The sequence below is a fragment of the Meleagris gallopavo genome, chromosome 1 (genome assembly GCF_905368555.1).
Source record: "Meleagris gallopavo chromosome 1, MGAL_WU_HG_1.1, whole genome shotgun sequence".
Classification (NCBI taxonomy): Eukaryota; Metazoa; Chordata; class Aves; order Galliformes; family Phasianidae; genus Meleagris; species Meleagris gallopavo.
In genome coordinates this window covers 177992981-178096551 of record NC_139404.1, presented here as the reverse complement: position 1 = coordinate 178096551, position 103571 = coordinate 177992981, and the positions used below count along the sequence as shown (strand labels likewise).

General features: G+C 39.0%; 3 protein-coding genes across 7 annotated transcripts; 2 read left to right on the top strand and 1 right to left on the bottom strand.

The window, feature by feature from the left end:
- Nucleotides 1-4062: 4062 nt before the first annotated feature.
- Nucleotides 4063-16087, top strand: ACAT1 (acetyl-CoA acetyltransferase 1). Its single transcript, XM_085216254.1, has 12 exons — nucleotides 4063-4181; nucleotides 4547-4594; nucleotides 6634-6751; nucleotides 7652-7747; nucleotides 8283-8383; nucleotides 10383-10526; nucleotides 11484-11634; nucleotides 12393-12488; nucleotides 13106-13219; nucleotides 13630-13694; nucleotides 14304-14461; nucleotides 15710-16087. Exons 1-12 carry the CDS (start codon nucleotides 4128-4130, stop codon nucleotides 15828-15830), a joined length of 1266 nt encoding a protein of 421 aa, XP_085072380.1. The 5' UTR covers nucleotides 4063-4127; the 3' UTR covers nucleotides 15831-16087.
- A 1391-nt stretch (nucleotides 16088-17478) lies between these two features.
- On the bottom strand, nucleotides 17479-37364 carry NPAT (nuclear protein, coactivator of histone transcription). 3 transcript variants are annotated; one of them, XM_085216251.1, is made up of 18 exons: nucleotides 37181-37364; nucleotides 34097-34215; nucleotides 33683-33743; nucleotides 32423-32495; nucleotides 31910-31950; nucleotides 30622-30852; nucleotides 30064-30148; nucleotides 29655-29787; nucleotides 28952-29043; nucleotides 28781-28868; nucleotides 27636-27732; nucleotides 27034-27165; nucleotides 24574-26265; nucleotides 23327-23442; nucleotides 23119-23227; nucleotides 21223-21280; nucleotides 19640-20795; nucleotides 17479-18757 (listed from the first exon to the last, which is right to left on the bottom strand). In XM_085216251.1, the coding sequence occupies exons 1-18, from the start codon at nucleotides 37215-37217 to the stop codon at nucleotides 18680-18682; spliced, it is 4398 nt and encodes a 1465-aa protein (XP_085072377.1). In that variant the 5' UTR covers nucleotides 37218-37364; the 3' UTR covers nucleotides 17479-18679. The 3 variants fall into 3 exon arrangements, with proteins under 3 accessions (XP_085072377.1, XP_085072379.1, XP_085072378.1); XM_085216253.1 differs by having other exon boundaries at nucleotides 27040-27165; XM_085216252.1 differs by having other exon boundaries at nucleotides 30064-30145.
- On the top strand, nucleotides 37344-99641 carry ATM (ATM serine/threonine kinase). 3 transcript variants are annotated; one of them, XM_085216250.1, is made up of 63 exons: nucleotides 37344-37484; nucleotides 39489-39581; nucleotides 39667-39779; nucleotides 41574-41719; nucleotides 42137-42301; nucleotides 45210-45375; nucleotides 45660-45898; nucleotides 46690-46853; nucleotides 47219-47382; nucleotides 48669-49040; nucleotides 49597-49791; nucleotides 50131-50226; nucleotides 51179-51404; nucleotides 52743-52874; nucleotides 53601-53726; nucleotides 53846-53935; nucleotides 54793-54964; nucleotides 55913-56112; nucleotides 56333-56415; nucleotides 56522-56677; nucleotides 57194-57269; nucleotides 57424-57554; nucleotides 58796-58916; nucleotides 60312-60488; nucleotides 61218-61387; nucleotides 61677-61923; nucleotides 62777-62895; nucleotides 64018-64144; nucleotides 64962-65161; nucleotides 65633-65807; nucleotides 66425-66589; nucleotides 66877-67009; nucleotides 68009-68104; nucleotides 69455-69626; nucleotides 70041-70182; nucleotides 70794-70970; nucleotides 71425-71599; nucleotides 72863-72950; nucleotides 73307-73462; nucleotides 74444-74549; nucleotides 75174-75262; nucleotides 75355-75457; nucleotides 76483-76631; nucleotides 78425-78529; nucleotides 79046-79165; nucleotides 80058-80292; nucleotides 81619-81786; nucleotides 82907-83026; nucleotides 83913-84130; nucleotides 84837-85044; nucleotides 85972-86085; nucleotides 86496-86654; nucleotides 87707-87845; nucleotides 88231-88313; nucleotides 89603-89743; nucleotides 90551-90667; nucleotides 91839-91988; nucleotides 92831-92996; nucleotides 93996-94082; nucleotides 94164-94278; nucleotides 94484-94547; nucleotides 95203-95339; nucleotides 95472-99641. In XM_085216250.1, the coding sequence occupies exons 2-63, from the start codon at nucleotides 39510-39512 to the stop codon at nucleotides 95650-95652; spliced, it is 9198 nt and encodes a 3065-aa protein (XP_085072376.1). In that variant the 5' UTR covers nucleotides 37344-37484; nucleotides 39489-39509; the 3' UTR covers nucleotides 95653-99641. The 3 variants fall into 3 exon arrangements, with proteins under 3 accessions (XP_085072376.1, XP_085072374.1, XP_085072375.1); XM_085216248.1 differs by having other exon boundaries at nucleotides 95469-99641; XM_085216249.1 differs by lacking the exon at nucleotides 37344-37484 and adding an exon at nucleotides 37787-37955 and having other exon boundaries at nucleotides 95469-99641.
- The last annotated feature ends 3930 nt before the right edge of the window (nucleotides 99642-103571 follow it).

Sequence of the window (103571 nt, the reverse complement as noted above, 5' to 3'; positions counted from 1 at the left end):
ATTGTCCTTCTATTTCAGTGGGAGTTTTATTCTTACTTCTCAGCTCCTTTTTTTCTCTTAGTGCACCAGTGAAACCCAGTGTTCTGTGCTTTCTGGTACATGCAAAGGTTTGTTTTTTGATTGACTCTTCAGTAAGCCTGGTAATTATTGACTTGGCAGTTGCTAGGTAGAGCTTTCACTATGACTTCATGTGGTCACACTTAGGCATGATCAGTGGCCTAAATGTGGAAGGCTTCAAACCTTCTTCATTCTTCTGATAAACTTAGAACCCGGCTTTATCTTTGTCTTTGCTTAACATGGCCACATCCTTGAGCAGTGCATAGGCAGGGTGCCTGCTTGTCACTTCAGTCGTTTTAACAGTGGAGATCTGCTCGGTGACGTGAGCTGCGTGCTGTGCACTGCACCAAGTGCCGTGTGCCACCGGAGCAGTGTGCAGGAGGGGAATGGTTGGGGGCACGTGCTCTGCTGCTTCCGTCTGCTCAGCTGTGCTGTGCGCACCGGCACTCACTTCCTGAGCTGAGGGAAGAAGCACACTGTGCTCGATTTCAATAGACTGAAAGACTGAAATCTGAAATTACCAACATTGAAGTTAGGACATTATACACGATACTGGTCTGAAGAGATGGTAAAAGAATTAAAGAAGGGAATATGCTGTCTTCTTTCTGTGTACTTCTATTTTGAAGACCACGGTCTAACATCGTTATACAGCTCAGGATTTGCTACGTATTGATTTCTACTACTGAAGACGTTCAGGGAAGTTGCACAACGCCTGCAGGTCAGCAGCAGGGAGCTGCGGGAACACAGATCAAGTTCAGTAAGGAAGCAGGGCTCACTGCACCAGGCAGGCACGCTGGATGTCTCAAAGTCCCCAGGGGCAGATGCCATTCAGCTGCCACTTCTGGGGGAACTGGGGTATGAAACAGCTTCTGCCTGTGCCGCATCGCCCATCGCTGCGGCCAGTCTTGGTGCCAGGGTTCTTAGTGAGCTTTATCTTTGTCTTTGCTTAACATGGCGACATCCAGTGCTGGCATGGAAAGCAAATTGCTATAGAAGTGAGGAAACTAGGCTATGGCCTAGAGAATACAACCATGGATGTTTTGGAAGTAGAAAGGCAGAGAGTCAAGAAGAACTATTTTTGAAGCCCTGCAGCATCAGCACTGGGGAATACTTAATAAAAACCAGCAGATGGGCTTAAAATGCTGAAACATGAGTTGTCTCTAGGGGTTGCTGGAGATGCAGCTCATGTATTAGATAAATGCATGTCTAACAGATCCATTGAAGGCAAGGACATAACCTCTGCCATTACTAAACAGTGAAGATATAGTCAGGAAGTCCAGAGAGCACTGTGGCTCAGCCTCAAGCACTGGCCAGTTGTGCTGTTCTGTGCAGTCTCTATTGAACTCTCTCTTCTTGAATTCTCCTAAATATAAATTATCCTAAAAAATCTCTCCAAGAAGAAAAGAGTTAAGGGAAAAAGGAGGGGGGGAAAAAGAGAATAATAAGCTGATTGGTGAAAGCAACAGGTGCAGGAGGAGGAAGAAGGGAGATGAGTTTCCCAGGACCAAAGCCATAAAATGCTGAAGAGCACCCAGCAGAGCACCTTTCCAATACCTGCTGTCCCCTGCCCGTATCCCTGCGGCCGCTGACATCCCACAGACAAAAGGCTTTCCTCCCTCCCCACGGTGTGATGCCAGCTGGGCTGGGCCAGGTGGCAGCTGGCAAGGACGTGGTCCTGCACCTCCATGTGGGGTCAGGGCAGGGGGCCTGTATGTAAACGTTCTGTTTATTTACCTTCCTGCTTCCCAGGGGAAAGTGCAGCCCAAGCTGCCAGCAGAGACGCTGCACCCAGCTGCATCCCCAGGCACGTGGCAGGCACATGGCACCTGGGGGAGCTGACTTGGATGGATTTTTTGTTTGGCCCATTGAAAATTCTTCCTGTGTTTTTTGATGTTAAAAGCTTTGTATTCTGAAAAACATATTCAGGGAAAGAGATGTTTCTTTTTTCTTTACGTGGCTTCTCCATGTGCTAGAGTTCTGCAGCTTGAGACTCACTTTTGACCTTATGTTACTTCAAAAACACCTGTCCTGCCCTGGCCAGAGATGTCTGTACAGCTTGGTGTTCCCAGCATCCTAAGGAACATGAGATTATCTGCACCCTCCTTTTTTCTTCTGCAAGTGCCAATAAATGGTATTTTAATCAATACGTTTTGGAGTCCAAGCGCTCTTCCAGGTGAGACAACATCTGTGCTGACCCCAGTGTGTTACGTCTGGCACAGCTGGCAGAATCCCAGTGGGTTGTGCCACAGGAAGAGAAAGGAACAGACTGAGTGCCTCTCCTGAGGATTTCCTTGTGGAAATTGCACTGTGTGTGGAAATGGTGCTGGTGTGCATTCGCAGTGCTGCTTCAAGGACACCTGCACAGGCATATGATCTCTACAGATGCAAAGACAGATCCCCACAAAAACAGTGCCTTAATAAATGACTAGAATTGCTTTATTGGCAGATGATCCTTTAGGAGCTCTAAGGACCAAAGCCTTGGGGGAACCTTTCCACAGATGGGATCTATACGTGGGCTGTTCCTCAGCTGGAGGTGTGGGTGCAGCAGCATGACTCAGGGCTCCCAGCCTCTGAAGGGATCTGACACATCTGTGCCATATCACAGTATCATAGGGACTGGAAGGAAACTCTGAGATCACCCAGTCCAACCCCTGCTACCGCAGGTTCCTGCAGCAGGTCACACGGGAAAGCATCCAGGTGGGTTTTGAATCCCTCCAAAGAAGGAGCGTCCACAAGCTCTCTGGGCAGACTGTTCCAGTGCTCTGTCACTCTCACACAAGTTCTTTCTCACATTTTATGGAATTTCCTATGTTGCAGTTTGTCCCCACTGTCCCTTGTTCCGTTGCTGGGAGTTAACGAAGAGAGATTGGCTCCATCCATCCATTTAACTCCCACCCTTTAGATATTCATAAGCATTGATAAGATCCCTCCTCAGGCTGACCAGCCCGCAGTCTCTCATCCTTTCCTCCTAAGGGAGATGCTGCAGGCTCCAAACATCTCCATTGCCGTTCACTGGATTCTCTTCAGATCTTCCCTGTCCATTTCCAACTGGGGAGCCTAGAACTGGGCACAGTATTCCAAATGTATTACTGTTGTCTTTCTTGTATGGTGCTCGCATACATTTTCAGGTTAAAATCTTCAGTTCTTCCTGAATCAGCATCTGCCAGTCCCCGCACCACCTCGAGTACTCTGTTCAGTTTTGGGCACCTAAATACAAAAAGGACATGGAGGTGCTGGAGCAGGCCCAAAGAAGGGCAGCAAGGCTTGTGAAGGGCTTGGAGAATATGGCCTATGAGGAGAGACTGAAGGAACTGGGGATGTTCAGTCTGGGGAAAAGGAGGCTGAGGGGAAACCTTACTGCTCTCTTCCAATATCTGAAAGATGCTTACAGTGAGAGCAGGGCTGGTCTCTTCTCACTGATGACAGGTGACAGGACGAGGGCAAGTGGTCTCAAGTTGTGCCAGGGTAAGTTTAAGTTGGATATCAGGAAAAACTTCTTTACAGAAAGGGTTGTGAAGCACTGGAATAGGCTCCTCAGGGAGGTGGTTGAGTCACCATCCCTGGATGTGTTTAAAATCCATTTGGATGTGGTGCTCAGGGACATGATCTATCAGAGGGTTATTAGAGTTAGGGTATTATGGTCAGGTTGTGGTTGGACTTGATCCTATGATCCTATGAGGCTCCTCAGGCTCCCGCTGCCAGTGAAGCAACGCAGCAAACACCTGCGGCCTGTGCTCGTCCCAACTGGCTCTCCCCTCTTGTCCGGAGACTTTCGGACACCTAGAAATTAAGAAATGCCCACCAGAGGGCTACGAGGGAGCGTTCGAAGGGTCTGCAGCACGACAAAATTCCCGCCGTCCCGGACAGCCCGGCCCGGCCGCGGAACGAGAGCAAGGCAGGGCAGGGAGGCGACGTGTGACAGCGCGGGCCGGCTTCGAGCTCAGCCAATAGCAGGGCAGGAATTAGTCCCGCCTTCAGCCCTTTCACCAATGGGAAGCGGGGAGGGGACGGCGCGCGGCCGCCTATAGGCTGCTGGAGGGGCGGCGGTGAAGGTGACGGCGGGCGGCAGGATGGCGGCGGTGGCGATGCTGGGTCGGCGGCGCGCGGCGTCCGGGCCGCTGCGGGTGAGACGGGGCGGGCGGCGCTGAAACGGAGGGGTCCTTCCTCGTTCCTCCCTTTCGCACGGCCGGCACGGCACGGAGCTGCGGCGGCCCGGCCAAGGTCACCGGGCGAGCTCCGGCACGGGGTGGGGCGGCGGCGGCGGCAGCGCCTCGCGTGCGCTCGAAGCTGGGCGGGCGGGGAGAGGGGCGCGCCGTGCCGCGCTGTGCCGCGCCGTGGCCGCCGTCCGGCCGTCATCCCGTCCGTGTGGCGGTCAGCGCTGTGAGCCGCGGCGCTGCGCCGAGCTGCTGAGTAAACGGCCTTGTCTTTGTTTCTTTTGTCGGCGTTGACTTCGTTGCTCTGAAATTCTGAGGGTGTGTTTATTTTTCAGGCTCTGAAGTATGCGAGCCGCGGCTACGCGTCGCAGCGCACGTTGAATGTAAGTGTGACGTTCCGCGGAGCTGCAGGTCGCTGCCGTGTCTGCTTCTTAAGGTTTTGTCTGCCTTCTGCTGCAGCTGGAGATACTTGCTGGCTCTTCTCAATAGCTGTCCGGCTGTCCAGGGCAGACAGAGATCTAAAACACGCATCTTTCTGCTGCCAGGCCCCTGTGCTGCTCTGACAGGGTTAGCAGGTAGACGTAGTGATGTAACATTTAAGCCAGGAGGCAAAATAATACTGGATCTGTTTTGAGAGACTACCAGGTGTGAAGTTGAATGTCACAGCAGGGTTTAAACTACAGCTTACACATCTGTAATCTAATGGTGCTCTGGCAAAGCCTGGTAAGATGTTTGGTCTTCCAAGGCCTGAGCTGTTAACTCACTAAGTGTAGAGTAAATGTTCATTAAATTGTAGTGGCAGTACCTTCTGTGATGTACAGACCGTGTCATGGGAAGATTCATAACAATATTTAACTCTCTGGCAATTGGTTCGATGCCTTCATACCTCAGTGCAATTGGGTTAAAAACTTGGCCACAGGGAGATTTCTCAGGTCAAGTCATGTAGAGCATGTTTCTCAGGATACTTCTCTGTAAGATAACTTCTTTCTAAGGAGGAGTCTTTACAACCTCTGAGCAACCTGTGCGAGTGCAGAAGCGCTTCCTGGTGTTCAGTGAGAACCTTCTGTGTTCAGTTAGTGTCCATTGCCTCTTGTCCTGGCACTGAGCACCACTGAAAAAGCCTGGCTCCATCCTCTTTTTACCCTCCCTTCAGATATTTTGCTTGTTGAGATACCTCCGAGCTTCCAGGCTGAGCAGTGCTGGATATTCCAGCCCCTTAACCACTTTTGTGGCCCTTCACCAGTCTCTTTCCATGTCTCTCATACTGGGAGACCGAGAACTGGACCCAGCATTTCTCGTGTGGCCTCATCAGTGCCAAGCAGAGGCTGCTTACTGATCTCCAGTTGGACTTTGTGCCACTGATCACCACTTTCTGCTCCCAGTCTTTTAGCCTTTCTGGACCCAACTGTCTTCCCATCCAGCTCGTACATCACCAGCTTCTCTATGGGGACCTTAAGAGGGATGGTGTCAAACCCTCACTGAAGTTCATGTAGACAGTATCTACTGTTCCCACCACGTCCATCAGGCTCATGATTTCATCACAAAGGTTTATCAAGTTGGTTCAGCATGACTTCCCCTTGGTGAATCTATACTGATAATTTTTTTGTTGTTGCTTATGAGTCTGGAAATTGTTTCCAGAATGAGCTGTGCCATCACCTGTATTAAGACAAAGTTCACTGGCCAAAGTTGCAGCCTCCTGGAGGATGGGAGCACTACCTGCTTTCTTCCTGTTCGTAGGCATCTCTCCCAGTTATTTTGACCATTCAAAGATCTTTGAGAGTGACCTTACCCTGGCAGCAGCCAGCTTCCTCAGCACTTGTGGGTGTGTCTCATCAGGGCCTATGAGCTTAGAAGTGTTCAGCTGACTCAAGTATTCCCTGACCTGATTCATTTCCACCAAAGATGCATCTTCCTTGCTGCAGCCTTTTAGCCTGGCCTCTAGGACCTGGGATTCCCAAAGGGCAGCCTTGTTGGTGAAGGCTGACGTGAAGGAGGCATTCAGTAGCTCGGCCTTTCCCAGCTTGGGCCCCTCTTCCCTCCCGGCTCTGGGATTCCTTCAGGCATCACCTGCCCCAAAGCAGAGCTCCATGCATTCCAGCTGTTCCCTCATATAAAGAGCAGATCCTCCTCGTCTGCCCATCCTGTCCTTCCTAGGGAGCCTGTATCACTGCAGTCCTCAGAGCCATCCCATCACACTCTGTCATCCCAACAAGGTCATAGCCCTGCAATGGTGCACTGGTCCCAAATTCCTTGTCTTTGTTCTTTGTTCTGCATGCACCAATGAAGATAGTTTTGGTGCTCTGTGCTGCTTACTGAATAAAAGGGGAGCTGTGACATGAATGAAAGAGTAAAAGGATAAACTTTGGGGTATATGTGCATGTGTAAAGATACTGTGACTTTTACTCCATGCTTGTTCTCATAGGAAGTGGTGATAGCAAGTGCTGCAAGGACACCCATTGGATCTTTCCAAGGCTCTCTTTCATCACTGCCAGCTACTAAACTGGGTTCCATTGCAATTAAGGGAGCAATTGACAGAGCAGGTACATGTAAATCTGTTTGCATGAGAAAACCTCATACAGCTCTGAATGATACCAGTCTGTGTCTTTTGGTTTGAAGTTGCTTGGTAAAACAGACTTTTCTGTTGGTGTTCCTCCCCCTCCCCCATAGCACTTTTAAGGCTTTAATCTGTAAATGGTATTTAAATAAACCTGCCTGTTGGACTCTGCTTCTGCCTACAAATGCTGCTTCTAAGAGCAAACTGACACTTAGGAGTATCTCTGGTGTTCCCAATTGCATAGAACATGCTGATTGCTTGTCTGGGGTGTAGTTTTATGACACTCCTAAGCTGATATGAAGGCTGCTTGTTGCTGAAACCAAGGGTCCTTCCTTTCCCTGCCCATTTTTACATGGTACTCCTGACACCCTTGTGAGCCTGTCCGTAGCTTTAAGTCGGCCAAAAAGTCAGTTTGGAGGAGAGGAGGGTTAATTTTCTTTGGCTTCTTGAAACAGCACATTACAATAAGTGGAACACCAGGACTGTTGCATGGGCAGCAGAGGGAGAGAGAGCACACCTCTTCTGTCTGGGGACAGCTGGCTGCTCTCTGCATTGAACAAACAGAGCTGTTTCTTTGGACATTGTTGTCACAGGTAGAAAGTTCTGTGCATTTAACCATCCACAACAGTTTTGTTGATCAGGTGACTGGTGAGACTTGGAAATGTTTCCTTGTTCTGAGAGCTGCTGAGGGAATTCTCATGTGAGATCCCCAGTTCAGTGTGCCCTATGAATATGAGGATAGAGGTCTGGAATGCTTTTAGCACACAGGTTGGACATGACACGTTTTGTCTCTTTTCTATAGGATACTTTTTAATGGGAAGGTTCATAACAGATAATTTCATCTTCTGTGCGAAGAATCCACAATCAAACCACGTTTGTTTTCTAGGTATCCCTGCAGAAGAAGTGAAGGAAGTGTATATGGGTAATGTCTTGCAGGCTGGACAAGGGCAAGCTCCAGCAAGACAAGCGGTGCTGGGTGCAGGTATGCATTGTGTCGATTCTGGGTTTAAAGGTGGTCTTTTCTTCACGTGGACAGCTGCTAATGCTACTGGGGATGACTGAGCTGGGAGTTAGAGCAGGGAGGTGCCCAGCCTCCCCGCAGGACAGGCTGCACACTTGTTCCCATGCAGGCCAGAGGCTCACTCTGTGTTGTAGTGGTGTAAGTGGGCTTTGTGGCGCGTGCTCAGCCGTCACTTGTCATGTGCACAATGGATGTTATTGCCTACAGCCTTTGTAGAACCTGGAGAGGCTGAAACCATGTCATACTAATGGTAGATGTTCTAAATGATCTTTGAGCGATTCTTCACTTGCTTCCCATCTTACCACTTGAGTCTGTTGTCTGAAGGGTAGAAGCAACAGCAGCCTCCAAGGACAGTAACGAGGGGTGAGGGTGCATAAACTGCCTGAGCTGGACACTGGCTTAAGTAGAATTGATCCCGTATGAAATATTGTTGAAACACCAATCTAATGTTGTCCCTTTAGATAATGCAATTGTTTGTACAACTTACCTGACTTAGGTTTACCCATCTCCACTGATACTACAACTGTCAACAAGGTCTGCGCTTCAGGAATGAAATCGATCATGATGGCAGCCCAGAGCCTGATGTGTGGCAGCCAGGTATGTGGTGTCAGTGCTGCTCTATGGAAGGGACACACAGCTGACCTTGTGCATCCTGTCCTGTGATGGCTGTGGTCTTGGATTTGGGACTATGTTTTGACTTGCAGTAAGAAGCTAATGAGTGAGGTTTGTTAAGGTTACACAACCTTGATTTTTTTTTACAGTAATTTAAATACGTTTTGTTTTGAAGCAGACAAGAAAAGGCATTGCAGTGTGGGAATTGTCAGATTTATTTTCAGAGCTGAGCAAATAAGGTGGATTTACTTTGTACATAAGTCCTTTCTACCTCCTTTCCTGTAAAATGTAGGGAATTTTTCAGGCTTTTTCATTTGAAAAATATCCAGAGTGTTTTTCTAAACTTAGTGTTTGCTGGGAGAGATCTCATCTTGACTTTCACATATTTTGATCACTTAAATGAAGTACATTCCCATGTTAAAGCAGTGTTGTTTCTAAGTATTTTAAAGATGTCTCAGGCTTTTCTGTTGCTCTCAAAGAGGCTGAAACTATCTGTTGTTGCTGAATTGTTCAAGAGCTGGATGGAGGAGAATTACTCATCTCTGTCCACTGTATTCTAAGATTCTCTAAAGTAAAGATATTGTCAGTTCAAGGTGTATTTTTAGTTTACAGAATCAATGGCTCATTAGTGGGAACTGTACTTAATAATTATATATCTTGTTTACCCAAGGGCAAGTGTGAAATATTTGATTTTCTCATCCCCCTTGTGAAAATACCAGTATTTTTCAGTTGGGCAACCACTTACTGGTTAGGCCCTGCTATGCAGAGAATGACACTTCACCCAGTGCCTGCTGAGCTTGGTGCAAGGCTTTTCACTGGACTTTGAATCAGGTCCAGCACTTCTGTGCAAACAGCTCTGCTCGGATTTAGTAGCTGACATCTGCTGAGTCCATCGGAGTTGTCACGCTCTGGGTTTATTTGCTGGGTGCTCTGAAAAGAAGTGGACTTTTCAGCTCTGCCCATGAGACATACAGTGCTGCCTGGCTCAGCACGTGCTGCTGCTGCTCGGTGTGCCCTCAGAGCTCCACGCTGCGGCTTGTTTGGATGGGTTTTGTTCTTTCTTCCTGGCTGTGGGTTGGGAGGTGTTTGTGGTGTGAGTGGATGACAGCTCCCAGAGGCTTGAGTCAGCGTACACTAAGGACTGTATAAACAGTTGCCTTAGCTCCAAGTCTTTTGCCTGATGGAGTTGAAATGCCAGGGACTCCTGTTCCTCCTGTCTATCGTTGCCATATCTCAGCTGCCTTTCCATTAGCTGCCTTTCCACTTTACTGCCTTTCTAGTTTATTTCCAGCCTTCTCGGTTTTGTTTTCTTTGTTACTACACGCTGCCATTCCTGGATTTACTTTATAATCTTTTCTGAACTAAGACATTCTTTTTCCAAACCTGAATTGAAAGACCTAGTTACTACTTTTTTTCATGTAAAATATCTTTCGAGGTTGTATTAACAACAATACTGAACTCTCCGAGAATGATGCTGCTGTGTTTGCATTTTTCCTATGATTATTTGTATCACAAAAAAGCCATGCCATTAAGGACACAGCTACTCTTACATGTGAGATGTAAGAATGTTGTGTGAAGCTTCAGGTAATTTTAAACCTCGGTCTTTCATTGGCTCTCTTAGATTCTGACTGCTGTGGAGCTGCTCATGAAGAACAAATGAGAAATTCAGAGAAAAATGAAGTGTTTAAAATAAAATTTGTGATGTGATCTTGGAGGCTTTTGAATTAGAAGCGCAAGAGGCTGACATGGCTCTTGCAGCTTTCCAAAGTGATGCACCAGACAGAAGTCTGGCTGTTCTGTCAGCGTGGGTTAGCTCGCTTCAGCTGTTTGCTTTTAAAATGAATAAAGGAGCCTTTTATTCCTTTTCCTCCAAGAGTCTCTGGAAATGCAAAGTTTCCACTCAGTATTTTCTTAGCATCAGTTCCTGGATGAAGTCATGTAAAACTCACAGCATTATTGATAACCTCAGCTTTTGTTTGAGCAGGATGTAATGGTTGCTGGTGGAATGGAGAGCATGTCCAATGTTCCCTATACAATGAGCAGAGGATCGACGCCTTACGGAGGAGTTAATCTGGAAGACCTGATTGTAAAAGATGGACTTACAGATGTTTATAACCATATCCATATGGTAAATATTCCTGCAGTGTTCTGAAGTATCAACCGTTGGGCTCATGCAGCTGGAAATGAGTAATGTACCTGTAATGGAGAGACTAGATGGAAGGCTGAAATGGGGTGGAAATGTGTGTTCATTTTTCTTTCTCATTGAAGTCTGAGTAGCTTAGAGCAGGGGTTAAAGGAGACAAGGGGTTTCTTCCACCTGCGGGTGGGTTTTGCTGTCTCAGTGGGTGGGAGCAGTCAGGTTGCACGATGCCTTTGAGGATGGCCACTTCTGCTTCAGCGGATTGGTTCTTATTTTCCCTCCCCCAGTGTACATATCCCAGATCTTCTGTTAGAAGGTTTGAGTCAGCTGATACGCTTAGCTCAGCAGCGTGATACTTTGGACAAAACAGTGCAAAGTGAGGGAGGGTTCAGAAAAGTACTAATCTGGTATGGAGAGAGTAAAGAACAAGCATCAGGAGGGAACAGTTTGAAAGGATAATGACTGTTTTCAGTGCTTCTGTGTGTGCTTTATTCTTTATCAGTAGAGTGCACTCTACCTATACTGTTGGCTGAACACCTCTCATGCATTTCAACTGAAACAGCTTTTGATTGAGAGGCTTTTTGGAATAGACGAGCTAAGAATGGCATAAGAACACCAGTAAAATGATGCAAACACACTGTTTGTGTGTTCTCTAGACTCTGGAGAAGTCAGCCTTTAGAACTTCTGCATGCAGTTTTTTATCTTGGAAGAACCTTGTGTGGAGTGTGCCTTCCTTCGCAGCATCATCATCTGCATTCAGAGCACATGTACTGAATGTGAAGCTGGTATCCAAAGGCAGAAGTTTCTGGTTGGTCGTGACTGTGCAAATCAGAAACGAACACCAAATTTCAGTCACATTCAGTTCTGAAAATGCTGGTTTTTCAGTTACGTTTCTCGTTTGTATCTCCTGGAACACCAAATGTAACCTGTCTGTTTTTCTCCAAGGGCAACTGTGCTGAGAATACGGCAAAGAAGTTCACTATTTCACGAGAGGAGCAAGACACGTATGCCATAGGCTCTTACACTAAGAGCAAAGCAGCGTGGGATTCAGGAATTCTCAAAAAAGAAATCGTTCCTGTCACTGTCTCAAAAAAAGGTATTGTGGAAGGGTGTGATGAAATGAGCTGTTTCTCCTTTGAAAGCTATGGCAGGGTCTGCGCTCAGTGCCAGTTATGCTGAACGTGCACACTCACACGTGTGTTTATACATATTTGTACCTCAGATGCAAAGAATTTACTGCTATGCAGACTTTTTGCTGAACAGCAGTCAGTTGTCTGTATCTGCTTATCTATTTCTTTTCCTTTAATGTTACATGCTGTAACTTCTTCAAGGGGATGACTGTGTACTAAATTCAGGTGGAACAGATTGATGACATGTTTGAATCTCTCTGTGAATTACCTTCAAGATCTGTTCTTGGTCCCTTTCATTTCTTTCATCAAAAAATATAAATGATCTGCTGTGAATAAATGACATGAAGGAGTTTAGGAGGAAGTTTTTCACACAGAGGATGGTGACACACTGGAACAGGTTGTCCAAGGAGGCTGTGGATGCCCCATCCCTGGAGGCATTCAAGGCCAGGCTGGATGTGGCTCTGGGCAGCCTGGGCTGCTGGCTGGCGACCCTGCACGAAGCAGGGGGGTTGAAAGTCGATGATCACTGTGGTCCCTTTCAACCCAGGCCATTCTATGATTCTATGAATTTCTTTCATTTTCATTCATTTTTGACATGTGTAAGTAAGTTTACATTTTTTACTGAAATAAGTTGTTTAAGTTAGAGAACCTTTAATCCATGTACTATGTTAGAATGTTTGAGAAAGGACTGCACACATAAAACTAAACCAAATCTGAATTTCAGGAAAGCCAGACACAGAAGTGACAGAAGATGAGGAATACAAGCGGGTTGATTTTAGTAAAGTTCCAAAGCTGAAAGCTGTTTTCCAGAAAGAAAACGGTAAATATTGTTAAATCAAGTGCTTATTCTTTTACTAAGTGCAACAATGCTCTTTCAGAGTGAACAGTGCTGTTCACCAGATCTTGAATACACAGCAGTAATCTATGACCTTTTCAATGCCTGCCAAAGAAAGATCCTACCAAGAAGTCCAAGCTTGGTGTCACAACAGCACAAACTTGCTTCAAACGAGAAGAACCTGCACACCAGTGAAAACCTCTGTTTTGTGCATTTACATTGAAGACTGAAACAGCTGGCCTTGGTCACCACAGCTATAAGCTCCTGGTGTGCCTGCACATCGTGCCCTGTTGCCTCCCTACGCCTGTAGCTAAGGAACCTGGCCAAAGCAAAGCTGGCATTGCAGCACACACGTTTGTGCTGGAGTTCTGTGTTAATGCTGACAGCGCTGCCAGTGCAGAAGGCATGGTCTGAACTGCTGTTCAGATGTAGCTTATGAATACATGCGATGGTTTGATTAAACAAGTATTTAAAAAAACAACAACTGTTGGTTCTCTCAGTGCAACAGCTGTTATGCTGAGACCTTGTAAGGCTGAAGGGTCTACAGGATCTACCTGAGCTATCTCATCTGCCCCTCTGTTAAAACGTGTTGCCTTTTCTAGGAACAGTTACAGCTGCCAATGCCAGTACTCTGAATGATGGAGCAGCTGCTTTGGTTCTGATGACTACAGAGGCAGCCAAGAGACTGAAAGTTAAACCACTGGCACGGGTAGTTGGTAAGGTTTCTCTTTTCTCATCTTTGAATAGGGAAGTGGAAAATATTCTGATGGTGCAATCTGCCTGGCAGTCCTGTTAGTCCCTTCATGCATGGAGCAGAGGACGCGTGCCTGTAGGCATTATGACTGCATCTGCTCAGTATGGGCTTCGAAATGTCAAGTGTCATAGCAGCAGGCTTTTGACCATTGGACCATGTGGAATAATTCTAAACATCTGAAAATAATGTCAAGTTGTGCACTTAAGGCACTGAGTTTTATGTATATTATCTTCAGGAACCGTTACACTCAGAATTTTTCTCTCTTATCTGGGTTTACTGCTTGCATAAATGAAACTAATGTAAGGTAAAAACAAGAGGTATATAAACAACAGCTTTTGTGATTTATTTTTTATTTTTTTAATATTTGCACAGCTTTTGCAGATGCCGCTGTTGATCCTATTGACTTTCCCATTGCACCTGCACACGCTGTTCCCAAGGTAGGAATAAAACAGCTTCTTTTTCAGAAGACAGCAAACTTCCTCAGCACTGCACTATCCCTCAGTGTACCTTCCTCTAGCACTGAAATTAAATAGGCTTTGCAGAGGATTAAGGCTAGAGTGCAGATTTTAGAGAGACAGACTTCACACGTATTCTGAGAGCACCTTGTTTTACACTCTCACCAACTTTTAGCCTTGTTTTCACTTTTAAAGTTTTCAAGCAATTATGACCAGAAGGCAAAATAAATGTGATTATACAAGTACAGACTACCCCAGAGAGGAACTAAATGCAACTGCATGCAGTATTGTATCAGTGTGCAGTGTGTGGTGATGATGTGTACTTAGTAGAAGTATGATGAAAATGTATTCTTGGGATAATCTCCATTTCTGCTTTTGTGAGAACTCAAGTTTGTGCTCCAGAGCCTCGGTTTTGCTTTTTCCCCATCTGACAAAGTGCTTCCGAAATGTGAGCTCTGATCTCTTGCTTGGCATACAGCACAGGGACTTGCTGTCTGCAGTTTGAATTCACAAAAATCTTAATTATTTCTATAAAATACTTCAGCTTCCTAGTTTTTTCACAGCAATAATCACTTTTATTACCGTTTCTAGATTCTAAGTGAGACAGGTCTGAAAAAAGAAGACATCGCAATGTGGGAAATCAATGAAGCCTTCAGTGTTGTGGTGCTGGCCAATATTAAAATGCTGGGTATCGATCCACAAAAAGTAAATATCAATGGCGGCGCTGTCTCTCTCGGGCATCCGATAGGGTATGTAAACAAGCATTCTTTTTTGGCTACACGGAGGCACTTTTTTCTACATGCTGCTGATGTATTTGATTCCGTCTTCAAATTTAGTGCAAGTAGGAAGGCTAATAGCAATTCAGTATCAGGTACGTGCTGACTGAATTCAGGTGTTACATTTCAGGGTACCTTCAAAAAGCATCATCCCATTTTTTTTATCACAGGTAGTTATCACCTGCTGTTAAGGAAAGCTTGCTTGGTGCCACCAATTAAAATAAATCACTAATATCACTGAATAAGCAGCAATAAATAATCAACCAGTTAAAGTAGTAAAACTTACAGGTACACTTAACGAAAATAGCATACGATATGGTGTGAAGACTTTTCCTCCTATCAGCAAAGTCAAATTCCAAGTCTTGTCAAAGCACTCCCAGCAGCAGATCTAAAACACTGTGGTCACCTAATGCAGCAGATGAGGGTGGTCTGGGGGATGTTTGCTCTGAAGTTCTTTCCTCAGGTTATGGAAGTTCCCTGCTGTGTTCCCCAGCAGCTGCAATGTGCTGTGGCTTAAGTACATCCCAGTAATCCTCCTTAAGGGTGAGCATGCTGCAAGGTCCAGGAGGACAAATCCCCTTCCAATCTACTAAATAGAGAGGAGAAGTAACTGCATTGTACATGAAGAACCAGTAGGAGTACTTCATCATGCAGAAGTTTGGTGGCAAAGCTGTAGTCAAGACATAATCCCTCAACATGTGCTGTTATCTCCTTCATAACATCAGCTCTGATAAAGAAATATGACCTTTGTCTCTAAAAAGGAGATTTCTACAGTATCATGACAGAATTTAAATGTCTGATTTTGCAGGAGCTGGATCAGTGCACCATATCACATTACAGCAAGTTGAAGCCAGAGAAGAAACTGAAAGGAATAATTAGTATTGATTTGGTTTTTAGTGGAAGAGATCTAGTATTAATTACCTTCTTTGAAAGAGCTCTGATAATTGATATTATGTCACACATAGAGTACTTAGAGGTGATTTCCTCAGCAGTGGCTGTGCACACATTAAATCTCTCCTTTTTAAGTACTGTACATGGAGAAAAAGAACCTGTGTTGTTTCTAACTGTAGAAAAAAGGGGTTGTTTGATCTTCTGTTGGTTCTGTGCTCTTGTTTTTGTTTCCTCCCAGGGATTGGTGCTGTATTCTGCCAGCAATCTTGAGCAAGTCAAATTCAGAATCTTCTTCAAACTAAGACGTAAATGTTTTTTTCTTTTATCTAGAATGTCTGGAGCGAGAATTGTCGTTCACATGGTCCATGCACTGAAACAAGGGCAGTATGGTCTTGCAGGAATTTGCAATGGAGGAGGAGGTGCTTCTGCAATATTGATAGAGAAGCTGTAGGCCCAAACAGTTGCTGGAAAAAAAAAGCCTTACAAAATCTGTGATCAAAGCGATGAGCAGCAGCTGTTGCCTCTTATCAGTAAGTGGGTGAATTTCTCAGCAGCTATTCTAAAATTCCCAAAAACATCATTGATTATTGATACAGACAACTGGGCTTTTATACCTCCAACTCAACACAAGTTTTTATACAGTACAAGCAAAAAATGTGAAATCACAATAATGTATCAAGAGCTGACAATAAAGAATGTTGATATTAACTCCTCTCACTTGTGGTTTCTCGAGTGCCACCACGTTCTCTCAGTCCCATTGCCTCCTGTAGTGCTCTTATGACCTGACAGTGTAAAGTAGGCTGGGAGCCAGGGTGGTGTGACTTACTTAGAACTGCAGGTACTGACAGAGCACAGTTAAGGGTGGCCTAACATCAGAATGCTGCTTCTCCTGTTTTGCTCCCGTGACCACCTGTGGTGTACACGCTTCTGTCACTACGCAGAACAGAGGCAGGTTCAGGCCTACACCTGTGCAAGTGCTGTTCCCTCCTTCAGTAACCCTGCCCGTGCCTGGCTGTACTCAGGAGCTCACAGTTATGACTTCAGGGAAACTGAGCTAAGCATTTATTTTGTAAGTATGGGGAAATAGGAAAATATCTTCCTGCAGAGTGAATCTTGTTCAGGACTACAGGGAGGAGTTGATGCAGTTTCTTCAACACTTTTTGCCAGAGGGCAGAAATAGGCTATTCCCCCCATCTGTTCTAATCCTAAAGCCTATTTGCCGCTTGCAGAAGAAAAACACTCAGACACTCCCCCGTTTCTTAGCTGAGATAGAGGACAGCTGCTTTCTTCCCTTCGCATATGTTTCAGCAGGAAATCACCTTTACCAAATGACTGCCTTTAAATTTGCTTCCACTAAGGAAGGGGAATAAATACTTTGGCTTGGCTGTGAGGGGTGCTGGTTTTGTGATGTTTTCTTTTTCTCTTCAAAGGAACATACTTGAAAAGGTAGCAAACGTGCAATGGGTTTAAATGCTACATAGAAAGAAGGAAAGTAACCTTCATCCACACTTTGTTCTTCTAAATGACACCCGCCCCAACCACAGCAGCTTGGGAACTTTTTTCTTCAAAGCATAAATAAGCACACTGATAATTCATGGCTTCAGCACTGCCACATTACGTGCACTGAAAGTGAAGGATGGAGGATATTGGCTGCCCTATGGAAGGGCAACACTCTGCCTTAAATAAGTGGCAAATAAATTATTTAAAAATATCACACATCAGTGTTCAGTACTACTAAGCAGGAAAGGCTGGCTTGTAGCAGACATCTTTTTGGTTTTCCTGCTCTGGCCTTTGGCAATTTCACCCAAGGAGGCTGTAGATGCCCCATCCCTGGAGGCGTTCAAGGCCAGGCTGGATGTGGCTCTGGGCAGCCTGGTGACCCTGCACATAGCAGGGCGGTTGAAACTCAATGATCATTGTGGTCCTTTTCAACCCAGGCCATTCTATGGTTCTATTCTATGAATTAATGCTATTAGAATCCAGTGTTTAATACTCAATTCTGTCTTCAAAAAATGACTGATCTATATACCACCAGAACACATCTATACAGCATCCACCAAATTGCTTGGCTGACAAACAAAACGTTAAACAAGACACACTTGTTATTAAAACAAAAATATTTATTCAAGCTGTAAATGCTATGCAGTATTTAGTTATTGGATGGGTTTAATATAAACATCTACTGCATAATATTGGTTCCTTAGGAATCCTTGTATACTATCTGAAACATTGCCCTGTTGCTGTACAGCTCTCTAACATGAAAACTTGCATTAAGACCTCAGTAACTTGAGAACAAAGGAGGACACCAGAAGAGAGCATTCTGCAGTATTAGAGCAAGGATTAGGGTGCTCCCATGCTAATGTTAATACATAAAATGCAGGTTGAGCTGCTCTTCTCCTGAAGAGTTTCTGTAACTACAGCAAGTCCTATGTTAAACAGAAAGATGAGGTGCAAATTTTACTGTGTCTCACTAAAGGATAAGTAATACTAACAAATGCTTTCCCAGCAGTACAAATGATGGATGAAAGAATTTACCTCTGCAGTAGAGCACTTGAAATCCTTGTCTGGCTGTGGCTACAGTTGAAGTATTCATACTGGAAGTAATTTTGCATTAAAGACATCCTGTGTAACAAACGCTGTAAACATGTGAGGCCTACACAAATTGAAATTCCTCTATCTCAATGCCTGGTTGGGAAAACCTTCAAGAGATTAGAAATGCTTTGGGTGGGTTTTGGGGTTTTTTTTTTTTCCCTTCTGTTTAGTTACTGGGTATTTCTGTTCATTCCCTCAAAGCCTTACAACACAGGTCTGATGGTTCCAGGAGAACAGACTTTGAGTCCAAACCAGTCAGAGCCAAAGGTGAAATTCCTGTGGGATTCAGCAAGGAAGGGAAGCTGGAGGTTAACCACCCAGGGCTCAGAACAGTGAACTACAAACGCCGCCTTCAAATGCACAACTGCTGTGCAAAGGGACGAAGCAGTTCCCGTGGGTAACAGAGAATGCAGCAGAGCACAGACAACGGGGTATAATGGGAAACATACAACTTCTTAACATTACATTTATACAAATTTACAACTTTGCAAATTAAATGGCTCTATAATTACGCAAGTGCTTTTTCAAAAATAAACATATACCAACTCAATATTTACACGTAGCAACCTGCTTCAGAAACAGCATGATTTTGCCATAAAGTGAAACTTCAGTGCACTGAAAGTGCAACTCACCCTTCAGAACTAATTTCTCATGCAAAACCTCAGCAATAACGATACCTAGCTCTATATTGTCACAGTTCACCTTCTTTCATTCATCATAATGCAAAGATAACAAGAATTTGTCCACATCCATTCCTGCTGGAAAAGAATTTGGGAGCTTCTTTTTCTGTAGGAGAAGAAATGAACACTTGTGTTAGATACTGAGAAGCTGGCAGAACCAAAGCAGTCTGGAAGCATTCCCTCTTCCCTCATCCTTCCATTTCCTTTGCAGAGATAACTCCACAAAGCTCAGTCAGAAATCAGATACCAAAGTGCATACAGTCTTCTTTATACCTGCAGCGTACAAAGTGCGTGCTTGGAGGCAGGAATTCAGTTAAGCAGCAGCTCCCCTACTTCCAACAGGCACACTTCCCAGCCCTGGGAAAACTGCAGGATGAGTTACTGATTGCTTTTCACTTAGAATATGTCAGGAGTATGTGAATGCCATGCTTAGTTGTAACAAAGTTATACTGTGCCTCCTTTTTGGTTGCTGACATACATCACCTTTTTGTGTCTCACTCACACCTTTGCTATTTGCTAAACTCTCAAGTCAAAGGCAAAGTTCTCTGCACTACAAAGTGGAAGAATATACCAAATGTAGGCTTGTAGTCCTAGTAGTAAATAAGGATGTAGGAGCAGTTTGGATTTTAGAAAGCTGTAGTCTAAATTGGCCTGATTTCTGAATTCAATCTAGGAATTTAAGTTAAAGTTAGAATTTACAAACTCATTCATTTTTTAAAGGAAATCATTTGATTTTAGGTATGACTGGACAGTCGATAGGAGTCAGTTGGACAAGATGATCTTGTAGGTCCTTTCCAACCTTGTGATTCTACGAGTATCTGAAGAGTTCACTCACCTTAAGAGAACTCTTAGTTCAGAACAGGCCCAAGAGGTAGTGTTAACTGACAAACATAAATAGGATGTCAGGGATTTGGACTAGTACCTCTGAACCATTACAAACAATATACATGTTTAATACATTCATGATTTCAATAGTGCCTGTACTTACCTTTATTTTCTTCTTTTTTGATGGTGTTGGAGAGCTTTGGAGTTCTTTCCTATTTGTGGAACGAGAATTCCTCTCACCCTCATTCAAGTCCTCCAGTTTCCTTTTCTTTACTGTGCTCCTTAAAGACCTGAACTGCTGGGTGTTGTCCTTCAGAGGAGTTGCAGTGCTAGTCCTCGCAATGGCAGCCCGGGATAGGATCATCAGTGTGTGGGCAGCCATACTGACGCTGTTCTCGCTGCCAGTTTCGCTAGCAGGGCTGCAGGCAGGCAGGTCTGGTGTGGCAGGAGGGACCATGATTCTAGGGGTTGCACTGTCCTCGTTGAAACGCCGGCAGGTTGGGGTTCGTACGCTATCTGTGGTGTCATCTGTATGCCTGTCTCCAACTCCAGATGGGGTACGGGGTACTGGCAATTCGCCGTTTTCAACTGTTTTACTACTGGGGCTGTGCCACTGAATGTCCTGCAACATTTCCACACACTGCTTGGTGAACGGACTTGACAGGCAAAGGCCCTGGTTGGAAACTTTAGCTGCTTCTCGCTTTGGCTCCTTTGAAGACAGAGAAACGGGTGGTGAAGATTTGCTGTTCCCATTTGACAGTGATCCTTGCTTCTTGTTCAGCTCTTGCACCGAAGCAACTGTCTTCTCACTCCACAAGCTAACACTCTGCTGGCCATTGGACAGTTTGGCAGTGTCCTGGTTCTTCTGTTTTTCATCACTATCTCTTCGCAGTTCATTTTCTTTATTTGCTGTGGCCTTGTGGAAAGGATCTGAGGGAAGCCCTGCCGTTACAACCTTCCGCTCGGGCTGTGGCTCCTTCACAGCTGTGCTTCTGTTGCCAGCAATTTCTGGCTTACAGAGAATTCTAGGCAACGTTTTATCTTTCTCTCGCTTTGCTGCCTGTGCTTTGGCAGAGGATGGTGCCGAATCAACAGCAAATGAAGAGTTTTCATTTCTTTCTTTTTGGGGCAAACTCTTAGCAGTCTGAGCTTGGGTGTTTCCACCTGCAGCAGGCAGGATATTATCAAAGCAAAGCACTCTCCTGTGACTTTCACCTTGTCTCGAATTTGAGCTTGTGCTCTCTGCTGGTGCAGCAGGCAAATTCTCCTCTGTTTTCCTTCCTACCTCTGCAGTGATAAGCTTGTCTGAATTTCCAGTCCTGAAAAAGAGGTGAAAATACTTCAGCAACACACTTGTTCTTACTGCATAATTTTAGCTCAGCTGTTAAAATGATAGTTAAAATTAAGAGAAAGCTGAATTATCAAAATGATATCATTTCATTTTGACCTCGTCAACTTGTTACAGCTCTCTTCAATCTACAAATAAATGTTATCAACACACAAAATACTGAGAATAGGGAATAGTGACTGCACAAAGTTCAGAGGCCAGAAGGGATGACAATAAGGTAAGAAACGGAGCCTGTACAAAGAAACAGTAGAGAGGCTGCCACTTTTCGACCTGGGAAAAGAGATGGGGGATCCTACTTATGCCATTGTTCAAAAAGCTGCCTTCCTCCTAGGCAGTGCTGTACGAAGAAATTCATGGCAGGAGAAGGCAAGCAGCTTTGAATGCCTGGTACTTCTTACCTTTGTGTTCGAGCATTTATATGGTTTGACGTTTCGGATACACTCGGTACTGGTTTTCCTAGAACAAGAGATAAAGCATTGGTAGACTACTACTGCTATTTGGAGTACATTATCTCACTATTTGTGCAATGACACTTTACCTGGTAGAGAATCAATAAAAATCTAGCAAGAAAGCACTGCAACTTTTTCATTACTTCAAAATATACAGATTAACAGATTAGCAAAGAGCATGACCAAGAAGCCTGCTATCTACACGTGGGTAGCAGATGTCTGGCAAGACAAAAACCAATAGAGCTGGACTTAGAAATGCACAGCCAAGATTTCCAAGTAGAAGGGAAGTAACTACAGGGAGCTCTCTTGGTCACCCATCAGAGAACCAGAATGCAGACTAAAAGCACCATCCTCAATTTCTTCTTAATTTGCAGCTTCATTCTATTTCACTTTTATGCCTAAGCCCACAGCTTTTTTTTAAAAAAGGTAGATTGGCTAATGCACAAGTTGTCATAGAACCACAGAAAGGCCTAGGTTGGAGGGGACTTTAAAGATCATCCAGTTCCAGACCTCTGCTATGGGCAGGGCTGTCCCCCACCACCTGAGGCCACCCAGAATCCCATCCAACCCGTCCTTGAGCTCTGCCAGGGATGGGGAACCCACAGCTTCTCTGGGCAGCTGTGCCTCATCATCCTATGAGTGAAAAACTTAATCCTAACATCTAACCTAAATTTCCTCTTTTAGTTTATCTCCTCTTTTAGTTTAAAGCCATTCCTCCTCATCCTGTCACTATCAGACAGTGTAAGAAGTAGGTCCCCCTCCTGCTTGTAAGCTCCCTTCAAGTACTGGAAGGCCACAATGAGTTCTCTCCAGAGCCTTCTCTTCTGCAAGCTGAACAAGCCCAGTTCCCCTAACCTGTCTTCATAGGAGAGGTGTTCTATCTTTGTGACCCTCCTCAGGACTCCCTCCAAGAGCTCCACATCCCTCCTGTACTGGGGCCCCAGGCACGGACAGACAGCTTCCTTTTATTCTTCCCAGGGCACTGATTCCTGCTTCCACTGCTTATACTTTATTTTTCCTTAGCCTGGCCACCAGGTCTTTACTCGGCCATGGTGATTTCCTTCCTCAACTATCTGATTTCTTATTCTAGGGGATGGAGAGCTCTTATGCTCTCAGAAAGGCATTCTTAAAGTGCTGCCAGCTCTGTTCTGCTCCATTTTCCCTAAGGACAGCTTCCCAGGGGATCTCACCCAACAATTCCTTAAACAGCTGAAGTTTGCTCTCCTGAAGTTCAGAGTCCTGACTCTACTCTGCCAGGCCCATGTTCCTCAAGATCACAAATTCATCCAGGGCACAGTTGCTGCAGCCCTGTCTCCTATCTTAACCTCTTTAACGATCTCTTCCACGTTACTGAGCGCCAGGCCCAGCAACACTTCACCTCCGGTGGGACTGTCCAATACCTGAACCAGACAGCTGCCTCTCCAGGAGTCTCCTGGACTGCTTGCAGCTTGCTGTTTTCCCAGCAGATATCAGAATGGTTGAAGTCACCCCCCATCCGGAAGAGAGCCTGTCCTTGTGACTAAATTTATTTTATATTTTTGATTTTAAATTCTTTACCCCCTCCTCAATACTAAGTAGAGGCTCTAACTCTGGTCTTTTTTGAATTTGCAATGGCTCAGTGAAATCAATACACAGAAGTGTGTAACTGAAACTGCAAGGAGAAAACAGCAGAGTGCTTTTTTAAAGAAAATATAAATATGCAACACCTCTATTAAATATTTTCCTATATATCTATACACACACACATAATCACAAAATTATTTATAAACATTTATTACTCAGAACTCGTATGTCTTTAGAACCTCCACTTGTATTCTGCCCTCCTCAAGAACGCAAAGTGAATACCTGCATTGGTCTTGCTTCTTGCTCCAGGAATCTTTTGTGATTTGGGTGGGATGGGAAGTTTTGGGACATTTCTGTTGCACACTGGATTAGCTACAGGCATATGCAAAACCTTAGAAGAATCAAAACATTCAGTTACAGTTTAGCAAAAGAAATCTTATCACTTGAGCTTTAATTTTGAAAAGAGACAAACTGTTCTGTGACAGGCTACCTGGCGGGCAGGCGCTGAGAAGGAATTCCCATTTTGTCCCACTACTGAGAGAGGAATCATTCCCACCATTCCTTGCAAAACAGGCTGCACTGGAGATGTGATTATAATGGCAGAACCTAAAAAACATATCAAAGTATTACAATTGTACAGAAAGAAAAATGAAAGGCTGCTCCAGAAGTAATGCCTCCTATTTTACGATGTTGGCCCACGATGTCAGAGGTGGATGATGGTAGTATTGCAGAGATTGAACCTTCCCACCAATATCCCATGGCATTTTGTTGCTGTGTGACAGTTGGCAGCAGAGGGGCAGTCTGACACAATAGCATCTGACATGGGAGCGCGTATGGATCAAAGGTTTGCCACTGAATTCCCGCACGTGGAAAAGATGTCACCAATGGAAATCCATCAACATCTGCTGAATGTTTACAGAGACCAACAGTGGCTGTGAGCACAGTGAAAAGTGGACCGTGTGGGCAGCAACTTTTTCCTAGCAACATCATGGTTCCATGGTGATAGCAGCAGTGAATCGCAGTTGATCGCATCTGCTGGAGCAGACTGTTACGAGTGTGACATGCAGCCTCTTGTTCATTGCTGGCAAAAGTGCAGAGCTAATGGCAGTGACTATGTTGAAAATAGTCCTTTGTAGCTGAAAATTTGCTCTACCAGATAGTGCTCTATCTGTTGTAGTTTCCATGGAAATAAATAGAGGCATTACATTCAGAGCGACCTACATACATGTGGAAGTGAAAATAAAAGCTTCAAGACAGAATTTCTTAGAATTATGCATAGCCAAACCTTTGGCAGGAAAATCTCTGCCTTTTTTGAAAATCTTCATGGTCCTTATTATACATTTCAACTAGAAAACAGGTGTCATTATTAGTTTTGATAGGCTCCTTTAATCAAATACTTTTCCTTTTTTTGAGAAATGGTTCAAAATTAAATGATGTAGTAAAATGTAGCTATCTTAAGTCTTGAACTTTGAATTAAAGGTGGAATTAAAGGCAGAAATACGGACATCAAGTAGTTCCTTTTGATGCTTAGTGGAAGTACCTACTGTTTGCATTCTATCGCACAGAATTACCACGCATAGCAGACAGGGACTCTCCACAGCTTTTATTTAATTTTAGCAGCAATTAACACGCTCACAAGTTCCTAGTTTCAGGGGGCAGGAAGAGCAACGCTTAAAAATTCAACTTACTTTTACAAAAGAATGAAACACAACATCATTTTTGAAATAGTGAAATTACCTTGTGGGAAGCTTGGGGAGATAGTCTGGTTTCCTGCAAATGTACTGCTGGATCTAGGAGGAGTCCGTAATTGCTGGACTGCTGGTGCTTGGGCAGCGAGAGGCATAGAGCTGCCAGGCAATACAACCACGTTGGAAGGAGTTACAGCCGTGCCTAAGGCAGCTGAATCAGTCACACAGGTGGCTATATACAGGTTGTTTGTACTGCCAAAAGCTGTGCTCGTTGCTGGCATCAACTGAATAAACCCTCCTTCCTTGGAAAGGTTACTTGTACTTGCAACTGAAAAAACAGTGCAGTCCTCATTCTGAGTGTTAACTGCAGTGACCACAGGATCCTTAGGTCTGAGCACAAGGAGATTCTGCTCTGCCAAAGCTGACTCTGCACTCTTCTCTGTGTCTTCTGAAGTCAGACACTTGGACAGGCCTGCAGTTTTGCTCGGGGATTTGGCTGGAGATGACAATATTATCGTTGGCAAATTTTCTCCCGTGATGCTGGAAACAGCATTATTTAACTCTGTGTCTGATGAAATAAACGGATCATCACTGATGATGATCTTCAGGGACATGATATTAGAAGGATCAACATCCATTGGTTGACTACTGGAAGATGCACCACTTGTGCTTTTGGCTTCGGTACTCGATTCATCTGTTGAGGAAGCAGTTTCTGGGAGAGGAGAGCGGCACATTTCAGTTGTAGTAAGATTATTTTCAGTGGATACTACAGAAATTCCTGTACACGCATCATCACCAGAAGAAAAATACATGTTATCAGTATCTGCTTTTGCAGAAGATGAAGTTTCTTGCATTTCCACTTGTGCTCCCTCTGAGTTCGATAGTCCTGAAGGGAGGTTAAAGTCTTTCTTAGGGTTATCGAGTGCATGCTGATCATCTGACTGTGTTTTTTTACAAGTACCAGCAGCTTCAAGCTGCAACTCTGTTTTGTCAAGATCCGACATATTCACTGTGGATTTTGCAGCACAGTCTGACTGCACACTCTGATCTTGCTGGTTAGTATGGTGGCTCAAGTTCTCCTGTGAAATATTAAGTAACGGAGCTGTATCACTCGTTACAGCCTGTTCTTTTCCTGAATCTGCTGATGGGCTAGCAATTGATGTATTATTTTTTCTCAGCAGGGCACTGTGGACAGGACTTCTATCAGGAGGACTTTTAGTGAGTGTTTTTTCAGGTACCGATGTGTGTGGTGAAAAGTGACATTTACTTGCAGGCTGTGTTCTGTTCTCACCAGCTCTACAACCGTCTTCCAACGAAACCAAAGGAATCTGCGGACTACCAGAATGAACATATTCCAAATTAGGACTAATTTGAGCACTATGACTTAGTGTATCTTTTTCAATTTCCATACATTTTTCACTTCCAGGTACTAGTGTGGACGAGTCTTTTTTACCATAAGTATCTTGACAGTGTTCACGACGTTCGCTATCAGAAATTTGCCTCTTGTTAGATTCAGTCAGAACAGGCACAGAGTCAAAAGCAATTTCCAGCTCACCAATATGTTCATGGGTAATGGTTTTAAGTACGTCAGCCTCCTTCCTTAGCCTACAATTCCCATTCAATTGGTCAGTGGTTGCATTTTTCTTTGCCATATCGTCATCATTAACGGGGTTCTTCAAGTTGCATGATGTTTCTTCCAACTGAAAACCCTTACAGGACAGCACTTCTCTAGAATTATCACCTGTAAAACAGAGACTAAATTGGTTCCACAATTATTACAAAGAATGATAATTTTACAGGGTCTTAGAGTTAACTAATCACTTCAGTGGAAAGCCATCCACATAAAATGAAGTAGGAATAACACTACTCATCCTTACTTTCAAGTTGCGTGGAGAGTACATGAAAAATACAGTTAGATTACACAGATTGGACAACCTGGTAATTCAGTCTGAGCATAAATAATAAGCATATGCATAAGAGGTCAGTGGCTCATAGAATATTTCGGGATAAATATATTGCTTGGCTTTTTTTCAATACCTGCTACTGACTGACAGTTGTTAAGAATGGGGCAGACAAACCTTTTGTCCAGAGTAAGGCTATTTTGGGGATCAATTAACCAACACATTACAGAACAGACAGAAAAGAGTAGTAAGGTTAGATGTAAAATATTATCTTTATGTGTTCTACAGTGAAAATTGCATAGAATATCTGTTCTGAATGAGAAAAGTTTTGCAGATATTCTGCTTTCATACAGGAGCTTAACAACAGTAATTGCAAAAATTTAATAGCCTGAAACTTTCTTACACACTAAGTGCATCCATATGACAATACAATCTAAACATCAGATGGCGTATTAGTACCAAAAATATTAAGGTTTTGAGATGTACAACTGAACTGTCTGGAAATACTTTCATCATGAAAAATGAACAGATTAGAAGGAATTTTAAAGGGAAAAAAAAAAACAACAGGTAACAAACAACAACAGACAACAAAACACAACCAAACCTACACTTACTAGTTTCTTCTGTTCCTAAAGAACTTTCAAGTGTTTCCAGGTTATCCGCATCTACCAGGATTGTATTTTCTACCCCACTCTGACCAGAAATACCAGCAGGCAAATTCTTGTTTACCTTGTTCTTCCCTATTTTCAAAATAGACCATGATGAATGATTAAATATATTATTTTAAATACAAATGTAATTCATGCATTTTAAATGAAGCATTTAGATTTCAAGTTCAAGAAACACTATCCTTAAACACATCAAAAACTCTGTACTCATTATAAATCCAGCAACAGTACAGAAACATATTTTATGCAAGGATATTCCTGATCAAATAGAAAAATAACACAAAAGAATTGAAAAACGGACACGAACCATCATCCCTTATATCAGAAAAGTCTAAAGTTTCAGCCAAATGAATCCTCTGTACTTCACAGTCATGTTTACCAGAATCCAACTCCAACTCACAGGACACAGATGCCATACAGACTATTTCTCATACAAAGAAGTCTGCTGAGCTAGCTTTGCTTCCTCAAGGAACATTTGAAAAAAAATATCATAATTCTTGATGTTTTATAACAATGGTACAATTTGGAATAATATACCCTACCATAATCAAACAAGTCAAAGAGCGCTTGAAAAGCTGGATCTGATTCTGTCTGCTCCAGAATGTCCTGTATAGCCTCTTCCGACATATGAATTTCACCCTATGACAAGACATGCACAGCTGTTAGAGAATCGTTTTCACAGCTCAAAGAAAAATGGGTAAGAATCGTTTCCATCTTATTTTCACTTCTGTTACTTCTGTTCATCACATAAACATGAAGACAAACATAGGAAATGTTTCTGCCATGCATTTTGTGTCTGTAAAAATATTAACAACTGAAGAAATAAAGCCCTGAAAAATCCCAACATTTCTGTCTCACATTACAGCCTTCACATGCATGTTGGGATACTCTCTAAATAATGACAAGCATTTGTTAAGAAAGACTGAATTTCAGGGTACAGTGGAAGCTCATATAGACCGTGTGAATACTGTAAGCCTGCACTAGCCAACCACAGGCAAAAAATCCCCAAACGAACTTTGATTTCCTGTTTTTGCATACATCTGTAAGACAACACTATGCAAAAGACAGTTTCCTTTAATCTACTCATTCTGTTCTACAACATGACTACTTTCCTGTGGCAGGCAGCTGGGAGGCACAGCTGCATAGGACACTGATCTAAGGTTCCTGCTCCAGGCTGACTTCTTTGGTAGCAGCCTGATGAAGAAGATGAGTGGGGCATTCAGTGCCTTTTCAAGAATTCAAACACAAAATACACGGCAGGTCATCTGCCATGACCTCCAGGAGATCTTCTAAGTTCTCTATAACTCTCTGATATGCCAGAAGTGGTCCCACTTCCCTGCCTTGCAATCCTGCTGCGTGCTTCCACTGCCCTGCACAGTGAAGAATGAATTCAGAGTGTTAAACTGGCTAACTCCAGCAGAAGACCAGTAGCCTGTTGGTTCAGACCTTGAACCAGCTCACCAACTAAATAAGAGATGATGATTATAAAGGGAAGTTGTGGGACTGTCCCTTGAGCAGAAGTTATCCATTAGATGGGCTTAGCAGTCTTTCATAGAGAGGGGAAGGAGAAAGAGGAGAGGAAGACAACGCCAGATTAAAGGTAGGCACAGGTTCAGCAAAGTCTCCATTACTGATCATTCTGATGTAGCTGATCTTCAAAAATGTAAAAAGGGCAAACCAGACCCACCTGAAGTCCAAGGATTTCATCAATTGAAGTCTCTTGTTCTGTTGGGCCACTTTCTGCCTGTTTAGGTGCCTGAGTGACACTGCCATCACTGGAACAGAACAGTTATTAGTTCAGAACTCAAAAATAAAACAAAGAAGCATGCAGATGAAATGTAGAGGTTCCTTCTATTACCTGCCCAGGATTTTATTAATGTTCTCAGCTAGCTTTTCCTGAAGAGATTTGTTGCTCAGGATCTTTTCTCTGGCATTTTCAATAATCAATTGCTAGAAAGTAGAGTTTTAAAGCAGTCAGCTTTTTATTTTTTATTATCACCAAAACAGAAGCATAAATTTCCAACTTGCTTGTAAAATCAAACAATCAATTCAATACACAAAACACTCTCTGAGACAACAGACACCGATGGCAAGCTCTACTTAACTACTTCTTGTGTCACTGTTACAAAGTCCTCCTCCTTCTGAATAAGCTGACTTACCTCTGATGCAGCATCTTTACTGTCCATCAGGACAGGGCATCTATGACTGCACAACATCTCTACGAAAAGCATCACAAGCATCACTCTCTCTGCTCTCCTGAAGTACAGCAAGGCTTACTGTGCTTTCTGGTTTTCCTTTGCTAAAAAATAACAGTATTCTAACAGCTCATATGTGTCTTAGCAAAGTCAATAGATCAAGGAAAAAAAAAACAACACCAAAACTCTGCCTAAACATGCTATACTCACAAGCTCAATACAAAGAGCAAGTTCAAATATAAAACAATACATTTAGCTTCTGAAGTTAATTTCTGTAATTCCTACAACAAACAACACAAAAATGTAGTTCTCTTTAGTCTGAAGTTGGTTCTTAAATGTAAATACCTTCCATAATCATATACTCACTGGGAAGTTACCATCTATAAACTCTTCAAGTGGCTCACTTTCTTTTTCTATTATTACTTCATCAGGATCCTGAGAACTTCTACTTCCTGCAGGAGGTCCAGATGTTGCCACACTTTTCCTCTTTTGAGATTCACTGAAACATTCCAGGCAATTTGTTATGTTTACTAAATCAAATACTTTTGTTCCTTCTTAGCAAATGAAAGATTGTAATCAACATAAAATTAACCACATATTGGAAATACAACAAAATCTCTCTTCACTATCTCTTATGCATACATTGTGTCTGAGTTCATAAAAGTTAGAAATATACACACACAGTGGATAAACAGCACAGTGGCAAACTGCATTTCACTTATGCTAAGGATTACAGCACTGGAAAATCTCTACACAATCTAAAAGAAGCAGTTACCTTTTTCTCCTTCCTGGAGAAAGCAAGTTTGAGTGAAGCTTTCGTTCTTGTGATGCTGGAACTTGAATGTGTATGAAATCTCCTGCTTTATAAAGGCAGAAAAAGACAACAACATAAATATTTTTTCCATTGACATTCTTAAGGCAGTATAGAAATCTTCACATTATTTATCACATTCCAATCAACTCCATGGAATTCATCAAAAACAGTTTGGTATTATCATGAGAATGAGAAGCACGCCTTCTAAATATACTGAGAAAAACTTTATTTTCTCTGCTACAAGTGCCTTGGGAGAGTGTGATTACAGATAATCAAATAATGACAAATTGATGCACTTCTGATCTCTGAACCCATGTTAGCACGCAAGTTTGCAGGAGCCATTTCTCTTTTGGCACTCCATTTATTTTAATCACTTCAATTGTTATGGAGAGCTTGAAATTCTCTAAAACTTTTTCAGTAGCAGATGATTAGCCCCAATTCTAGAAGAATATTCACCTATATCCAGACTTTCCACAGACATAAATGTTTTAAAGAAAAAAAACCAAAAGTGTCACTTACTGCCAATCTTGTTTTCCTGGGCTTGTGGCTGGTGAACAAACAATGTGTTCAGTCTTGCCTGTGATATACTCTGATTTATTGCTGGTTTGTGGATAACTTGAGGAGATACAGTAGAAGAGAGATACTGTGGTCCTGGCTGAGGGGCTACAGATAGCAGTCCTGAATTTGGAGGAGCTGATTGCTGAAGCATTCTCTGTCGTTTCATTTCTACAATTCCACTTCTTGTACGTGCTAGAGATAATAAAGAAAGAAAATATATGATAAACGATCTTAAAAAGGATACTGACTTCCAAGAAACAGTCTTTGAATATAGTAATTTTAGACCTAATTACAGATGTTTCATTGGAACTTTTCTGTGCTTTAGTTTATGAAACTCAACAAGCATCACTCATCTTTGTCTTCTGCATTACAGGTTTGAACCAAAAGGACTCAAGTACAGACAACCTACATTGACATTGTAACCATGCTCATACCACTGCTTAAACATTTAGGGGAACAAATCATACCAAATGACATTTCACTACACAAAATGTAACTCTTAGTTGACCTTAGCTGGAATAGCTAAGACAAGGCTATTTGTTGTATTTCTTTATCATACCAAACCTGGCAAATTCAAACAACAGAATGCCATCCAACCCAGTGAGTCTCAGATCCAAAAATAATTATTATTTATATTTCATGTTCCCTTTTCTCATACAGGTTACTCAATAGTGCTACAAAGTAAAAAATGTATTTTCAAGTTAAATAACTTTGCCCTTAGAAGTTCTCTCAGCAGTTTTTGCAATAGAAGAAACAGTTCTCGACAGAACAAGTGTCTTTTTTGTTAGAAATATATTTTGCTTTGATATATGTTCACATGAAAATAATCTTTCTAACTGTCATTCATTGGAAACACATCGTAATAAGACTGGTTACATTTTCAGTTCCTCTGTGAACCACAAATTAAGTCAACAGCTTCAGGATTCAAGCAGCAGTTTTTAGACATTTGAACAGCATTAAAGGAAAAAAAAGATTTCAGCAGATAAGAAAATGCTACACTGACATTTTGAATCACCTGCAAAAGGCTCAGCTTTTCTTTTTGGTCTCCTGACCATCACAGTAATCCACAGGCCATGCTGAAGACAGCGGTCACATGCTAAAAACTACTGCAGTAGAGATATAGCAATATTTTAAGAATAAGGCTGAGTTACTGCTTGCTGCAGCATTCCCTTGTTTTTTTTTTTTTTTTACCAAATCATCATTAGAACATAAAGCCAACTGATCCCACATGAATGGTTCAGATACTTACTCCTCTGATTAGCAGAAAACCCCGTGGAGCCCTGCATGCTCCTAGAAAATAAAGCAGGATATGTAAATGAATGGAGCATACTGGAAGCATTCAACTATGCATCATGATGGCATCATACAGTTAACATCAGTCTGCTCACAGTCAAGCATTTCTTCAGTAAGCTTCTATCTACTGATTTTTATTTTTACACTTCTAAACAATGGCCACAGATTCTTCAAATGAAGAATGTGTTAGGTTTTTGATCAAGTAACCACAATGGTTTCGGATTCTATATGACTCATAATGTATTCCCTTATGACTGGAAGGCCACATATAAAACCATAACAGCAGATAAGGAGGGTGTTATCTTGAAATGTCTGCATAACTACCAGCTCTTCCATACCTCTCTCTTTCATCATCTTTCAGAGGCAATAGATAGCAAAGCCATTCTCATACAATGATAAGGAGAGCTGAGCAACGTAGGGTCTCAATCTTACGGCACAATTTACTTTTTCGATTGCAAAACTGCATTACCTTATCTGAGAAAGTGTGTAGTCTAATTTTTTCCACAGAGATGACATCATCGCTGGAACTTCGTTTGTTGTTTCTAAAGCAAGCCATAACAAAATAAGAAACACATTTAAAATGCCTACGACAGGGAACACGTAGAGAAAAATTAAAATCACTGTCAAACTAATTATGATGGGATGATTCAAGCACCATTTAACCGTAGTTATCTATTTGTCTTCTCAGTATTCTGCTAATTAGAGAGCCCCAACTCCTAATTTAAAGAACTTGATTTGATAGAATATACACTCGTCATGGAAGCAGTTCTCAGTTTTTTTTTAGAAGCCTAAATGAAACTGAGGGGAAGATGTTCAAGATGGTATTTCTCAATGGAACCTGCATATGGTTTTGGTACCTGGGCAAACACACGCTGACCTAAACTAACTTCCTCAGTTCTGAAAGTGGGATTTATGTTCCCAAGCCACTTGGATGATTTTGAAGATTGTAACATGGCATATGGCCCTTTGTAAGTCAGGCTTTATTTTGTGGCAGAAACAAGTAAAACCATTTGCTACTCGAAGTACAGAACATTCAAGTATAAATGAAAGGAAGCAAGCAGATTCATTCATACTATTTTCAAGGTGCCAAGGTAAAACTGCTATGAAGGAAGTATATTTCTGCCTGAGCTGCCACTCCTATTAAACATAGCATGAAAAGACCAATATTTAAAAAGTAATCCAACCCTGACGTTTCTTAAATTACAAGTCTTGAATCTAAACACTACTACAGCCTATCATGCAACATGTATAAAAAGTGTTAAGACTAGGCAACATGCAGAAGCTCAGTAACTGCTTTTAAACTTTGAACAAGAAAAGCTCTAACTCTCCTTCTACTATTCATATAAAATATTAATTTATTCAGACTTATTTTAATCAGTTCTAAAAACCAGACAAGAAACATTTCATACCAGAGGATTCTTCTTGGCTTTTATCTCACAGGAAACAGCACAACTTAAAATACACAACCCTACACATTCTGCACACTTTACTGTATGTTTGTGCTTCACTCAAACATGAAGTCAGAATACCTAGTATGGAAACTCCAAAGACAATTTGCTCACAAAACAGTGTTCTAATTCATAGCTGCCTACATAATGGAGAAATCTTACAGCACAGACAGAAAGTTGCACTAAATCCAAATACAGGTGGAGAAATTTCCTCTCCCTCAAGGAAGTTCACAACAGAGAAATAAGAAAAATTTTAAAAGAGTTTTGTTCTGAAGCTTTACCTTTTGTTTTCATGGCTACATATTCATTAAGAATAGTTGTCAAGTTTTTTCCACACAGGGACTGGAAAAAAAAAAAAAGAAAAACACACTGATTTTAGAATCTTCTCTAATAACTTACTCTTCATCTGCTGTATCACATCACATTTAAGCAGCTCTTCAGAAGACTAACACTGCTGACCCTCAGCTGCTGGTGCTGAGCCATCTCAAACCACGCACAGTGCAACCGATGTCACAAAATGCAACAACAAACACAGAATTTGAAGTGAACGATCTGCAGTCAGACCTGCACATCCTCAACTCATCTTCACATCATTTTAAACAGCATTTCAGAAGCAATCATTACCCTGAAAAACCTTAATTTTCTTTACCATTGGTAGAACACAATTTACCTTACTGTTCAGAAAACCAACTCACCAGCAAGCAGGCTGGAATGAACCCATCCTCTGTACAGTGCTCTGCATATTCCTTCAAATCAGAGCTTTCTAAAATAAATTCACGGCAGGTAGCTAGAAGCTTTTCCTGTTGTAAATACCCTGCAACAAATGAGATAAAACCATTATATTTCTACATTTCTTCTCCCGAGTGGACATCAAAGCATTAACACAAACAGCTGTGTACAGCGCTGAGCCTCTTGCTGAGGATTTCTATGCTGGATGAGGATGTAGAGTTAGTTTAAAAGAACATACATCTTGCAAAATATTCCTTTAAAACCAGAAAGGACCAAACATGGCTGATACTCCACTGTGGTTACAAACAACTCAAGGCTGGAAGGGGGCACTACTGACAACTTCCGATCCTTGGCTCAAGAGACCAACACATGAAACTCACACGGACTGAACAGCATAGTCTGATAGTTAAAAGGACTTCTAGAGGAATTCCCCATTAAAAGGAATACTGTGCAATAGTAACTCTGCACACATCCTGTTCTAAAACAGGTAGAAAACAGTGCAATTGATAGAACGGTGTTTCTAACTTTTTTCCACAAATACGTTGTACAAAAGTTAACAAAATAAAAACATTCTCCTCACTCGATTCCTGTGATTTTCATTTGGAACAGATGCATGAGGTGCCATCTGCACACCCCATACACCCCAGGACTTGACAGTTACCATAATAGGACGCACGCTGAAAAAAATCTACTTTTCCAAAATTACAACCCTCAGTAAATACAGTCTGCTTTCATCAAGCTTCTCAAGTCCTGCTTTAACACACAACTGCTATAACACTAAAAGATAAAAAGAGCTCAATCTGAATGAAGGAGCTGAGAACAAAGAGCCACAAAGGAAAACGCCTTTCCTTTCCTGTCTGTAACAGAACTGAACATGAAATATTTTCAAGAGGCATTAAAATACAAACCTAATTATACAATGAAGGTTATATATACAACAGCATGCGGATTTACATAGAGCCTGCAAATGGACTGCATAGGTCAATGATGCCTATAGAAAAATGCTGACTTGAAATCTGCATGAAGACAACATCTTCTAGCAGATCCAAACATATCCGGATAGGGCACCACATTCCAGACACAAAAAGCCCACACTCTGGTTTCCAAACAATAAGCACATCTTGAAGTCTGGGAATAACAACCGTGGGTGCAATCATGATGCAGGAGCTGGCTTACCTGACAAGTAGTCGTGGTGGTACTGTGAAAATGAAAGGGCCACTCAGTTTCATTCTTCACCCACATTTTGCTAGAAAACACTCAAATCATTAACTTGCTAAAAGCTATAAGTGTGTTTTGGGAAAATATAATTATATGATGGTCTTATTCCCATCCACTGTTGGCCAGGATTGAGGGCAAGGTATTAGTCAGATAGGGCTTGGATCTGTGCTGGTATGGCTGTTCTTCTCATCCAAATCATGTAGACACATAAAAAGCTGCAATGTTTCTTGAATCTACTACTACATCACCACATGGGATGACTGAATGCTTGCAAGCCTGCAAAGTAAGGCCTTCCAACCTTCAGAAATGGCTGAATCAATATTCTCCAGGTAATGGAACTTACCTGCTCATGCATGTATTTAATAATTACGTAATATTACACAAACTTCAACACTGCCAAAACTAAACTAAAGCAAAAAATGTTGAGTTCCTTCTGAACTAAGACTGATTCCTTGTTTTGCTCTACTTAAGAAATGTAAAAAACTTAACTCATAGTATCAATTGACACTCACGTTCTTTACAAAAATATACATTTTGTTACAAATTTTCCTCTGGGTGAGCTTATCTTACATGTTAGCCTTGTTTATCAACTCAACCACCACCAACCCTCGCATCAACAGAAAGCCAGAGAAAACAAATCCTCAGCTGGAAGCACTGCACTGTCAGCCTGTTTACCAGCTCACAGCTCAGCAACGCCTCATGGAGGAGGAATCCCTAATGGGGAGCAGAGCTCACTACAGGGAACACCCGCTCTACACCTTGAGCTGCTCAGCTCAGTGCACACGATGCATGCACTGTGCCCCAGCCAACACGAGCTGGGATGGACCATCCCTTGTATATGGGATGTAGCCAAGATTTTCTATTGAGAATGAGAGCCTGACAGATAAGCTGTCAGCCCAGGAACGTGTAACTCAACCAACTTGCTACAGCAAAGCTCAGGGAGAAATCTTCATCTTCATCTTCCTTGGGTCATTTCAAATCTCCTTTCAAAATGCATGGAGTTTCCTGAAACCTTCTGTTGCATTGCTGGAATAGATACAACCCATCCTCAGTTCTCAAGATAGCAGCAATACACATTTTAGGTGGAATTTAAAGTAAACTGTTCTGGAGGAACACTGAAGACGCAGCTTTAATGGCTCTGGGTCAGGAGAACGATGGACAACTGAAGGAAAATCCAAAGTAAAGTGCCAGAAAACCTCACTGACTTGCTCACTGCTCACCTGCTCTGTAGTATCACAGAACGTGTTGGGTTGGAAGGGACCTTCAAGCCCACCCAGCCCCAACCCCTGCCACGCACAGGGCTGCCCCACTCTGAGGCTGCCCACAGCCCCATCCAACCTGACCTTGAGCACCTCAGGGATGAGGCGCACGCAGCTCTCTGGGCAGCTGTGCTGATGCCCCACTGCCCTCAAACAAAACGCGGCTCCCACCTCGCTTGCTCTTATCTTTGGCATTAACCCAACGACGCGGTCATTTAAACAGTTCGCTCTGCCGCCTCAGTCCTGAAAACACCCTTTGCACAGAGGCTGAGCTCTTAGACCGGCCTCGCAGGTGGCACACACGGGGAGGGGAAGGGAGAGCAGCAGAACCTTCACCCTCACCCACCGCCATCAGGTATTTCGGGTCGGTTCTGACGCCCTACCGCCCCGTTCGTTAGCTGCCTGCCCGCCCAAAGCCGCTCCGCCCGCCCCCGGCTCGGCCACCCGCGGCCCTCGGGCAGCGCAGTGACAGCCCCAGGCGGGCCGGGAGCGCCGTGGAAGCGGCCGAGGACGCGGGGTACGGCCCCGGGCTCCGCATTCGAGCTCTCCCTCCCGCCGTCCTCCCTCACTCACCCAACACCAACCGGGCCACGTCGGACGGCAGCAGCATAGCGGCGAGGCGGGTGGGGGCCGGGCAGACGGGCGACGGGCACGACTCCCCGAGGGGCAGCGCGACCGCCCCGCCACCGAGGGGAAGGCGCGGAAACTCTGCCAAGCGGCGCCGCGCCCGGCCCCTTCCGCCGGAACCCGCCGCGACCCGAGTATCCGCTTCCAGGTCCGCCCGCACGCCCCGCACGCCGCTCCCGGCAGCGTGCGGCGGAACCCAGGGCCGACGTTGAGCGCGAGGCGCCCCCCGGCCCTCAGTCCCCGCCCCGAGGTGAGGGGCCCGCACGGGGGGAGGCGCGGAAGGGCGGCGGGCCGCGCGCGTGGTGTGGGGCTTGGTGAAGCCCTTGCTGGAGGGGATGGCGGTCGAGGTTACTGCGGGCAGCAAACAGCCGCGGGGCGTTCGGCTTTGCTTTCGCGTGGCTTTGGTAGCCGCGCTGGGGTGGCTGGAGGAGTGACAGTAGGAAGGGACTCAGGCTCAGAGGTGCTTCGCTGTTGTTCCTATGGCACAGCCCTCGGTGTTTTAGAAGCCGTTAGTGTTCTGAAAGTTACTTGTTGCTTTCTACTCACGTTGAGGAGCCAGTGAGTGTAGAAGATATGACTTCCCGAGGGCAGATGGTGCCTCACCAATCTGGTGGCCTTCTATGATGGAGTGACAGCATCGGTGGACAAAGGAAAGCAACTGATGTCATCTACCTGAGCATGTGCATTGACGTCATCCTACACCACATCTTTATCTCTGAATGTGAGAAATATGGGTTTGAAGGCTGGAGTATTCAGTGGATAAAGAGTGGGTTGGATGGATACAGCCAGAGGGTTGTGGTCAGCAGCTCTATGTCCAGGTGGAGGCCGGTCATGCTTGGTGGCTTGGGACCAGTGCCCTTTAACATCTTTATCAGTGACTTAGATGATGGGATGGAACGCACCCTCAGCAGTTTGCTGATGACACCAAACTGAGTGATGCAGTTGGCACAAAAGAAGGGAGGGATGCCATTGAGAGGACCTGCACAGGTTTGAAAAGTGAGCTTATGAGAACTAATGAGGTTTAACAAGGCCAAGTGTTGCATTTGCAATCTTGAATATGCATACGGACAAGAAGAAGAATACACTGAAAACAGCTCTGTGGAGAAAGAGGGTCCTGATATACAAAAAGCTGGGCTCATGCCAGCAGTGTGCATATGCAGCCTGGAAGATTACCAGGGCTATATCAACAGAGGGGTGGCAGCAGGGAGAGGACTGTCCCCCTCTGCTCTTCTTTTGTGAGGCCCCATGTACAATACTGCATCAAGGTCTGAGCCTCTAGCTCAGGAAAGGGGTTGGAGCTCAGTTATCTTTGAAGTCTCTTCCAATCCAAGCTATTCATTTGTGCCCAGTTGGTTGCCATGTCTTTCTGATCAGCCTTAGTCCCAGCTGGTGGCTGAAGCAGAGGAAGATGAATACAGCAGTCAGATCTGCTGTCTTATGCTATTATAATTGCCTTCTTTGTCTAAATGGGTATTTCTGTATTCCCACCTCAGTATTCAGGAGGCAGCAGTATGCACTGTGTGTCTTATTGCAGCCTCAGCAGCATATGTGTGGTGTTACCTAAAGGATAAGCGTGAAAACTGTATGTAGTTCCATTTCATGATCTGTATTGGCATAATCTTCTGGAAAGCAGAAATGCAAGTCAAGCAAATGCCATCTCTTTTAAAGGAGATGGTGCATACTTTGAGTAGTAATAGAAGGAAAAAGTTGTTTCCCCATATGATTGGTACTCAGGCATCCTTTGGTGTGGGAAATCCAAAAGAGCTAGTTGGTATGCTAGTACATACCCAAGGAAATAAAGGATATTAGAGGGGAAGAGAGTGAGTTTTCATGGCGCTACCATCTCTCAACAGTATGATGTTAAGAGTGCTTTTGGTAACAACTAGCTGCTGAAAAATCCATGCAGTTTGATTGTCTCTGTCATTCGAATCCTGTTGCCAGGGGTATTTCACTCAATATTATCTGCTCAACTCTCTGCTCTGTTATTATTCATAGGAAGAAAGGAAATCAGAGGGATGTGAAAGCAATCTTTGCTGTTACTGTTTAGGACTTTTTTTGTGAAAATTGACCATTCGTAACATCAGATACTGGCCTTCAGTTTTGTAACCCATAAGATTAGCCGAGAGAGGAATGAAGTAACACTATAGTTGTGTTTGATATTCAATGTTCAACATATTGTATTCCCAATTTTTTAACTGTCAGAATTGGGTCTATATTAAAAAAAAAAAGTCTTACCCTTTTCTTCCATCCACAGGTACAATTGTTAAAGTGAACCATGAGTCTTGAATTGCATGATCTGCTTATATGTTGTCATCGCCTTGAAAATGAGAGAGCTACAGAACGAAGGGTAACAATCTTTCTTCTGGTATGTGTGTCTGAGCTAAGGAGGGGAGTCATTAATAAGTATTCTTTTCCTTGATATACCTTTTCAGAATGAAATTGAAAATTTCAAGCGACTCCTCCGTGATCCTGAAACAGTTTTCCAGCTGGATCGGAATTCCGATTCTAGGAAAGGAAACCAACTCAACTGGGATGCTGTGTTCAGGTAGTTTTCTTTCTTGTTTGGAGGAAAGCACAGCTCTTTTAGTTTGTGGGTGGTTACAGTTCTCTGGCACATCACCAATTTGTTTATCAGACTTAATTTAATACTTACCTTTCTGCAAATGGTTTCAGACTTCTTTTCAGTTTGGAACGAGTAACAACTCGTATCAGCTTCTAAAGGAACAAAATGTAAGAACAGCTAAAAATTCATTAAATGGCTTTGTGCAGTATTTAGCATGCATGAAAGATGCAGTAGTCTTAACTGCTGAGAAAATTGATTGTTAACTAGATGGTCATTTTCCTTGAAAAAATGACTTGTTCTTGTTTATTGAAAATTATCCTGTGCATCTAGTTTGCAATTTATAGTACGTATGTAGATTGCTTGTGAAAATTTTTTGTGTTGCTGAATTCTTCGAGACAATAGAAAGGCTGAGGCTTGTGAATGAAAGAACTTGTGCTGTGAAGTTTGTAGAGACCCACCCTTGAAATAATCTGCTTTAGGTGTACTATAGGGTCAGCAAAGAGGGTGTATAATCAGTGAATTTATGGATGTTATAATTAAGAAATATATAAGAAAGGTAGGCTAAACAAGTTAGCACGCTAAAGAAGAATGGATGGAAAGCTTACCACTGTCCTGGGCTCACTGAGAAGACTCCAAGAGAACTGATCTCTAAAAGAGATCTTTCCCTACTGGTAGCCAACTTTTAAATGGGGTTTAGGAGAGGTGGAGCCAGGCTCCACCCCTGCTGGTAGCACAGGTGAATTGCCTTCACCTATGTTCCCAAGGCTGACTCATTGCTTGCCTCAGGTGGTCAATCAGAGGTTCAAGCCATGATTCAGCAGTTCCCATTCAGAGGGTGTATGGTAAATTCTTAGAGCAATTGGGCCCAGTGTTATTTTCTTGTCAAAAGTACATCTGAAGTGTTAGTTTTCATAGGCTTGTGTTTGGGTGGCTTTCCATTATATTTTAATTGGACATCTTTTGAATAATTCTTGTTTCACAGCTGTACTGAAAATATCATGAAAAGTGTTTGATACATTTTATCTGTTGCTTTTGAGATTGCCGACAGTATGTAAGAAATGTGAAAGGAACACAAAAGTGGTCTTTAAGCTGAATACAAAGAGTCAAAAGGGGCTTGAAATTCTGCACTAATTGCCAGTGATAAAACCAGTGAAAATGTTTTTTTATTCATCATGCTGTATGTTAATTTTAAATGATTCAGAAGTAGGATTTGAAGGGACAAACAATAAAGAATATTTATTATTTTGTAGTATAATGTTGCATTATAAATAAAAAGCCTTTGTATTGCACCTTTTCTAATTACGTATTTTTTGTTTAACGTCATGCATATTTTATAGGGAAGTTTGTTTTTCATTCAAGTTGCTGCTGGGTTATCTTACAAACTAACAGCTATTTCCATCATGCTTAGGCTGTTGTGTATTTCAGTCAGTTTTAAATTTTAAGAATCAGAATTGTGGTATTCAGGTTGGATATTAGGAAACATTTCTTCTCCGTAAGAGCAGTGAGGTGCTTGAATGGGCTGCCCAAGGGGTTGGGGGAGTCACTGTCCCTGAAGGTGTTCAAGAAACATGGAGATGTGGGAGAAAGGGACACGGTTTAGAGGGAAATCTTGGTGGTAGGTGAATGGTTGGAGTATATGATCTTAGAGGTTGTTTCCAAACCTTATGATTCTATGAAAAGGTTAAGCACTGATGTTCTAGCTTAAAACTTGGCCTGTTTTACCCAAGTCATAAATTTCCAGTTCACTGATTCATATTTCTTTGTTTTTTTTTGAAGTGTCCTGAAGAAATATTTCCAGAAGGAAATGGAAAACCTCAGACTGACAAAACCAAATGCATCTGCTTCAACGCAGACTTCCAAACAAAAAAGGATGCAGGAGATTGGCAGTTTAGTCAAATATTTCATCAGGCGTGCTAATCGAAGTGAGTAGTAAATATTCATTTATAGTTATTGTTTTGTTTCAGTGCTTTGCTTTAACCTTTAATGTTTTACTCGAGGTAAGTTACCAGAATGGAGTTCATCCTGGTCATTCCCAGAAGTTTATGATTTAAATATCTTCATCTGAATCTGTTCTCTGTGCTCCTTCTCTCTCCTTTTTGATAGTCACAGTGCCATTTTCTTACTAATTCAGTGTGCTTATAAGTGATATATTCTCTCCTCTCACATAACTATTTTCATTCTTAGAAACATTTTAATAAGATGATTCCTAACAATACTGTTTCTGAACCATAGTTTTAAGTTAAGTCCAATATGTTCATTTTACATTCAAATAATTCCAGATTTATTTGGCATGCTGTGAGTTAATTGGAGTCTCATGGTTGTTTTTTTTTTTCACATAGGAGGACCCAGACTGGAATGTCAGGAACTTCTGAACTATGTTGTGCATATTGTAAAAGATCCAGCAAGTTGTGCTGCTTATGGATCTGACTGTAGTAGTATACTCCTAAAGGATATCCTCTCAGTAAGGAAGTACTGGTGTGAGATATCCCAGCAGCAATGGCCAGGTAATATTTTCAAGTTTCACTAGGAATGTCTTTTCCTAGTACGTGAGTATGCTTAGGGGCATTTTAATTGCTTGATACTTTTCCTACAACACCCTGTTGTGAGGTACTACACAAACTTTTATTAAATTATGTCTGTCTATTGCTTGCTGAAACATGTAGCTGCATGTGCATGTTCTCCACAGGGCTTAACATGTATAAAGAATTTAACAGGTGTAAAGAATCCATGGAAAGTGTGTGCTGGAAGTAGCCAAAGTAACACTGATGTTGGTGTGCAGTTATTTAAAGTTACTGGGTACTGGCTGGAAGAGTTTGTTATAGTTAATGCGCTACTGTTTTTTATCCTAGTTTTGTTCATTCATGAAGATCCTAAAAAAGCATTGATTCACTCTTGTTATAAGCACATATGTTATATGCTGCATATAAAGAAAAGACTAGGGAGTTCCACATTTACACAGACAAAAATAGGTGAAGAAGTTGAGTAAAGACACAGCATGCAACCTGAACCACGACTGAAAATTCAAACATAATTTTCCACTTTTCAGAGGGTTGAATTTCTTAGAAGTTAATTTATTTAGCATGGAGAAGTATATGTATTTTTCTCCTGGTTTCAGCTGAGACAGATTTGGTTTTCTTTTAACTGTTTACATTTATGTAATAGCACAGTAATCTGGTGGGAGGAAAAAGATATTAGAAGTTCTACAGTCTAGTTTGCTGAATGTTGCGTGCATAGTTCTGAAGGAAGTGTAGAAGCAAAACATAAAGATACTGTATTTGCATGGTGTTGTGCTTTGGAGTTAGTTTGATTTTTGAGAAGTGTTTTATGGGAAAATACTGTGTTCTGTATCTTGAAGAGAGTTGCTTAACTCTAAAATGAAAGTAAACTTGCAAAGGACTCAGAAAAAGAGTCTAATGATACTGGGAGTGAAAAGAGGCAAAAACTCCTGCATGAGGCTGATGAAGCAAAGAGACTGATCTAGAGCAGTTCTGGAGAGTAGATTGGAAAACTGGAAAGACTGAGAGTGGGATCTGAGAAATTAAAGAAGTAGGTACCATTTGGCCATGGAAGTAGAATTGGAAGTTGAACAGGAAGCTGGAACTGTACGTGGAAGCTACCTAAGGCTAGGAGCCATTAAGGTAGCGGGAGAAGACAAAAGGGCTGTCAACCTGCAAGTAAGGACTTGAAAAGGTTAGAGCTGGAGACAGGCAGATAGGGAACGAGACAGTAAGCCAATGGTGTTGTAGACAGATAACAAAGAAGGCAAAGAAGGGAAATGGATTCTACTCTTGTGAGTTACATACACATTGACAAAGAATTTGGTGCAGCAGAAAAAGGCAAACAGACAGCTGATGCTTAGGCTCTCCATAATTTCATCAGATGCAGCACAGTAATGTAAGGGTATGATCTGATTGCATGATACAGAGAGTCACCTGAGTTCTGCAAACAGCCTTATGCTTGGGAAGAATGTGTTTGTATCTCTTTTAAATAGGAGGCCAGAGTTAATAATGCCCCAGTGAAAGTGGCGTTAGGAGTCCTGAAGGAGCCAAGTTGCCCATAAATTTACCCAGGCCTGCATGACAATGGAACAGTTGTTCTGAACAATTGTCCTGAGTTGGCTTCTCCACAGTTCAGGAATCCAAGAATCAAAATTCTGATCAACGTCAGCCAAACAGTGTATTTAAAAGAAATGTTAAGAGAATACCTCAGAGGTCTGAATCTTACCTGTCTGTGGAGAGCTCAGTCAATCCAAACTGTGACAACCTGCTCACCAGTAGAGTTGGAGGTTGTCAGGCTCTTCTATGTGATAGTCACTCTAGTGAAAAAAACTAACAGACTCTTGAGGTTCACTCAAGGGTGATGGAAGTATGGGGCCAGATCATGACAGAAGGTCCCAGTGGTAACCCATTCACTGGAAAACGTTGTGGCAATATTGGTCATTCTGCATCGCAAAGATTGTAGGAGCTCAGAGCACAACTGTGAGCAAAGCAGTCACTGCAGCTGGGATTCCCAGAAGATCATTCTACCTGTATTTTTTTTTCTTAGAGAAGGCCTGAGAAGTGGGTATCTGTTCATCTAAGGTGTCCTGCCAGAATAGCTGCTGAGATTGTGGGACAGACCTTTCTTTCTTCCTGCTGTGGATCTTTGCAGTGGATACTATCATGTCACTTGTGGGTAGCATAAATCAAATAGTAATCAGTGAGTGCATTTGTCATGTTAAACAGGGTGATGGGTGGATTGGTAATGTGCTGCTGTTATTTGCAGGATGCTGATAAAAGGGCTGGGTGGGGATTCTTAAATCGGCCAAGAGAGAAGAAAACAAACTTCTTTGGAAGAGGCCTTTCCTTCAAGAAACTTCTTAAATGAGTGCAAAGCATGGATGTGTGGTTCTGGTGACTGGAGAGAACAATCTGTGCTCTAATGGAAATGTGGGGAGCCTATGCACCAACTGTTCTAATCTGTCTGTTTCTGCTACACCAAATTCTTTGTGACTGTATATGTAACTGTCAGTTGTTTCAGAGAGCTGTTATTGTGTACTCCACAGCAAATGGAGCCCACCAGGCTGAGCAGTCCATGTAGACTAGGAGAATGTAGTAGTTAAGGGAAGCTGGCTGTGTGGCTGTAGCCACTTTGCTCAGTGTAACACAAAGCAGATTGCATTCCAGCTCGGAATGAATCTAACTTTACTCTCAGTGCAGAAGACTACATATGGTTTCTCCTTTGTTGTTTTTTTGTTTTTTTTTTTCCCCTCCTGGTTAACTTCAGTGAATAATGACGTGCAGCTGAATTGAAAATGATGACTTCTATATATTTAATGTAATATTTTGTTTCAAGCATTTCATGTACTCTTATATATATTTGTATCTGTATATAATTGTATATTTATAACATATCCACATCATGTATGTGTAGATCTGCTGATACTGTATGGAAAATTTTACCTCACACCTTCTGGGAAGATGAATAGAGTCTTGGTGGCCAGGATAATTCACACACTGATGAGGGGATATTGCTTCCAAACTGATGAGTTGAGATCTGATGTGTTCAGCTTTTTTTCAACAGCAATGCAGTATGTGAGGTATGTTGCAAGTGCTTGTTTTTTATGCTAATTCCTGATTTTAGATAATATCTATTTAAAGTATTTAGGATTAACCTTGAGTAAAAGCAAATAATCCTTCAGATTTATTTCCTTGTTCTGTCTTTGAATGCTGTTTTAATAAACTCCTCACTTGTAACTTTTACATTTGCTGGGCAAATAATATTCAGAGTAGAATTGCATGCTAGTATTTGCATTTTAACAATTGTTTTGAAAAGAAATGTGACTATTTCTTCTGAAGTTGGAATGTTTGGTTTGCATTGCAGGCAGGAGAGAAATACTGCAGGCCTGGATCACATTATTGCAGCAATGAATATCTTCTTTAATACATTTGCCGTAAACTGTCGCAAACGGATTTGTAAAATTGGGGAAGAAATTTTGCCTACAGTGCTTTATATATGGACTCAATATAGGCCAAAAGATTCCTTGAAGGAATCAATAATTGAGTTATTTCTTCTCCAAGTTCATATTCATCATCCGAAGGGTGCGAAGTCTCAGGAAAAAGGTACAATTAAAAGCTCTCTGTATGTGATTGCTCAAATTATAGTGCTAACTTTCTGAATTCTGTTACTGAGTCTTGAAAATATTAATGGAAGTGATGATGGCTTGCCAGCAGTTTTGTACTTTTTTGTAGTTTTTCAGATTCCACTGAAAATGAGTTTTTGAACTGCATACACAAAGAGGATATTAATTGTATTAAGTCCTGTAAAGTTTGATTGTTCTTACACAGAGGTTATAATAATTACTGAATGAAGCCCGAAGTCTTTAGATAAGAAGAACGTTAGCTTAAATGGAGGTTAAATTGCCATGTGCCTTCTAATATGCTCATGACTATTAGGAAATGACTACTGTAGTTTGAGTAAGTCTGACTTAGTGTATAATAGAGAACATCACTCAGTAATTTGTGTTTGCCTGTCATGGCCTATTTCAGTGACAGCAACACTTTTTTTTGGAGGTGGTTACTTCTAATTACAATCGGCAAAGAATTTATAATTACTCCAAGCTTACTCATTGCATGTAGTTTTACTCCTTCCAGTTTGGTAAATAATTGTATATTTCAAAATTCTTCTCTGTGCTTATTACTTTATACAGTGATTAAATTATCTTTTAACTTCCTTTCACATTTTTACTTCATTCCACATTATAAGGGTTATTCTGTTGGTCTGTGTTTGTTGGCAAGGTTTGTATGCTCTACTGGGATTATGGCTGTATTTTGTATCGTGTAGGTAGGTTTATATATTGTGTCAAGTGGATGGTACATACATTGTTAACTTTTCATTGTTTTTGCATGTGCAGGTGCATATAACTCAGCAAAGTGGCAAAGTATCCTACATAACCTGTTTGATCTGCTGGTGAATGAAATAAATATCATAGGTAGTAGAGGAAAGTATTCTTCAGGTTCACGTTCTGTTGCTGTAAAGGAAAGTTTGATTGAGTTAATGGCTGATATTTGTCATCAGGTAACATATTTTTAAGTGAATATAGTGTATATACTTATATCATAAATTTTGCTTTTTAAAGTAATGAAGCTTTTAATAATTCCTCAAAATCATCTACTGAAGTATTAGTACTTTTTGGTGTGTTTGCTTATAGCCTTTCTGCAGTTTATAAGTGATTGAATTCCTAAATTATACTAGATTTTACTTGTGTTGCTTGTTAGAACGTAAGTGTAAGTTCAATTATAGTAAATAATAATATCTAATACTACTTATGGAGTCTTTAAACCTGGTAAAAAAAAAAAAAAAGGACTGGTTCAATTTGACAATTCAGTTTTCCTATAAATACCTTTTTTAATTTTTGTACTTCTTAATTGCTCTTCATAAAGGTGTTTACAGAGGATACCAAAGTTCTGGAAATCACCCAGTCGTACAGCATTACACAGTCAGGTGGTGATGCACTACCAAGCAAGCGCAGGAGGATTGAGCTCGGCTGGGAGGTAATTCGAGACAACCTGCAAAGATCACAGAAGGATTTCCATGTTGTACCTTGGTAATAACATCTTTACATTGTTTTCCTTGATACTCTGTGCTTTCAGATTAGTTGTTGGAAAGTAATGAGTAGTGGTTTTGGTAGTCTAGCTTTAAAAACTTAGTATCTTTGGTTTCCTAAGAAATTACAAATGAGGTCTGTTAAATTGCATTACAATGCATGAAGTATTATTGCCTCTTATTTTTTTTAACCTATCTTGTGTGCCAGCCTTCAAGTAAATGTTGTGTGTTTCATACAGTCCAGGAGGATTAGGGAATAAAGTTGAGATTTACTGCCTTAAGCTGACTGTGTAATTAAACAGCAACCATGAACAGTTTGGCTATTCTGAGCTAGTTTATACCGTTTGCCTTAATACCTTGCCTAAAAACTCTTGAAGTGCAATGCCTGGTTTCGTAGCTTGTACACTAGTAAAGAGGAATTATGGTTGACATGAGAGGGATTAAAATGGAGGTGGAGGTTCACATATTCCTCTGTTGGCTGCCGTGGGAGAAGGAAGCTGTAGCAGAGAGCATAGGAGGAAGTCAAGAGATTGTTGAAAGACAGTGGCAAGGTTTTTCCAGAACTTAAAAACTGTAGTCCTAAGCTCAAGAAAGTTGATTTTTTTTTTTTTTTTTTTTTTAATATTCAATAGATTATACTGAATGGTTTTGTTATTACTGTTCCTCCCTGTCTTCTTGTCTTCTCTTGGAAATTGCTGTACAAGGTGTTAGAACAGTGTAGCTGCAAGTGAGTTGGGCTCTGAGCTGAGCTGGTGGGCGTGCATTATTTATTGCTCAGTATTGAGACAAAGTGACTGTTTAGGATCTGACTGAAGGTTAGCACACCATTCTGAGTAGAGAGGTAGCAGTCTCCAAGAAATACAGTTGAGTACTGTAGAGTTGCATTCATTACTATGAGCAAGACTCTTCCAAAACTTACCATTCCAGCTTAAGATTTTGTTCATTTGATGAATTTCATTTTTCTTATCTGTATGGATGTCATTTTTATGTATGTTTCACCCTTGAAGTCACTTCCTGGATCAGAGTGTATGACAGGCTAGTCCAGCAGAAGGGCAAAAGTACTGTTCTTGGCTGAAATGTTCCTATCATGGTCAGAAACCAGAGAAGTCAGCTTGTAAGAAACTTTTATTGATAGTAAGGCTAGACAGGCAGACATTAAAAGTAAAAGCTCTAGAACTGCTGGAAAATGTAAGTGTGGAATGACAATCAAAGAATATATTGTTCACTTACTTTTGAAGACACAAATTTTCGTGTTTCATATTACATGCTTCACATTGTGTTTCCAAGGTTACGGATTACAGCTCAATTACTATCAAAATATCCCATGAGTTTTCCTAACTGTGAGCTACCTCCCCTGCTCAATATCCTGCACCAGTTACTGCCTCATCAGCGACGAGGAGAAAGGACCCCCTATGTGCTGAAGTGTCTTACGGAGGTAGCTTTGTGCCAAAATCAGAAAACTGATTTGAAGAGCACCCACAAGTTAGAGCTCCAGAGGACATGGTCAAAGATTTGGTCTCTTACTATTCGTAGTATAAGTTTTCAGCAAATTGAAACAGAGATCTTTGGATTACTTGGAGCTATGATTCAAGGGAATCTTGTTGTGACAGATAAAGAACTCTGGAAGATATTTTCAGGATCTGCATGCAAGCCTTCAAGGTAAGATGAGAAGCAATAATATTTTGTGTCTGATTCACATTGCTTTTTACTATATAACAGAAATCACTCAATTATTCAAAATGTTGTTGTTGTTGTGGCTGCAATAGGTGTTGAGAACTATCTACATTGGTGTTTTAAGCATTTGAAACTGATATAAATACATGCATAGTCTAAAAGCAGAGGTGGAATAGGGGAGCCGAGCATCTTCAAATATTAAATCTGCCTAAAAATATTAAATCTGATTGGAAGAGATGTGGTTGATTTTTTTTTTTTTTTTTTTAAAGTTAAAAAGTATCTTTTCTTCTAAACATATTTGGATTCTGAAATCATTGTCCTGAAACAGTCTTTAAAATTTATCTGTGACATGAAAACATGATTTTTGAAAATGCAGGTTGTAATAAAGGAGTTTTCAGGTACGCATGCTTATTAAGTTATTTGATATTATATTGATATTGATATTCCCCAGACATGCAGAAATACTGACTTTGCTCTAGAGTGCTAATTAGCAAATACCATCTTTTTTTCTCAAAAATGCCACATTCTTTTTCTGTTGCAGTTCTGCAGTATGTTGCTTAGCATTAGTGATGTCTGCTTACTCAGTGCCAGAAAATTTGGATGTAGGATTGGAACAGAATAACTGTGAAAGACATTTGGATTCTATCTTAAAGGATGCAATAATGAAATGGGTACTTCCTTGCAATTTGGAGGAAGAAATGGAAGAATGTTCAGAATTGCCTCCTGTGCTCTGCAGGTAAAGCCTTTGTGGCATACTTATGTATTTAAATTCATTTTCTAATGCAGAAGAGTGTCTAGGGAAAAGTGGATTTGCAGAATTGTTTGAAGGCAATGCATTAGTAGAGTTTGAGGGATTTTTATTGCTTGAGGATATCATCTCAGGGGCATAATACGGTTATCTGTCCATAATGTAGCAGATGCACAAAGTATGTGTTAGAAATTTTAAGTGAAAGCTTAAACTTCTTTGAAGTTATGCAGTGAATCTGGTTAGTGTTTGTGCACTCTTCAGGAATGCAAGAACATGTCTGATTTGATGAAAATGCAAAATCTTCTTTTCTTTTTTTTTTTTTGTCAGTGATTTCCCTCATCTTACATTACAAAAAATTCTTGTGAGCCTTACAATGAAGAACAGTAGAGCTGCCATGACATTTTTCCAAAATGATGCTAAATGGTATGTTTTTAAATCAATCACTGTAAATACTTGAGCAAGCAGAGGCAATGAAAAATGCATTAGTTCCTTGAGTTATTTTGTCTTTATGCATAACATATTTATAAATCATAGTAAAGCTTTTGAATTTATTAAGATGCTGTAAGCAGATGTTGAAATGATCTCTTGCCAACAAAGTCAAAGCTTTGGGTACTGTGCAAAATTTCTTACAAGGAACGATGTCTCTCTTCGCCAGTACAGCTAAATATTTGGTTCTTTACACATAACTCCATTAGGTATTACTGTTATATTTTTTCAAATAATTTTTAACTTTATAAAAACATGTTAACAATCATGAATATATATCACCTTCCATTCTAAAGTAAGACATATATCTTAGGAATTCTTATGATCAGAAGATCTGTAAAGGTTAGGTGATTACTTCCCACATGTCCTTGCGCTACTCCATCTGTATATATGGCCTCAGTCACAGACTCCTTGAGTTTCTTGGAGTCATTTTGTGAAGGCTATTACATCTTTCACTGATAGATTAAAGTTCCTGGACTATATCCAGTTTTATCTTAATGAAATTAAAGTGTATGTAAGTTGTAATGAGAGAGAAGACTTTTATGTATAGGATTTAAAACTATTATTTTCAGGCTTTTTATGAATGTGTGTTGCAGTTATTTACAGTAGGTTGACATCAGCCATCTTAACATAAACAGATGCTGGTATATGAACTGCAGTAGAAGTTACAGCATGTGTTCAAACACTGTTTTCCATTATGATTTCTTCAGGCAGAGATAAAGTTGTATCTGTTCCACAGTGAAAGTCATCTCAGAAATTAAAGATTAAGCGAGTTAGGGAATGCAAGATGTTAAAGTATTTTATTTTGTTTTTGTTTATTTCTTGCGTTTAATTAAAAGATTTAAAGACTTGTACGTCATATACTGATGACCAATGTCTCCTCTTCAAGTGTGCAGCACTTACAGGGGAAAGAAGAAAACAGTGTTTTGGATGTTGAAGAGCTGTATCTGCAGACAACATTTGATGAAATGGATATTTTCACTAACTTTGCAGTGAATGTTGCAGATAAAAATGTGACTAGTTCAAGACTTGTTATCAACCAAAGTCTTAGGGAAACACTGGAGTGCTGTCTTTTAGCAATGTCAGAAAAGCTTTTAAGTAGCTATTCTCCTAAGGTAAGTTAGAACATAACTCTTACATCCTTATAGTAGTGCACTCAAACATTGTGTTTTCAAGGAAAAGTAGATAGATTTTCATTCCTTTTGCTGCTAAATGTGTACTGCAAGGATTTTAAAGCTATTTTCAGTACAATGAAATGGAGAAATTTTTTTTTCTTTACATCATTGGCAAAATATCCATGGTTTCCGTAAGTATGTAGGGGAATTGTGTGTAAAGTTGCTACATTAATCATTGTTAGCCTTGTTTTTGAAGTCTTTCAAAACATTTGCTTCAACTTCTGTGCCCCTATGGTGGCCCCATGCCCCCAAGATAGCTTCAGTCATAGAGGTCTCAAATAGATTTTGTAAAAAAAAAAAAAAAAAGCAGTGTAAAAGTGTACTTGAATAGAAAGCCTGCAAAAGACTAAGTTAACAAGAGCTCATAAGGCAACTAGTTATCCTCCTCTACTTGGTGCCCTCAGACTGTTTGGAATATTACATCCAGTTTTGGGCCTCCTGGGACAAGACAGATGCTTGATTTGTTCAGTAAAGGCTACTGAGGTGATCAAGGGCACTTGTTGTGCCCTTGCAACTCAATGTCAAGGTCCTGTAATATTTGGTGAGATAAAAGAGGCAGTGCTGAGGCCTGAAACAAGGCACTTCAATTGAATGTTGTAAAACTTATTCTTGGGTTTGCATGTGTAAAAGTGGTGTGTACACATGCATTTACTCATCTTTTTTAGATACCTGCTTTTCAAGAATGTGGTATCAATCATCTTAGGTTTCTGTTCCAGAGAAATTAAAAATATTTGTTTGTTGTTTCTCCTCCTTTGATTCAAATAATTTAGATAAGTAAAAAGTTCTCCAGAATATTTTTGCCAGTAGGCTTGCATCCATACACAACCCTTTGTGACATTTATTTGTTGACATGGTAGGTGCTAAGAAGAACTTATGAAGTTACTAAGATAGTAAGAGCCAGTGATAGGAATGTGCTGCAGTTCCTGACTAGGCTATTGTTATTCTAGTAAAAGTTAAAACAGCTAAGCAGAATGCGTGAGTGATGAAAGCATTGTTATTATGGAACATAAAGGAGTGGGAGAATTATAACTGTGAAGGAGAGAGGCGTAAGGGCCAAGGAACATGCAGAGAATATTAACACGAGAGGCCAAAAGGACTTGCTGTGGAGATAAGGCAACTGCAAGGTGCCAAACGCTAGTATGCAAAGCTTTGTTAATTCTGGTGAAATATTTATATATGAGATATATATACAAGTGTTAAAAAGAGACTAAAGAATTCTGTGTTTTGTTGGAAATGTTTTGTATTGAACCACTGGTACTTACTGTGTATTTGATTTAGTCTAAGCTTGTTGCTGTGGAGCACCTTGTCCGATGTGTCAGTCTTTTGATTGGTGTTCTTGGCTGCTATTGCTACACTGGTGTATTTACAGAAGAGGATGCATGTAAATCAGAGTTGTTTCAAAAAGCTAAGGTAAGCAGCAACTCTGGGAGCAACTTAAAGTGAAAAAAACATTAAGTATTAAATCATTTTAAAAGTTCTGTTCATGTCAACATACTTGATATTTCCCCTCAATTCTGTTTAAAAAATAAAAAAAAAATTGAGAAAGGTTTAAATATGTTATTGCTGCTTAAAATGAGCAGTCAATGAACTTCTGTTAATATATCAATATATCGGTTTTAGAGTAAAAAGAATTCTAAGTATTGATACCTTTCTGTATAATCCCCTTTAAAAATAATTTTAAAATAATTGTGGTCATGCAGACAAAGGATCATTTAGGATAAAAAATCATTTCATTTATAGGTCTTTTATGAAGGGGTATTTTTAAGAGCACTTGATGGTTTATATCAATATGAGGACAGCTATTATTGTTTTTGTTATTATCTGGTGGTTTCTCAAATATGAAAATCTAAAACTTTATGTTATGAAGAGATATTTTTCTTTTGTGCTGAATGTTTCAGACTGGTTTGTGCCATATTTTTGTCGTTTCTGTAGCAGGATGGGTGAAACATAGTTAAAGTGAAAAGAGCAAAAAAAATGTTCCCATACTCAACTAATGCAGGCTCTAAGTATCAAAGCTGTAAGAATGATGCACAAGAGTCATGAATCACGTCCTTTGCATCCTTATGTGTGTGCTGTGTATCTGCCAACATATAAAGGAATTTAACTGATGTATTTTAACTGCTGTATTTTTACTAGTCCCTCATTCATTACGTTGGAGAAAGCATTTCTAACTCAAGCAAAAAACTAAATGAAGACGCCCAGATCAGCTCACTGAGAACTTTGATAATGCAGTGTACAAAGTGTTTATGCAATTGTACCAAGGTAAAGCTCATAAAGTAATGTGTGCTTCTTTCTTCATTAATGAGATCAAAAAGTTGGCTATCACAAGTATGGTACTTGAAAAAACAGAATTAACCTACTTATATCTTATTTTCTTACAGAACAGTGCTAATAAGATGGTGTCTAATTTATTCCTGCGTTTGTTAACATCAAAATTTATTAATGATCTTCTAGATATTTGCAAAAATCTGGTAAGTACATTCTCCGTGTTTTTAAATGCGTTCTTATCTATGAGAGGAATATCTGTTGCGGTGTAGTAATTAGGAGCCAAAGAAAATGAGATATTAATTATTGGAAAAACAAACTAAAAAGCATTGAGTTTTGTGGAGATTTCTAACTGGAAACGTTTTTATTTAGCATTTGTGTATTTTGAACACAAATTACTGTAACACATAGCATTTAACTTTAATACAAGTTCAAATTTTAAAAGCTTCTTTTTATTTTATAGTTTCATGCATTTATGTGCCTTAAAACACTATAAGGATGTTTTTTATTGAAGATATTTATATTATGTCTTTTAATTTTCACTCTCTCACTGACAAAAGTGGTAGAGTGGTGCATCACTGCATTTAGTACACCTCTTGAAATTTCTGTTTTTGGTGAATAGTACTGTAGTCAGGTTGAAGTAGGGAAAATGCTTCAGGGGGAGCTGAGAATCTTCTTTTAACTTTCATCTAGTAGAGGAAGTAGTAATTACTGTGTTTTCAGAAAGGTCCTCTGCCCTCCTTTCTGTGTAGTTATGAAGTATGGTGAGAAGTTTGTGCAAATTCTGTAGGATTCTTTTTCAAATACTGTCACTGGCACCATCTAAAGCACAAAGATGAGCTTCTGTGTCAGAAAGCTTGTGTCCTATAGAGAATAGTTCAAATCAAACATCTCATATGCTATGAGACAGATTTACCGCAGGGCATGAAATTCGTCACTTCACTGTATCCCTTTTTTTCTTCATCTGTTTGAATTAACTGGGAAATTGTACTGTCTTTCATTACTTTATGCCTGTGTCGTGTCATTAAAGGCCAACTTTAAAATAACGTGATATTTTTGTCAGATGACTTTTACTGGAAAACCAAGTGAATTAGGAGAAGTAGACCTAGTGGGGAATGACCCTGAGGAGAGTATAATGGAAGCAGATAACCAGGTATCTGATGATCTATTTGATGATCACTCAGTGACTGATGTCAGTGATACAAATGAGTCTGGTGAGATGCAAAATGTAACAGGTAAGTTTTCTCTGTGTCCAAAAAAGTTGGCAAAAAATGTAGGAAACTCCTCACCCCTACCCTTGTTTTGGCAAGTTGTTCTTTCCTTCAGTGACAGTAATTGTCAAATTGTCCTACTTTGAGTCAGGTAGTAGTTGAACCAGGGACTTTCTAAACAGTAATTATTTTTTACTTCTTTAGTGTTATAAATATATTAAGAAGGTATTTTAGGTTATCAGGAAAGGGAAAGTTTATTTTATGTTTTGATTAGCAGTAAGATATAGGAAACTAGTTAATTTGTCCAGCGTCAGACAGTTGTTTTGGAAAAGAAGAAAAGAGAAAGTACTAGCTCTCTCTGTCATTAGATTGAGCTTCATTTTCTTCAAAAGTAGTCCTATTTCACTTCTCTCCTTTTCCTGATCAGTAATTCTTGGCAGGATCAGCTTTCTTGCACTTCTGGACCTGTAGGAGGAAGAGGATGAGTTTATGTGTCCCCTGGGCAGGTGTTTATTGCTTTTAAGACCTACTGATGTTCTCTTCTGTTTTAATTTCTTATTAAAATTATACATATCTTAGTTTCTAATCAGAACTATGTTTTCTGTTTTATTGTTGAAGAAGAAGGAAATTGTGATGTTACATTACTGCCAAAGAGCTGGTCTCTCTTTCCCATTGTGGCTTTAGAAATATCTTCTCCAGAAATTCAGTTTAAATAGTGCTAAAGAGCTTGGGTTTGCAGAAAGTTAGAACTCTGCATTTTCTACAGAAAAAATGATATTTTTAGCCATTTCTTTTAGGTTATAATATAAATTCAAATGCAGATGTTAATATAGTGGCAGTTGTTATAATTTCAGTGTTAGGGAAGTTTCGAGTCTGTGGTCTAAAATATGTCCTAAATAATGGCAAACAATTTTATTAAGTTATTTTATTAACCTTGTAGAGGAGGTTCTTACATGCATGTCTCCTTTTCAGGTGCTGTGAGCCCATTAGCTGAAGAACAGTTGACAAAGCAGGATTTACTTCACCTTGAAATTCTGAGATTCTTATGTATTTGTGCAACTACTGTCCAAATTCAGACAGTGAGCTTTCGAGCCTCTGATATACAAAGGAAGCTGTTAATGCTCATCGATGGCAGCATCTTTGATAGTGCTAAGCCATTGCATCTGCACATGGTGAGTGTAATATTTTTTACAGAACTTCTGCTCTTGTACTGCTTTTTAAGTTGTATATTCTTGAAGGCCTTTCTCTTGTCTTCAGTTGCCTGAGAAGACCTTAAAATGTTGTCTTCTAATGTTTTGATGTTTGCTGGTATGGGGGAAAGAGCAGTTAGAATTTGTTATAAGCTAGAAAATTGTTTTTTATCTAATTCTTTTCCTTTTTTTTGTTCCCCAGTACTTGTTGCTCTTGAAGGAGCTCCCTGTTGAAGAAAACCTGCTGCCTGTGGATGAAGTTCTTAAGCTTCTTATACCTCTTTCGTAAGAGAGAAACTGTTTAGCATGCATTAGAGTCATTGTAGTTCAACAGCTAATGGATTTGGGGGCTGTTGAGTGGTTCAAGTTTTTTGTTTTCTTACTTTCACAGTGATGTATGTTCTTTGTACCGCCGAGACCAAGATGTTTGCAAAGAAATTCTAAGTAATTTGCTACCAATAGCAGTAAGTTTGGCCCAGTCCAGTGCACATAGTGAAGAAACAAGGATTGCACAAGGGCGATTTTTGACAGTTGTTGGAGCCTTTTGGTATGTTTTATCTATTTAATGTAGAAGTCTGTTGGGCGTAACATGTTTGTAGTGCTGTTGTGTATCTTTGCTGTTGGTATCCTATGAATCCACATGCATTTTGTTTATCCAGAGTCTAAATTTTCATAATTTCTGCATCATTTGTATCTAAAAGTCTTGTAGTCCTTAGGACAGTTGTATTTAACATGAATGTGCTCTGAATTCATAGAATCATTAAGGTTGGAAAAGACCTCTAAGATCATCTAGTACAACCATAAACCCATCAGAGTCATGCCCACTGAACCATGTCCCTAAATGCCATATCTAAATTGGATAAATAGCTAAAAGAAGTGATACCTTAAACAACTGTAAATGAGTATCATTTGTAATTGTAGATTACCAATAAAATCATAAAATTCTGGCAAAATAACTATTAAGCACAAAGTAGTGAACTACTGGCAGGAGAAAGAAACTTGTTAGACTTTTACTAAAAATTATTGGCAGCTTTTTCAGTTATTCAAATGTTTCCCATTTTAGGAAGTTAGCTCAAGGAAAGAGATGCACAGCACCAGTAAGAGTGGCACTTTTAAACTGCATGAAAGCCCTGCTTGAGGTAATCCCAGCTTTACTGAAATATATTAATGTGTGAAGTACATAATTAAGATCTACTTGAAAGCAGTATCTAGAGATTATTTTTTTGCATGTATCAGTGTACATTTCATTGTAAGACTTCAATATATTTTAAATATTCGGTGTATTTTCTTCAGGCCGATCCTTATTCGAAGTGGGCTATCCTTAATGTAAAAAATGAAGATCTTCCTGTGAGTGAGGTTTTCCCACATTTTCTCGCAGACAGTCACCATCAAGTTTCTATTCTTGCTGCAAAGTCAATTACCAGGTGATGATGTAGATTTTTTTTTCTTGTTCTTTGTAACGGTGAATTTCACTTAACTGGGTCTTACTTCTGCTACTGTATAGCTACTGTTTTCAGTAGTCTTGGGGCTTTGATCTTGAGGGAAATAGAAGCCTACCAAGTTACTTTGTGAAGGTGTTCAAATGTTGGTCTCCGTTGCCTGTGTGTGTGTGTGTGTGTGTATATTTGTGCATATACGTAAAAATGTGTATATAATTGCAAAATAGATCCAGAGAAAAATTTACAAAACTCAAATGTGAAATAGTTTATAAATAGATTAAATTCTTTAGCATAAAAATTACTTCAGAGGGTCTTGTATTTTGAATACCATGTACAGCTTTTTCTCCATATCTCAAAAATAATGGAAGTAGTATAGAAGGAATGTTCAGAAGTAAGAAATACCTTACATTCATCTGTTCACTGTACAAACCCAGAAGAGTTGCATTGCAGGAGGCATTACAAAACTACAAAAGTGGAACAAAATTAAACTTGGCAGTCTTTTCCGGTTTAAAGAGTAGAGGACATCAAGTAGAGCTAACACATTCAAAATTCTAACAATATATGGTTTACATCTTCATGCAACATTCAGCTATCCCAAATATGTCTGGATGCCAGAAGTTTCATTAATTTTTGAACCTCTGTAAACAGGACATAATTGAGGGATACTAAATACAGTCTCTAACTCATGATCTGCATAGGCCCCCTGTGGTCAAATATTACCATATATTCAGTGGAATTATATGTTTAAGGCAAGTATGTTGTAGTCTTCCTTAGGTATCTGCTCTTGTTTGTTTAAAAGTGGTTAGAATTCCTTTTGGTCCAATCCACTGTTGTGTTGCAATTTTTGTTGCAAATGGAAGTGAGAATTTAAGAATTATTTGAGAATCTTTTTATACATCTATATCTGTTTCGTAAATGTATTTCCATTCCACATCATGATGTGGGGTGTTCCATTGTGGCAGGCAATTGAAGTTTGGATTTCTTCATTGACTGACACTAGGAAACTTGGTTTTCAAGCTTTTCACCACCATTTAGGCCCAGCAGATGTTCTTACTGATAATATTTGAGGGATAGAATGGAAGGACTGCTGTATAAGAAAGTTAAGAAAAATATAAGAGCATTCAGAAAAGCAAAATCTAATTATGCATTATATGCTGTAAATAAACTAAATGAAATGTTACGCTAATAAATCTTCTTTTTTTTCTTTTTTTTTTTTCTTTTAAAAGTTTGTTTCAAGATGTGAAACAGAGAGATTCTTCTGGATTGTCAAAACCTCTTCCCTTGGAGCTCCAGCAAAAGGCTTTTGAGAATGTATATCTCAGGGTTCAGGAAGGAATGGGAAATCTGGTAATGAGACCTAGTCATTAGTTTTGGCAAATTTTCAGGTTATGAATAAGCTAATTTCTGAAATAGATGTGTTTAGTTTTCTGAGAATATTAATTCTTCCAGATGTTTGGTAATCTGAGGTGGTGAAATGGTGGTAGACAAGAAGTCATTTATACATACAGGCACTTTCTATTTAGCCCACATGAGAAGTTTCTAGACTCATTCAGTGTATGTTCCAGACTCTATACTATACTATTTGTTGTTGCAGTTTTCACTACTGTAACACGTAAGAATTAAAGAGAAAGGGAGCCATAATATTCTAGACAACACAAATAGTGAATAGGAGGCAAAGTAAATTCAAACTGTCTAGTTAAGTAGTATAAAAAAAAACCTGTAGATTCAGTAAGATCATGTTTGCAGTGGTACTAGAGCAGTGATTTCCACAAAACGAAAATTTGCTTAAAAAAATAAAATATTCAGAAGAAAATTCTATTGTAGAAACTGGAAATACAGTGGTGTACGTCACTGTGGAATTCCATTAACTATTATTTTTATTATTAGTGTCTTTTACTTTTCTCTCATCCTTGCTGTCATGCCAAACCATTACATTTTCCATATTGTTTTTGTTTGTTGCTCTGTCGTCTTTCTGCATGTTATCCCTTGATTGTGCTTTCTCTCTCTGTTGGCTTGACTTGCTGTCTTATATCTTGGACTGCTGCAGAGGCTTTATCCCTCTGTCATCTCATTCAACCTCTTTGTACTCTCACCACCAGCTCTCTGTTGCTCCAGCCTGTCATCGTTTTATCTGATTTCTCTGTTGCCTTAACATCCTGCTCTGTCACCTCATCTTGCTGTCATCTCTCATTATCTCCTGTCCTTTGCTTGCTGTTTCATGTTGCTTTTATTCAGTGCGTGTCACTTGTCAACACTGTGCAGTAGGAGTGAAGAACTGCGTTTGAATAACAAAACAGTTCTGGCATGCATTGGTTGTTTGTGTTTTTTCTTACATGGTAATATACATGTTATTTTTAGGGAAATTATTAAAAAAAAAAAAAGCAAGGAAACTCCTGCTGCAGTGTCTGTTTTGGAGGCAGTGAATTTTGCAGATAAGCAAAAAGAGATTTAATGCTTCAGTCTTTTCTCTGTAAAGTATGTTGCCTTATTTTGAATTGCTGATGTTTAAATATGAACTGGAGTATATGAGGTACAAGCATGTGTGCTGAGATGCTGGAGACAGGAACTACTGGTTGAGGCGTGCAGCAGGCAGCTGGGGAAAGTAATTCTTAAGGTACCAAGGCAAGATTTTCAGAAGCATTTATGTCAGTGCCCTTCATTTTAATTATTTATCCTCATTTATTAATTTGGAGATTTCTTTAACAGCATTTTTGTAATTTTGTCATTATTTCTTATTTGAAGTTCAGTGATGATGCAAATCCTGAAGATGTTTTGGACAAACAATGTAATAGGAAAGCAGTTTTGTTGATGCTTATAACCATGGTTCTGTGCTGCAGTCCTGTATGTGAAAAGCAAGCTTTGTTTGCTATTTGCCAGTCTGTGAAAGAGAATGGATTAGAACCTCACCTTGTGAAAAAGGCAAGTAAAAAATTTCATTTTGTATTTAGGTTGTAAATTAAGCAAAGCAGTATTGTAATGGTATAAAATACTTTTGTTAGTGTTGGAAGTTGTTAAATTTTCTAATGCAGTCTATGACTAACATGATAAATCTGAAGAAATTTGTAATTATACCTAATTATCTGTATAGTGACCTACCTTAGAAGCACAGATCTGAAATACAAGTAGATTTTTGTACATTAAAGATTTTAGCAAATCTTTCTATCATTGAAAGTAAAGTGAGTTTTCCAAAATGGAAAATACGTAAAGAAAATGCAGCGTATTAGAAGAAGGTTTGTGTTTTGGTGAATTCTTGTGTTGCTGTCATAAAGGTGTACTGAAATTGTCAGTATTTCTACTGTAGTTTATCACTCTGGTTGTTTTTCTGTGTATCTGTTCTCTCCTTTTTATCCCATCTTTCCTATTCATTACCACTTCTATGTGCAGACTTTATCCAACGTAATGTATACTGCTTTGTCCTTTTTTTGCATACTACTTCTCACAGTGTAGTTGCAGTTCCTTATTGCCTCCTTCAGAGATACAGCAATTAAAAAAAAAAAAAAAAAAGTAAAAATAGCCTGTGCTAAATAGGAGCTGAGTTGCACAAATATGCATTCAGAAGCAGGGGAAGGACATGGAGGTGTAATGCTTTCAGAATGCCATAATATCGTGTACCCTGCATTCTACTTTATAATCTTATTTAATGCACAGGTTTTGAAGAAAGTATCTGACATCTTTGGCTATAAGAATATAGAAGACTTCATGACATCACACTTAGACTATTTGGTGGTGGAGTGGCTGAAAATAAAGGACAGTGGATATAGCTTGTCTGCCTTTCCTTATGTTCTTCTGAACTACACCGATCTTGAGGAATTTTACAGGTACTTTTTCTATACAGAAGCAGTTTATCTATATTATGACAGAGGATTTTGTATTTCTAAATGTAGTTACATTTATTGTTGGAGAAGGTACTGACAGCTTGTATTGTGAGTATATTGCATACTGTAGTTATGCTGCGAAGATTTTTTGTATAGCAGTAGGACGACATTTATTACAAGTCTAATTATAGAGGGTGATACAGTAGAGGAATGATAGTTGCTATATTGTGCTTGAGATTTTTTCAAAAGTGTAATTTCAAGGCGATTTTGAAAATGTATTTGCTGCATGTAGGTCTTGTTATAAAGTTTTGGTTCCACACCTGGTGATTAGAAGTCAGTTTGAAGACGTGAAATCACTTGCTAGCAAGATTGGAAAAGACTGGAGGCAAGTTCTGGCAGACTGTTTTCCCAAGATACTTGTGAACATCCTCCCACATTTTGCCTATGAAAGCCACGGTCAGAGGGAAGTAGCAGAGCAAAGAGAGACAGCTTCTAAAGTCTACGATGTGCTCAAGGATGAAAACTGCTTAGGGAAACAGGTATCCGTTTTAAATGTGTAAATTTGAACAGACCTGAAATAAGTTTGTATACATTCTGTAAAAATGTAGACAGTTCAAGCTTAAAGGTAAAAGATTATTGCTGTGATAAAAGCAAACAAGCTGAATTTGTATCCCAAATTTTTCAAGTATATATTCAGTAGAATCTTTCAGTGGGCTTGAAGTGTATGTATGTATGTATGTATATATGTATTTATTTATTTAAAATTGAAAAACTAAACCACCTTGAATTCATCTGTTATGCATCTCTTTACCTACATCATATTTTCCTCTTAAAATGTTTTCATGCTTCAGAAGAAGATCCTTCTTCTTCCCCAGAGGCAGGCTCTGTATTCAGAACCTGTAGTAAAAAATTATTATTATTTTTTTCCAAAGAAAGGTTGCCTTGAGAGGTTGTGCAGTCTCCTTCTATGGAGATATTCAAGACCTGTCTGGATGTCTACCTATGCAACCCTATTGAAGGGAAGCTGCTTTAGCAGGGGGTCTGGGCAGCCTGGTCCGGTGATTGGCAACCCTGCGCATAGCAGGGGGTTGAAACTAGATCAACATTGTGGTCCTTTTCAATCCAGGCCATTCTATGATTCTATGATCTCTTGAAGTCTCTTCCAATGCCTGCAGTTCTGTGATTCTGTAAAATCCAGAGTGAAAGCTAACTGTTCTACCTTTGACTGTCATAAATGAGACCTGACCAGCAGTTGTTTTTGAATAAATTGTATGTCTTGGATATTTTAACAAATAGGGAATCCACACAGGAAAATATTTCCTCTGGTGGTAAAGAAATGTTAAATTACTTTAACTGCTTTTTTCTTGCTAAAACACTGCTTTTCCTCTCTAGCAAATCGACAGTTTATCTCATAATAATTTATCAGAGATTGTGGTTGAACTTCTGATGACTTTACATGAACCACCTAACGCTAAGGCAGAAGAAGGATCTCATCTCAGTAAATATGTTAGGTATGTACTTATAGATTTTCAAAATGCCGTATATTCATACAACATGGTGCATTAAAATATGCTCTTCAAGTATTTTGTGTTCAAGAAACATTTAGTTGTTGTACTGATGGACCTGAATTAGTGAGGTAAAAACAGGTGACAGGGACGATTGGACTGGATAATCTTGGAGGTCTTTTCCAGCCTTGGTAATTCTATGTTTCTTTAATTCTATGATAACTTTAAAGTTGAGAATTAAAGGACTTTATTTTCAGTTGTAATGATATATTGCGTGCGTAATTTCCCAATAGTTATTTCCCAAGAGCAGTAAGGAGAATTTCTGTATAATATTTCAGTTAATTGAAAGAATGAATAAGCAGGCAAGAGAATTTCATTGTATGTTGATGAAGTCTGGACTATGGCAGTGCCTGTTTAGATCAGTTCTATCTTGGACCATGTAGAATTTTACTCTCTGTAAAATCTCTCAGCTTTTAATGTCCTTCCTGTAGAGGTCTAAATATTTAGTAGTCAGTGAAAAATGAAAGCTGACCTTTTCTTAGGAGCTCCCTCAGTGGCTGCTCTTGCTTTTGGTAAAGAAATTGCTTAAGCTATGCCAAATAAATTAATTTCTAGCTAATAGCAATAATCAAATGTCAAAAATGTCTTCATTTTTATGAGCCTTTTATTGCTTGGTTTTTGTGGTGGTTTTTTTTTTTTTTTCTTTTTCCCCCCGCTCCCCCAGTTTGGAGTGGGGTTTTTTTACTCTTAAAAGATTCCCAGTTCCTTCTTTTTCAGGCACATTGTTCCCAGAACTAGAAATGCAGAACCTTCACCCCATGACTTGCAATTAAATTTTCCTACAAAGTACCATATATAAGACTAATGATTGGTTTCTTAGCAGTATGATCTTTCAAAAAATAATAAGGGAGCATTGCAAAAAAAAAAAAAGAGAGATCTAGAAAGCTGCCATACAGGTGCAGCAGACAGTTCAAAATAAGAAGTGTTTTTGGAGCTTCTGACTTACTGAAAGCAGAGAAGAGCTTCTAGGAGTTACCCATCTATTCCATGAGATTTATTTCATTTCATTTAACACATGGGATTTGATTATTGGAAAAAAAAAAAAACATCTCTTGTTTGCTCACTCAGGGAATTGGATCCTGTTCCTAATCCTCCTCATTTTCCTTCTTATGTGATTAAGGCAACCTTGGATCATATTAGCAACTGTCATAAAAGTAAACTAAAAAGTCTCATTGCAGTTCTTTCTAAAAGCCCTGTAAGTATGTCATGATGTCTGATTTTTCCTTAACATTACAAAATTCTTCTTTTGGATACTTTCTAGTTTAACTACACTTTTTCACTATGTATATTTGAGGAAAAATCCAATCTTAGGAACTTCTCTGTGCTCCTTCTGAAAAGGAAGCAGTGTTCAGTGCAGGGACATGATAACCTTACTGAAATTCTAGGGTTGAAATATAATTGTATTGTGTAGTACATATACAGTAATGAATAACTGGAGTTATTTTGAAGGCTGGGGAAATGCATGCATACCAGACACTATTTAGATGCAAATTATTTCTTTGGCATACATCTGAAGTGCATTCTAAAATAATTATTTTTGCACAGTTGTATCCAATTAATGTCTACAATTGAAATATTAAAATTAGCTTCCCTTAATGGTAATGAAATAGTCATATTTTTAGACATTTGATTTTTTTTTATTGTTAATAGTAGATAGGAAGGTATATAAAATTACACATCCCTTGCAATAAATCTTAAAAATCTTCCTATCTTCTAACATAGTTCCTCAGAAATGTGTCTTCTCAGAGATTATACTGTTTTACTGCATGCGTTGCAAAAGCTCAACTTACTTTGCCAATCTAAAAATAAGATAAAGAAAACAACTTTCTGAAGTGTGTTTGTCTAAAATGTACGAGCATAGAAATTAGTACTGCCAAGCAGTGGAATTAGTTTATATATATGTGTATATGTATATATATATCTCTTTATCACTTAGGTTTTTTCTTCCTCTAAGGTATATTTCTATTAGCATTATGAATAATCTTTTTACTTATAGTTCTGTTTATTTCTAGGATTCTTTCCAGAAAATTCTGCTAGCCCTTTGTAAGCATGCATCAGATACAAACAATATTTACAAGAAGCACAGAGTTCTCATAATTTATCACTTCTTTGTTAGTCTGTTACTCAAAGAAATAAAAGATGGTTTAGGAGGAGCATGGGCTTTTGTCCTCCGAGACGTGATTTATACCCTGATTCACCACATCAGCAGCAGGTAAGTGTGATAATCACACTATGTTTGTTGTATCTGTGCTTTGTTGTTCTTGTAACCTCTCATATCTGTATTGCTCTTAGATGTTAATTCATTTACAGAAAGAATTGAAATTTCCTGAACTTACACTGATTTTTCTTTGACAATTTTGGAATTTAAGATTAAAACTTCTGGCAAATAATTGAAAGCCTTTTTGATTATTATTTTTTTTCCTTCTGATTATGTATTCTTCTGCTTGCACTTTATTCCATTTACGAAAGTGAGTCTGTTGACTTCTGTGAGTTTCAGTTCCCACGTGTCTCCTGCGCTCAATCGTTAGAGCTGATTGAATTGTTAAGTTTAGAATCAGTTGTTCCCATGAAGATTAGTTGTATTGCTCCTTTTCCTCTCTGTGTCCCTATTTCATAATGGGTTAATACTTGAGGCAATGACAATTTGTGTTTCTTTAATTTCACTTTTTGTTTCCTGTGGCAGACCCCCTGTCTTTAGAGATATATCCATGCGCAGCTTGTCACTCTGTTGTGATCTTCTTCAGCGTGTTTGCCACACAGCAGTGACATGTTGCAATGATGCTCTGGAGAGCCACCTTCACGTTATTGTAGGAACACTCATACCTCTTGCTGTGGACCAGCCTAAGATTCAGCCACAGGTAGATTTGAGTTGCTGTTGTTTGTATTTATCCCTTGTCCGTTATCATTTAGGTAGGTAGTGAGTAGTTAGTGAGTGAGCAAAGCACAAAATAGCATTTTTGCGAAGGATTATGTTGTCCATCATACAAGTATTTATTTAAGTTACAGATTTATTATGAAACATTCTGCCAGAATTCAGTGGTTTGGGCAGTAAATCATTATTTTTAGGCTTTTTTCAGGATTTCATGTTACTGATTCTGTGACACAGTAAGATCAGAATGACTGCTTGGATGCAGTGTGTTGCTGAATCATAGCCAATATTGTGATGATTGTGCTGACCAATACTTGAAATCAGCATCATCAAAAGGCAGGATAAAAGTGCAGGCTCTGGTAATAAATTCTTTGATGTCAGTTAGGCAACAGGCAATAGCAAAATTTCTTTTCAGAGTATGTGTGATTTCCCCATGCCTCTAAAAATGTTACAGTTTTTAATAATGTAAATAAATTATCTTAGCAGTTTTTTGTACAGTTTGCAGTTTATTGGATCTGAGGGAAATGCAGACTTTATAACCTAGGTAAGAAATATGGCTTAAAATTGTTTATCTTTTTTTCCTTTTCTTTTCTTTTTTATGTTCAGATCTTAGGCTTGTTGAAGTACCTGGTAATAGACAATAAGGATAATGAATATCTCTACCAAGCAATCAAACGCTTAGATCCTTTTCCTGAATATCCTGCTTTTGAAGAGTTGCGAACAACTCAACTGAAGATAAAATACAGTAAAGGGCCATATTCTCTTTTGGAGGTAACTACATTTTAAATTATATCTCATGACATAGTGGTTTTTCAATACAAACTTTAGAAAGAAAAGTAGTTTTTGAGCTGTATGTATAATTGAGACAGATCTAAATTAGATGTGATTTTTTATTTTTTTTTTTTTACTTCCTGTTTCAGAAACTGTAAGAGACTGTAGGTCTCCATCCTTACCTTGCATGCATTAATCTCCATATTGTGGACTGCTGAGAAGCATTCCTTTACTTAAAGCTTTTATTTGCGTGTTAAATGTACTTAGAACAAAATGTTGTTTTTCAGGAAATTAATCGCTTTCTGTCAGTTAGTGTTTGTGATTCACTGCCCTTAACACGACTTGAAGGACTGTATGATTTACGTAAACAGTTGGAACAATATAAGGACCAGATGAAGGACCTCCTGAAGATTTTTCAGGGTACAGATATCTGATTACGGGTTTTATTTCTTTTGTGTCTGGTTTTAGATGGGTAGTAATATAACTCTATGTTAATTTGACAGTGAATTATTTGTCCTAGTTTTTGTATATTTAACATTGTAACTTCATTATAATTTCACGTTTGAAATAGAGTAGCATAGATTATTGATGCAGAATCTGAAACACATCTTGTAGAGTGTATTATGAATATTAAATGAAGTGTTATATCACTAACAGGGTAAAATGCCCATCCAGCTCTTGGAGTGGGGTCACATATGATTGTGAATGACTGGGGTAGTGTACAGTATAGACATATTGTTTTATGGCTGCTTAATAAGTTTTGTTGTATATAAATCTCCCTGCTCCTTTAAATGTAATGAAGCTAGATTTTGAAAAGACATAGTATGTTAGAAAGTAAATCTTACAGAAATTTAAAAATGGTTGGATTTAGTTTTGTTGAACCTTGCCATATCCCAGTGTTCTGTTTCAGCTCTCAGTCCAGTGCCAATTCTTTTTTGTTTTGGATTTCAGATGTTTGTAATAAGATCATTTCATTTTTCTTTTCTACAAAAAGTCATCATCTGCTTGTTTTGCTGATTCACTGAAAATTTTCAAAAAAGCTGTTGTTATTCACTGTAGATAAAGGCAGAGTAAAATTTGAGGAAGAACGGTAGTCTCTTCTAATGTTGTTATGTCTCTACATCTTGAGTATAATTTACTGTTTCAGTCTCAAAATTCTGCTTGAAAAGGGAGTAATAGGATGACAAGCTTTCATGGAACAACTTGCATCAGAGCAGAGCCTGAACAATCTAGGATCTAGGCTTTGTAAGTTTGGAAGGTGATTGAGTAGTAACACAGAGGTCTTTGAAGTGCTGAATGGTATGAGGAAGCTGAATAGGGAGCAGCTGGTAACACTTGTTTCAGTACAAGACCAGTTTAAGTTTTCTGACAAGAGAAATGACGTTTTAATGTTGTTTTATTTTTCTGTACAAATGATAGAAAAACCAGAAGATTCTGTAATGGTGAAGCTCGTGGTGAGCTTACTGCAGCTGTCAAAGATGGCAGTTAATCATGCAGGTGAAAAAGCAGTGCTGGGTAAGTTCCTTAGTCCCACAGATCTCCTAGGGCTGTCATTGCAAGCCAAGATTTGAAACTGTAGCAGTTCTCAACATTTCTTCCCACTGCTATTCTGCCTTAGCTGTTAGAAGACTGCCTTTTAGAATGGTGTATCTTATTTTCTGTCACTGTTTGTAACAGCTTGAATGTATGTACAGAATGATGTAAACTCGGAGCAGTTTTGATCTTAGTCTCTTCTATGCTCAATAGAGACATCTGCCTGTATATGGGTTAATTAGTAGATTGAAAAACAGCATGAAGCATGGAAGAGAACTTAACTGAAAGTATGGAAGGCATATTTTAGTGAAAATTAGAGCAGTTGTCCATTTTAAAGCCTCTTGTGTATCACTAAAATGATCCTCACCATTTAAATTAGCACCAGAAGCATTTTGACTGAAGCTAAAACCCAAATCCCCACTTCTTCCAGTGGGACTTACATCCATGAAAGGGAGTGTTTCCTCAGTTTTGATGTGTAAAACAGCTGTGTGCACACACAGTGAGAACTTCTGTCTTGATGTATATTTTAGTTTAAAAGACAAGTGATGAATGCCAGGTAATTGCAGCTCACATTTATTTCAGTATCATACAGCATTCTTCAGCACGTCTGCTAGCTGTATCTTTCAGCCTTCCTTGCACTATCTTTCCTTAGATGATTTGTTAAATGCAACCCTATACCTTCAGTTTTTTTCTTTATTTGCTCTGATTGTTAAAAGCAGTGTTGTAGAAGATGGAAGTGTTTTCAAGAAGCATGATGAGTTTGAAGGAAAGAGCAAGAAATACATTTTTGTTCTTTTCTAATGGAAATTAATATCCCTTTTAATTTTGTCAGCATCTTTAGGGTCATTTTTTTTTCCTTGTATGCAGTCGTGCACATTGATGCATCACTTTTAAGTAAAATACAGGTAGTAATTCTGTGATTACAGGCTTCTGTCATGTGTTTATCATCCTCTTTGGGAATGAAAATTGGCTTCTCCTGCTGGCTGTGATTCTGACCTTTTGCCCTTAGTAATTTGGACACAAGCAAAAATAAATCTGTGTCTGATTCAAACAACGTCCAAAATTTAAAGAAAAATTTTGAGCCATATCAGAGCCATATCAGAGAATTGAGTTAGGACACACAACTATGTTACTGATTTGTCTTAAACGCTTATACACCTGATTTTAATCATACAGCTCATCAAGTGATTATTTATAAATGCAGCTTTTATCCCATGATAATCTCAGTTCTGGAAATGATTTATACTGATTGAGTTGTAACAACTTTTTAGGGCAATACTTAGTTTTAGTTTATGTAAGAATACAAAATTACCTTCATTACCTTCATTGCAGAGGCTGTTGGAAGTTGCTTGGGAGAAATAGGCCCCATGGATTTCTCCACCATCGCTCTTCAGCATGCTGAAAATGCACTGGATTCTAAAGCAGTGGACTTGCTTGAAGATAGAAAGCTTCAGTGGGTCTTCATAATGTTAACACAAATAAATACTGCTTTAACAGATAATTGGTGAGTATATTTATTTATTTAGTGCTTATTTAGTTTGAAGTTTAATAGGGGCCATTCAGCTGTATGTTGTTTGCATCTGCAAATGCATTTGGATTGTGCCTGTTGGTACCCAATTATGTGCTTCCTCAAGGCTCACATAACTTACTCAGTCAAGCCAGAAATTGTCTAGTAAAGATTCTTTAGTTAGAATCTCTTCTGTGCAGAAGAGGTTAGTAATGTTGTAGTGTAAATACTGAGGTTTTGCTTTAAAGCAAAATAAGGGATGACATGTCCTATTCACAAACTTTTTCTCATTAGACACATGTGTTGCTAGATTATGGAATTCTTTGACTTGCATACTTACAAAGGTGACTTTGAAAGTAAAACAGCTAAAAGAAATTATTAATCATAATATTCTCTATGTTATTCTTTCAGTATTGATGTTAGATCTGCTGCTGTTTCCTGTTTGAAAAACATATTAGCCACCAATTCTGGCAGTGAATTTTGGGAAGTTTATAAAAATAAAGGTGATCCCATGTTAATCTATCTACAGCCTTTCAGAATGTCCAAGAAGAAGGTACTTCTTTTGATACACCTTGTGTATGATATAATGGTAGAGAAAGCATAGAAATAAGTATAAAAGAAAGCAAATGTGAATATTTTTTTAAATGGATTTTATTGAATCCAAGGCCTGGTCTTTTCATCTGTCTGATTGCAAATGCTGTTGCTTTTGTACACCTCCTGTTTTTCATTTCTATTTTAGCATTTGGGGTTACTTTATGTAGGTAATTACCAATTTGATGTTAGAAAGCTGCATGCTTTCATTACTAGACAGACATTTTCTGATTACCTTCTTTGTAATCTAATACATTCTTTCTCAGGATTCCATTGTTTGACACAAAAGCTTGGTGAGAAGTAGGTCAGAAAAAAGGTTGTGTTATTGTAGTTATGTAAATGTAGCATCTAATATGGCCTTGTTGGTGTTATCATTAACGCTTTATTTTTTTGGTGTTATCATTAAGTTTTATTTCAGATTTTCTTGTGTAATTTTACATTTGCATGAGTAAAGTTGATCAATGGATTCATGCACAGTCCATATTTAATATGTTTTAACCTCTGCAAATTGCAGAATTTCCTTTTAAATGATGCATTTATTTATATTTGCAGATTATATTTTTTTCCTTCTAGGTTTTGGCAATGCCAGCTAATGATTCAGAGGCTTCTTCAGAAACTTTGGATGACACAAACCTGTGGATTCCTCTGGGAGAAAGTCATGAAACCTGGATCAAGAACTTAACCCGTTCAATACTGGACAGTGGAGGTGTACAAAATGAAGTTCTCCAGTTAATGAAGCCACTGTGTGAGGTCAGCTGAATGATATACAGTCCTTTGTGGGCAGTGATGCACAAAATTATGTGATTAGTCAACTAGATATCAAATAGTAATTTCTATTATGTTGCTCCTTTTGCTTAACAGTAAATTGAATATTATATGATCAGATACTGCATATACTCATTAAATACATTCTTGAAATACGGTATTTAGGAGAGAATCATAATCAGGCCATCTCTACATGATTATATTAACTGAAGGGAAGTATAACCCTATTGAGGATTACACATTTTTGTACACTTCCTATTCTTTCTTAAGCATTTTGTGTTTGTTTTGAATAGTTTTCAGTCTTGTGTCTGAATGGAGACATTTCAGTTTTCAGTAAGAAAGTAGAACGGCCATTAGGCTCTTGAGTTTAGTCATAACCTGAGAAAAATGGGCTTATAGTTCCTTTTCTTAACAACTGCTGTGCATAATTATACTCTAGGTGAAAACGGACTTGAGTCAAACTTTGCTTCCGTACCTGATTCATGATATCCTTCTTCATGATTCAAACGAATCTTGGCGAAATATTTTGTCGGTTCACGTACGGAAGTTTTTTACTGCCTGTTGCAGATTTGCCTCATCTAGTAGATCTGCTACACCACCAAATTCTGACTCAGGTAATGTCACAATTTTTTTTAATTTTTTTTTCATCTGAAAGAGGAATTCTAGTCTTGAAAAAGTTATCATCTTCTGACTTCAAATACCTGATGCACACTTGTAGGCAGACAGAATTCTAAAAACTTTTGTCCGATTATTTGATCAGTAGTGGTGATTTTGAAGCTTTTTCATTGTCAGGACTCAAGTTGTTTCTTCTCCATAGCTCCTTTCCTTATTCTCAGTTGAGTAATGTTTATTACTTGCTGAATTCAGATGTGATAAACTGCTAGATTAAAATTTGAACTGTGTCTTAAAAACATTAGGTGGCAGTTAATTTTCTGCCTTCCTCAAAAAAATATGAATAAAGGCAATTTTCTCTTAGATTTTCCCCTTAGGTAAAAGTTAACTCTTGCTTGAACATCTACCTGATGTTGCTGTTGGTCTCCCTATATTTTAAAGAGGCCTTTTCCATTTCAGCAGAATGAAAGGAAGATGTAATCCAAAAGAACTGTAGCTGAGTTTGAGTAAGGCAGTAAGTTCCAAATGAAAGAAAGTACTATTTTGATAGATTGAAATAGACTGAGATTTATTGGTCTTTTTTTTTTTGGCCTGAGGATGTAACTTTTGAATTACTTTGTCTCACTCTAATGTACCTTCTAATCAAGCTGGTGACTGTCCTTTCAAATTAGATTTTGTTTGCAGTGAGCAGAAATCTGTCTAAAAAGATCTCCATTATTAGACTGTGGGGATGATCTAATATGACTGAACTGATTTTCAAGACCTGAAATCATCTATTTCTCTTAGCTGAGCCTGGCCCTTAGTTGACACAAACACAGTAATTTCATGTTAATGTTCTTTTTTTGTTCAGTAGCTCTCTGCCATGTCTTTCAACTTCCTCCTTCATTAAAGAAACGAGTCTGTACAATGTATATTTACAGGCAAGTCACGCAAGCTTCAGGTTGCTGGAGAGGTGAAGGGGAGGCTTCAGTTTACACTAAGATTTCTGTAAATGAGCTTAATAATAGTATATATATTTAAGGTTCTTTTTAAAGATTCTGCCTAGCATGGCCATAAAGACTAGATCAGTATCCTTGCATGTTTTTGAAGACAGGCAACAAATTTTTATAAACTTCCAGTTAGTTCAGGGACAGGAGTGAAAAAATGATAGAGTTCTCTTCTAATGTGATTCTGTGCAAGTGATCTTTATGAGACAATAAAAGCAATGTAAAGGACACTTCTGAAGCAAGTTCATTATTTTGTCTCTTTTGAAATATATATCCTAGAGCAAGAAACCCATGTGCTTAGAAGTTTGGATAAAGTATCTCGACGAACCATGCTTGCTGTTGTTGATTACTTAAGGAGGCAAAAAAGGTGACGTACGGCTTTCCAAAATGTTGCTCAGCTTTAATTATGTCTTAAGATCTGTTGATGGTCTAGATTAAGAAAGAAAAATCTGGTAAAGAACATGTTTCTTAAAAGAATGCAGATATAGCAATGGCCTTGTATTTGTTATGGAATAAACTGGCTAGCCTTAAACAGCATTAACTATACTGAAAGAGTTTTCTGAAAACTTTTGGTATGATAAACTTCTTGTGATATCAAGTTAAGATTTGGAGACTAAGGTAATGTTAGCCTTCGGAAGATTTTATAGCTGAGCTGGATTTATTTTGTTTAATGTTAGAGAGAAAGCCTCTTGCAATAGTGTTAAAGTCTTTTTTTTAAATCAGGTCTGTTTCAGGTACAGTTTTTGATGACAGCTTCTGGCTAGATCTGAATTATCTTGAGGTTGCTGTAGCAGCACAGTCTTGTGCTGCCCACTTCACAGCCCTGCTCTATGCAGAAATCTACGCAGACAAGATAAATATAGACAAACAGCAAGAAAGGTAAGCCTTGAGAAATGCAATTTCTTGAAATGTCTAGTAAAATTGATCACGTTCCGTGTGTTCCAGTATTGTTCTTTACATGAAAAGTCACTGAAGCTTTAAAATAAATGTTCAGGCTTTTGTACTGACATTTAAAATATCTTTGCCAGTCCTTCAAAGTGATCCCAACCTTGCAAATTTGCCAGATGTGGCACACTCAAAATCATTTTAATTGTAATTACTAAGCAGGAAGTGTTTGTGTGTTCTAGAGGAAGTTGGCTAAAGCTAGTACTTTATTTAATCTTACTTTTTAAATGGAGCACTTTTCAGGTTTTCTTTTTAGTAATTAATAATGTACCAGTGGTTAAACTAAGTCCAAAAGTGAAGCAAGAGGAGAAAGAAACTACAGAACTATGTCCAGAATCATGTAGTTTTAACTTCATTAATAATTTCTAGTGTAGAACTGATCCTCTACTGATCCATGTGGAGGGAGCTTTCTTACATAATGTACAGTTATTCATGACTTCTGCTGTAGCAAGATTCAAATATAGAACTAATTTACTAGCTTGGTTCTGCCTGCAAATAACTCCAAGTCAGAGAACATGTAACGAGAGTATGGTTTTAAGGGGTTCTATGGTTGTTTTTACTCTTTCACAGAAGAGAGCGTTCTTGCTTCAGGCAATCACAAAAGCAAATTATCAATTTGATTTCATAAAAATTAGACATTATGTTCTTCCCAAAAAGAAAAACAAAACAAAACAAAAAAAACAACCAAGCAAGCAAAAAAAAAAAAAAAACAACCCTTGATGGTGAAATTCTTTGATGTTGATCTTCTCAATTCAGTTGATTATTTTCTGGTAAGAGCTGTTTTGAATAACCTGGAAAGATAACATAAGTGGTCTTGTGTTTCGTATACATGCCTTAATTCTGACGTGTTCTTCTATCATTTCTTTAATTCTTTGTATGAAATTTATCTTTACCCAGTTCAAACATTTCTTGTAGGTCTTCTTTTAAAGCAGCTAAAAGTTTGACATTTGAAGAAGAAAGTGAAAAATCAGCTATTGCTATTTTGAATGAAAAAAGTAAAGAAACTGGCATAAGTTTACAGGTACATGTGTGTGCTTAATAATCTTTGAGCCTTTTTGTATAAACATATTTAATAGTAAGTCTCATCTGAGCTAACAGCTGGTCTAGTTGAAGTTGAAAAACTATAAAAATTCTACCTGTTCTCAGAGTGAACTCAATGGCCTTGACAGACATGTTAAATGCAGTGTTGTTCACATGAAACACTCACTAGGTGGCAAATTTTCAATAAAAGCAAAGCAGACTTTGTTCCCCAAAAGAACTGACCTTATGGTGGTAAGCAGCCAAATAGAGCATTTTTGTTTTGTCATAGAGAAATGCTAATTAAAAATCAGTGAGCTGATGTAGCAAGTTGTAGTAATGGCAGAAGTATAATCTCATACAAATCTTACTTAGTAAAATCCTGGTTGAGGACACTTCTTTCCTTAGTTCATTATTCTAGAGCTTTACCTAGTTTCAAGCTTTGCTATGCTACAAACTTCTCTTTCAGTGATGATATTACTGAGATATTGCATAAAATAAAATTAAGCAATGGTAACAACATGTTACATGGAAGGGACCTGTGTTTATGAATGTACATGGTATGTATAAAGTTCACATGAACTACTTTCAAGAAAGGTAATTCTTTGTTTTATGGTGTACATTTTAGGACCTTCTCATGGACATATATAAAAGTATTGGAGAGCCTGACAGTCTCTATGGTTGTGGTGGAGGAAGAATGTTACAGCCATTAGCACGGTATAATTTGTTAATGATCTTATATTCCTTGATTCCTCATTGGTTTCATTTCTCAGTAAGGAACTTAAATTTAAAACTTTAACTTACAATAGGATAAGAACATATGAGCATGAAGCAGTATGGGATAAAGCTCTTCTAACATACGACCTTGAGGCAACCCTCTCTCCATCTACTCGCCAAGCAGGGATAATTGAGGTAATTTTATTTTTTAATAGGAAATGAATATAGGAATTGATATCCACTGTGCTCAGTCATTCATACTAAAAAACAAGGTTGTTTTAGGACTTAAAGAGACCTCTTTGGTGATCGGGATCCTCTGTCATTATACATAGCCAAACTATATAATGTAAGACAAATCAGTATTTGTCCTGAAAACACTCAAGCTTATTGTCCTTTTGTTACTCACCCATAATCTCCATCTTAGATCATGAACTTTGTGAAGCATTTCAAAATATATTTTATTTTATACAAATTTTGGGTAACTCCTGAAATGATGGAATATAAAAAGTAATTGGTTATTTTTTCCATCTGATTCTTTAAACCTCTACATGATGGCTACCATCTTATTGAAAATTGTGTTTTCTATGAAATCAGTAAATGGAATTGATGTTGTCTTGTTTTGATGACTTAAAATATGTTGCTTTTTTTGTCCTAAAAATGTTTGCACCACTTCTGTAGTAACACGAGTATGTCTGTATTACGCTTCATTTAATTTTCTTGTATTATTTTCTAACTATTTAGCATTACTATTAAACTTCCACAATGTTAGCCAATTCATACTGGCTAAGCATATAATGTGGATAAGTGATCACAATTGTAATATCATCATGGCCTTCAAGTGGATAGGAATTAAACAGTTGTAGGAAACTTCTTCCCCAGGAAAAAACAGTAAAGTGAATTTTGGCTTACTGCCCAGGAATAATGGAATGGAGGAATGTGAGCAGATGGTTCATTTCAAACACATCATGAAAATTTTATTTCAAAGACTGCCAGTGACAGTAGTAATAAACCATTTTCCAAGTTTGCAGGTGTTGATAATGTGATTAATAGCTATCTTATTAAAACCTTTTTGTGAGTTGAGAAATATTTATAGTTCTGCCTTACCAGCAAAGGTTTCTTTTTTACCAAAGGTAAAACAAATCCTTTTAAAAAAAAAAAAGAAAAGCAATTCATGTTGTCAAAGGAGGAAAAACAAGGTTCATTTACTTTGTTAATTGCAGGCTTTGCAGAATTTTGGGCTTTGCCACACTCTTTCCATGTATTTAAAAGGACTGGAACATGAAAACACTGAGTGGTGTGCAGAACTACAGGAAATACGCTACCAGGCAGCATGGAGGAATATGCAGTGGGACAGCATCTCATCTGTCAAGTAAATCAACTTATTTTTCAGTTTCTTGACTGAAAGACAGTGGTTTCGGTTCCAAGCAAACAGAAGACGTTAGAATATAATTTCTGTGATGAAGGTCACCTACTTTATTTTAATCATTGAACTAAAATGCCATTATGCTCTTAGACTTATTTTATACATACTTCACTTCATATTAACTTCAGTTACTTCCTGTTTGTTCGTATCTTTTAACATTCTTCCAAAGTAAAATTTTATATTTTTACTCAACAGATGTCTTAATTGTGTAAGAGAGATATGCACTTTTTTTTTTTTAAAGTTTGTAAACAGATAGGAAAGATACTAATCACAAAGCCTTGAAATGTTACCAAGAAGTAAATAAGAAAACAAATGTTGATTCATGGCTACTTGATTGTAAGGAGCAATCCCTCCCTTCGTGCCATGAAGGCTAAGTGCATCCTGGCTTGTATCAGAAATAGTGTGGCCAGTGAAACCAGGGAAGTGATTGTCCTTTTCACAGAATCCTAGAATCATAGAATGGCCTGGGTTGAAAAGGACCACAATGACTATGTAGTTTCAACCCCCTGCTATGTGCAGGGTCACCAACCACCAGACCAGGCTGCCCAGAGCCACATCCAGCCTGGCCTTGAATGCCTCCAGGGATGGGGCATCCACAGCCTCCTTGGGCAACCTGTTCCAGTGTGTCACCACCCTCTGTGTAAAAACTTCCTCCTAATATCTAAGCTAAAACTTAGGTTAGAACCATTCCCCCTTGTCCTATCACTATCCACCCATGTAAACAGCCATTCCCCCTCCTGTTGATATGCTCCCTTCAAGTACTGGAAGGCCACAATGAGGTCTCCCTGGAGCCTTCTCTTTTCCAAGCTAAACAAGCCCACTTCTCTCAACCTTTCTTCATAGGAGAGGTGCTCCAGCCCTCTGATCATCTTAGTGGCCCTCCTCTGGACCCACAACCTACTCAGTACTGTGTTCACTTTTGGACCTGTTGCTACAAGAAAGAATTTAGTTGATGGAGTGTTGAAAGAGGGGCAGTGAAGCTCTGAAGAATCTGGATAACAAGCCTTATGCGAAACAGCTGAGGAAATTGGGATTATTTAGCCTAGAGCAAGGGAGGCTCAGGAAGGTGGATCTTCAGGTGCACCAATTCCTTCATCATCTTAGTGGTCCTTTGTTTGTTGGACTCCTTCCATTATGTCCATGTTTCTCTTGCACCGAGTGGCCCACAATTGGACACAGTACTCCAGGTGCAGCCACCAACACTGAATAGGGAAGGGTCACTGCCCTTGACCTGTTGGTGATACTTTTGCCTAATGCAGTGGAGAATACCACTGTTCTTCTCAATAGCAAGGGCACATCGTTGCCTCATGTTCAGCTTGGTGTGCACCAAGATCCCCAGGCCCTTTTCTGCAGAGCTCCTTTCCAGCTGAGCGTTCTCCAGTGTGTCCTGGTGCCTGGGGTTGTTCTCTACAGCTGCAGGACTCTGCACTTCTCCGTGTTGAACTTCATACAGTTTTGTCAGCTCACTTCTGCAGTCTGTCGAGGTCACTCTGTCACAGCTGTTTGGTTAATCAGGCATTCCCAGTTTTGTATAGTACTGTGAATATAATATGAACTCTGTTTTTTCTTTAAAATTGAGAAGGTTACATTATAATTTTTTGGAATGTGAAATAGTAGCTCATCCAGCCAGATAATGTTCTCATAAAATATTCATCATAGAGACAAAGTTGACTCTTTTACAGAGATTTCCCCCCTAATTTTATGGTTTTTTTTTTTTTTTTTTTTTTTTTTTTTTTAAGGAATGAGACTGGTGGATCAGGGTACCACGAATCATTGTATGATGCTCTTCAGTCTTTACGAGATAAAGAATTTTCTACCTTTTATGACACTCTTAAGGTTGCCAGGTAAAAGCAAAGCAAAAATAAAACCAGTTGTGTCAACATTCTGCTGGTAAAGAAGGAGATGGAGAGAGTATATGTGCGTGTGTGTGTGTGTGTGTGTGCACCTGTGTTTGTTTGTAGTCACAAGCAAACTCATACATAGAATAAAATTAGCTCTTGTGGACTGTACATTAATTTCTGTGTATTTTAACTTGTGCATATGTAATTTGAGTGTTAATTAGAGATGTTTTTCCAGTAGTATGCATCCCTTATTTAGCAGTCTTCTTAAATAGATTTAGATTCTGACTTTTTTTTTCAAATCAGCTATTATATATGCTTCTTTTATATTTATCATATTTTCATTTATTGTCAAACTTTTTTTTGTTTTTCTTAACTTTCATGGTATTACAAAATTATATTTACTGTTTAATTTCTGTTCATTGCATGGAAATTATGTCATGGTTATTTGGAATTCTTTGTAGATATTGAAAACTATTACCAATTTAAAAAAATATTGCTATTTCTCTGTTACATCCATAGGGTGAATGAAGTGGAAGAGCTGTGCAAAGGCAGTCTCGAGTCTGTGTATACATTATATCCAAGTCTTTGCAGATTACAGCTCGTTGGAGAGCTGGAAAATATAGGTCTGCTATTTTCCAGGTATCTTTAAAACATTGTTTTGTACTGCTTTTTCAGTTTTCTGAATTTTGATAATCAGATCTAGTACACAACTAAAATGACCTTACCAAATTTTATTCCTAAACTTTTCACACTCCACCTTAAAAAGTTATGGATGTTAGTTTAGAGTGGGAGCACAAATACAGATACTTTCTGTTTCCAGACCGAAATTATTTGTGGTCTAGTTTTAACTGCTTGGTACTGTGCCAATATTGTATTTTAATCTGTTTTCTTTCCTTTGTTTTGAGTTCCCTGGTGCACCTCAGGGCAGCAGCCGTGCCTCCTAGCTTCTGGTCTGCTGAAATAACTGAGTATTCTCTCCCTGTGATTCTATTGAAAATTGCTTCAATTTGAACCACTTTTGTCATGAACCAGTATTGCCATCAGCATTCCAGATAAATACTTAACATTGCTTTTTAATAGGGCCATTAATATCACACTTTTTTCTGCCGTAGTGGTATCAGCTTGGTTGTTTTACAGGTGTTCTGCTGTGATTTAGTGTGTCAGGATTACTAAGAACCTTTGTATTTACACTTAATGAACTTAGAAAATCATACGTACAATGAAAACCTATACTGCTATAATGCCACAGAATTCGAATTTATTCTTACTTAAATCTGTGTGTGACCTGTAGAGCAAAATGGGAGTTCTTCAGTTGCTCCAGTGACTGTGTACCTGCGATTCCCTTTGCTGATGGTTTTCAAAACAATTTAATCAACGTTGTTTACAATGGGGTTCTCTGACCTGTTTCTTGGTTTTGAACTGTGGATTGTGAACTGCCTCTCTAGTTTACTGTTGTTACTCATCTTGCATTTCACAAATATTTAGAACAAGAATTAATAACAGGTCTTTTCCATTTTGGTAATGACCGCAGACCTGCTACAACTCAACAACTGAATGATGTTTATTCGAAATGGCAGAGACAGTCCCAGCTTCTTGAGGACAGTGACTTCCGTTTCCAGGAACCTGTCATGGCTCTGCGCGCTGTAATTCTGGAGATCTTGCTTGAAAAGGAGAATGAAAGTGCCAAAAGAGAATGTATTAAAGACGTTCTCACCAAACATCTTGTGGAGCTCTCTAAATTGGCAAGAACTGCTAATAATACGCAGGTAACAAATTCCAGGAGAAGTTAGTGATGGATGTGTAGTTTTGCAGTTTGTAAAATAACTTGATTTTTCAACAGCACTAGACTGTATTCCAAGTTTTTTCAATGAATTGACTTTTTGAAGACTTAAAATCTGTAGAACTTATTCAGTGTATTTATTGGCAAATTTTTTAACTTTTGCTCACAGCCATAAGCCACTTTCTGAAGAAGATAATACTAAAATGAAATTTTTATCAAAGAATTCTCCTATGACTCTATTACTTTTCTTTTGTAGAGTTTTCTATATCCATTTTTCACTTGCACAGTATTGTTCTGGTTTTCCACATTAAAACTGCTGAAAGAACTCTATTGCTTCTGTTTCTTTAGTGTTATTTTTGAGGATATATATCCTGGCAGGACCATTGTAGTATGTGAAATATCTCTGTGAGTGGCTTAATGGGATTCGCAGTAATGGTGGTTTCTGCAGCTGCTCATGCTGAGAACATTTAAGATCCGGAGTCCACTCTGGCTCATTCTAGCTAATGCATCTGGAATAGTAACTCAACCGTAACTTACAGAGCATCCCTATCCTTGAATGTAGAAAATTTCTATAGGAAATAGTTCCAGCTAAATACATAATTTGTGAAGGTGATCAACTAGTACGGGGAAGTACATTCAAATTTGTTTTCTGAATGTTTCTTACTCTTTCAGTGAATAATGATTTAATTAGTAGAAGTCTTTGACTTCATAAAATAGAGCAGTTTACTCAGTGCCTCTAGAATTGTTTGGGAAATTACCTTCTTAATGCTTTTTTTTTTTTTTTTTTTTTTTAAATCTTTTGCCTACTCAGCTACTAATACTATGCTGAGGAGTGTCCTGTATGAGTCTAAATAGAAGCTCATGTTTTTTACTTTGATTTTTAGTTATAGAAAAAAAAGATTAAAATTGAGACGTTGTATCTGGGGATGTTTAAGAGGTTCTGACATACTGAGCCAATATGTTTCTGCAAACACTGTCATTCCAATCTTTTCAGTGCTGTAGGTCATGTATAACTTTAGGGACACACTTTTGGGCCTTTCAAACTGTGTGACATTTAAAACGTTCACATTGATATTTCATGTGATGGTTTGTGAGGTTCAATTCTGTATTCTGTTTTTGTTGCAAATTGGGATTTTGTTCAAGTCTGTGGAAAGATTGCTTCGTCTCTTTCATCGAAATGTATATTTAGCATTAGATAGACTGAATATGCTGCACATACAGAACAAATTAAGATGAAATGTAGAAACAAAACTTGCTAGAAGATCCATGTATTTGACTTAAATAATTGTTGATTAACTATTTTTTTTCCCAGCTTCCAGAAAGAGCTATGTTTCAGATCAAACAACACAACCCCACACAATATGGAGTTTCTGAATGGCAGCTAGAAGAAGCTCAGGTTTTCTGGGCTAAAAAGGAAGAGAGCCTTGCACTGAATATTCTGAAAGAATTGATAAAAAAATTAGATGCAAATTGGTTTCAGGTATGTGCTATGTAATGTGAGATCTAATGGAAATTAACTTATTTAAAATCGTGTCTGTGGTTTTCTCTTGGAATAAAATTAAAAGGCCATCTGCAGTATTATAAAATGTTCTTTTCAGTCTCAGGATGTGTGAAAGTGAAAAAAAATCTGTACTAGCAAATTGTAACAAGGGATTTCAAAGGGAATCCATAGGAGTGGCAAGTGTCAGAGTTCATAATTCAACTTCCAGTGCCACCACTGTGAGATGTATAGCTATTTAAATTCAGATATCAATTAATCAATATCAATTTCCCATGATTAAAGCAAATTAACATGTCTTATACAATGCTGTCTGATAGAAGTATATCTTCTTGTTCTGTGCCAGTTGTTAAATGGAATAATTTCCAAGCAGAACTGTTTAAGTATATTATGTTGGGAATACTGTACATCTTTTGTTACAGAATAAAGATTTTATCCTTTGTTTTCATCCTTTGTCCTTATTGTGTGGGTATATATACAGTCTATAATATTCATCAGCTTGTTACAGTCAGTGTTGTCGTCTCAGTCAGGTGGTCTTTAATATGTGTCTTATACTAGAAGTATTTTGGAAACTTGTCCTGCTGTAGAATTAAAGCTGAGCTTCCAATCTGCAGGGAAGTCCATTGGAAATTTGCTCCATCGTCTTTTCAGAGCACTTTTTAACCAAGTTTCCACACAAATGTCTGCCTGAAAAATATAATGATCACATATAGTTATCACAATACCTGATCCTTCCTACATTGTGCACAGTGGTCATTCAAATTAAATAGGTATATTAGAAATAACTGTTCTGGAAACAGTTCTGAATTTATCTTATTTTTGTTCTTTTTTTTATTATTATTTTATTGTGCTTTTCATTGTTCAATTTGTCAGATATTTTAAAGTATGTATTGTTCTTATGTGATTTAAATTACTGACTACTATGTATGTGGAGAGTAAATCACAATGTAGATGCATTGCATGTAATAGACCTAAATGACTGACTTATGTTTAGAGGAATTAAAAGCTTTATAAATTGTCTACTTAATATGTCAGTAATATTTCATTTGATGCCTTGTTTTCTTCTTTTTTTTTTTTTCTCCCCAAATTTGCTTTTGTAAAGGTGGAGAATGATCCTCACCTGAAATTGATGTATACAGAGTGTCTGAGGCTATGTGGAACCTGGTTAGCAGAAACATGTTTGGAAAACCCTACAATCATCATGCAGAAATACTTAGAAAAGGTGTGTTCAGACTTTGAAATGCTCAGTCTTTGGGATAATGCTGTTGTAAAATATTTTGTTGGAATGTCCAGTACATTTTATTTTTGAGGGGTCAAAAATAGTTTCTTAGTTTAAAAAAAAATGAACCTTATAGTTTCAGATAGCATTATGTAACATTGTAATCATATGAAGTATTCACAGTATGGTTTTTAGAATTTACAGTGAAATATCTATTAATATTGGCTTAGAAGTGTTAATGACTTATAATGTTTGCCTTTTTCCTTCCACCCCATTCCCATCTTTTCACCTCCAGGGACAGATCATTGACTTGGTCATATGTACTGTATGGAGATTGTATTTGTAGCAGTTTCATCCTAGGTGCTGGAAAATCTTGCACTAATGCTTCAAAGTACAGACATTTAAAAAAAAGATCTTAGCCACAGCCGAAATGTTTTTGTTAATATGTCTAATTTGCCCACATTTCTTTATTTCTAATCTGTGAAAACTGTGCATAGCTGCTTTTCTCTTTCACTTTCTACATTGTTTCATCACTCTGGTAATTTGTATCAGTGACTTTCACTTACAATTCTTCTCTTTTTGTACTTTTTGACTATTTTTCTATTTTTTCTTACCATGTTTTGATGCAGGGTTGTAAAACTTCATGCCTAGTTATTCTAAAAATAGGTTGTATTACAAAAGTAGCCTGATAGATTTTATTTTGTATTTATATATATTCATCAGAGGCATCCTTAACTGACACAATTAGTTCAGACAAGCAAGTAGCCCTGCTTGAAGGATTTGGATAAGACAGCTTCCAGGAGTCCCTTCCATTCTGTTATAGTAGTTTGGTCAGGTATTGTGCAGTAGCCAACTATCAGCCTTACCATTATTGTAACTTCACTTTTAGGCTGTGGAAATTGCTGCAAGCCACCGTGGAGACAACAGAGATGAACTGAAGAAAGGAAAGACAAAGGCTTTCCTGTCTTTGGCTCGTTTCTCTGATAATCAGTACCAGCGAATTGAGAATTACATGAAATCCTCGGAGTTTGAAAATAAGCAGGCATTACTGAAGAAGGCCAAGGAGGAGGTTGGCCTCCTGAGGGAGCGTAGAGTTCAGACCAATAGGTGAGCATTCAAATTGAGGGGTGGTTACTACAGAGCCATTCAAGGGTTCATCTTTACTAATTCTGTCTGGGCAAGTGGTACAGCATGGCTCTCAGCTCTACAGCAATGGCTGAAACTGTAATCCTCGTTACCTGTAGTTACTGAACTGGGCTTGGACGTTGTCTAGGAAAGTTCTAGTTGGTGTGGGCCAAAACTAAGCCAAGGAGCTTTGCAACAGTTAAAAAGTACGAATGATCATGAGCCAGAATTCACACTTATTCCCCATCTGACAGAGTAGGAATAAGTGAGTTTGACATTTTTTTTCTATCAAACATTTGGTGAAAGTTTAGAATTCATCTTAATGTAGAACTATTAAAAGAATTAGTGAGAGCAGTTGCAAGCAGGTGGTGAAATCTGAACTTCAACAGTTGGAAAGTGAGGTTCTTACGCAAATGATTTGTACTGGATATTCACACTTATACCAAGACTGAGATTAAATCATTAGAAAGAAAAAAGACAGTAAGTATTTACTTAGAGTGATGGGTTTGTTTGAACATGCACCAAAGGAATAGCTTCCACCATTTCATTTCACAGATGTTTATTTTATTGTACTTGTACATATGAAACAAAATAAAAAAACGAAATTGGTAAGCAGCAGAACTAGGGACAGCCCAGTCAGTTCATTGAGAAATAATTTCTTGTTTAAAAATAATGTTTCTTCACATAGATATACAGTGAAGGTTCAGCGAGAGCTTGAGCTGGATGAATGTGCCATCCATGCCCTAACTGAGGATCGTCAGCGTTTCTTGTGTAAAGCAGTGGAGAACTACATCAGCTGTTTGCTCAGTGGAGAGGAACATGATATGTGGATCTTCCGACTATGTTCCCTATGGCTTGAAAATTCTGGAGTTGACAGAATCAATGAAATGATGAAGGTACGTCTCCTGCTGTTTTTCTTGATGATGCTTTGACATCCATTATCCATCTTTCTTCTGCTCCTGTTTCTAGAAGATGAACTGTGCTGTATGCTTTTCTTTGTATTTCCTTAACTTTTTCATCAAGACCTGCCTTTTCTGGTCATTATTGCTCATCAGTGAGTTGCTTATCAGTGACAGCTGTCATTCTCACTGCATTTTAATTTTATTTCAATTTAATGAAGCATTTTAAGTTGACGTGTCTGTGGGATGAAATGTATTCATGATCCTTCACTGTTTCCAGTGTTGCTCTTTACATACCTTGTATATTACTAATGTCTTTCTTTGTCATCTGTGAGTATGTTGTTCTAGAGATATGTATTATATACACTTCTGGGTGAACGGATGTTCTTTTAAGCTATCTGTAAAACACAGTAACCAAGGACTATTAAGGTCTTCTTTCTCTGGTTGGTTCTGTAATTTCTGCAGTGATGCAGGATGTCTTTTCATTCTTACATGAATGATCTGAATTTATAACAGAGATCTGTGGAATTTGTTGCTTCATTTTGTCTTATAATTAACTTTGGAGAACATTAAGTTTTCCTTTAATTGTACTTTTAACACTCAATTATTTATTGTCTTAAGCTAGATTGTAAGTTTTTTTTTTTTTTTTTTTTTAATTAGTGAATCTAGATTTGAGGGTATTCTGAATTAATGTGTCTAGGCTCTGCTCTACTAGAACAGCAAGAACTGTTTGTCACCGAGGCCTAGGAACATGAACCAAGGTGCTGTGATACTCACTGGATTGCCATTTGGTCACACAGCAATAATTACTCTGTTTAAATATTACAAACAAAAGCAGGATGTCTCCCCCTTCCCTGGTATTTTATGATTACGATACTTTTTGGTGCTTAATGCAACTTTTTAACTGAATTTTCTCCACTACAGAAAAATGCAGAGAAAATCCCTTCTTACAAGTTTTTGCCTCTGATGTACCAGCTGGCTGCTCGAATGGGAACCAAGATGATGGGTGGTCTAGGATTCCATGAAGTTCTGAATAATGTAATTCATCATTTTTGTTTCTGAAGATATTTTGATAGGCGTAGTGGTACATTCTCCTAAACAATATGCATCCTCCTTTATGCAGCCAAAGCCCAATGAGTTATGGCATGATAATTGCTGGTTCAAATGAGTGATGCAAACTCAGCATGGGGGGGATCTGGGAGAGAGAAGATTGGGGATTTTTACGTTGTTACATCGTTGGTTTTGTTGTTGTATAAAACTAGTCCTATGCAGATATAGGAATGCATTATGAATGTATTACCATTGTGGAAGTAATGTCTGAGTGATTCCTATCCTTTGTTTCTCGTGGAGAGTGTTAGAAGCTTAAAAAACTAATGCTGTTCATTAATTAATTTTTCTTTCTCCCATACACTTTTCAATAATGGAATCTTCTTGTTTTTCCCTGACAGCTAATGTCTAGGATTTCACTGGATCACCCACACCACACTTTGTTCATAATACTGGCCTTGGCAAATGCTAACAAAGATGAACTCCTGACAAAAACAGATGCAAAAAGAATAAATAAGCTAATTAAAAATGCACCAAAAGAAATTTCACAGCTTGATGTGGTAAATGAAAAATTCTATTAATCACATTCAGTCTTGTGATAAATATCTCTGTTATTTGTTTTAAGGAATATTTTACTGTAGAGCTCAGCAGCTGACTTTTATTAAGAAGATTTGAGAGGAAAAAAGTATTTTTTTGTGACAGTAGAACTTCTTTTGATTATTACTGTTGAAATAGGCTATTACTAAAGCTAAATAAAGTAAGGTTAACATTTCCTGCAAACAGATACCCCCCAGTTATTGCATAGCATTTTGTGATAAATGTCCTTTACTTGTTATTTAAGTAGGGGCTTGAGTACATCTGTTGCTGAAAGTTGATACTGAATGGAGCCTTAAGTGGTAACATCTATTCAAAGTGCTCAACCTTACGTAGTGTACTTTTGTTTCTTTATATGATGTTAATGTTAAAAGCCATGATGATACATAATGCTGAACTGCAGCTTCATACTAATTTTGTGATTACTTAATTTTTGTTGGTACCTGCCTGTGGAACAAACTCATGTTGGATTAATGCCCTTTCTCTCCCCCTTCACTGTAATCTGGCATGATTGTTTGTCATTACCCTCCTACCCCTCTCCTGATACAAATTTTCACCACATTTGTATGTGGCTCTTTTTTCTTTTGTTATCCCACCATTAGGAGTAGGCTTGTTCTAAACTGAACTAAGTCTGACAGCCTTAGGTACAGAAGGGGCACGTGGTCATATTTCTTCCCTTGTATTCAGGCTTCTCTTCATTTGGGAGTAAACAATAGAAATAGGAATATGAGGAAAGAACATCTGAAACCACCTATCCCTTTTTTCTGAAGAATTTTTGTTGTTTTCTTGCATTCTGACTGGACAGATTTACTCTATTTCTGCCCTCAATAATATTCAATTTTTATCTGAGAGATAAAAAGCTCATATCAACAAAGCTGCCAGTTACTGCAATTTTCTATGTTTTCATACAGTTGATCTCAATTGTACTTAAGTAACTGCCTGCTATTGTGCATCTCTAATTGAACAAAGTGTCATTTGCAATATCTGATTTTTATACTTTTGTACTTTCATATTTAAGGACAGAATGGAGGCTGCTAGAAATATAATCAACATCATAAGAAAAAGGAGAGCTTACATGGTTAGAGATGTAGAAGCGCTTTGTGATGCTTACATCACATTAGCAAATGTAGACGCTACTCCATGGAAAGCCCAAAGAGGTAAGTCTTGAAAAAATGATTTGATGATTTTCATTTTCAGCAGTGAAGATATGTGTTACACTTGTTCTTCAATGGAAAAAAAAAAAAACTCTAAACACTGATATTTTTTTAAAGGAGGTAGTGTGCTAACATTTTGCCCTGCTTTTTTTAAATGTAGAATTTAGCTTGGATTAAAGGTTGTAGGCATTGCTTACACTGTAAGATTTGGACTTTGTGAGTATTAAACTCCAGAAAACACCAGTTGTCCTGTGGTCATCTTCGTCAGCTCGGAACAGAAGTATGCAGTGGGATTTTGCCTCCCAAAAGCAGTGTAAGCTGCTTTTCATAAACTTTAATGTATGTTTATAATTCTAAATATAAATATATGAATTCCATTTAATTACAGGAGGAATAAGTATCCCAGCTGACCAGCCAATTATTAAACTGAAGAACCTGGAGGATGTTGTTGTTCCTACCATGGAAATTAAGGTGATTGAAATTGAAATAATTATGTTACATTATTGCATCCTAGTATTACCTTCAAGTTTTTATGACAGTCAGACTGTGTATCTCTTTATCAAATTCTGGAGTTCTTTACAAGTCAATTTATCTGGGTTACTTCCCTGTGAGTTGGGAGATGCCAGCTGAGATCCTTCTCATTAGAAGGCCCTTAGAAGACCTTGACCCAAAGTTCTTACCTTTACTAGATAGGGGCTTGTTTTATGAAGATGATTTTGCCACTGTTAGCACTGGTTAGTCTTTGATCATCAAAAGGGGTAAAGAGATCCCTAAACCACAGAGAAGATCTGGGAATCTCAATCTCTTATTTTGTAGGTGCTAGCTCATAGTTTTAGGGCAGCATTCAATGTTCAGAAAGGTGTAATAGGTCTGCCTTTTCTGCTGTTCCTAATGGACTAGTTTATATGCTTTGGGTCATTCACCATTACTGAATGCTATTCTCCTTAGCATAAATTGGTGGATGTACTGGCACTTATCCTTAGGTGTCCAAACATGTGGGCATATTTCCTCTACCTAGGAAACCTAGCAGTTTCAGAAGTATGTAATTGCTATTTGAGCCAGCCATCTAAAATTTAAATTTTGAAGCTGAACTTCCCTGTGTTGTAGTCCCCCTGGCTATGTCTGTACAGCTGAACAAATAGGCCAGGGAACTGTTTTAGGCTGTTTGACTTCAGAGGCGTGTAACTGCCTAAATCACACTTGTTTGTAGGGCCCTCTTGGTCCCACGTGTTGCTCATCTGTAGGGCGAAATTGTTATTTTCTTTGTTTTTATTCTTCCCCTGTTCAAATGATTTGAAATAATAGGAGCTCTGTAATGTAAACAACTTTTCTTACAGCTGAGTAGGGTTGCTTTGTGGCACAAGGAAATGTAGGGTGGTTGAAGAGACAGGTCATACAGATATGGACAGTTTGAGAATCGTAGATGAGGCTCATTTGCAGCCCAGTGTAAGCTTAATGTCCTCTGACCACACATGAATAATTTCTGGCAGAATGCTTGTTGGCACAAGATGAAGTTGTGTCATTGTTTGTTGAGAAGTCTACAGCCCCACATCCCCTCTACCAGCGAGGCAAACAAGGAGGAACTACTCTCGTGCCTTTGCTCAGCATATTTTTGTAGCTTTTACGGGTATTATCCTTGTAAATTACAGAATACTTACAATAATATTTAAAATGTGGTTTGCAAAACATCTCATTAATGTTTTCTCTGAGGCAAATGCAGGTATTATTTCTAGTAATGTTAAGCCAATTTATAATTTCAGGTGGATCCCACAGGAAGATACGAAAATTTGGTGACAGTAAGGTCTTTTAAGCCAGAATTTCACTTAGCAGGAGGTCTGAATCTGCCAAAAATAATAAATTGTGTAGGATCAGATGGTAAAGAAAGGAGGCAGCTGGTGAAGGTAGGCTCTGTCTGTTGTAGTGATAATTTTTAAATTGTCAGATCATTTTTCTCTAGTATCGCTAGTGTGCCATAAGCAAACTTTACACAGTTCAGTTTTCCCTGTTCAATGATGCTTTAGTAAAGGAAATCACAAAATATCTTGTAACATTCAATATTGTTGTAAATATCTTTCAAAAAATGCATGTAATATATAATAACATAAAATAGCTTGCCCGACTGTTACCAGGCCTGCTGACTCATGCAGCCATGTATGAGTTACTGACCTGGAGTGCACATCAAATGAAAAAACCATCAACATTTTGGGTACTGCATCCCTTTTTCTTTTTTTTTCACCCATCTAAAAATAATTACAATTCAGAGACAACATGAAACATGTGGAGATACCTACATATCTGAACAGTTTCTCAGTGAACTCAATTGGTTTCACACTGCCTGGCCCCCGATGCCTCGTAAACATTCAGGAGCTGTTGTGAGAATTCTGACTGGCAGCTCAGAATTGAGTAATCATAGAAGTTTTAAGGAGAGATGAGAGTCTCCAGGCATGCACTGTCTTCTCAAATGGCACCAACTGATGCTCTCTGCCTGCATGTCAGATTGCTACATACAGAGAACAAGGCAACTTTTGTAAAAAAATAAAAATAAAATAAAAGGATACCTTAAGGTACGTGGGTTTGTTTGAAACCTTAATTGAAGAGCATTTGTGAAAAGAAAAAGGCGGCTTATCGAGTTCATGATGATTCTGAGTGGCAGAACAAGAAGTTGGATGCTGGAAAAAGTGCTCTTTTTTTTCCTATTTATGCAAAAGGGCCGTGATGATCTGAGACAAGATGCTGTTATGCAGCAGGTTTTCCAGATGTGTAACACATTGCTCCAGCAGAACACTGAAACACGGAAGAGAAAATTAACCATCCGAAGATACAAGGTAACCCTGGGCAACTGCTGCAGCAGAGGAAAAATACTGTTGATACATGATAAAGCGTATTTTCTCCTCTTTTTGACCCTAGGATAATATGAAACTATATTTATTTATATGTTGTGAAAACTGTCCCTGTGCCTTAAAGCGTGGAATGAATTTATTATCACAGACCATTTTTTTCCAACCTTTAAAAAGCTGCTGCTCATTGTATACAGAGATACTGTTCAAAGCTTTCTTAATATGAACTTATAACTGAAATTAAGTCATTCGCAGCCTTTGAATTGTAAGGTATTAAACTTGAGCATACAATTTCGCTCATGAGTTCTTGTTAATTTAGTCGTGCAGCGTTCCTTGCAGTAAAATCCAGAAGTTCTGTCTGGAATCTGTTCCTGTGGGATTTGAATTGCAGATCTGTTTCTGTTGGAATTGAGAATATGGCAATAAATTCTAAGTGTAAATGCAGAAAGAGCATTTCAAAAGAAATTTTCTTCTCCTTTTCCTTTTTTATATGTTAGGAATTATAGCAATAGCTCTGGAGGTGAGCCCTGAGTAAGTACTCTAAAAGTTTAAGTTCTTGTCTTTGACAAGTGAAAATTGTGCATTCCAGAATCTCTAAGGAAAGGTGTCTGAAGTGCCAGCATAGTCCAGGAGTTCATAGGTGGAGTTTGATTCACATTTTAAAATAACTTTCAATAGAGATGTTTGGTTTTATGTGTTCAAAAAGGAACAGGAATAGAGAGGAAGAAAGAGGGGATCGTATGATGAGATGAACAGACTTCCATAAGGAAAGAAAATTGAAGGGAACAGACCAGAGCTATTTCTCTGAGACCAGCAGACTGTTGGTTCTCAAAGCCCATTCTGTGTTTTAGAACACTGATCCAAACATGGAAACTGGGCAGAATAATTAAGTTGTATTAAAGTATGTAGCGGAGGGTTCTCTGAACTAAGGAAAAAATATGCAGTATTTGCTAGAAAAACATGGTGTTCATTTTATATGACTTATTTGTATTACCTGTGTATTAAGATCATATGTTGTAATCAGCTATACAGTTTGGTTTTGTGTATCTTTAAACAAATGCAAATATCCATCCACCCTGCTCTGCAGAATGTATGGTTGTGGAGGTGTGTGTGTGAGTGTTTGACTCTCCCCCATGCAGCACAGGTTTTGTTTGTGCAGGTAGTTCCCCTTTCTCAGAGGAGTGGTGTGCTCGAGTGGTGCACGGGAACAACCCCCATTGGGGAGTTCCTTGTGAATGCTGACAAGGGAGCCCACAAGAGATACAGGCCTCACGATTACTCCGGTTTCCAGTGCCAGAAGATAATGATGGTGAGTCAAAATAATTAAAGAAAAATATTCTGCTATTTGAAGAGGGCTCCTTTATGCTTTTGACATGTAATAGCTAATATGGCCTGTGGCAGGGTTCAAATAGATCTTCAGACTGTTCTGAATGCAGCTTGAGAAGAATTATTGCAAAAATCAACATTGCTGAATGATTTTGTATTGTAGGAAAGAACTGAATATGACTGAATCTCCAAGAACTTTACTATGAGAATGGTGAGGTGCTGGAACAGGCTGCCCAGAGAGGTTGTGGATACCCTATCCCTAGAGGTGTTCAAGACCAGATTGGATGGGGCCCTGGGCAGCCTGGTCTAGTATTAAATGGGGAGGTTGGTGGCCCTGCATGTGGCAGGGGGTTGGAGATTCATAATCCAACCCCCGTGCCATTTTGTGATTCTGTGAAGAAGTGAAACGTTTTCTAGAATGTAAATATATTGGAATTTCAAGATAATCATTGCAGAGACCCAAGAGATTCAGTATGAACTTACTCTAAATTAGCTGATAGTCGTCATGTTTCTCATTGCATTAAGAAATACTTTATTTTTAGGAATAAAGCAAAATACCTGAGTACAAAAATATGGTTTTAGAATGCAGTTTAGATGAATTACTGTCTTAATTGCCATAAGACAGCATTAAAAGGTCCAGCTCCTTAATTGCTCAGTAAAGCAGACAGCAGGGTATTAATGCTTGCTGTCAAAAGACATTCATTTGAAGCTCAGAGAAGGGGGTAGGAGCATTATTTGAGGGGTGGGGGAAAGCATAAAAAAAAGGGAACATATTTCTTTCCAAAGCAATCAATCACACAGAAAATATTTTTTGTGTGTTTAAAGGATGCACAAAAGAAACATTCTGAAGAGAAATACAACATCTTCATGAAGGTCTGTGACAATTTTCAACCTGTGTTTCGTTATTTCTGCATGGAAAAATTCCGGGACCCAGCTGTGTGGTTTGAGAAGCGGTTGGCGTACACTCGCAGTGTGGCTACGTCTTCTATAGGTATCACACTGATCTATTAACATGGCTTTTTAGATTATGGAAAGAGAAAGTTTTACCATTTTGGAGGTAATGACATTTCTGGTTTTGTCACGTGTCAGAAAAGGGGAGTTGGAGGGGGCAAAAATGCCAGCAAGAGCACCAGCACTATTTTTCTTACTAAAACTGCTGATTCTTCCCCCCTCCCCTCTTTCTTTATTTCTTTTATAGAGTATTTGTGTGTTTAGGTTCAGGTGCTTTTTAAACAACAATTCTATTGTTGTGCTTTAAGAGTTTTTTCATTTCATCTGTACCCTAAAATGTTTTAATCTTTTACTTTCCTTGTACTGGTGTCATTAGGAGTGACTGAAATGCTGATTTTAAATTTGGCATTTTTCTTTGATTTCTCTGTCTCAGTAAGGAAGTGTATGTACAGAAGTTCTGGATTACTTCTGGGTGACTCAGTTCTGTATTGAATCTCTGGAATATATTTGTTAGCGTATTGCATATGTTGCAATATACCCTGCTTTAGATATTAGCATATTGCTTATACACTTAAGGAAGATTTAAATCAGATGCCTGGGGAACATTTTTCACTGAGAGGGCAGTGAGGCACTGGGGCAGCTGCTAAGAGAGCTGTGGGTGCCCCGTTCCTGGAGGTGCTCAAGGCCAAGTAGGATGGTGCCCTGGGCAGCCTCAGCTGGTGCCTGATTTAGTGGTCGGCAGCAGGGGATTGGACCTAGATGATCTCTGAGGTCCCAGCCCAAGGCATTCTGTGAATCAATGAAACACTTTCTTTTTTGCTGAAAAATTAACTAAATCTACAGTTTAGCAGAATTTAAATGACGGAATTTTATAGGAAATTTGTGAAGTGGCATTTGCTCTTTAGCGGAACATGGGGGAAGAATTAGTCTCACTTAATTTGTTTACACGTGTTAAAGTGATTCTAATAGCGTTCTGTAAAATCTTTCCTGGTTTTTATGGTGTGTACTTATGGTCTCAAGACTTGCCTTTTTCTTTCAGTTGGCTACATCCTTGGACTTGGAGACAGACATGTTCAAAATATCCTGATAGATGAACAAACTGCAGAACTGGTGCATATAGATTTGGGTAAGTGGAAAGATAAGAGAATCTATTTTTCTTTTTGTAGTTTTTTTTTTTTTTTTAACATATATTTGATCTTTATTTTAGGAGTTGCTTTTGAGCAAGGTAAAATCCTTCCCACACCAGAGACTGTTCCATTTAGATTAACCAGGGACATTGTGGATGGAATGGGCATTACTGGAGTAGAAGGAGTCTTCAGGAGGTAAGTGGTCTTGTATTGCATCACTGTGTGGTGATAAGAAGGCAGCAGAGTAGTTCAGGCATTATGGTTGTTTTATGTTAAATAGTCCCAGTGCTTGGGGGAAGACCTAGATTTCTATTGATGATATTCAAATCTAAGTGCTGCTCTCTAAATCACACACTGTTATTCATGTAACTGTTAAATAATACAGTAAAATATTTTCTAGATGCTGTGAGAAAACAATGGCTGTCATGAGAAATTCTCAGGAAGCTTTGCTGACTATTGTAGAGGTAACTGTTTTTTCCATTCTTTCCAAGAGCAAACTGCCACAGTATCTTCAATTTCTGGTCTTTGAACAGGTTACTGTACCAAATGCTTACATGTTTTTTGTTTGTTTTCTGGAATTTGCATTTAGTATAGTTGGTCAGATTTGTTAATTCATGTTAACTCAGTAAAATCAAGCCCAGTCTGCATTTTCTTTGGGGACTGTTTCAGACAAACAGATTTCCCTCTCCTGTATCTAAAGTACCTGTGACTGCCTTCTAGCCACAGAGCTGTGTTCTTTACATGAGTACTGCCAACAGAAGTAAATACTCTTTGCATAAGTCACAAAGAAAAGAATTAAGCTCTTAAGCAGCCTATACTTGCATCAAAAATTAATAATGATATTTAGTGCTTAGAAAAATATAAAAAAAGAAGACATCTTCATTGCTACGATGGGACTGAATGTCAAAACTGAGCCAAGTATGAAGAACACAGATGCTTGGCATGATCAGATGTGGTTTTATTGTTGCATTGTCTGCTAAGCAATTTTTTCCTTTCCCCCAAATAAGTCATGATATTATAGTTAGCATGAGCATTAACTGAATGTTTCCCTTCCTGCTAGGGCACTGAACTAGATGTAATTAACAGCTGAAATTAAATGGATGCTTACTTACGATGTAGGTGCTGCTCTATGATCCCCTTTTTGACTGGACCATGAACCCCTTGAAAGCTTTATATCTGCAGCAGAGACCAGAGGACGAGGCTGACATGAGCTCTACTCTTGGTGCTGATCCACGAGCATGTAAAAGGAAAGCCAGGTGCCAGATTTACTTTTCTTTTTGATCTGCCAACTGCACTGTTGCTGTGCTTTACAGTTTTATAAATCAGCATTGCTCGTTCTGTTCAGGATCCGTATCTAGTGCTGCTGTTTCCCTTTTTTCTGCCAGCAGTGATGACCAGAGCTTTAACAAGGTGGCTGAGCGCGTTCTCATGAGACTTCAGGAGAAGCTGAAGGGCGTTGAGGAGGGAACGGTGCTCAGCGTGGGAGGGCAGGTGAACCTGCTCATACAGCAGGCCATGGACCCTAAAAACCTGAGCCGCCTCTTTCCTGGCTGGAAACCCTGGGTGTGACTTAGAAGGATCCAGTGTGTTTTGGGAAGAAATTATTTTTCAGCAGCAAATGTCTTAACATTTCAAATTTCTGTTTCCATATTAAAGATTGGATCAGGTGAATTGTAAATGTTTATATGTATCAGTATTAGGTGGATGGCTTTGGGTGGTGTTTTTTTCATTAACTTGTTAGCAAGAAAACCTTTTCTTCCTCCACTTATATTTGCAATACAGCCTAAAAGCAAGCAGTGCTTTGCTGTTTTCTGTGGCTTGCAGGGACTTTGCTCATACATAATGTTCTTAAAGCCTGAGGATCATCACTTGTCTAACTAATCAATATCAAGTCTTGCAGGTAATAATTTGGTATAGTAAGATGGCTGTGCAGAATAGACAATCTGAAAAGCAGGCATGATGACATAAGTGACTGGAGTACATTTCAGGAGTGAGGGGAAGGGAACATACATTAAAGATAATGCCACAGTGGTAGTTGGCAGAAGTGCAACAGAAAAGAAGAGAACCTCCTGTTTAACAAGCTGGAAATTCAGGATATTTTTCTTAGCTTAGTTAAATGGGATATGACCCTTGAGCCAAGTGTAATACTGCTGCTTTTTTTGTATTTTATTTTTATAAATCACTTCTTTTCTATTTTGCTATAGTGTTACTATAATACTGTAAACTATATGTGTATATATATTTGTTTTTGTAACTAACTCCTGTGATAAAAGAGACCGGCTCTACACTGGTATACAAGATGTCCCTCTAAGACAATCATTCTGTATCTGGAGTACCTTCAGGAACAGTGATGTTATGTTTTTGAGTACAAAAAACAATAGTAGCTGTACTCATTTTTACAGATGACATTGCTGCTTCTGAAATAAAAAGAAATAAAAAGGCTCATCAGTGCATACTGATAACAGAAGAATCTCTTCAAACAACAATCTCATTCATATAGCTAATAAAGCTTTCCGAATCATTTCTACGTTTAAAATTATGAACAAAGTTTTGTGTATCTCATGTTATCCTACTTTCCGCTTGGTGCATTTTTACAGCAGCATAGGCAGAGTTTCTGGTCTAATCTGCATTTCATTGAATTGTGTGTTTTCATAATTTTGATGCTGTTTGTTTTATATGTTAATGTTAACATAGTGAAAAGAATCATTTGTTTTCATGATGCTGACATAAAGCTGTGTTGATCCTTGGAACCAAAAGTGCCCTGTGGCTTTTCACTGAAGAGTAACAGCTTTGTGCTGGAGTGCAGCCGTTTGGTCTCTGGAAATGGAACTCTAGGAAAAGACCAAATAACAAACACTTGGACAGTTCTTACTGTTAAGCAGTGATAAAAGAAAATCCAGTCTTGTTTCCTGAAGTTTCTTTCTCATGCTTCTGACAGAGGAAGTTCTTTGGGCTTTTTTATTTTTTAATATTAGAACTCTCACTGATTGTACGAATGAATGTTGCATGAAAGCGTTTGGCAGATCCTCTCCTTCCTTCATGAGTTGCAGATGCTCCACTTGAAAGGGAATGCTTTCATCTTGCTGGGCTACAATTTAGCCTCATTATTTGAAACAAACACTGAAACCATTAATATTAATTCAATTGTCTATGGAAAGTCTAACTTGAGAGGAAATAATACAATTATTCCTCTGCAGTGTCTAGATTGTCATGTTACCTGTCATGTTACCTGTGCAAAGCCTCGTGTAGCCAAATGGTAACCCACCAAGACTGTGCTTTCTAATTATTTTTGTTCCAGCAATTCCTTAATTTTTAAACATGCAAATTAGTGAATAGTTTCCAAAACTGTATTGTCTGTAAGTATACAGTTTCCTTGTATAAGAGTAGAAAAAGGGAAACCTGGGTAGAAATGCTCTTTAATTCTGAACAGCGTAACCATTGGCAGAAATGTTTCTTCTAAAGATAAGATGGACTGATAGTTGAAAGCCTCATACATTTACTACATTAGTAAGCTACAGACACAGGAGGACATGTTATGTTGCATTTTAGTATTATTTTTTTTCCTGGAAATTGTCTTAGTAAGTTGAAACACATTTAGAAAAGGTCATTTCTAAGAAAAATGAGCAGTGATCTGATACGGAGCTGAAATTTGTAATGGATATTGATTTGTTGAAGACAGCTGTCTGCTTAAAATTGGCCACTTCTGATGTAACTTCTGTTGGACAAATATCCTCAGCAGTGTGCAGTGTAACACTGAGGTTGTCAGCAGGTAATGCAGTTTGGAAGATAGAACCTGACTGAAATTTTCCATTGTTAATGTTCTGAGGATAGGAATCACTTCAAACTGGTTGCCTGGGGAGCTGCATCCTATTTAGATAAAACCAGGATGTCCATCTGTGTGAGTGCACATCTGAAAATATGGCTTGTTCTTATGGATAAAGACAACTGAAAGTAATTTTTGCAGTAACTGAATTAGTTAGGTCACTATTGTTTGTTACTATGAAATTCTGAATTTATAAAGTAGATTCATTACATCTCTGCTCCTTCTTGAGCACACTTAAATGTTAGGCTTCATATTTTCAGGGACCAAGGAAATGCAAATACCTATAAAACATCCCCCTTTTGAATCAGTTAATCTGTTTGGATTGAGCTGTGAGGTCTTGTGCCCTTGTGAGGACTCCTTGGCAATGAAGCACCTTCGTGCCATTTTGGGGCTGAAGCAGTGTTAGGATGCTCAGTGGTGCCTGACTGTTTCTAGATTGTTAAGTTTCAGAATTTGCCTGTGTCACAGACAGACAGGTGTTTGGGCCTTTTCTTTGCATTATGCTGGACATATTCCTTTGGGAGAAGGAAGGGATGGAAAGAGAGGCTGAGTGCTTTTCTAATTACTGCAGAAGAAAGTCTTCCAGTTCCCAGTGATGGGCCCTATGAAGTCTGACTGTCCTTCTAGACCACATATCCTGAGTGCTGGTTATTGAGAAGCCAACTCTCTGTTGCCAAAGCAGTATTCTACAGACCAGTACAGGAAAATTCTGCCATAGAGAACAAGTATTTGGCTTGTAGAAATTTCTCAGTGTCTGCATTTGTTACACAAAGCCCCTATATGTTTTACATATTCTCACTCAACCCCCAGTGTTTCCTTTCTCAAAAGCAGAGAAAACTGAACTTAAAGATTGGAAATCATGAGCTCTGGAAGTGAAATAAAGGTGTCAGAGGAGTGAAGCTATTTCCCAAAATGTAGTTGTGTTTCTGAGTCACAGCTGGAACTTGTTTTGTGGGAGCTGGACAGATACTGAACATAAAAAGTTCTTCAGCCTGCGATGCCCTCAGCAACGTGATGGAATGGATGTTTCTTTTAGGTGAGATTAATTTCTTACTATTTGGGAAAGTTCTGTGATGCTGGCTGAGATGTCAACACCTGAAGTGCCAAAATGGCCTCTCCCTAAGGTGTGTGAAAACCACACCATTGTGATTTTTGTGCATCACTGGGCAGTGGGAGGTTGCCTGACATTTTCCCATGTCCAGTATGTAAGTATATTTGTATTACCTGGGTACCAACTTCCAATATTTCCATCCTTAAAAAATCATTTAAAAATTTAACTATATTAAGAGATTTTACTCTTTTCAGTTCTCACCTGCCCCTCGTATAAGCCCACAGACTTAGGATTCCTGGTTGTTTTAATGATTATAACATTTTTACAGCATGTGTAACCTCAATAGAGGGAGAGAAGATTAATGATTTTATGTGATTTTGGTTTTCACCTGGACGTGGATCTTTTAGGTTCTCCCCAAAGGTGTTAAGACTTCCATAAGAGGAACTGCTTTGCTTGTACTTGCTGTGTCCCAAATCCACTTGTATCTGTGATAGCATTCAGCAGATTTCCGCCAGAGACGGATTTTCATTTACAGAATACAAGGAATATATTTGTAGGGGTTTCTCAGGTCTGTGGGACAACTAAAAAATGACAGCTTTGAAACCTTTATCCAAAAGTGCTCTGTACCAACTGCAGGCTATATGAAAAGAAACAAAAAATAAAGTACTTGTGCTTCATCTCTCATGACTTAGCTGAAATTTCCGGAAACCTTTCAGTCACCCATGAGCTTACCTTTGAAAAATCTGCTGTTTTGTTTTGGCCCAATAATAACCAAATGTGCATATACTCAGTCAGTCAGTCAGTCAAAGGACAACGTGAATGTACATCCATAGCTGCAATGGCTGTGCTTGCAGCATGCACACTCCACAATGGATCTTCCACTCCATTGTTCTCTTCTTTGAGGGAATTTAGCAGGAAGCTTCATTGAAATGTTCATAGGTAGAGAGCTGTAGTGTCAGCACTCAGGTCTCAGGGTGCCTCCAGCCCCTGAGGTGCCACGGGGGTTCTAGGAACACTTGTCAGCAGGAGAGTCTTTGCTCTGTAAGTGCTTCCCATGGGGAATACCCAAATCAAGTGCTCACGTGGAGGGGAGACCCTTACAGTGCTCCTGAGCTGTGTTCAGGTGTTTGGCACTTCAGAACTAAACTGGTACTCCTCTTTTAAAATTGTCATTCCATGAAGCTTGCCAAGATATCTGAAAAAACTCTTACATTATGCACATCTTTAATGTGCAATTAATATCAGTTTATACAACTAAAATTTTAAAATGAAGTCAGACACAAATATGTGAAGCAATATCTAGCCAGCCTCATTAGTATCTCTGCTTGCCATCACATGGGTCTGAATTTCCTTTTTGTTTAGCAGACATTCAGACCAAGGATGGGTTCGTGTCTGGCTCTCTGCTGGATACCATGTGCATGTATTGCCTTAGGCCCATTGCATACGGAATTTGGTCCATTTCTGAAGTAGCCCTGCAGAAAAACTTACAGAGGCTGTTCTAGAGTGACACCGATACTGTGTTGCACGAACAGAATGCAACACAAAGTTATCTGCGGCTGTTTAAGGATGTAAAGCGTGTTGGGGCAGTGTGGGGTTGGGAGGAGCCAAACCCCCTGCAGTTCATCTACCTCCCTTTCAGACACTGTTCTGGGATTGAATGATCTTGCAAACCAAGGTGAAGTATTGCTCTGGGAGAGCAAGGTGGTGCTGTCAAGAAGTGCAGGCATTAGATGGTTATGAAGCACTTTTAGAAAATCAGGGACATTGCTTGCTTAATTTGTGGCATGCTTCTCATCCCCTTTTTCATTTAACAGTACAGACACAGACTTTAGTTAGAACCAAATCCAAGGTGAATTACACAGCTCTTCCAGGCTGTGAGCCAGTCCTTCTGACAGTTGCCCTCCTTAGGCTTCCTCTTCCCCAGAGTGGCACTGAGTGCAGCAAAACAGCTCCTCCTCACACTGTCCACCTGAACTGAGAACAGCAGGGAACAGATTAAGATACAAATTCCTGGCAGTGCTCAGTGCTACAATTAAGAATCACTTTGTAATAACTTTTTCAGCTTAAAGTTTGTGTGCTGGCATAGCAATCCTCTGCTTGGAACCTCTGTGCTGTGCTCTGAGGAAATTTGTTCTGAAGAACCAAAATACTGCAAATACGATCTAAAGCAAATCTAGATCCCACTGTCATATATGCTTCTAAGCAGCAGAGCTCATTATAAAGTGGCTGAGCTGTGCTTTTTTGGGTAGGCAGTTCTTCTTTAGTCAGCTGCTATCATGGCAGCTCATTCATAATTATGCTTCACTCCACAGTGAAGCAGGAAAATAGAAACAAAGAGCAGCAAATCTTAGGAGGAAGTTTTTCACACAGAGGGTGCTGACACACTGGAACAGGTTGCCCAAGGAGGTTGTGGATGCCCCATCCCTGGAGGCATTCAAGGCCAGGCTGGATGTGGCTCTGGGCAGCCTGGTCTGGTGGTTGGCGACCCTGCACATAGCAGGGGGTTGGAACTAGGTGATCTCTGTGGTCCTTCTCAACCCAGGCCATTCTATGATTCTATGAAACCTACCACATAGAATTTGTATCCATTTTGAAAAATTCTTCCTCAGAGAAAATGTGGACTCATCAGTGCCACATGTGGTCCTCATGTGGAGACTTACGGGATGCTACTCTTAGAAGAAAGGAAAGAAGGGTTTCTATTCTGCTATGGTTTGGAATCTGGGGGCTGATGTGGGCCACCCTGTAACTTAAGAAACTGGAAATCTACACAACAGAGTGGAAATGCAAGTCAAGGTATTTAGGTTTTTAAACAAGCACTACTACTACCTGCTACAAATCTTTTAACGCTGTCTTCAAATTACTGCTTTAAAAACAATCAAATCAAGAGAGAATGCTTTTTGTGTTACAGACATGAAACTGGAATAAACTGTCCTTAAGACTAAACACCTAACCAGCTAATATTGCTCTCCTTTTTACCTAATATTGCTCAGATGTTACATAGTATTTCTCATAAGACGAGACTACGCTTGGCTTTTAAGCACTGTTCATTGGGCTTTTGTTTTCCCAGACAGCAGCATGAATCCTAAATTACCTCATTTTCAATTATGTAAGTGTCAGTGAGAACAGAATCTGACTCTGATTTTGTTTTGTTGTGTTGTATTGACTCACAACTCCCATCAGTCGGTGATGTGTGTGAACACACCCATACGTTGCTCAATACCTGTTACATCACACACACGAAGAGCCCCTTGGCTATGCCAAACACAGAAAGAGAGCTGACTGATGCCCTATCAGCACATAGCAGTCCTACCAGCGTAATTAAACCACTTTTTAATCTTTTTATTTAGGTCTGTGAAAACCACTGTGGGTGCAAACCGCCATGTGACACACCAGCTGTTTATAACCACCTCTTATCTGTTCATCTGAATTCTGTCACTTACACACAAGGTCTCGCAAGGCAATGGCAATAAATGAGGTATTGTGTGAAGGTAGATCTTATAAAGGGAAAGATAACAAAGGCCTTTGAGACTGCGGCTCTCCTCAGGATATGCAATGATAACATAAAGCAACAGTGTTCCGTCATCATTTAGTTCCAAATTAGCAAGGTTTACGTTACATGGAACACAGAAGTAAGCTTGTGGGTTCCGTGTTTGCACCGTTCCTTCTGTCCTGGTCAACTCTTTCCTTCAGTCCTTGTCCTGATGGTTTCAAAGCCTCATTACTGAGGGGTCTTTTTGTCTTCTTCCGTTGTAAAAGAGTTACTCATCGCTTAATAGAAGGCACACTTGAAGCTGCTTTAAATTAAACAACTCTTAGAAAAAGATATGAATGTAAAATCATGCTAATAAATTAATCTGATGGTATAAAAAGAGAAAATATTTTTGTATTTCTATTCTGTTGTGTTGTCCAACTAATCTTTAGAGGTACAAATGTCTCTGTAACCAAGTGATCTATACACTGAGGAATTTAATGGATTTCTTAGCTGGAGGAAGAGGCCGTCACAGCATGCCCGGTGTATAATGTAAGTCACTTACTTTGAACGCTGGCTGCTGCAATGCATTTAACAGATCCAATTTATGAAGAACCCATTATTTCACTACTGGTCTTCCAAAGCTTGTCCATAAACTAATTAAAATTTCCCGAAGAATGTTTTATCAGGAAGAAAATTAGTGTTTCCTTTTGTGGAAGGCTACAGGGTTTTTTTACTGTATCGAGGTGATTTATCATTGTGCAATAATAGGGACCAGGTGTTTTTTCTGAAAGATTCATAAGCTCACTCCTACAAATGGATGCCTGGCCTTTGTGACCCTTTTTACCACATGCAAGATGACACACATCTTCTAGTAGTGATAGTACTAAATGTACAGAGAACAAAAGTGCCACATTTCTTTGTATGAGATTGCCCCATGTTCTTCAGAAAATACAATCAAGAACAAAATAAGCTTAACTATAAAATTTATTTAAGTTCATATACAGTTATATTACAATCTTGATTAACAAAACCATGCCAACAAGAAAAAAACAATAAATGAGAATCTTACTATATTATCCCAAATGCTAATAAAATTTTGTGTCTTAAAATAAAGGTAAGTAACCTTCAGAGTAATTCAAAAC

Excerpts from the sequence above, each read along its gene's own strand:
- ACAT1 (XM_085216254.1), top strand. The coding sequence starts at position 4,128 with ATGGCGGCGGTGGCGATGCTGGGTCGGCGGCGCGCGGCGTCCGGGCCG. Across the intron at positions 11,635-12,392 it reads TGTCACTGTCTCAAAAAAAG|GAAAGCCAGACACAGAAGTG; the intron begins GTATTGTGGAAG and ends TCTGAATTTCAG. Across the intron at positions 12,489-13,105 it reads TGTTTTCCAGAAAGAAAACG|GAACAGTTACAGCTGCCAAT; the intron begins GTAAATATTGTT and ends TGCCTTTTCTAG.
- NPAT (XM_085216251.1), bottom strand. The coding sequence starts at position 37,217 with ATGCTGCTGCCGTCCGACGTGGCCCGGTTGGTGTTGG. Across the intron at positions 29,044-29,654 it reads TTATAGATGGTAACTTCCCA|CAATTGATTATTGAAAATGC; the intron begins GTGAGTATATGA and ends TCTACTTTCTAG. Across the intron at positions 18,758-19,639 it reads CAAAAAAGAAGAAAATAAAG|AAAAAGAAGCTCCCAAATTC; the intron begins GTAAGTACAGGC and ends CTTCTCCTACAG.
- ATM (XM_085216248.1), top strand. The coding sequence starts at position 39,510 with ATGAGTCTTGAATTGCATGATCTGCTTATATGTTGTCATCGCCTTGAA. Across the intron at positions 56,416-56,521 it reads AAGCTTCTTATACCTCTTTC|TGATGTATGTTCTTTGTACC; the intron begins GTAAGAGAGAAA and ends TTACTTTCACAG. Across the intron at positions 66,590-66,876 it reads GGCCATATTCTCTTTTGGAG|GAAATTAATCGCTTTCTGTC; the intron begins GTAACTACATTT and ends GTTGTTTTTCAG.